We start from the raw sequence: 144,179 nt of genomic DNA, 5'->3' as shown, positions 1-144,179 counted from the left end.
TATACAGGGGTTTTATCCGCCCCTGTGTGGAGTACAACTCTCATGTGTGGGGAGGTTCCCCATATACAGCTCTTCTCAATAGGGTGGAGTCAAAGACTTTTCATCTCATTAACTCTCCTCCTCTTACTGACTCCCTTCAACCTCTGTCTCTTCGCAGCACTGTTGCATCTTTATCTCTTTTCTATCGCTACTTTAATGGTCACTGCTCCTCTGAACTGTCTGCTTGCATTCCTCCACCTCTACGACGGGCGCGTAGCACCCGTCTGGCAGCAAACTCTCATCCCTTTTCTGTCCAACTCTCTAATGCAAGAGTTAACCGTTACTCTCAGTCTTTCATTTATGCAACAGGTCAACTCTGGAACTGTCTTCCTCTGTCTGTATTTCCTGCTGCCTATGATCTCCAGTCTTTCAAACGCAGTGTGTCCAGGCATCTCAAAATGATTGGATCTTGAATTTGGCTCTCTATTGTATTTTGTTTTTCTCTTGGAGGGAACTGTTACTGCGGGCTCATGGCCTTTGGTTCCTTTTTCCTCGCATTAAAAAAAAAAGAATCACCTTTCTGCAGGTGACGCCATGGGTTCACAGTGAGTGTTGCTGCTGTTATAATTTATCTTTTCAAGGTAACTAGTTCTGAATGGTAGTCTACATGTTGGATAAACGTCATGCCTTACAAGGTGCTGATAGCAGCGGCAGGAGGTACACACCTAAATTAAAGTGAGTGAACGATATTTTCAGATAGTTCGATCATGGTTTCAAAACGAAAACATGCAAAGCTGCAAAGAAACTTTTTTGATTATGTGTACACATAAACTGCAGAGGTGTAAAATTATAATTACTGAGATAAAATAACTAAACAAAAATATTCTGCTTGTCTGATTTTATAACTGTTGGCGCTAAAGAGTATATATATATATATATATATATATATATATATATATATATATATATATATGTGTGTGTGTGTGTGTGTGTGTGTGTGTGTGTGTGTGTGTGTGTACACTATATATACCCGTATATCTATATACCTTGACTGCTTCCCCTAAGGAAAGGGAGGTAGCCGAGACAGGACGAAACACTCCGAATTTAATCATCCATTCAAACACATTCATTCGCATCTTAGCCCCAAGGGGGAGTAGAGACTGATCCTCACCGCACCACACCGCACGAGGTCAACTGCGCAGTGCAATCAGTGACATCCACAGCAGGGCCCGTCTGCAGAGCTGGTTTACCCCTCCCACATCATAATAGACTAATCCCCTAACCCGTTCCTGATCTGATCAGCTGATCACACCTAATGCGGGAGAATATCCCCTCAGGACTGCATCAACATTTATCTATTCACAATTTCTCACCATTTGTTTCTGTCATGCACAGCCACTCTTCCTAGTTCAACAGACATCTCTCTCGCATCCAACGCTCTCTTCACACTGTCCATCCATCCTATTCGTGGTCTCCCTCTCAGCCTTACATCTCTCACATCAGTTCTAGTTATCTTTTTCACCAGTCGCTCATTATCCATTCTCTCCATATGTCCAAACTATCGCAACACTCTGCTCAACTCGATCAGCCATCTCCCGAACAACTCCAGTTCTCCTTCTCACTTCATCATTTCGCACTCGATCCATACGCGTCACTCCACACATACTCCTCAGACACCTCATCTCCATTACATTAAAACTTTTCCTCTCTGCTACACCCATATTCCATGTTTCAGCCCCATATAACGCAGTCGGTACACCCTCATACAGCCTTCTCTTTACATTCATTCTAAGCGAACGACATCTAAACACTTTTTTTCATCCCTCCCAGCATCTTTCCTCCTTCATTCATTCTAAACTTCACTTTTGCATCTATTCTTCCATCCACAGCAACATGTGACCCTAAATAAGTAAAACACTCTACCTCCTCAAGCAACTCACCATTCAAAACTATATCCATCCTTCTACCATCTACCAACCTCGTACACTTCATCACTTTACTCTTATTCTCATTTACTTTCAATTTCCTCCTTTCACACACAACTTCCAAACTCCTTTACCAACTGTCTTAATCTCTCCTCTGAATCAGCCACCAGTGCAGTATCATCTGCAAACAGCAGCTGCTTCAGATTCCACGTTCTACCATCAACATTCACTAGACTCAGACCTCCACCTATAACTCTTGCATTCACCTCCCTTACAACACCATCCATATAAATATTAAACAACCAAGGCGACATCACACATACCTGCCGCAGCCCCACTCTCACGGAAAACCAATCACTCACAGTATTTCCCACTCTTACACACGCTCTACTATTTACATAAAAACTTTTCACATCTTTTAGTAACCTACCATCAAGTCCATAAAATCTTAAAACAGTCCACAAAGCTTCCCTATCAATTTTTGGATAGACTTTCTCTAAATCCATGAACGCCCAAAACACATCCTTGCCTTTTGTTAAACACTTTTCACACACTTGTCTTACAGCAAACACCTGATCCACGCATCCCCTCACTCTCCTAAAGCCACACTGCTCATCCCCAATCACTCCCTCTGTACGCTCTCTAACTCTCTTAATTAACCCTCTACCATACACCTTACCTACAACACTCATCAGACTTATACCCCTAAAGCTAGTACATTCATATTTATCACCCATGCATTTATACAGTGGGACCATACACGCACTTGCCCAGTCAATTGGCACCATACCTTTCACAAAGCACACATTCAACAATCTTACTAACCAGTCAACAATAGTCTCTCCACCATCCATCAGGCATTCTACAGCACACCCATCCATACCTGCAGCTTTTCCTGTTTTCATCTCCTTTACTGCCTTCTCCACTTCCTCCTTCATGATCAAAGAACCATTCAACTCTCCCAGCACATATATTCCTTGCACCCTTCCATCCGCCACAATCTCAGCCTCCCTTTCCTCTTCTACATTTAACAATCTTTCAAAATACTCCGCCCATCTCTTCCTTACAGCATCCATCTCAATTAACATCCTTCCATCCTCAGCTTTTTCTCGCTCTTCCTTCCCAGACTCACCCTTTCGCATCCTTTTCACCTCCTTCCAAAACATTTTCTTATTCTGTTGAAAATTCTCAGTCAACCTCCTACCCCACCTCTCATCTGCTGCCACTTTAGCATCATGCACAGCCCTTCTCGCCCTATTCCTCTTTTCCTTATACCTCTCATATGACACCTTATCCTTCCTCTACAGCCACACTTCATATGCACGTCTCTTCTCAGCCACAGCCATACTTACTTCCTCACACCATCATTCACTTCCCTTTCTTACACCACCACTCACTCGTCTCACACCACACACCTCTTCCGCATGCCCCACAACAGCACACTTAAACAACTGCCATTCCTCTTCCACACTGCCATTTTCCTGATCTTTCACTGCGTTCCACTCATCTTCGAACTTCTTCTGATACTCCATCATTTTCTCTCTTTTATCCAACTCATTCACTTTCAACACCTCACTGCCACACCTAACTCTCCTAGCTCTCACGCATCTCTTACCTACTCTTAACTTTTCCTCCACCAGGTAGTGGTCAGACATACCTCCACCCTCCCCTCTCAAAACTCTCACATCCAAAAATCATCCTATTACATTCCTGGACACAACCACATAATCCATCAATGCTCTATCAACAACCCTTCCACCCTCCTGTCTCACCCATGTATACTTATAAATATCTTTCTTCTCACACAGCGTATTTCCAATCACCATCTCTCGCTCAACGCACATCCCTATCATTCGTTCCCCATTTTCATTTCTTCCAGGCATACCATGCATACCAACTACACCTTCAAATGCTACATTTCCCACTCTAGCATTCATATCTCCCATTTTTACCACATTCACATTCGCTCCAAAACTCTGCAGACACTCAACAACATCATTCCAGAAATACTCCCTCTCTCCTTCATCCCTTTCGCTACCAGGCACATATGCACTCACAAATACCCTCAACTCACATTCAAATTTCGCTTTCACCCACATCAGTCTCGATGACACCTCCTTCCATTCATTCACACACTGCTGTACTTCCGGACTCACTAACAAGGCCACACCTTCTCTTGCCCTTCCTTTATCAACACCTCACAATCTTCGATTCACATTTCCAAACATAGACTCACCCTTCCCTTTCATCATTGTTTCACTCAAAGCTAACACATCCAACTTTCTTCCCACAAACATTCTCCCAGTCTCCTCCCTTTTAGCCCCAATCGTACTACATCCACACACATTCACAGACCCAATCTTCAGGGTACGGGGATAACTCAATCCTCCATATATATATATATATATATATATATATATATATATATATATATATATATATATATATGTGTGTGTGTGTGTGTATAGATAGATAGATAGATAGATAGATAGATGGATATAGATATAGATAGATAGATAGATAGATAGACAGACAGATAGATATATGAAGAGGTGAGACAGGCTGTGGCACAAAAGAAGAAAGCATACAATGCTTGGATGAGAAATAGGGGCGTGCAAGAAGTTGAGAGGCGGAAGAGAGAGTTAAATGTAGAAAGGAAGAGAAAGGTGAAAAGATCAGTAAGAGTAAGAAGAGAGTGGATGAGGTATTTGGAAGGAATTTGAGTGTAAAGTGGAGGGACTGTAAGAAAATATTCTGGAATGAGGTGAAGAGAGTAAAACAGGGTGACAGTGAAGTTAGTAGGGGAGTGAAAGATAAAAATGGTAGATTACTAGTGGAGAAGGGAGAAATAGTGAGCAGATGGAGAGAACACTTTAAGGAATTGTTGAACATAGAGAATGGAAGTAATGCGAGTATAAGTGGCTGGGGAATGGCTGGGAGAAGGAGGGAGGTGAGAAGACAGGAAGAAATCAGTAGGAGAGAAGCTGTGGAAGCAATGATGAGTGTCAAATTTGGGAAAGCCCCAGGAATTGATGGAGTGTGTGGTGAAATGCTGAAGCATGGGGGAGAGAGAGTAGTAGAATGGATGTGGAAGATGTGTAGATTGGCCTGGGAGGAAGGTAGAGTCCCGGAGGATTGGATATCAGGTATAATTATTCCCTTGTACAACGGAAAAGGAGAAAAAGAAGTATGTGGTAATCATAGGGGCATTTGTCTTCTTAGTGTAATAGGAAAAGTGTATGGTAGGATACTTATTGACAGAGTTAGGGAAATAACAGAGGACTTAGTTGGAGAAGAACAGGGAGGCTTTAGGAAGGGAAGAGGTTGTGTAGATCAGATATTCATTCTTAGATCTGTAGTGGAAAAGTTTCTAGAGAAGGGAAAGAAGTTGCATGTGGCTTTCATGGACTTGGAGAAAGCATATGACAAGGTGGATAGACAAGGATTGTGGAAAGTATTATGAATATATGGAGTAGATGGGAAGTTGTTGAATGCTGTGAAGAGTATGTATGATGGTGCTAAGTCTGCAGTGCGTGTGGATGGTGAACTGAGTGAATTTTTCTCTTTCAAGGTTGGTTTGAAACAGGGATGTGTCATGTCTCTCTGGCTGTTCACTCTATACATGGATGGGGTAATAAAAGAGATACAAGGTAGGGCAGTGGAATATTGGGGTGGCCCTGGTGAGAGAGGGTAGTGTTTGGAAACTCACTGTACTGTTGTTTGCAGATGATACTGTGTTGTTAAGTGATGACGAAGGGGAGCTGCAAGGCTTGGTGGATGAGTTTGGGAGAGTGTGTAAGAAACGGAGTCTAAAGGTGAATGTAGGGAAGAGTAAAGTGATGGACTCTGAGAGAGGTTAAGTCAGTGAATGTACAGTGAGGTTGGATGGTGAGGAAATGGAAAATGTGAGTACGTTTAAGTACTTGGGGAATGTGACGAGTATGAATGGAAGTTTGGAGGGCGAAGTGCTTGAAAGGGTACAACAAGGAAGAGAGGTTGCTGGATCCTTGAACGCAGTGATAAGAAACAGGGAAGTGAGCATGGAAGTGAAGAAGTTAGTACATGACAGTATTGTGATACCAACTCTAACGAATGGATGTGAAGCTTGGACGTTGTTGGAAGGACACAAGTCAAGAGTGAGAGCAGTGGAAATGAGTTATTTAAGAGGAGCCTGTGGAGTCACATGGAGAGACAGGCTGACGAATAACGATGTGAAGGAGCGTTGTGGTGTGGATGTGGATGTGATAGGAAGCGTTAGGAGGGACACACTGAAGTGGTTTGGCCATGTGGAGAGGATGGAGGGTGAGAGACTGACGAGGAGAGAGTATATGAGTGAGATGGAGGGGGGGGAGAGGGAGGGGGAGGCCAAGGATGAGATGGAGGGATGAAGTGGAGAGGTATATGAGAGAGAGGGGTGTGAGTTGGGAGCAGGGCAGTGAAATGGCGGGGGACAGGGCGACGTGGAGGCGATTTGTTTGTGGCCACCCCGTACGGGATTAAGGCGTCTGGCAATAGATAGATAGATAGACAGACTAACCGTGTGTGTGTGTGTGTGTGTGTGTGTGTGTGTGTGTGTGTGTGTGTTTTGGGCAGTTGAAACTACACATTCCAATCGCACCAAAATTGGCGCAAAAATCACAAAAAATTCACTGATGTGATAAAACTTTGTCCCATCACGATTGAAAAACTATTACTATATTTAATGCGCGACCACAGTTTGACCAAAAAACGTAGCTCCCGGTGCCCGGCATATGATCCCCGTAGAAGTTTTTGCCCATAGCTACAACTAAAATATACAATAGCAGTAGCCGTGTGTCTGTGTGTGTATTTCGGAATTGCGTTCAAACAACTTTTCCATTCCCGAAGCTGCAAATAACACGATCACTTGGTTAGCTGCATAAAATAAAAATGACAAAGTTAGACTAGTACAGCATATAAACATGACTCAGATTACCTGAAATGATCGCAACGCGTGCGCGAGGCGCGGCGAATCCAGTGCGAAGCACGAGAAACAGAGCGCGCAGCGTGAGAGCCCTGGACAGGAGCAAGTGTATGTTGCCCGAAGGGCGCACGAGCACTTGTGTGTGGATATATATATATATATATATATATATATATATATATATATATATATATATATATATATATATATATATATATATATATATATATATATATATATATATATATATATATATATATATATATATATATATATATATATATATATACTATATATATATATATATATATATATATATATATATATATATATATATATATATATATATATATATATATATATATATATATATATATATATATATATATATATATATATAATATATATATATATATATATATATATATATATATATATATATATATATATATATATATATATATATATATATATATATATATATATATATATATATATATATATATATATATATATATATATATATATATATATATATATATATATATATATATATATATATATATATATATATATATATATATATATATATATATATATATATATATATATATATATATATATATATATATATATATATATATATATATATATATATATATATATATATATATATATATATATATATATATATATATATATATATATATATATATATATATATATATATATATATATATATATATATATATATATATATATATATATATATATATATATATATATATATATATATATATATATATATATATATATATATATATATATATATATATATATATATATATATATATATATATATATATATATATATATATATATATATATATATATATATATATATATATATATATATATATATATATATATATATATATATATATATATATATATATATATATATATATATATATATATATATATATATATATATATATATATATATATATATATATATATATATATATATATATATATATATATATATATATATATATATATATATATATATATATATATATATATATATATATATATATATATATATATATATATATATATATATATATATATATATATATATATATATATATTATATATTGAAAATTGCAAGAACAAGAGAGAAAGATAATGTACACTTTAAGTGAGAATACGAAGAGTCCACCACTGTCCCGTAAAGTTCAGGTTCAAAACAAAGAAGTTAGGTAAAATTACAAGTTGAGTTCAATACTTGATGCTAACAAAACATTCAGGACACATAAGAATAATGTAATGGCAAGAAGTAGGTTAAATATATATGGTTAACTGCAATAGCCTCTATAACACGAAATTAGCAAGAATAAATTTATCTAAGTCAGCCCTGATAAGTAGAATGCCAGATGTCTCAGTGAATGCCAGATGTAAATAATTACAGATACAAACTATTATCAAAAATGACTGACACAACCCAACATCAATCAAAAAACCTCACTAGGCTTAAGAATTAACCTTATGCTACAGTACAAGAAAAATGCAACAACAGTTATACTCCAAATTACAGCTGCTAGATGGTTAGAGATTTCCGAGCACTCCACAATAATATCTGTACAGGGAGGACAGAGATGTGAACAAAATGAGGAGCAGATCTAAGTGGCAATGATGCAGAGACTGAGCTCATTATATAGGAACCCAGCAGGGCCTGATACAACTTATAGAAAGAATGCAGCAAATGGAAGCCATGGGGACAGAGAGGGCCAAATCCACCAAAGTATAACAGAAGAACATTTACTCTACTATAACGGTGAAGAGGGGGACTGAGGCAGAACACGCTCGTGATCAAACATACAGCAACTGTGCATCAAAATTACTGAGATGATGAGAAATCTTAAATATGCTGTACTATCCCCACAAGAAAAAAGAAATTACAAAATTTCTTATTTACTCTAAAACAATCTGTATGTGGCACATTACAGACCATGCAAGGTCTTTCCTAATGTTACAAAACCTTAGATCTCCTAGCACGTTCAGTCATAGGTACTTGCCGGTATCCCTTTAACAAATCAAACTTACTTATGTACCGCCTTTTTCCGATCTTGTATGCAATCTTCCACGAGGGAGAGGGTAAGTGTCTGTTTAGTTTATCAGTTAACACGTGCTAGTCGATGCCAACCTCTGAGCCCACCTGGCTTAGGGACTAGAGTGACAGAGGCTCACTTGCACTGACAGGCTCCAATCATCTTGTGGTCAACAGGTAATGGCTCCTTCTTTCGATGAAGGAACTTTCACTGGGTTCACACGGTAAGGAGGCAATTTAATTGGCTTTGCGTCTCCAACCTCGATGTGCACATCAACACAGACAGTTCTTCCTGGAGTGGCACAGGTACCCCGCAGGTACTCCTGCAGTAATGCGAAAACTCCTGCCTTTCCTTGGGAGGTAGATGAGAAAGCAGTGGAGAGATCATTCATGATATCAGGATTCTTGGCCCCAAACTATCACTCAGGCCTGCCATGGAGAGCTTCCTTGCAGACTCGGGTGGAACAGCTACAGTGCAGACTGGATTATTTTCGTCCCGCCTGTGATATAACTTTAGCATGTTGATGTGACATAGTTGCTTGTTCTTTCTGATCTCTGGTGTGGCGATGGCTTTAAAGATTGACATGCTGAGTTTCTTCTCCCACGAAATAGGGCCACTAAACTTGGCTTGAAGAGGTTGCCCATGAACTGGTAACGAATCAAAACCTGATCTCCCCTGGCTGAAAGTGGCGTAGCCTGGACTTCTTATCATACAAGTCTTCATCTTCTCTAGGCAACTCCTAAATTCTCTCTGTAGCTGTAAAGCAGTGGACAGCCATTCTTTGAAATTCATCACACATACTCAGCAGGTTGGCTCTCATCTTCCTCAAACAGCCAGCATTCCTTGAGTAACTTAGAGGTTCCTGCAATCGCCAAACAGTAGTTCAAAGGTGAGAAGCCCAGTGATTCATTTGGAGATTCTCTTGCAGCAAACACAACGAATGGAAGACCTTCTCCCAAGTCTCTGATGTTCCAAACAGTATTTCTTGAGCATCGATTCAGGTGTTTGATGATATCTCTCCAACCTCCCCTTTGGGTCTGGGGATGGTAAGCTGAAGACGTGATCTGGGTGATGCCCAACTCTGTCAGAAACTGCTTGAAAACGTTTGACTGAAATAACTTCCCTCAGTCTGACTGTGCCTCATGGGCAGACCAAACTTGCTTGAAGAACCCTAGCATTTCCTTAACCGTTCTTGCTGAGATGTTTCTAAGTGGAATAGCTTCAGGATAACATTAGCCATATCAATCATGGTCAACACATAAGAAAATCCTGAGAAGTCTTAGGAAGAGGGCCCTAATATCCACCAACACACGGGTGAAAGGCGCCTCAAAAGGAGGGCCAGGAATAGAGGTGCAACATTTTCGGTCTGATTACACTTCCCCCACAACTTGACAGGTGTGACAAGACTTACAATACCAGGAAACATCCCTGAGATATGGCCAGTAGAAGTGTTTCAAAAATGCGTTGCTGCAGTCTTCCTCTCACTCCAAGGTGTCCTGCAAACTGGAATCATGAGCCACTCGAATGATATCCTGCCTACTAAGCACGAGGATGACACTTGATGTACAACCTCATTCACAGTCGGCTGATGCTGTTGGGGGTCTCCACTTCCTCATAAGTATACGACTTCCTGTGCTCAAGTAGAAGGCACCAGCTGACTCTTCCTCACTGCAAGCAGAGTTAATGAACCTTTCAACTCAGGGTCAGCAACCTGCAGCTCAACTTCAACTCTTGACAAGGACAAATTATCAACACTACGGGTACTGCCTCATCTGGTGGTGGTCCAAATTAGCAGAAAAGTGTCAGCTAGGATAACATCCATCATCATCATTGTCCTCTAAATCACCAGTAACTTTAGACTTAGCCCTAGTGACAGCACATGCAGGAACACATCAGGGACATCACAATCCTGGGACACCTTCACTGGCTCACTAGACAACTGAGGAGCTGGACCGCCACAGCTTCCACAATATCATTTCCAAGTAAAAGTTACACCTGACATTAGGTGTCTCAATAACCCAACCATGTGGAACCACTAACAGGCAGACTCTAAATTCACTCTGCTACAGAGGGCAAGTAATTATTCCCACCTTGCTTAAGATTACAGTTTCGTAGAGGAATTAACGACTAGAGCCTAGAACACTGGTCAGCATAAGGGATTGGCAAAGCACCTGTATCACGATATATTTTAACTGATTCCTGTCATTACTGTCAGAGGGACTGACAAAACCATCAGACAGGAAATTAGCATGACTTCTTGAGAGTGTCACCACGTTACTGCTCAAAGAGGGCTCCATCATGAGAATTTAAGTTACCTCAAAGCAGGTTCAGTTAACTCAGTTAAAGAATTCTGGGAACTCTCAAAGTGGACACTGAACCAATTGACTGAATATTAAAGACTCCTTTTGGTGCATCACGCTGTCCTCTGAAACATCTCTCCGTGGCTATGACCAAGCTTACTACAATAAGTACATTTACTTTCTGAAATCTGAAATTGAAGCTGGTTATTTACTTCCCTGAGAAACATCATCTTTATTCTCTTTCCTGTGCCTGTACTCTGAATGAGGCAACATGTACTCTCCAGCTTTTCCTTTTTCTCTAGAATATCTCTGTGAGTGAGAACATACTCATCGCTAAAACTGCAGCATCAGACAAATTATCTATTCTTTTCTCATCAAGATATAAACATCTTTACTAATACACCTTTTGAAATCCTCCAGCAAAATCATCTGCTTAAATTTACCAAAATCAAATCCATTCTTAGATTTAACCACTGCTCTAACAGATCTTCTTTGATTTTTGCATACTCAACATAGGATTCTTATCTTGCTTGTAATTGTCCTAAATTTTACTCTATAAACTTCAGGAACAAGCTCATAGGCCTTAAGAATCAGCTCATAACTACATCCCATAATTATCAGGTCTGAGGCTGCGAGATGCATAAGTTGTAGGCTTTACCGGTGAGAACAGTTTGAAGGGTACTGGCCAATACTCCCTTGGGCCAATTAAAACCTGTGGCTACCCTCTCAAACAGCTTAAAATGCTTTTGTTAAATCAGATTCATTAAAAGAGGAGGGACAAGTTTAACATTTTTAGCCACATCAAAATCATCAGAGCTAGATAGTCCAGTTCCACCTTGTTTCATGCGATACTCATGGTCTGCCTGAATCTACTTAATTTCAACTTGTGCCTCAACCTCCCTAGCACGGGCCTCCTGCAGGGCTGTTTGTAACCTTAATTCCAATCTGCGTTTGTCATTTGGAGTTACATTAAACAGCTTTCATTAATAATGGCAACAATTTGATCTTTAGACTGATGAGAGCAGACAACAAATCCCAATTGTTGAGCAACAATCTTAAGTTCATTCTTTGTTCTGTTTCTCACACACTGTTTGCCTTTTGACAAATCTTTGTCTTCATCAATTGTAGTAATAGTAGCCATCATGTTTATATCACAGTCACAAAATATCAAACATTATCCTTTTTATATTATCCTGAATATCCTGATATGGGGTCCTTAAATTTATATTGCGGAACAGAAAGATAATGTACACTTTAAGTGAAGACTGAAAAGTCTTTTGTCGTAAAGTTCAGGTTCAAAACAAAAGAGTTAGGTAAATTACAAGTTAAAGTTTAATGCTTAAATTAACAACAAAACATTCAAGGACTCTAAGAGGATAATGTAATGGCAAAAACAGGTTAAATATATATGGTTAACTGTAATAGCCTCATGTTCTTTAAGAAATTAGCAAGAATAAATTTATCTAGTCAGCCCTGATAAAATGAGATACCAGATAATACTCAATGAATGCCAGATAATAAATTACAGATACAAACTATTATAAAAATGACTGACACAACCAGCATCAATCAAAAACCTCACTAGAGCTTAGAATTAACCTTATACTGCACGATGCCTGAGAAAAAAAATGCAACAACAGTTATACTCAAATTACACAGCTGCCTAGATGGTTGGAAGTTTCTTGAGCACTACAATAATATCTGTACAGGAGGACAGAGATACTTGAACAAAATGAAGGGCAGATCTAAGTGGCAATGATGGAGATAGGAGCTCATTATATAGAGGCCAGCAGAGCCTGGTACAACTTATGAGACGCGCAAATGAAGCCATAGGGACAGAGAGCTGCAAATCCTGAAGTATAACAGAAGAGCGACTTACTCTACTATAGCAGTGAAGGGGGACTGAGGCAGAACACGCTCGTGATCAAACGGCCGCAGCAACTGCTTAGCAAAATTTACAAGGATGATAGAAATCTGGGCTATGTAACAATATATATATATATATATATATATATATATATATATATATATATATATATATATATATATATATATATATATATATATATATATATATATATATATATATATATATATATATATATATATATATATATATATATATATATATATATATATATATATATATATATATATATATATATATATATATATATATATATATATATATATATATATATATATATATATATATATATATATATATATATATATGAGCAGGTAGTGGCTGAATCGGTAGAGAGGTGGCCGCAATCCTAATGACCCATGTTTGAATCCCGGCTGGGGCAGGGAACAGTTTAAGGATTTGGATTTCATAAAAGCTGAGGCGTGTGTCCATATCACTGCGGTGAACACATAGTAATTAGGGATATACACTTGATGGCTTTACTTGCTTTTATAGCACATCATCTTCTTTACGACTGGTAATGAAGCGTGTGTCCCTATTGCTATGGTGAACATGTACACAATTGGGATATAAACTTACTGGCTTTATTGGTTTTATTTCATATTTTTTCTATACATATTTCACCCAGAGAAAGATGGTAGTCAAAATAATAAGGATGCCTTACTAATACAGAGAAAAATTCATTACGTAAAGCACATGCCTCTGAATGGTAATACAAAATAACTCAAAACTACTGAACTATCTAGGTGTGGTCTGTGATTGGATGATCGTAGAACTGATTGTGTTTAAGATAGACTGGTGGATTTTCTTTCTGTTTCTTTCTTGTGTGTGTGTGTGTGTGTGTGTGTGTGTGTGTGTGTGTGTGCTTTTCCCTGGTTTGTGTTAGTATGTGTTTATACTTTTGCCTGGCTTATACCTGTGCCTGATGTATACCTGTGCTTGGCATTAACTTGTTTTTGGTGTATACCAGTGCTTGACATATAGCTGTGACTGTTGTATACCTGTGCCTGGCATATACCTGGGCCTGGTATATACTCATTCCTGGTGTATACCCGTTCCTGGTATATACCTGTTCCTGGCGTATACCTGTTCCTGGCGTATACCTGTTCCTGGCGTATACCTGGGCCTGGCATATACCTGGGCCTGGCATATACCTGGGCCTGGCATATAGCTGTGCCTAGCATATACTGTGCCTGGCATACAGTATACCTGTGTCTCGTGTATACCTGTGCTTGGCATATACCTGTGCCTGGTGTATACCTGTGCTTGGCATATACCTAAGCCTGGTGTATACCTGTGCCTGACATATACTGTGCCTGGCATATACCTGTGTCTGGCCTATACCTATGCCTGGTGTATACCTGTGCCTGGCATATGCCTATGCTTGGGGTATACCTGTGCCTGGCATATACCTGTGTCTGGCATACACCTGTTCCTGGCGTATACCTGTGCCAGGCATATACCTATGCCTGGCGTATACCTATGCCTGGCCTATACCTGGTCCTGGCATATACCTGTGCTTGGCGTATATCTGTTCCTGGCGTATACCTGTGCCTGGTGTATACCTGTACCTGGTGCATACCTGTGCCTGGCGTATACCTGGTGTATGCCTGTTTCTGGTGTTTACCTTGTGTATACCAGTGCCTGGCACATACTTGTGCCTGGCATATACCTGTGCCTGGCGTATACCTGTGCCTGGCATATACCTGTTCCTGGTGTATACCTGTTCCTGGTGTATACCTATTCCTGGTGTATACCTGTTCCTGGTGTATACCTGTTCCTGGTGTATACCTGTTCTGGTGTATACCTGTTCCTGGTGTATACCTGTTCCTGGTGTATACCTGTTCCTGGTGTATACCTATGCTGGCAAAAGCCTGCGTCTGACATACCTGATTGCATTCCAGTGCAGACCTTCTTTCCATGTTCTCTGCCATCAGCAGTATGTTCTTGATCGCAGGTAACTAAGATTGTGCAGCGGGAGATGATCTAGTCTCAGTGGAAGTATTGAAATAATTGACGAGCGCCGTTCAGAGATTTGTCTTTTTCTTATCTTTATTACTGTACTGAAGACGCTAAGCTTATGAGGAACTGCTTTCTTACTTTGTTCCTCCTGATCTGTGATGATTAAGAAGAAGAGGAAGAAGAAGAAGAAGAAGTTGAAGATGATGATGATGACGATGTCCGCCTTCTTGTGCTTGTAGAAGGTTTTTGAAGTGAACAGCACGATAATGCCTACCAATCAACACAGTGTATCAAGCTCCGATACAGTTCCGCCCACACCAAACACACACTGCCATCAAAGTCCAGCCTGCCCACTCCTTTGCATCAATCTTTTCTCAAGACACACACACACACACACACACACACACACACGCGCGCATCTTTTCACTCTCTCGTTTCAGTGACTTATCTTTTCATCACCAAAGCCGCCTCTCAGATAACACCCATTTTTACTGAGTATATGCGTCTCATCCCACTTATCTACCCAACGCCATATTAGGCCATCTCGTCTATCCCTCTGTATTCCCTCTACCCTCGTTTATTTCCCCTACCGTTGACTTGTATCTTGTAGAAGTAGTAGTAGTAGTAGTAGTAGTAGCAGTAGTAGTAGTCGTGGCAGTAGCAGTAGTATTAGGAGGAGGAGAAGTAGTAGCAGTAGCAGTCGTGGTAGTAGTAGTAGTAGTAGTAGTAGTAGTAGTAGTAGCAGTAGTAGTAGTAGTAGTAGTAGTAGCAGTAGTAGTAGTAGTAGCAGTAGTAGTAGAAGTAGTAGTAGTAGTAGTAGTCAATCAATCAATCAATCAATCGTCTTTATTTCGTATCTCGTGATACATAAAATATAATACATTTCATCATCATAAATACTATAGATACTCCTTTACAATTGAATTTAATAAAATATTTACAATAAATAAATCCTTAACAATCAGATCAAGGAGTTGATCCAATTTCATTGATTTAAAAAAAAAAAAAAAAAAAACTAAATCCAATATATACAATTTGCATACCAACACATTCAGTATCAACTGTTATACATCTTTTTCAAAATTTACATTAACTCCACACCACTTATTTCCTCATGGTTCTGCACCCACTGAATTCTGGCATTTATAATGTCCACAGAGTTATCCAATATATCTATCTCATATTTATCATAAAAATATTTCAATAAATGAGGAACATGGTGGCCAGAGGACTGACAAAACAACCTAAAAACCGCATTATTCTTTCTACTTAGGGCTTTACAATACCTAGCTTGCACTAGGGCAACATGGTGTCTAAGTAAAAGTAGTCCTGCTGCCTTGGATATACTATGATTACTTATTAATCTTGGGACATTATATATTTTCTTAAGAGCATTCGCAAATGCACTTTCAAAGCTTCTGAATACATTGCTTCTAAGCATATCTTTCATATTCCAAATACTTAAACCATAGTCAGGGACACAGTATGCTTTAAACAAATACAGTAACGTCTGTGCATTAACGTTCTTAAATTTTCTAATTACTGAATTAAATTTAGCATAAAATGAGTTCAATCTGAAAGAAATATCTTGATTATCAGAAAAGTTGTCTTGAATTACATGGCCTAAATATTTGTATTCATTTACCACTTCATAACAATTTAAATAACGGATACCTTGTGCCTGTTTCTTATTATGTTGAAATATAACAATTTTTGATTTATCATTGTTAATTCTTAAATTCAGACTACTAATATTCTGTTCAAATATGTCACACAAATATAGAATATGCTCTTCACTATCAGCTAGTAATGCTATATCATCAGCATATGCAATTGCATTCAATCTAACAACCCCAAGGCAGCAAGCCACATCTGTTTCCATCAGGGTTTTTAAAACATTATCTATGTACAGTTTAAAAAGTAAAGGAGAAAGAACTCCTCCCTGCCTCACTCCTTTATTAATTATATGATACATTCCTTTACTCCCATTCCATGTAATTCTTGCTAACTGGTTTCTTAAATATCTCATTAAAGTTAATGTTAAGTCAGGGGGAACTCCTTTATCCAGTAAAATATGACCCAATTTAAAATGATCAACATTGTCAAAGGCCTTTGATAGATCCATAAAAGCTATGTATGATTTTCTGCCTCCTTTTGTATATGACCTAATGGTTTCTTTTAATAAAAAACAAGCATCTCTTGTAGACATTCCATTACAGAAGCCAAGTTGTTTGGAATAAAAAAATACACTCTCACTTAAAATATTTAAAAAATGAAGTTCTAAAATTTTTAAAAGACAAGATGAAACCATTACTGGTCTATAGTTAGCAGAGTCCGCTGCATTACCCTTCAGATCTTTCATTATGGGAGTGATATCACCCTTTAACATTTCAACAGGTATGTAACAATGAGTAAAACAACTGTTGATAAAATGTGTTAAAATATTTAAAAACTCCACTGAAGCATGCTTTAGTAAAAAAGAATGTAATCCATCATGCCCTATTCCATCATTCAATGACTTAATTAACACAGAAAGTCTTTCAACTGATATGCATATATGAAACTTTCTTTTAATTTTCCACCTTTCTTTCAATACTGTGAGAAAGGAGTCCTCTTCATCACCACTACTAACATCTCCAACTCCTCTGAGCATTCTTCCATTAAAAATGTTTATTATTTCCTTATCATTACTGGTCCCATCAACTACTTTTGATGACCTTATTTTATTACTTTGTTTCTTGATTTCTTTCCAAAACGCTGTCATATTCTTATTTAAGAATTTTTCTTCCACAGCCTTTGATCTTTCACTAATTTCTTCCTTCTTGCACTTAGAGAGTGCTAATTTAAATTCTTTCCTACTACCAACCATCTTCATGTACTCCTTTGAATTTCTTTCTTTTCCCTTTTTCAACCATTCCATGTAGTCACAGCGTGATCTCTCATACAGTGTTTTAACATTTCTATTCCAATCAGGAATAATTCTGTGTTTATTTTTTCTTATCCTCATACCCTTATATTTCTTAGTATGAGATGATAATGAAGAAATCAGTTGCTCATAAAAAATATCAAGTTCTTGTATATGCCGCTTACGTTGGCATCCAGTAACCTGGGAACTTAATGTTTCAAGAGCAATTAACCTTGTCAAATCATTATTAACATCTTTTTCTATTGTTTTAATATCATCAGCACTTAGGCTGTTCCAATTTAAAAAGTCCTCACTAACACTTGTTTCTCCCTGGCAAAATGTACCAAGGCATTCTTCAGGGCAATTTATGTACATACATACAACCATTGGTAAATGGTCTGATCCAATAAAAGAATATAACATCTGTATATTAGAAATTATAACATTTTTGGAATCTCTACCTATAATATGGTCTTACCATTTTGTGTAGGAGTTGTTGTAAGGAATAAATGTAAATGTGTTAATATCAAGCATATCATGATCAAAACATTTCAGGTCATTTCTCCCAATAAAATTGCTGAGATTATTCCATGCTCTACCTATAAATGGGTCTGCATTAAAATCTCCTAAAAAATACACATTATCATAGCTATAATTAATTAAAACCTGCTCCAACTTACTCAGTGACTCCAAATAATGTTCAAGGGTGACATCCTCCCAAACATCACTTTTTACATATACATTTACCAGTAATACTGTGAAACCTCTCACTGACATTTCCAAAATTATCATATTTGCTTCAAGAGATATAACTTTAACTTGAAAGGAAGCATTCTTTTTCCACAGACAAACAAGCCCTCCCTCACATCTTCCTCTAAATGATTTAACTGATTTCTCTGAATAGCCAGCAGCAGATCCCACACCCATATACCTTTCATCAATAAAAGCAATATCTCCTAGCCTATCTTCTTTAAGAAATGATTCTTGCAAAAAAATAACATCATAACTTCCATCTGCAAGTGAGCGCCCCACATCTACAGTATGTTTTTCCTTAATGAACAACAGTTGTAAGTACAAATAGTAATATCCATAATGATGTAGGGTACAGTATTATGCTTCTCTATACTACAATATTAAAAATGCACAGAAAAAAAATAATAATAAAGAAAATGAAGCTTAAAAGTACCAGAAAAAAAGTCCAGTAAAAAAATAAATAAATAAATAAAACTCCTATCTAAAATTATGCTATGAAAGAAAAAATATAAAAAAGAAAGGTTCAATATAGGATGATAAAAACTGAAGCAAACGGAGGCAGATAGTGAAAATATATATATATATATATATATATATATATATATATATATATATACACATACATACACACATACACATATATACATATACACATACATATACATATACATACACATATACATACATATACATACACACACACACACACATACACATATATATGTATATAAAACACCTATAATAAAATACCAAAAGATTAAAAAATATGCAATAAAATAATAAAGTCTAAGATATTCTGTAACCATAAAATACCCACAGTATAACAAAATGCAAAAGTACACAGTAATGTTAAAAATACTATACACAGTAGTCAGTAAATCAACTGAAGACAAAAGTCAAGATAATAAAAAATATTAAAAGTTCTATCTATCTATCGCCAGACGCCATAATCCCGCAAGGGGTGGCCATTTGACTTTGAGTTATTTGTTTTATGGGGAGGGGCACTAATCCTCCACCAACCCACTTGTTGACACGTAGGGAGCACGTATGGTTTGGTTATATGGTTACCACCCAGCGTAGTAAATGGTTTCTTGGCTTACAAGAAACCATTTGGCTTGTCATTCAATGTAAAGCCACATGTAAAGGAAAGTAAAGCAATAAGAAGTGACAGGAAAGATAGGAGAAATATGAAGAGAGGAGGGCAGACACAGAAAAAGAATGATAAAGGCTAAGGAAGAAGTAGGCAGCTCTACATCAAGTGAGTGGAGTAGAGCTTGTAGACAATAAAAAAAAATATCTATATATTAGTATCTAAATCGAATCTTTGTTTAAGGTCCCCCTAGACTTATTATAAAATTTATCTAAAACAATGTCCTCTGGCCATAAATCTCCATTAAATAATTTATCTCTATCTGTAGCTCGTACAGTGATCTTATAAGCATGGAACTCCTCTGATCTAATTTGCAGTTTCTCAATGTTTATTACAGAAATATTAAAAACAATATAAATAAAATTCTTTATACTGTCAACAGAGACTTGTTTATCTACCCTCCCCAAGAATACATCCAAAGTTTTTTTCACTGCTTTAATATCATGCCCACCACTCTTCATTGAGCCTGTTACACCTCTAAACTGAGGTCTTTTCATTCTAGGTCTTCTTCTCTCAACAAGCTGCCACTCACCAAGTTTATCATCACTGGTATTATTCATGGTCTGCTTTTGAAATTGCTTTGCTTCCTGTCCAGTAACATTATTATCACTCTCTTTTCTCAGTTGTGATCTTTTTATTTTGGTTATTGCCCCAGTAGTGGAGTCTGTGACAGGCATATTAGGAGTGCTTGTCCACCAACTTTCTGTCACACCTCTTCCCTTACTCCCTGCATCACACAGTCCACCACCTTCCCTGCCCATCATACCAGATAACTCTTTACTCTCCCTTTCTGCTCCACTTAACACTCCCTACTTTTCTCACAAACACTTATCTCTTGCCTCCTCTCTACTAACATAGGCCCATCATCCTCACCATGAATTCTGCCAGATATGCCTCCATCCATCTCTGGTCCCACCACAGCCCCAGCATCCCTCACCTCCTCCACCAACTCAGGCCGCACCCCCACATCCTGCTCCACCACCTCCTTCCTTGCCGTACCTACCCCTGCTACTGCTGCTGCATAATTAAGAACAGGATCTGTACTATTTTCCTGCACCTTCATATGTTTGGGTAAGTTCACACCTAAATCCGCCATTCTTAAGGAATCCAGATTATCTATTATGTGAGCATCTTCCATAGTTAAATCTTTGGCTGCTTCCTCCATGCCATTAATAGCATAGGTAAACTTACTTCTTAAGTCCTTCATGTCCATCTTAATTATCCTAACTGCATCAGCAGTATTACAGACCTCTGACTTAATATCTAAAATTTTTGGCAATAACTCATTTATTTTAGTAATATCCTCAGCTAAGGATCTTAGCATTGGGCCAAATATTTCTAAACCTATTGGTGGCATTCTTTTATGAGAATCGGTTACATATTTCAAATGTTTGTTCTTCTTTACTGCCTTCTCATACAAATCAAACACATCCCTTAGGTCTTTCTTTTTCTTCTCCGGATCTCTCCTCCACGATATATCAGTTTTCAATATATTACACAAGTAGCAGTAGTAGTAGTAGTAGCAGTAGTAGTAGAAGTAGTAGTAGTAGTAGTAGTAGCAGTAGTAGTAATAGTAGTAGTAGTAGTAGTAGCAGTAGTAGTAGTAGCAGATGCAATCCCCGGCTCATTTGAATACGAACCGAGTCGACTGCAGGCTGAAGTAACTCTCCGCCTTCAACTCACCATCCTTCTTTCGGAGATTAGGAAGAGAGAGAGAGAGAGAGAGAGCCAGAGCTACATCGAGTGAATGGATGATGGGCTTCCCCACCTACCACCAAATCATACTGTTAAATTGGAATTTGGGTGAAGTGTGACCAAAGCAACGAGTCAAAGGCCTTTATGCGCATAGTTCATTCACTTCAACTTGGCCAAAATTTTCATCCTTTTGTAACCTATTTCACGTAGCTCAGTGACAGAAAAGGGTAATACTGTGGCCCTACATCCTTTCCACACCACTTTTTTGTGACTAGCAGCATATTCTAGTGCTAATCTATTGCCACAACTCAGCACCCAAAGTGGAGGGTTGGCAATTTGGGGCCAGGTTAGAGTAAAAAAGGTATAGCTGCACAAGACTCGTAATGTGAAACAGACACTGAATTACTTTCACTTTTTCTACTGTGTTATCTATTGTATCTATTCCCTACCTGTTGTTAATTAAGGTCAAGCAGTAAATGGACTCTGACTCACCTTTCCTTGATAAGTTAGGTCATTAGAGATCAACATTTCTTACTAGTTTTTCAGTGCATGCCCATTGTATTGCCGAGGATTTAACATCAGGAGGAAAACAACAGTGATGGGAGGTGTTCGTAAGGGTAAAGGTGGGGGCAGACGTCATGATGCACTTAGCCGTGGTGCTCATCTCCGTAACTTAGGCCAAAAAGACTGTTGTGGGTTTTTGTTATCTAATATCCTGGGATACAAGGCCACTGCATCATCCAGGTTACCCACCAACTCATAAAGGGTGGCTGGACACCTGAGTTGAGTGACACCAGCTGCCCGCACCAGGATTCCAGCCCTGGCCCTGATCCTCTGAAATACTGCTACACTCAGAACTATGAATTCCGATAATTTATATGTTGAGTTATGATGAAACAATGAATATACTCTCTTCTCTGGAAACCGCATCATGAAAATTAAAAAAAAAAAAAAAAAAAAGGAAGGACGGCTTTTATATATGTGTGTGTGTGTGTGTGTGCGACTGTCTCGTGTTTGGGGCCAATTTTTTTTTTTTTTGTCTATTTTAGAGAGGCCGATTAAAGTTATTAGCTACATGGAAAGCCGATCAGTCTCAAAATCTGCCTTATCCACACTACACCGACATAAAACATGAATAACATACCTCTTACCTGAATGCCATGGTAATCCAAAGAAATAGGATCCCAGATTATCACTAGACCCTGTTTATCTTAACATGGCCCAGATTTTTTTTTTCTTTTGCAGCTTATTTCACTTAGCTTATGTAGCAGCAAAAGACAATACTACGGCTCTACACCCTCTCCATAGCCCTACTTCATGACTAGAATCACATTTTAGTGCTAGTCTATTGTTACAACAGTGCAATAAAGATCCAGAGATGTGCAGAGTTAGTGTAAAAACGAAATATCTCTCAACAAACGAACCGATCTTGAATTTGGCTCTTTTTTTTTTTTTTTCTTTTTTTTTCTTTTTTTGAGGGAGCAGTTTTCTGGGCATCTGGTCGTTGGCTTCTTCCTTGCATTAAAAAAAAAAGAAGTATTGTTAAGAAGCGAGATTTGCCAGTTAGGTAGCCGAGATGTTTTTCAACGTTTCACGTTGTTTGCCGTAGCTTCGGTACGAGTCAGAGTTGCCAGTTTACCTGCTGTTTGTGAGCGTAGTTATTTCGTAAGTTGTAGATTAGTTGTTGTGCTTTTTTTTCTAATAATGTTTTATGTGATAGCTTGTTAATTATTTTATTTAATTTACGCCAATATGCTAAATAATTTGCAGTGTTATGTAATGTAAGAAAACTCTGGCATGTTTGGGTTGTCTCCGAGTTGGTAATCGTTGTTGCTAGGGGCAGGTACCGGATTAGCATGTCCTAGAATGCTGGAGCAGTAGATCATTGTCGAACAATGCAAGCTTATATAAGGATGGATGAGAGACTCGAACAAGTGACGACTTTCTATCCAGCTCCTGACCTGAGAAGAGTTTAGTTCAGTGTCAAAAGCCGAGTCCACCATTTGAACTGAGCAGGATCGAGCGTCTGAGAACTGCGGGGTTGGCTGAGTAGGCTCTCCAACCGGAAATATGGCTGCTAAAGTTGTGGGCCAGGTGCGTTGGTTCCACGTACGGAAGGGGTTTGGCTTCTTGACTCGCCGGGACAGTGGGGACATTTTTATACATCGTTTGTCCATAGTGGGCCCCCAACCCTTCCCACCCTATGCCTTTGGTTGAGGCTGGTGAGGTTGTGGAGTTCATCGTGGTGGCGGGAGATAAGGGTCCTGCGGCTGCATCCGTCACCTGCCCTGCTGGCCAGGTGGTGCGGGGCTCTCACCATGCCCTCCCCCGTCGTCGGTGCCGTCGTCAGCCTCGGTCTCCCTCTGCTGCTTCTGCTTCTGCCTCTGCCTCTTCTGCTTCCACCCTAGTCACCATGTGCGTGGAGGTTGCTAAGGCTTTCTCGGGGGGTGATAAGGCAGTTCTCGCCCAGCACCTCCCCGCCATCTTCCAGGCAAATGGGCTTCCTGCCATGCTCATCCCAGAGTCTTTCTCCTCCCAACCTGTGGTGCGCAAGAGGCCTTGGAGGAGGGCCCCTAGTCAACCTTCGGGACATCCTGTGACCTCCACCAGCTTGGTCCCGAGGGTGCTGCAGCTGCAGCCCTCAACTCCACCTACAAGGCTCCAGCTGGCAGGACGTTCAGTCTCTCGCCAGTCTGCCCCGCCGCCACTACCCGTGGTACCTATGGAGGTTGGGGATGTGGCGCCACCTTCCCCACCTAAGGCTGCTGTTTCTGATGCCCTTGTCTCCCCTGCTCCTACCGTGGTACACGACGAGGTGGAGTCTGCTCCACCTACGGGGCTGGCTCTGGTGGATCGGGAGCCTTCTGGTCCAGTTCATCACCTCACATGGGCAGACTTTGCCGCCCTTGATGAGTCGGAAATGGACTCCGTGTATCGCCATCTTCACGAGTACGAGGACTCTGCCCCTGTGACTCCAGATGAGAAAGACTTTTCCAAGGGGGATTTCCGGCGGGCTATGCTCTCCTTCACCGAGCTGTGCGGGGGATCCCTCCAGACCATCAAGGACCCTGACGAGGTGAAAATCCTCAACCATATCCTCCAGGGGGTGCAGTCTATCTCTATGTCCGACTCCGCCTCGGCCACCAGCTCTGTTTAACCTACGTCCTGTGCCCTTCTTCCTGCCTCGTTCGCCTTTGTGTCTTAGAGTGACGGTTTTCAATTATTTTGGACTGCTTTTAAAATTTTGTTGTGTATAATATTAGATTGTTTGGCCTAATACCCAAAATAGTGGGTGATGGCCATTAAAAAAAAAAAAATCGAACAAGTTCAGTTGGTTTTCAGTTCAGTTTGAGTGTAGTGCAGTGTCAGTGCTGTGAAGTTTGTGTATTTTCGGTACTTGTGTGATAACAGTGAAGTGTTGTCAGGCATTAAGTATAATAGCAGTTAGTAAGGTTTGTATAGCTCCAGTGCTTGTAAGAATAGTGAAGTGAAGTTGGCAAGCATTAAGTGTAATTATTTGGAAAATAGACAGTGAACTTTAAGAAGCCAGTGTTTATTTTATGCCTCAGCTGATCTTGTGTACTGTACTGTACACCTAAAAGCTGACCATAGGAAGAACAACTCACCGGGCAACGTCCTTACTGTACTGAGCTACTGCTGTTGGAGCCTGTGGCAGTGTGGGACGCGGACGTAACAGTATGCTTTCTGTAGCGACTCCTTGTTTTCTCCTGCCAGTCCTCTTACCTGCCCGCCACCTCGTCACAAGACACGTACATGTATAAAGGTCCATGTGCCAAACAAGGGATACCAGGCGACTACTGTACTTGGTGGATTTCATATGTGGGTTATAAACATGGACAATCGCATTAAAGCATTAAAAATTGATTCAGGAACGTGATTGTATAAATACTCCATTATTCTATTTCTTTCTCTCTCTCTCTCTCTCTCTCTCTCTCTCTTTATCTATCTATCTATCTATCCATCTGTCTGTCTGGCCATCTCTCTCTCTCTCTCTCTCTCTTTATCTATCTATCTATCTATCCATCTGTCTGCTAGCCATCTCTCTCTCTCTCTCTCTCTCTCTCTCTCTCTCTCTCTTTATCTATCTATCTATCTATCCATCTGTCTGTCTAGCCATCTCTCTCTCTCTCTCTCTCTCTCTCTCTCTCTCACACACACACACACACACACACACACACACACACAAACTTTACACCATATGGAGAGGGAAATGCAGAGTAAGGCAAATATTTTCAGAGTTAACCAGTTACATGCACAGAGATCTGAGAGTTAGCAGTTAACTTCTGTATTATAGGGTTTGGCAGAAGAGACTTGAAAATGTTATACTGTGCCAGTTAACCAGGTAAAAATTATGCCAAGGAGGTACTGATGTCAGTATTTGTGGGATTATGTTTACTTCGACAGGTTTGGGGAACACAATGGTCTCACAGTACTGGTGTTTGCTAAATTTATTACTTATTCTGTCTGTTAACCTCGCGACTTCGGGTGACGTGATGTACAGCATTTTTCTGCTAGTACCAGAAGACTATAGTCATGTTAGGGAAGGCTTCTCGTGCTGAAGGGGTCTACTGTGGCTACATCAAACTCGTCCAGGTTGAAAAATCTATCCCAGGCCAAACATAATAATTGTCAAGAGGTGACAGAAACAACCTGAATTGCCCCTCCCCCATCCCAGAGGGTTAGGATTCAGTAAATCACCATTGGACACTGTATATACTTCTTGACATGAATAGAATATTGAAAAGTGTTTGGAGTGAAGCCGAATACAATTGTCAAGAGGTGGCAGAAACAAACTGAATTCCCCCCCCCCTCCCTCATCCCAGTGGGTTAAGATGCAGTAATTCATTACTGGACACTGTATATACCTCTTGACATGAATAGAATATTGAAAAGTGTTTGGAGTGAAGCATATAACCCAGAATGAGAGACCTGTCACCTCATATATTAAAGAATCACAAATCTATAAACTAGAAAGCGCTCTGCCAGAGCCAATATAATTTCTGATGCATAAACCAACCTCCGTCCAAGTCATTAACGGATGTATTTAATTTTACGGTCTTAGTTTGCTCCGTAACATTGAAGTAGAGAAGGCATACCTGCAACACTAACAAGAGTTATTATTTATTCCTGCATTCGAATTCGGATCCACATAAAAAAAAAAAAAAATCCTAAACCCAGTGTGCAGCTGCCCACCAGATATCACTGAAATCCGGTAGCAACTGTTTGAGATGTCTTGTGCACAAACTAACAAACTAGCGAGACAGTGGGGCACATCTCTCTGACAAGTTCAACGTAATTTCCAAACCACGCTTCATAATGAGTTAGGTTTTCTCATCACTGATCAGGGTTTCATACAAAATGTTTTCTGGATCCAGAATCTGTAGTACAATACTAATCGGCCCGAAATCACAATCGATTGCTCACTGGAACGTAGGCTATCTATCCACCAAAATTAGTCCAAATCTCTCTTTTAGCTTTTGAGTAATCCTGCTAACAGACAAACAAACTAACAAACATCGGTCCCAAAACTTAACTTACTGTTTTCTGGAGCATAGGCTATCGACCCACCAAATTTGGCCCAACTCTCTCCTTTAGTTTTTGAGTAATCCTGCCAAATATAAACAAGATAACTAACAAGCAGGGGTGAAAAATTCTGTCCTTGATGGAGAGAACAAACAGACAGACCTGGGAATGCATTACCTTGAAGTTTATTGGTGGAGGTAAAAATATCAACCTCTTTTAATGAACAACTTCACTCAAAAAAGTAAATGGAACTGTTTGTTTCCGTATAAACAAAAGAGAAGCATCATCAGGTATGTTCGGCAAAGAAAAGGTGAAAAATTAATGACGTACTGAAAGAACTTGGACGAGGACGTGTGGAATTAACCCATTAGTGTTAAAAAAAAAAGTAGATGGAATCAGGTATATTCAAAAGTTAATAAAGGCAAGAATTACAGGCTACGGACCTACTACTTCCGCGACTATGAGCCACTAGGCTGAGGGCGGTACACAAAATACCCTTGCAGTCAAATCCCCCACACAGTAACATTGCTCACAAATGGTCTAAGTCTTGCTTTTGTCTGCACCAAATATCTCTTTCATAATCATGTCGATGTTTTGCTTCATCACGGTGAACTGTGAATGAAGTGGATTATTCCCTCTGTTGCACAGGCACGGCTGAGCACATGATCTGACCTACTATTTCACTGCGTCTGCGTCACACTTATGGCATGTCCATCACTTTCCTCCTTCATGCACCATGTCAAAGAAAGGTTCGTATTCTCATTAGGTAAGAGGGCTCCCTGGCAGATCTTCCTTAGCGATTTTTTTTTTTCCGAACTAATCATTAATATTCCTCCTTTTTGCTTCTAAAATGTTTTTAACATGGACATATGCAGATTGCATGAATAGCACACAAGGAAGGAAGCAGAATCAGAAATAAACTGGAAAAGAGGAGCTGTTAAGAAGCTTCCTCACCACACGGGAATACAACCTCAGGGCCCATATTTTCATCGGTTTGGGAAGCTCTTTAAGACCGTTTCCAAAACGATTTATTTTGCTTATTACACTTTTCTGTCGTCTTCTATGTTCTAACATCACCGAACTCTGAATAATGAACAAAAGGATCTAAGCGAACCATACTCAAAACTAAATCGCTAAGGAATAGTTGCAAGGTATCCTTCTGACCCGACAAGAATACGGGCCCGAGCCTCTCTCAGCTTAGCAAATAGGAAGCAGAGCAACGTGATTGGAATATGAAGTGAAATGCTGAGGGAATTTTAGCCACTGACTCTCTGTAAGATTTATTCTAATTTGGTTATGGTGTCTTTGGTAGCCATAGCAATATAGACCAACTGATAGCCTTAGGAAAAAGACAGATTGGCAACCTTATAAATAAAGACAAATTTATAAGTAAGCAATAATATACATTGCTTTGGGCGAGGAAAATTTGTATAGACGATGCCAAATATATTATAATTTACCTTAATTTGGTTCTGATGTGTTTGATAGCGTAAAAAAAAAAAAAAAAAAAGGAAAAGGAACGGAGCTTAATCTCAGTAAGGTTCATAAAGGAGAGAGAGAGAGAGAGAGAGAGAGAGAGAGAGGGGATCTCTCTCTTTCACTCCCCCCCCCCACACACACACGATTATCTCCAATTTATAAAGTTCCCCCTTAGTAAAGTGCTTGGTGGTGCCTTTATTCAACCCCTCTGTTTCAGAATCATAAGCTAAATAAAATTCCCTGACGACAGCATGAAATAATAAAATAAACAGCATGAATATAACGCCATTGACAGCTTAGGCTTCACTCTGTTTACATACCCTTCACGACAGACTTAGAATGAACAAGTAGTTGAAAAAAATACTCTGGATATAGAAGAAAGTGGAACCTGACCAAAGGATAGTATGGAGAGGGAGGATAGTATGGGGAGGGATTACAGTATGGGGAGAGAGGATAGTATGGGGAGGGAGGATGGTATGGGGAGGGATTACAATATGGGGAGAGAGGATAGTATGGGGAGGGAGGATGGTATGGGGAGGGATTACAGTATGGGGAGAGAGGATAGTATGGGGAGGGAGGATAGTATGGGGAGGGATTACAGTATGGGGAGAGAGGATAGTATGGGGAGAGAGGATGGTATGGGGAGGGAGGACAGTATGGGGAGGGATTACAGTATGGGGAGAGAGGATAGTATGGGGAGGGAGGATAGTATGGGGAGGGAGGACAGTATGGGGAGGGATTACAATATGGGGAGAGAGGATAGTATGGGGAGGGAGGATGGTATGGGGAGGGAAGATAGAATGGGGAGGGAGGATAGTATGGGGAGGGAAGATACAATGCGGAGGGAGGATAGTATAGGGAGGGAAGGTGGTATGGGGAGGGAGGATAGTATGGGGAGGGAAGGTGGTATGGGGAGGGAGGATAATATGGGGAGGGAAGGTGGTATGGGGAGGGAGGATAGTATGGGGAGGGAAGGTAGTATCGGGAGGGAAGATAGAATGGGGAGAGATGACAGTATGAGAAGGGTAGACAGAACACAAGGAAGCAAAATCATTCAGTGACATATTTCACCTTTGTATACCATAAATTATTTAAAATCCTTAATTGTCGAAGCATCTCTATTATTTGTCCTAACAAACGCTATATAGTTTGAGAGAGAGAGAGAGAGAGAGAGAAGAAATGTACATGTTGTTATTTCGCCAGAGAACAACTGATTTCTTTCTCTCTCCTGATAAATTCAAGTCATCTCTTTAAATATAATAATGATGACTGTTTTTCATGGGGCACATTTTTTTTTTTTTTAAGTTGACCACCATCCCTAACGTCAACCAGCTCAGTTGATGGCTAAGAGTAATCAAAATGGAAGATTGATTTGACTAGTAACCAAGAGGACTCTGAAATTCGATGAGCCTTAGTTATGAGGTGGGATTGAGTCTCCTTGGTTACTACTCAAATCAACCCTCAAATGTGACTACACTTGGCCATCAGCTGAACTGTTTAGAGGTTACGGATCTTACACAGGTAACTGGCAGTAGGTTAAGTGGCGTAAGGAGACTTGGCAGGAATTTTGCACATAACACCTTAAAGCTTCCTTGTATGTTATTTCTCTCACTTAAATATCGGCCTAGTGGTGGTGGAGAGGGACACCTTCACGTGGTGGCACTGAATAACCGAGCTGCTTCTTTGCCTGACTGTACAAAGTCCTTTATCACCCCTCCTTATCCCCCTGAGAGTAGGTTGGTGGACTGCAGGAGGGGGTCAGCTTCAGTCTGTAGTGCACCAGGTTCATGTTTCTGATGAACCAGGGGCTGCAACTACTACTACTGTTACAACAACAATAACAACAATAACAATAACAACAACAATAACAATAACATCAACAATAACAATAACAACAATAACGACAACAACAACAACAAATATTACTACCACTACTACTACTACTTTTTTTTTTTTAATCACCTCCATCCATTGGTGAATTATATTGTGAAGATCAGCACCAACCTTGCTAATACAGTTCACCATTTGGAGTTGTAATGTGAAGGTTAACACTAACCCTCATATTACAATCCGTTGGCCCCAAGCACGCCAACGGTGTGGTTACCAACCATCTACTATTACTATTATTATTTTATTTTTTATTTATTGATATTACAGTGTTAATAAAGACATTAAACTACTATTTCTACTACTACTACTACTACTACTACTACTTCTACAACTACTACAACAACTACTACTACTTTATTAAATATAATATTTCCATCCATTTGGGAATTATAATACGAGGATCAACACCAACCTCCATAATACCCGTACAATTCACCATTTGAGTTGTAATGTGAAGGTTTACACTGACCCTCATAATGAAATCAGTTGACCCAATCACGCCAACGACTGTAGTTACCAACCATATACTTCCACTTTAATATTTTATTTTATTTTTTTTTCATCAACATCACAGTGCCAATAAAGACAATCTGTTGGAGTCGCTGGCCTATGGGACTCTACCACAGTGGTTTCATCGTCCATACCCGTCAGAGAGACAGGCCTGAGGGCTGATGATCTTGTGTCCCTGAGGCATAGGAGTGCAGACCTCATGGGGGAGAATGACAGTCGACATCTCATCCACGCCGTAACAAAGCTATGAGGTTGATGCTTCTTCTCAGAAAGAACCTCTGCTAGACTCGAGTAGAATCTCACTGCCTCTGGACCCAACCCGCTTGATATTGTGAACACAAGGGAAGTGAATCGACCGTGGTCTACATGTTGGATCCTTTCTTGATAGTTTGTTGTGGTTTTTGATGTTTTTGTTTTTCATTTCTCTTGGTGCAGCCTCGAGAGAGTTTGCGGTGATACGTTACCAAAGGATCAAATATCCTAATGTCAAAGAAAGCCTTTTGCCCAAGTGTCCAAAAACCCCGAGCACTGACATCCACTCTCGCATCTTTTGATGCATCTGCTCTTCTGTGAATGAAATGCTCACTGTGTAGAGGGAGCACAGCTGGCTCTGTGATGACGTGGCATATTTTCTGTAGCATTTTCGCAGTGAGGTCGCGTACTTCATCATGTCTAATGCACACAAAGGATCCTTTCTTGCAAACCGTTGCATGTTTTGCATCAAAGACAGTGCCACAGGCACGGTGTTGAGGCGGGTTTTCTATTTGCCACCCATCTCTCAAGGCTATGGCGTCAATTAATTCTTGTTTGTTGAAGTGGATGCCTTTTACTTTGAGAGGCAGGGTTGTCAGCCATTCGATGCACCAACCTCTTGTGCCATTTCAACTCTTCTGCGTTGGTCTGCAGTAAGATGTTTGGTTATGTGCTGCAGCTGGTCCTTTTGCCTTGTTTCTCGCTCTTTGCATATTTGTGTCTTTATATCTTTCTGCCGTTGTTGGTCGATCACTCGTCTCACCCTGGGCATAAATCTTCCGTGACAAGGATTCGATGAGCCTAAGTGAATTTCTGTGTAGCTTGCCATGGCTGCTGGATTCATAATGCCAAGGCCTTCCATCCTGGGTGGTTGTGCTAGAAGATCCCTTTCTTCTGGTGTGAGGATGTGGCCATTGGTCAGTGCTGGGAGGAATGATTCCCTGATAGCATCCTGCAGTGGTTGTAGCAGCAACACTATGTTGGTGATGGTCCGCAGCATGAAGGTCCATATGTGCATTACACCATACGTAAATGTGCTGTATGCTGCAAGGGGTTGTGTTACTACTGCTACTACTACTACTACTACTGTTGACATAATACCAACAAAAGACATTAGGAAGTTGTGGTGTAAAGCGCAAAACAATTCGGTAGGTAAAAGGTGTTAAGAAGCACCGAAGATAAACCCTCGAACTATGAGTTTTCGTAACTTCAAGAACTTAGTCACGTGTTTTCTTATTGTACAGACGTAGCCTAATAAGCATGATCTGTATTTATCATCTTAACACTCGTTGACCCGTATTCGCGTCGGTAAAGGAAACTCCCTGACTCCTTTACTCATGCGATTTATTTTGCTTGTTGCACCTCACTCGTTATTATTATTATTATTATTATTATTATTATTATTATTATTTCACTCTCATCTTAAATGTCGGGATGGTGGACTGCAGGAGGGGGTCAGCTTCAGTCTGTAGTCCACCAGGTTCATGTTTCTGATGAACCAGGGGCTGCAACTACTACCACTGTTACAACAATATCAACAACAACAACAACAACAATAACAACAACAACAATAACAACAACAACAATAACAACAACAACAACAATAACAACAACAACAACAATAACAACATCTCCCTTTTCTGAACATTTTCAGTGCATTCATTTACACAGAGAGTAGGCCAGCATGCTCTCATGATACCTCTACCTTCAACTGTCTACACCACACTACATGCGCATAACATATCACACCTTCTATTCACATCTTTAGTAATGGCCGCTGCAATCTCACAATCAAATGAGGTGGTATCTCGGATTGCCACCACCGGCAGGGTAGGGCTGGAGGCACAGGGTCCTCCCGGTCGCTATCAAGCGACTGTGCCAGCAGCGACTGTTGCTATTTCCGGGAATGCTCGTCAGCGAAGAGGTGACGGTGCGGCCTTATTCTTTACCAACATCCGCGGCCTTACCACAAATTTAAACTCAGTTCATTTTTTCCTTCAGTCCATATCCCCTTTGGCCCTTTTCCTCACAGAACCACAAATCTCACCCTCTACCGATATATCTCCATTTTGTTTTCCCGGTTACCATCTCCTTACAAACTTTCGAAACAAGGGCGGCACCTGTTGTTATATCAAATCCCAATATTCAGTTGATACTATTTTAAACTTCACTTCATCCAGTTTTGATTACTCATTATATAAATTAAATTGCCAAAACATTACCAAATATATCTGTGTAGTTTATCGTTCCCCCAATGCTTCTTCGGAACCCAGTGTATTTGATTCCATATCCACTCAGTTGAGTAACCTTGACCTTGCCCTTGGCAATGAAATTACCATTTTGGGTGATTTTAACATACACAATGTTGAATGGTTATTGCATTCTGCCCGGACTGACGACGCTGGTCTAGAATGCGAGCTGTTTGCGGAATCATTTAATCTCACCCAGTTGGTAAAGCAACCAACCAGAATACCTGATAATCCTGACCATAATGCCCATCTCTTGGATTTATTCTTGACAAATAATCCAGATCAATACAGGATAGAGGTACTGTCACCACTTGGATCCTCTGACCACAATCTCATCAAAGCCTCATTAGTTAACCCTCCCACACCTCCCCATTCCGAACCTGTCAGGGTGACCCGATGGCACTTTGACAGGGCAGACTGGGATGGATTTAGAAATTATCTTGCTGATGTTCCATGGCAGTCTTTCTTCTCTAGTGATCCCAATTCTACCCAGTCCCACATTTGTGACTTAATACTAGCTGGTATGAATTTATTCATACCAAGTCAACAATTCACTAAAAGATCAAACTCTCCAAAATGGTTTGATGGCAATTGTGCCAGAGCAACAGCCCAAAAGTCATTAGCATATAACTCTTACTTAAAATCAAAAACACCTGAATCACTCTCCCAATTTAAAATTGCTAGAAATCATGCAAAAGCTGTATTAAATCTATCTAAATCAAACTTTCTTCAAAAGCAAGCATCAAAACTACTTAACAACCCTAATGACAATAGAATATTCTGGTCAACTCTTAATTCTTTCAATAATAACTTTAACAAGTCATCTTCCATTCCCCCACTAAAATCTTCAGATGGCAATATTACAAATGACCCACGTGGGAAAGCAGATATCTTTGCTAGTACCTTTGCAAGAAACTCTACCATAGATGATACCAGCCAGAATGTCTCAGTACTGGAACTTGATTCTCCCGAAATTGCCCCACTTAAAATACAGACAAGATTTGTAAAATCCATCCTAGACAATTTACCTACCAACAAAGCTCCAGGTCCAGATGGAATTCCGCCAATTGTTTTGAAAAAGTGTTCCCTTGAACTTGCCTCTGTCCTAGCTAAATTATTCAGACTATGCATACGTATTTCTTTATTCCCAAATTCATGGAAAGAAGCCAATATCCACCCAGTTCCGAAGAAAGGAAGTTCGTCTGACCCCTCCAATTACAGACCAATAGCTATCACATCTTCTCTTGGTAAGGTATTTGAAACTTTAATTAATAAGCATATTGTTAAACATCTTGAATCCAACAATTTAATTAATGATAGACAATACGGTTCTCGCCACGAAAGATCCACCATTGACATACTCAATCTCTTAACTCATACCATCCATCAATCAATTGATCTTTTTGGAGAAACTCATGCAGTAGCTCTTGATATCTCTAAAGCTTTCGACAGAGTATGGCACCGTTCCCTGCTCTCCAAACTCCCTTGCTATGGACTAACGTCTTTTGTTCCTTTGATTTCTTCTTATCTTAGTGACAGGAAAATAAGAGTAAAAGTAGATGATGTATATTCGAATTTCCACTCAATTAACGCCGGCGTGCCGCAGGGATCAGTTCTGGCGCCAACCCTATTTCTGGTTCATATTAATAATCTCTTATCTGTCACTCACAATCCCATTCACTCATATGCAGATGACTCAACACTACATAGTTCATTCACACTCAGACATCCATTTACAAAGTCTAATATCTCTACCTCTCAACTCAGTACAGCCATCTCCATAAATCAAGATCTATCTAAAATCAGTGAATGGGGACAAAACAACCTTGTCTCTTTTAATGCTAGTAAAACTAAATATATACAGTTTACTAATAGACAGATATTGCCAGATTCGTACATTACCTTCAGTGCTACTAATATTCCCATCTCCAAAAGTATTGAAATTCTTGGTGTCTCACTTAACAGTGCCCTCAGCTGGACCTATCATGTCAGATCACTTGCTAAAACCGCCTCAAAGAAACTTGGATTATTGTACAGAGTCCGTAACTTCTTCGCCGATGAGCAGTTAGCTATAATTTATAAGAGTCATGTGCACTCTCAGCTTGAATATTGCTCACCCTTGTGGAATGGTTGTGGAGAGGTTGCATTAAGACAACTAGACAAAATTCAGAATAAAGCTGTTAGAATCATTAACAACCCTGCCATTACATATAAACTACCTCCCCTGCAAGTAAGAAGGAATGTTGCCTCCCTTGCATTATTTTACAGATATTTTTTTGGCAAATGCTCAGACGAAGTTGCGTCCATGGTGCCACCTCTCCATGCCTTCCCTCGTGCTACACGGGCATCTGGTAGCGCTCATAACTGGAATGTCACTCAACCATATTGCAGAACTTCTGCCTATCAGAATTCTTTCTTTCCCCGAACTGCATCTCTCTGGAACTCGCTTCCCCAGAGTTGTTTTCTTCCAAATTTCAACCTACAACTGTTCAAGTCTAACTGTTACAGATATTTTATGAACAGAGGACACCAGTAATCTGGTGTATGGATTATTTTTTTTTCTCCATTTGTTTTTCCTTCCTCCGTTCTGTTATTTAAAAAAAAAAAAAACAATAACAACAACAACAACAATAACAACAACAACAACAATAACAACAACAACAACAATAACAACAATAACAACAACAATAACAACAACAATAACAATAAATACTACTACGACTACTACTACCTCTCCTACTACCACTACTACTGCTACTACTATTACCTCTACTACCGCCACTTCTCCTCCATCTCCTCCTACTACAACTACCACCTCTCCTCCTTCTACTACTACTACTACTACTACTACTACTACTACTACTGTTACTACTACTACTACTACTACTGTTACTACTATTACTACTACTACTACTACTATCTCTTCTACTACCACTACTGCTACTACCTCTACTACTGCCTCTTCTCCTCCATCTCCTCCTACTACAACTACTACCACCTCTCCTCCTTCTACTACTACAACTACTACTACTACTACTACTACTACTTGCAGATGAGCCAGGGACCACAACACAACTACACAACCTTGACACACTCACCTTGACACACCTGTTAAAGATTACATTGTCGTGGCTGTTGCAAGACTCAGGCACACACTGGTCTCAGAAATATTGTGCTTCAGTTTAAGACAATTTGTACCAACGAATACCTGGTGTGGAGGCATTAAGGGCACTGAGCACTGAGAGGAGGGACTTAGTGTACTAACGAATACCTGGTGTAGAGGCATTGAGGGCACTGAGCACTGAGAGGAGGGACTTAGTGTACCAACGAATACCTGGTGTAGAGGCATTGAGGGCACTGAGCACTGAGAGGAGGGACTTAGTGTACCAACGAATACCTGGTGTAGAGGCATTGAGGGCACTGAGCACTGAGAGGAGCGACTTAGTGTTTCGGTGACTGCCATACAGGAAGGAGCTACGTAACAGCTTCGCCATCTTTACTATTACTACTGCTGCTGCTGCTACTACTACTACTACTACTACAAGGAGGCTACTACCCTTCATCATCATCATCATTACTACCACCATCATTATCAATACCACTACTGTCACTACCACCATCGGCAATATCATCATCATCATAATTGCTACTACTACTACTACTACTACTACTACAGGTAATACTCCATCATCATCATTATTATCTCTGTCACCACCATCATCATCACCATAATCATCATCACCACCACCACTACTGTTATCACCACTACTGCTACTACTGCTCATCACTATCATCATCATTACCAATATTACAACCATCACTACCACCACCACCACCATTACCATCATCACCTCCTCCTCCACCACCACCAGCACTACAACTACAACTACAACTACTACTACTACTACTACTACTACTACTATACTACTACTATACTACTACTACTACTACTACTACTAGTACTACTACTACTACTACTACTACTACTCATTAATATCACTGTCACTACTATCATCATTATTGTCATAGCAACTATCACTGCCACCACCACCATTATCATTGTCACAGTCATACTACTACTACTACTACTACTACCACCACCACCACCACCACCACCACCACCACTACTACTCTTACAATAATTTCGTAGCTTCTTGTAGTGTGTTTTGTAGATCAGTTATACATACATTAGACTCGTGGACGAGCGGTTGTTATACGTGAGTAGTTTTGTAAGTAGATAATCTTGGTTCCCATTTGTCATGCAATGGCAAGAGAGGTAAAGATGAGTATGGGACTATTTTTATTTGTCTTGGAAATATTAACAAAGTCTCTCACACACGAGTGAAGTATAAAGCTGAGTCCCACTAGCAACCTCCCTGTCTCGCTCTCTCTCTCTCTCTCTGCCACCCTCTCGACCCTATTGCTAGCCTCCTTCTCTCCCGCTGTCTCTGTACAACCTTTCGCTACGATAGCCAGCCCCCTTCTGCTCTCTGATTCCTACATTCTAATTTAGCAGGGACCGTGTCACGTGTGCTATACTGTTGTTGAAATGTTCTTGAAGCCTGTGTGTGTGTATGGTCACGAGGGGCTGTTTGTGGGCTATTGTGCTGGTGAGAGGCATTCTGGAGAGGTGCTAACGTCATTTCCTTTGGCCCCTAGGTTTGACATTAACCTTACCTCTAGACTATATTATGTTTGTTGCTGGTTATTAAGATATTTTATAGTCCTGACACTTACAGGTATAAATAATTCTTTAAAATATGCTAGGTGGCCTAAGAGGAATTTAATAAGATAAACATATTTTTAAAGCTGGCGAAGGTAGATAATATCCTTAAATCCTTCAATAAAATTATTAGATTAGATTAGATAAGGTGAGGTGAGGTGAGGTGAGGTGAAGTGAAGTTAGGTTGGGTGAGGTGTGGTGAGGTGAGGTTAGTTGAGGTGAAGTGAGATGAGGTGAGGTTAGGTTGGGTTAAAATAATTGAGGTGGGGTGAGATTAGGTGAGGTTAGAACTGATTGCCATTTGACTGATTATAGATGATTTTGTTTAGACTGATTATATTAGGCTGTTTTGAGCTGATTAATAAGATTAGCTTGATTACTTTGATTTGACTGACTAGGTTGATTGGAGTATATTGAGCTGATTACTAGGAACAGATTGCTTAGACTTACAAGAATCGATTGTACTGAATTCAACGGTAGATGAAACCTTAAATAGTTTCTCCAGTTCAGTGCGTGTGTCTTCTCTATATCTTCCTCCCTCCAGATATTTTTCCTCATCTTCGGAGAGATTTCTCGAGCTGGAGCGATTACAAATAAGCCCCTATTCACGTCGGTCAAGGATGCACCCTAACACCCTTTGCTAAGCGATCTATTTTGCTTTTTACACGTTGCCATCCTCTTCTGTGTTACTTAATTCTTTCCAACATCTCCATACTCTGCAGAGCTAACGTTCAAAATGATGTTAGCCAACCATATCCAAAAATAAATCGCTAAGGAGAAGGTGTTAAGGAGCTTCCTTGACCGACGAGATTACTAGTCCTGGGGTTTCGAAGCATGAATGGTCGAATCACTGACAACAGAAGGGTGCAGACTGCAGAGGGATACGTGGAGTTGAAGGGTGGTGTGGTAAGGTGTGGTGTGTTGTGGTCTGCTTTATGGTGTCATGTGGTGTGGTGTAGTATGGTGTGGTGTGGTGTAGTGTAGTGTGGTGTGGTGTAGTGTAGTGTGGTGTGGTATAGTGTGGTGTGGTGTGGTGTGGTGTGGTTTGGTGTAGGGGAGGAGAAGGGTTTGGATATAGAGGGCTGAAGGATGGAAGAGGGCAAGAAAATTACAGTACTTTCATTGATATAGCATATATAATCAACCAATATAAAAATCCTGGACTATATCATTGGGCTGTTGGAAAAAAACAGATCCTCAACTTTTACATTTATCTTTGTTCACCGAGACAAGGAATATGAGAAATAGTGCAGCGGTTGGCTATTTCCCCCATGCTTTTAGTGTCCATTTCGACCAATGGCTCTCCATTCACCTATTTACACCCTTTGAACTATTTTCCACCATGGACCTACTTTTCTCTACGTGGACCTGTTGCCCTTCCTGACATTGAGAGGACTGCCTTTCCGCTTGAGGGCTCTTGCATGCAACATATGGTAGGAACGTAATGCTGTATGATAGTGTGACTTGGGCTCAGGAAGAGGATATTCGTAGGCTAGAACCTACAGAGATGATAACGATTAAATGGATGACAGGAATGGGAGGATTAAGACTGCGAATAAAGGGTTGAGAGGAAGGGTTGAACTTGAATATATTAATGATGAGAAGGGATAGACTGAGATGGTTTGGGCATGTGAAGGTGATGGAGGATGGCATTTGGTGTGGAAGGTAAGAGATGTCAACGTTGAGGATAGGGCTGCGAGAGGCAGAAAAAAAAAAAAAAAAAAAAACTAACATGGGATCATAAAGTGTGACCTCAGGGATAAGGGACTGAACTGAGACTGCCAGAGATCAAGAAGTGTGAAGAGCTATACAATTAAGGAACCAAAATCGAGGCATGCAAATGTTGGAATAGTTATAAACAAGTCGAAACGAAACGGTCTTATTTCTCCTCGAATGACTTAAGTTCTCCAAGGACTTTTTTGTTTTCTCCTTTGACCTATTATTCCAGCATGGACTTAATTTCTCGCCATGGGAACACCCTAATCTCCACATGGACCTATTTTATCACATGGACCGACACTGTACACGAATCCTTTGAACCACTTTGGCCCATTCCCCCATAGACGTACTTTCCCCCATGGACCCATTTCAGCTATGGACCTATCTACTCCTTAGACCTACTCCCCAGTGGACCTGTTTTCTCCCATACACCCACCCATCAACCCACCAAACCACCAACCCATATCCCTACTCATACATCCATGTATACTAAGCCCCTCTGTTGACTTGTCTTCTGGGAAGACATACTGTACATCCACCTACCCACCCAAGAACCCAACCCACCCACTCAAAAGGCCCATCCACCCCAACCACCGCACCCGCATAAACTAACCCTCCCAGCTCTTCACGATCATCCACCCAACACATCCCAACCAAACGTTAGCTCATCCCTGCCCACACACCATACCACGCTCTTTCCACTTCGCCCACCCTACCTAATTTCCCCTCCTCATTCATACCCCACCAAAAAATAAATAAATAAATAATAATAAAAATAATAATACAATGCGGAAATACATAAGTCACACACACACACACACACACACACACACACACACACAACTCACTTCTTCCTCACCTCCCTCCTTCGTCCTTCACACACACACACACACACACACACACACACACACACACACACACACACACACACACACACACACACACACACACACACACACACACACAAACTCACTTCTAACTCACCTCCTTCCTTCGTCCTTGACACACACACACACACACACACACACACACACACACACACACACACACACACACACACACTTCTCTTTCACCCCCAGCATGGAAGTGTTATCAATGTCCTCTGAGGTGGTGGGTGAGGACATCATAGTCCGGGCCTCCACCACCACACCGCATAACGATGACCAGGTGGGCAAAGCGATCATATGTATATTCTGTAGCCAATAAAATAACTATACTCCCTCCACTCTAACCTAGCCCAAGAATACCAACTCTCCATCTTGAATTCTGGGTTGTAACACTAGACCAACATTAATATAGGATGCTAGTCACAAAGAAATGCTATGGAAAGGGTGTTGTCTTTTTCTGCCATTGAGCTATGTTTTTTTTTTTTTTTTTTTTAATAACGGAACGGAGGAAGGAAAAACAAATGAATAAAAAAAAATAATCCGTTCACCAGATTACTGGTGTCCTCTGTTCATAAATTATCTGTAACAGTTAGACTTGAACAGTTGTGGGTTGAAATTTGGAGGGAAACAACTCTGGGGAAGCGAGTTCCAGTTCGAGGAATGAAAGAATTCTGATAGGCAGAAGTTCTGCAATATGGCTGAGTGACATTCCAGTCATGAGCGCTACCAGATACCCGTGTAGCACGAGGGAAGGCATGGAGAAGTGGCATCATGGACGCAACTTCGTCTGAGCATTTGCCAAAAAAATATGTGTAAAATAATGCAAGGGAGGCAACATTCCTTCTTACTTGCAGGGGAGGTAGTTTATTTGTAATGGCAGGGTTGTTAATGATTCTAACAGCTTTGTTCTGAATTTTGTCTAGTTGTTTTAATGCAACCTCTCCACAACCATTCCACAAGGGTGAGCAATATTCAAGCTGAGAGCGCACATGACTCTTATAAATTATAGCTAACTGCTCATCAGCGAAGAAGTTACGGACTCTGTACAATAATCCAAGTTTCTTTGAGGCGGATTTAGCAAGTGATCTGACATGATAGGTCCAGCTGAGGGCATTGTTAAGTGAGATGCCAAGAATTTCTATACTTTTGGAGATGGGAATATTAGTAGCACTGAAGGTAATGTACGAATCTGGCAATATCAGTCTATTAGTAAACTGTATATATTTAGTTTTACTAGCAATAAAAGAGACAAGGTTGTTTTGTCCCCATTCACTGATCGTACATAGATCTTGATTTCTGGAGATGGCTGTACTGACTTAAGAGGTAGAGATATTAGACTTTGTAAATGGGTGTCTGAGTGTGAATGAACTATGTAGTGTTGAGTCATCTGCATATGAGTGAATGGAATTGTGGGTGACAAATAAGAGATCATTAATATGAACCAGAAATAGGGTTGGCACCAGAACTGATCCCTGCGGTACGCCGGCGTTAATTGAGTGGAAATTGGAATATACATCATCTACTTCTACTCTTATTTTCCTGTCACTAAGATAAGAAGAAATCAAAGGAACAAAAGACGTTAGTCCATAGCAAGGGAGTTTGGAGAGCAGGGAGCGGTGCCATACTCTGTAGAAAGCTTTAGAAATATCCAGGGCTACTGCATGAGTTGCTCCACGTAGGTAAACTGACTGATGGATGGTATGAGTTAGGAGATTGAGTACGTCAATGGTGGATCATTCTTGGCGAAAACCATATTGTCTATCACTAATTAAGTTGTTGGATTCAAGATGTTTAACAGTGTGCTTAATAATTAAAGTTTCAAATACCTTACCAAGAGAAGATGTGACAGCTATTGGTCTGTAATCAGAGGGGTCAGAGGAACTTCCTTTCTTCGGAATTGGGTGGATATTGGCTTCTTTCCATGAATTTGGGAATAAAGAATTACATATGGATAGTCTGAATAATTTAGCTAGAACAGAGGCAAGTTCAGGGGAACACTTTTTCAAAAAAGACAATTTGGGCCAAAACTAATTAACTGGCTTCGTGAGTATCTTAACGCTTATTCCTTAGCGATTCAACTTGCATGTAACTAAGGCGCGAATTCTCGTCTATTAAAGAAGCTCCCTAACGCCTTTTCCCAAGCGAGTTATATTGCTTGTTTCACCTTACTGTCCTACTCTGTGTTATTTAAATACGTCCAATATCGCATACTCTGCTTAAATAACGTAAAAAAAAAAAATTAACAAGCAATATCCAAAAATAAATCACTAAGGAAGAGATGCTGGGGAGCCTCGTTACCCGACTTATATATTATGACCATAATGTTCGTATTCTCGTCGGTTAAGGAAGCTCCCTAACTCCTCATCCTAAGCGATTTATTTTGCTTATTATATCTTACCGTCCTGATCTATGTTACTTTTATCATTCTAATATCACCATACTCTGCATAAATAACGTACAAAACGATACTAGACAGCCGTAACCAAAAATAAATCCCTATGGAAAAAGTGTTAGGGGGATTCCTTAACTGCCAAGAGTACGACCATTAAACTGGTATTCTCATCGGTTAAGGAAGCTCCCTAACACCTCTTCCTAAGCGATTTATATCGGTTATTACTCCTTATTGTCATCTTGTCTGTCATTTAAATAATTGCAGTACCAATATATTAACATAATTAACATACTAATTGACATTAGTCAATCGTACCCAAAAAATTAATCGCTAAGGAAGAGGTGTTCGGGCGCTTGCTTAGCAATTTAGTTTTGGATCTGGCTGGTTAATATCCTTTTGTTCGTAATTCATGCAGAGTATGTCGATATTGGGAAGGATTAGTGTAACAGAGAAGAGGACAGTAAGGTGTAATAAACAAAATAAATTGTTTAAGAAAAGGTGTTAGGGAGCTTCCTTAAGAGACTAGAATACGGGGCTTGGTTACATGCATGTTAAATCGCTAAGAAAGATGTGTAATGAGCAAAATAAATCACTTAAGAAGGGGTGTTAAGTAGCTTCTTTAACTGACGTGAATACTGGCCTTACTTACATGCAAAGTTAAATAGCTAAGGAAGATGTGTAATAAGCAAAATATATCGCTTAGGAAAGGGTGCTATGGAGCATACTGACGAGAACATGGGGTTAGTGTTCAAGCTGATGGTAACCCAGTAACGTCAAATGAAAGTAGGCTTTGAAGGCTTGGAAATAGGCTTAGTTATTCCCATCACAGCTAAAGGTTTCTCACAAGATGCATATATACGGTATACTGTATATGTATATATATATATATATATATATATATATATATATATATATATATATATATATATATATATATATATACACACATACACACATCTTCCTTCCTCAGCTATTTAACGTTGCATATATATATATATATATATATATATATATATATATATATATATATATATATATATATATATATATATATATATATATATATATATTTTACGTGTCCGACTCCGGGCAAAGGCTTCAGGGCCTATTTCTTGGGGGCAGTGACCTATCCCAAGGCCCAGTAGTCCTACACCTCCACATGTCACCTCTTCGGCACTAACACCCACCATCCATACTGAGTACATGCTAGGGCTGTCTCATACAGGACTGGTGTATTGGTATTAGCGGGGGTATTTTTTCGACATGGCGGGTCATCTGGTAGATCAGGAAAGTATTTTATGAAATTCAAATCCTTAAACTGTTCCCTGCCCCAGCCGGGATTCGATCTTGGGTCCATTAGGACTGCAGGCCGCCTCTCTACCGATTCAGCCGGAGCCGGGTTATAAAGGCGTCATGCTACTACTACTACTGCTGCTACTGCTAACAACGACTACTATTGCTGCTGCTGCTGCTGCTGCTGCTACTACTACTACTACTACTACAACTACTACTACTACTACTACTACTACTACTGCTACCACTTCTTCTTTGCTTTTACTACTACTACTACTACTACTACTACTACTACTACTATTACTACTACTACTACTACTACTACTACAAAAAACTACTACTACTACTTTTAAAAACTACTACTACTACTATTACCTCTACTGCTACTACTACAAGAAACTACTATTAGTACTTCTAAAAACTACTACTACTACTACTACTACAACTACTACTACTACTACTACTCCTACTACTACCACTTCTTCTTTGCTTCTACTACTACTACTACTACTATTACTACTCCTACTACTACTACTACTACTACTACTACTATTTTAAAAAACTACTACTACTACTACTATTACTACTACTAATACTACTACTACAAAAACTACTACTACTACTTTTAAAAACTACTACTACTAATACTACTACTATTACCTCTACTGCTACTACTACAAGAAACTACTATTAGTACTTCTAAAAACTACTACTACTACTACTACTACTACTGCTACTAATACTACTACTGCTACTAATACTACTACTGCTACTACAGAAAAATAGTACTACTACTACTACTACTACTACTACTACTACTCTATCAGACAATTTCATCCAACTCAGGAGAGCCCCTTTCAAGTGAAGATTGTTGTGAAGACCATGTGTCAAAACCCACCAGATCGAAGCGTCCTGCCAAATCTTAATAATAAAAATACTGCAGTTGTTTCTCATTAATTTTGCCTTGTTTTTTGACCAGCTGCGACATATTCTGTGCATCTCAGTCTTACAATAAGACATCAGTACGGTTTTTCAATGTTTCGTATTCTTATCGGTTAAGGAAGCTCCCTAACACTTCTTAAATGATTTATTTTGCATATTACATCTTACTGACCTCTTCTGTGTTTTATAAGTCCTTCCAGCATCAGCTTAGTCTTCAAAAATAACGCATACAATGATATTGACCAGATATCAAAAAAATAAATCGCTAAGGAAGAAATGCTGGGGAACCTCCTTAACCAACGAGAATACCATCTTTAGGTTCGAATTCTCGTCGAATAAGGAAGCTCCCTAACACCTCTTCCTTAGTGATTTAATTTAGAATATGACCGATTATTATCCTTTTGTACTTTATTTTTGCACAGTATGGCGATAAGGGAAGAATTTATGTAACACAGAAGGGAACAGTAAGATGAAATTGACAAAATAAATCACAAAAAGGTGTTGGGGAACTTCCTTGACCATCGAGAATACCAGTCTTAGTGTCCAAGTATTAATGGACCAGTTCTGTTAGGTGAAAGCAAACCAACTTAAATTTTTCATATCTATTTATCATCTAAAAACTACCAACACTGATTTCGCAGAAGCGTGAAGCAAGAATGGATTTAGTTGCCCTTCCATGCAACAAGCCATCAGAAGCAACCAAGAATAAGGAAGACGGAAGCAGAGTTCAGATTGTTGACGGTGAGAGCAGACGAAGTTGCGGTAAGGATAAAAACATTTCCTTATCCATAATATGATGCTTAGTGATGTTAATGAATGATGTGGTTGTGTAGATTTTCAGTGCGTATTTGGATCATGGGGAGGTAATTGGGAAATGTAGAGTGCTGGTAGATGATCCATTGCCACAAGTAGAAATGTTGGGTTGGAGACACAAGGCAGAAGTTGAGTGCTTTATTTCCTCTAACGTTTCGAGATGAAGATGGGTTCTGTGTAGCCCGAAACCTTAGAGAAAATAAAGTAGTCAAGTTCTAACCTGTATCTCTCTCCCTACCAATATTTTCTCTTGTGGAAGATCCACAGCGAGAAGTGGAAATGTTGGGTGAGAGAGAGATACAGGTTAGAGTTTGAAGTCATTATTTCCTTTAACGTTTCGGGCCACACAGAATCCATCTTCAGAGAGTCAGAGCAAATAAACAACTCAGGCTCTAACCTGTGTCTCTCTCCGACACCTAACATTTTGGTAGAGCGCTTGTACTGTACTATAATGAACAGGCAAAGATGGATTTCGGATATCAATCAATACGAGCCTTGCAAGCACCTCACCGCACAACAGCTAAACTTTACAACCTGACTGCACAACCACAACACTTTAAAAGCATCTGACAACAACCGCTAAACCTTACCGGGACCTGACCACACAACCGATAACTTTACAGGCACCTGACCATACAACCTGTACACCTCAATGGCACCTGACTGCACAACTTTACAGGCACCTGACCACTCAACTACTAACTTTATTGGTGCCAGGCCATACAACCACTAAACCTTACAGGCACCTGACCACACAACTGCTACACCTTACTGGCACCTGACTGCACAATGGCTAACTTTACAGGTACAAAATCGTACAACAGCTAAAAATTCCAAGCACCTGACTCTGAAAACACTAAACTCCGGATTCACATTAACTTTTACTCATAGGCCCCATTCTCGTCATTAACTTGCCATGTGCCGGCAGACTGTGGACCCTCATGGAGCTGTGATGCCGGACAATTTTCGATCTTTTTTTTTTTCCTAGATTGGTTAGAAATGATCAGAAAACATGGAGAACAACCATAAAAATACTCACAGAAGCCATTTAGGTCGATTTTAAGGTCAATTCTCCATGGCTGAAAAATTTGGAGTAAAGCCCATAGACTTCACCGCCGCCAAAGAGCGAGGGGAGGCAGAAGCTCGCATGTTCTTCATCAGTGACTACGCTATTTGAGCCAAGGACACTCTTGTTGGGTATATAGATGATATAGGAAGTATCCCCAAGCCAGTTATGTACGTTGGCGCATTACTATATGACAAGCGAGTGAGTGAGTTGGATTGCCCATATAATGTTCGTAATGGTTCTTATTCTACGTTTCTGGGGTAGAAAGTCTGTGCCCACACGTATTATACTATACATTATATTTGTTTTCCACATAACTTATAATTCTTTTCACAGTCTATTCACTCTTTGTGTGTTTTCTTTCACACTCAACACACTATCATTCTCTTTTCTCGCACGGCAATGTATTCATGCCATGTCCTTTCATTTAGTATATTCTCTCCCACACACACACATACATGTATAACTTATTTTACTTCACTTACTAGTATAAAAATCACTAACACTAGTTTCTTATACTACATTTACTTTGGAAACTCCCTGTACTGTTGTTTGCAGATGATACTGTGTTGTTAATTGAAGACAAGGGGGAGCTGCAAGGCTTGGTGGACGAGTTTGAGAGAGTGTGTAAGAAACGGAGTCTAAAGGTGAATGTAGGAAAGAGTAAAGCACCAAACTTCGAGAGAAGTGAAGTCAGTGAACGTACAGTGAGGTTGGATGAGGAGGAAATGGAAAATGCGAATGCATTTAAGTACTTGGGTAGTGTGATGAATAAGGATGGAAGTTTAGAGGGTGAAGTGCTTGAAACGGTATAACAAGGATGAAAGGTTGCTGGTTCCTTGAAAGCAGTGATAAAAAACAGGGAAGTGAGCATGAAAGTGAAAAAGCTACTACATGACAATATTGTGATATCAACTCTAACGTATGGAAGTGAAGCTTGGACCTTGTTGGAGGGACAGAAGTCAAGAGTGAGAGCAGTGGAAATGAGTTTTTTTGAGAGAAGCATGTGGAGTTGCATGGAGAGACAGACTGACAAATGAGGAAGTGAAGGAGCGTTGTGGTGTGGATGTGGATGTGATAGGAAGCGTTAGGAGAAACACTCTGAGGTGGTTTGGCCATGTGAAGAGGATGAAGAGTGGGAGACTCACGAGGAGAGTGTATGTGAGTGAGGTGGAGGGGGGGGGGAGAGGGAGAGGGAGGCCAAGGATGAGATGGAGCGATGGAGTGGAGAGGTATATGAGAGAGGGGGGTGTGAGCTGGGAGCAGGACAATGAAATGGCGGGGGACAGGTCAACATGGAAGCGATTTGTTTGTGGCCATCCCTTACGGGAGTAAAGGGTCTGGCAATAGTTAGATAGATTATTTACAGTTATATACATTTCACTTGCGTCTTTTATCGCACACACCATGTAGTTCAGAAGCAGAGTAGGGTGTCGTATTATCTGAAGCAGGGTGTGAGGCACAGCCCCACATCATACTCCACACAATGGTAAAGCATGTCCTTTCACTGTTTTCTTGGTCGTCCTGTGCTGTATTGGCATATGTGACACCTGTGTTGGGGATTCCTCTTCGCATCTGGCCCCATCACTACGTTCAGTATGGCGAAGGGGATTTTCACCACTAGCTGAATGTTTTCTAGGGGCACAATCACGACCATGAGTGCCAATCAGCTCTCTGCACAGATCCCTGCTGAAGTCCTCGAAAGTCTCACTGGATCGTATGGTGTTGGCGTCGAGGAGGTGAGCATTCAAAACTGTTACATCCAGCAGGTGAAAGAACAGTTTCTTGCACCGCTTCATAGTGGGCCTGGCACACTCGACGCTCGATATCATTGCATCCAACTGGTCTACCTAATGCATATTGATACCGTAATCAAATACAGCCTCAGGCTTCCAAATGTGCACACGTTTTTCACTGCAGTAATCGATGGTCTTTGTGATATGCATCAGGGGGCAATGAACTGTTGAAAGGAGGTTTACCTCCCTGTTGTGGTACCACGTAGTGGCGAGGATATTATTTACTTGAGAAAACACTACCCCCTTCCCTTGCACTTTCTTGCCCATCTGTACCATGTGCTGCCTGTTTTTTTTTTTTTGTTTTTTTTTTTCACTGTACTGCAGGTGCCAGTCTCTTGCTCCAGCAAATACCGAGCAAGAAGTGGGCTAGTGTACCAGTTGTTCTGGTACAGGATGTGCCTATGATGAAGGTTAGGCTGCATCACTGTCTTCGCAACTGCACCAGACTAACTGACAGTTCTATCCTTTGTAATTTCCGTCTCTGCTCTGGTGTACAGGACTATGTCCTGCACATACCCGGTCCTGCAGACTCACATGACAAAAATTTTGAACCCAAAGTGGTGTCTTTTGCTTGGGATATATTGCCTGAAGGCAATGTTCCCCCTCCACAACACGAGACTCGTCTATGACCACGTCTCTGTAAGGAAAGAGGATGAGAATCGCGCCCTCAGGTGATCAAACACTAGGCAAATTCGGCGCATCCTGTCAGTGTTGCCTACGTTGCTGGGGTCCTCATTATCGTAAAAGTGGAGCCGGCTGAGAATGTACTGGAATCTGTTTCTCCCCATCACTCTTCCAAAGAAGGGTGTTGACATAAGGGGGTCCACAGTCCAGTACTAAGGTAACTGATTCTTTTTTTTATTAGTCCCATTAAGAGAATTAAGGCCAGGAACAGGTAGGCCTATAACTCATCAATATATGTGTTGACATCAAACAGCCGGCTATGGGGTGTTTGTGGGGCTCTGCCACAGCAGAATGCTTCATACGTGTTAGAAAGTATGCAGATGCTGAGAACCAACTCTCTAGTAAAAAAAAGTTTTTGAAGAATTCAATCCTCCTAGAGGATTGGTTCAACTCGGGAACAGTACAGCCTGCAATGTCGCCACGAGTAAATGGTTGGTGAATGGGAACAAAATTGCTCCCATCCTCCCACTCCCACGACACTTCATCCACTGCTTCACCATCTCCACCATCACCGCCATCACCACCACCGTCCCCGTCATCAGGATGGGGAGGAAAACCAGAAGCCACTTGGGGAATATTTTCATTCTCCTCACCTTCCTCCCGACTATCACCTTTTTTCCCCCCTACTTTTCTCTTTTCCTTTCCCCTTCCCCTTTCCCTTCTCACCACATTACCAATAAGGGAGGAAGATACACTAAAATGAGGTAGCGAATTTCCATGGGGAATGTCACGTGTGGCGGAGGTGCTAGGCTGAGGTGACTCAGGCCTTTGTGAGGTCAATGGCAGCACGGTCCTCCTCATCCCACGTGGGTATGACAAAGCACTATTCACCTTTTAGTTTTTGGTTTGTACAGTTGGCCAAGAAGAAAATGCAACCAAATATGCTGATGTGTGGCGATATCTGGCAGCTGCTCCGTAGTAAACACTCGTATTTTTTCAATGGATCACTCAGAATCTACAGCCTTTGTAAGGATGCACGTGATTGGCTGAAGCGTTCAGTATCGGAACAAATGTTTTGTCCCTTATTTATTACTGAATGCTAACTATGTGGCAAGAAGTAATGTATACAGATGATGTCTATGTACTAAATAAGCAAGCTGTAATTACAGTTATAGTAAGAATAATACGTAGCAATGAGTACCGATTACCTTATGGTACTGTGTTAACACTGAGAAAGGTGTTTCAGGGGTTAGTTTCGAATGATTTTGACCTTTGAAGCAGCGGAACCTGGCCGAGGCACATTGTCTAATTGGTGTCGGTATCTTTCGAGATGCAAGGTTTCCTTACGAAGTGGGCTAATATATGTTAGGTAATTACACACTCTCTGAAAATTAGTGTAATATATAAGTGATATAAGATTGGCCATTCCAGTTCAACATCACTAGCAATGCATATTTTGTAAATCGTTTGTGCAAGTCTTATAATATTCTCTCAGTACGATGTCATTTATAATTAATTCATTTTGGTTACAGAAAGTTAAATTCAAATAAGAGAGAATAACTGACTGCTCAGCTAAAGGACCTACCTTAACTATTCCCCCTGGTATCATGATTCATAACCGAATACTTGATGCAGTTTAACTATTTCATTGCAAAGTGATACTGACAGCAGCGAGTGTCCACACTATGAATCTGGTAGCACGCTACTTGTAGTGCTCCACTCGTGAGTAGGGGTATCAACCTCGGGTAAATTACCCCCAGCGCAGTCATTGCAGTCATTCTGCATTTAAACACTTTTATCGTTATATTTACGCTAGGTCCATTGTCTACATAAACGGATGTATTGTTTGTGTATATTATGGCCAACGATCCAAACGTATTAGGAATATATAAAACAGCTTAGGTAGGCTGCAATGCTCTGGTAGGTCAACCAGGGATCAAACTCGCTACCCTAAACCCGCAGCCATTCACCCTTCCTCCATTTCCCCATGTCAGTGCACCTCGCCGCATCACCATCAGTTCGACAACAGATATAACCTGACCACCTTGCATGTTGTGATGTTCATGTAGAAACTATAAACACCTATTAAATGTTTGGATTTCGATATGATTCAGTGTCGTTTGCTTTAATTTCATAGGATGTCTACTATGAGGAGATTGCTCCAGTCGAATTGGAGGGGCCTAAAAGCCATGTTCGGCATACCTGTTCACACCAAACGTTGTTCCCACGATTCCTTCCTCCCTTCTCATCTCACTATGGTGTGGAAAGGAGGGATACCTTTAACAATTATTTATCATCATGCCTGTCATTGCACCCATATGTATTGCTGCCGGGCATCAGTGTTGTTTTATTTTATTTTATTTTATTTTTGTCAACCATCACGTATTTCTATGTAGTTCACGATACAGTAACTATTTTATGAAAAGGAGGGTGGGAATATCTAGGTAAGAAAACTGTGAAAGACGAAATAGAGACGACGGAAATTTTCGGCATTTAACCTTATATTTTACCGACACATATTTGCTGCGTACTGTTAATTATACGAGGCTAGCTAAACTGATATCGTCAGATAGGAGTTTGTGCTTAGTAATATCGTGACCGAGAATGTCTGAGAGCTATATATCAGACACTAACACGTTCACCAGTAACGATTGGACTATATTCAAATATGTGAGAGAGGTGAAGTTAGTGAATGTACAGCGAGGTTAGATGGTGAGGAATTGGAAAATGTGAGTACGTTTAAGTATTTGGGTAGTGTGATGAGTAAGGATGGAGGTTTGGAGGGTGAAGTGCTTGAAAGGGTACAGCAGGGAAGAAAGGTTGCTGGTTCCTTGAAAGCAGTGATAAGAAACAGGGAAGTGAGCATGGAAGTGAAAAAGTTACTACATGACAGTATTGTGATACCAACTCTAACGTATGGAAGTGAAGCTTGGACATTGTTGGAAGGACACAAGTCAAGAGTGAGAGCAGTGGAAATGAGTTATTTAAGAGGAGCCTGTGGAGTCACGTGGAGAGACAGGCTGACGAATGAGGATATAAAGGAGCGTTGTGGTGTGGATGTGGATGTGATAGGAAGCGTTATGAGGAACACACTGAGGTGGTTTGGCCATGTGGAGAGGATGGAGGGTGAAAGACTGACGAAGAGAGTGTATGTGAGTGAGGTGGAGGGGGGAAGAGGGAGGGGGAGGCCGAGGATGAGATGGAGGGATGGGGTGGAGAGGTATATGAGAGAGGGGGGTGTGAGTTGGGAGCAGGGCAGTGAAATGGCGGGGGACAGGGCGACTTGGAGGCGATTTGTTTGTGGCCACCCGAAACGGGATTGAGGCGTCTGGCAATAGATAGATAGATAGAGATGATAAACTACGGAAACTAAAAGTGCTTCAGTATAAGTTCATAATCACAGTAGTTGGCATCATAGCACACAGGAAGTGTCTAGCGGTAGCAGAACGGTTTCGTATAATGGTCTAAACAGTGGAAGGCAAGTATTTTGCCATGCATCAAAACCATTGAATAAAATCCAATCTGTATTGTGTGAGTCAGTACTACTGATTAATGAAAGTAATTAATTAAATTATCATAAATATGTTGGTTCTGAATAGATAGGGAAGTTGAATCAATAGATGAATTAATAAGAGCGTGCTGCCATGACGTGTCATTCAATGCCTCACATCATAAAATTATGTGATCAGGGATCCATAGCTCTCACCCACACCGTCATAGTGCGTCATGGCAGCAAATAGAGAACAACGTCAAGGTGACAAGCATCCCATGCGAGGGGGGGATAGTGGGAATGAGAGAGAGTGGCCTATCTACCTGCAATATAGCAGAGGAACTTGGCATTCACCGCACCACTGCATATCGCTGGCTCAAGAGGTGGGAGGCGGAAGGCAACCTGAGACATCACCCTAAACCTGGACGGGTGAGAAAAACCACGACTGAAGAGGAGCAGCGTATGAGAGTATTTTGAAACCTATCCATTCAGCAACGCGGTGGCAGCTAGAGAACAGTTGCAGCTGGACGTGTCTGCGGAGACTATACGGCCGAGGATGAAGGAAATGGACTATCGCCACCGAACACTAGCGATCAAACCCAGGTTAACGGACCATCATTGGGAATTTCGGCTCCAATTTGCCCAGCGTTATGTGGTGGAAGGCTTGGAATACTGGGGGAGAGTAGTTTTCTCTGATGAGAAAACATTCAGCACATCTCATGGGAAACTTCATTGCTGAAGGAGAGACAATACGAGGTAATTATATATATCTATATCTATCTATCTATCTATCTATCTATCTATATCTATCTATCTATCTATCTATCTATCTCTAGATATATATATATATATATCTCTATATTATCTATATATATATATATATATATATATATATATATATATATATATATATATATATATATATATGTATATATATACATTAGAAGTGTGAACATACGAAATACACCAAAACATGTCTTTATGCATTATATAACATGTCTTCTAGGTATGATGAGAACGTCTAGCAGGTAGCTCGCAGCTGTTATGTGACTTGCAACGTGTGGGGATGGATTTTCCTGTAGAGGGTTGGACAGGTCACACAGACCGAGGATAGGTTCACTCCAGGTAAGTATTCGGAGATCCTTGAGGAAGTGATGATGCCCCCTGTCCGCTCTTACGTCCTCCCATGTCCAGAGACCATTATCTTCATACAGGATAACAGCCCTGTTCACACAGCTAGGGTAGTGAAACGGTGGTTTGACGAACAGCGCCACGTTGATCTACTCAGGCCTAGCAACAGCCCTGACCTGAATCCTATAGAAAACGTGCGGGATAACATTGTGAATACGTGGGAGCCAGCACAGGAAAGAACGCCAGAGCAACTCATGCAACACATGACATCGGAGTGGCTAGTCTTGAGAGGGAAACAGACTCTCATTCACAACCACGTGGCTTCCGTCCCAGAGCGCCTCCACACTGTAACCGTGAAGACTGGTGGTTGGACAAAGTACTGATCTGTCCAGTAATATTGCCTCTTGCAACACTTCCTTGTCATGCCGTTTATGGAGCACATTGAATAACTCTTATGCATGTTGATATTTCTGTCTCCCTACTAATGTTAGTAAGTAAAACTTAAATGTATTTATTTACAGTGGGATAATATGTAGAGGGTGGAAATATAAAACTTGTGCATTAAAGGTATGAAGAGCATGTGTATGAGTAAAAATAAATGTAAAGCAGTGGCTTGATTTTTGAGCGCATGGCTACACAGTGAATTACGAGAACGTGTTGGAGCCCCGATACACACTTTCCTGTGATTAATATTATCTTAGAGTATCACTGATCAAAGGAAAATACAGTACTAACCTTCACTGTTCCTAATGAACATGTAGGTATATCACTCATTAGCAACATTTATACATCTTGGTGAACGTGTTAGTGTCTGATATAGAGCTATCAGACATTCTCGGTCACAGTATTACTAAGCACAAACTCCTATCTGACGATATCAGTTTAGCTAGCCTCGTATAATTAACAGTACGCAGCAAATATGTGTCGGTAAAATATAAGGTTAAATGCCGAAAATTTCCGTCGTCTCTATTTCGTCTTTCACAGTTTTCTTACCTAGATATTCCCACCCTCCTTTTCATAAAATAGTTACTGTATCGTGAACTACATAGAAATACGTGATGGTTGACAAAAATAAAATAAAATAAAATAAAACAACACTGATGCCCGGCAGCAATACATATGGGTGCAATGACAGGCATGAGGATATATAATTGTTAAAGGTATCCCTCCTTTCCACACCATAGTGAGATGAGAAGGGAGGAAGGAATCGTGGGAACAACGTTTGGTGTGAACAGGTATGCCGAACATGGCTTTTAGGCCCCTCCAATTCGACCGGAGCAATCTCCTCATAGTAGACATCCTATGAAATTAAAGCAAACGACACTGAATCATATCGAAATCCAAACATTTAATAGGTGTTTATAGTTTCTACATGAACATCACAACATGCAAGGTGGTCAGGTTATATCTGTTGTCGAACTGATGGTGATGCGGCGAGGTGCACTGACATGGGGAAATGGAGGAAGGGTGAATGGCTGCAGGTTTAGGGTAGCGAGTTTGATCCCTGGTTGACCTACTAGAGCATTGTAGCCTACCTAAGCTGTTTTATATATTCCTAATACGTTTGGATCGTTGGCCATAATATACACAAACAATACATCCGTTTATGTAGACAATGGACCTAGCGTAAATATAACGATAAAAGTGTTTAAATGCAGAATGACTGCAATGACTGCGCTGGGGGTAATTTACCCGAGGTTGATACCCCTACTCACGAGTGGAGCACTATAAGTAGCATGCTACCAGATTCATAGTGTGGAGACTCCCTGCTGTCAGTATCACTTTGCAGTGAAATAGTTAAACTGCATCAAGTATTCGGTTATGAATCATGATACCAGGGGGAATAGTTAAGGTAGGTCCTTTAGCTGAGCAGTCAGTTATTCTCTCTTATTTGAATTTAACTTTCTGTAACCAAAATGAATTAATTATAAATGACATCGTACTGAGAGAATATTATAAGACTTGCACAAACGATTTACAAAATATGCATTGCTAGTGATGTTGAACTGGAATGGCCAATCTTATATCACTTATATATTACACTAATTTTCAGAGAGTGTGTAATTACCTAACATATATTAACCCACTTCGTAAGGAAACTTTGCATCTCGATAGATACCGACACCAATTAGACAATGTGCCTCGGCCAGGTTCCGCTGCTTCAAAGGTCAAAATCATTCGAAACTAACCCCTGAAACACCTTTCTCAATGTTAACACAGTACCATAAGGTAATCGGTACTCATTGCTACGTATTATTCTTACTATAACTGTAATTACAGCTTGCTTATTTAGTACATAGACATCATCTATATACATTACTTCTTGCCACATAGTTAATATTCAGTAATAAATAAGGGACAAAACATTTGTTCCGATACTGAACGCTTCAGCCAATCACGTGCATCCTTACAAAGGTTGTAGATTCTGAGTGATCCATTGAAAAAATACGAGTGTTTACTACGGAGCAGCTGCCAGATATCGCCACACACCAGCATATTTGGTTGCACTTTCTTCTTGGCCAACTGTACATCCTCCCCGGCCTTCGGCCCTTTATGGGGGATCCTACCCACTTTGGGAGACTATGTAGCACTAGGATCCTCCTGATATTCATGCTCACTAGATGAACTGTCATAGGATTGAGGGAGGTGGGGGGGAGAAGGGGTGGTGGTGGTGCGCCTGCCTTGGGGGATACCATAATCATTCATATATTTGGCCTTCCTGGGTGATGGTATTTCCTCAAGACTTATGGATTCTGAGTCTGGTTGAACGTAATTCCTGTCAGCCCCATCGTCATTTAATGGGGAATCGCTTTTCCCATCATAGGGCACCTCAAGGAGAGAATGAATCTCGTGCTGTGCTAGGCCATGACACCCCGTGATCTTCACTCACTTCTCAAAATTAGACTGACTTGGTGGGATGCCACACGGGCCCAGGTGTTCGGTGATGACTCATACCTGGTGGGTGAGGCCTTGAGAGGTGTGGGAATATCCCAGCTGATTTTTTGGAACGTATTTTGAATTTTCGAATTTTGGCAAATATATCTGATTGACGACATTCATGTACATTGCTGGCACTGTCCACGTATAAAGGGGCGACATACATGTTTGTCGCTGGCACAGGGCTGGTTAAGGAAGCTCCCCAATATCTTTTCCAAAGCGATTTATTTTGCTTCTTAGACCTTACTCTCCTCCTCTGTATTACATAAATCCCTCCAATATTACCATACTCTGCACAAAAAACGTACAAAAGGATATAAATAAATCACTACCCCCTGGGGGTAGGGGGGGGTTTCAAGAATACTCCCCCAGTATCCCTACTTGTCGTAAAAGGCAACTAAAAGGGTTGGCGGAGGGTTAGTGCCCCTCCCTGGAAAACAACTAACTAAAAAGACAAACAATAAGCCTCGGACAAGGACTGACCAAAAGATGACGACCAAGGACCGGACAAAGGACATGATAATCGGAACGTGGAATATAAGGGAAGTGAATGATGAGGTGAAAGAGAGAGAGAGATTGTCCAGGTGCTTGAGGGTGTGAAAGTTGATGTATGCAGAATAACTGGAACGAAATGGAGAGGTGAGAGTGTGAGAGAATGGGAGTATGGATGGGGTATATGTGCAGGAGTAGGTGAGAATGAGAGGGCAGAAGAAGGAGTATGTCTAGTTGTGAGTAAAAGATGGAAGAAGAGCATAAGAGAGTATGGATCAGTTGGGTCAAGGATTGTGTGGGTAAGATTGAAAGTTGGAATACTAATGTGGGTGATTGTGTGTGTATGCACCAACGCAAAATCATGCAAGCAGAGTGAGAGAAGAGTTCTGGACAAATGTGGAAGTGTGCATGGAAAAGTTTGGAAGGAATGAGAGAGTGATTTTGATCGGTGATATGAATGATAAAGTATGAAATGTGATGGTGGATGGAGTAGTTGGTGAGTGGGGTGTGCCTGCTGAGATAGATGAGAATGGCAGTGCGTTAGTGGACATTTGTGCTGGGAGGGGGTTGGTGATAGCCAATACCCTCTTCAGGCACAAAATGATCCACAGGTATACATGGCGAGTGATGAGAAGAGTGGGTGGTGAACTGAATGAAAGGAAGGCAATGATTGATTATGTGTGTGTGTGGATGATAGGATGCGAAATCGTGTAATGGATGCAAGAGCTTATAGAGGTTGGGGGAATGAACTTTCTGACCACTACTTGGTGGTGGCCAGAATCAAGGTCCAATTAGGATGGAGGAATAGAAGAAGGGAAGGACGGGAAGAAGGAGTATTTGTAAGGAGAGCGGAAAGGTTACAAGAGGATGAGAAAAAGGCAGAGTATAAGAGAGAAGTGGAGGAACGGTTGGGCAAATATGAATTAGAGCAGATGGGGGACATGGAAGGTGTGTGCAGGATATTTATAGAAGAAATATGTGCAGCATGTGATGTGGTGTGTGTGATGAAGAGAAGACGGAGGGGTGTGCAAGGAACAGCATGATGGAATGAAGAGATGAGACAGGCTGTGACATTAAAGAAGAAAGCATACAATGAATTGATGAGAAATAGGGGCGTGGAAGAAGTCGAGAGGCGGAAGAGAGAGTTACATGTAGAAAGGAAGAGAGAGATAAAAAGATTTATAAAAGAGAGTAAGAAGAGAGCGGATGAGGAATTTGGAAGGAACTTGAGTGTAAAGTGGAGGGACTGTAAGAAAATGTTCTGGAAAGAAGTGAAAAGAGTAAGACAGGGTGGAAGTGAAGTTAGCAGGGGAGTGAAAGATAAAAATGGTAGATTACTAGTGGAGAAGGGAGAAAAAGTGAGCAGATGGAGAGAACACTTTAAGGAACTGTTGAACATAGAGGATGGAAGTAATGCGAGTATAAGTGGCTGGGGAATGGCTGGGAGAAGGAGGGAGGTGAGAAGACAGGAAGAAATCAGTAGGATAGAAATTGTGGAAGCAATGAAGAAAGTTAAATTGGGGAAAGCCCCAGGAATTGATGGAGTGTGTGGTGAAATGCTGAAGTATGGGGGAGAATAGTAGTAGAATGGATGTGGAAAATGTGCATATTGGCCTGGGAGGATGGTAGAGTCCCGGAAGATTGGAAGTCAGGTATAATGATTCCCTTGTACAAAGGAAAAGGGGAAAAAGAAGTGTGTGGTAATCATAGGGGCATCTGTCTTCTTAGTATAATAGGAAAAATGTATGGTAGGATACTTATTGACAGAGTTAGAGAATGAACAGAGGAATTAGTTGGAGAAGAACAGGGAGGCTTTAGGAAGGGAAGAGGTTGTGTAGATCAGATATTCATTCTTAGATCTTTAGTGGAAAAGTTTCTAGAGAAGGGAAAGAAGTTGTATGTGGCTTTCATGGATTTGGAGAAAGCATATGACAGGGTGGATAGACAAGGATTGTGGAAAGTATTAAGAATATATGGAGTAGATGGGAAGTTGCTGAATGCTGTGAAGAGTATGTATGATGGTGCTAAGGCTGCAGTGCGTTTGGATTGTGAACTGAGTGACTTTTTCTCTTTGAATGTTGGGTTGAAACAGAGATGTGTCATGTCTCCATGGTTGTTCAATCTGTTCATGGATGGGGTAATAAAAGAGGTACAAGGTAGGGTAGTGGATCTTGGAGTGGCCCTGGTGAGAGAGGGCCGTGTTTGGAAACTCCCTGTACTGTTGTTTGCAGATGATACTGTGTTGTTGAGTGAAGACGAAGGAGAGCTGCAAGGCTTGGTGGATGAGTTTGGAAGAGTGTGTAAGAAACGGAATCTAAAGATGAATGTAGGGAAGAGTAAAGTGGTGGTCTTTGAGAGAGGTGAAGTCAGTGAATGTAGAGCGAGGTTGGATGGTGAGGAATTGGAAAATGTGAGTACGTTTAAGTACTTGGGTAGTGTGATGAGTAAGGATGGAGGTTTGGAGGGTGAAGTGCTTGAAATGGTACAGCAGGGAAGAAAGGTTGCTGGTTCCTTGATAGCAGTGGTAAGAAGCAGGGAAGTGAGCATGGAATTGAAAAAGTTACTACATGACAGTATTGTGATACCAACTCTAACGTACGGAAGTGAAGCTTGGACGTTGTTGGAAGGACACAAGTCAAGAGTGAGAGCAGTGGAAATGAGTTATTTAAGAGGAGCCTGTGGAGTCACATGGAGAGACAGGCTGACAAATGAGGATATAAAGGAGCGTTGTGGTGTGGATGTGGATGTTATAGGAAGCGTTAGGAGAAACACATTGAGGTGGTTTGGCCATGTGGAGAGGATGGAGGGTGAAAGACTGACGAAGAGAGTGTATGTGAGTGAGGTGGAGGGGGGAAGAGGGAGGGGGAGGCCGAGAATGAGATGGAGGGATGGGGTGGAGAGTTATATGAGAGAGAGGGGTGTGAGTTGGGAGCGGGGCAGTGAAATGGCGGGGGGCAGGGCGACGCGTCGTGGAGGTGATTTGTTTGTGTTCACCCCGAAAGGGATTGAGGCGTCTGGCAATAGACAGATAGATAGACTAAGGAAGAGGTGTTTGGGAGCCTCCTTAATCGATGAGAATATGGGCCATAGACACTGCAACCACCATAACTTACAACCACCAGAACTTACAACCACCATAACTTATAACCACCATAACTTATAACCACCATAACTTATAACCACCATAACTTATAACCACCATAACTTATAACCACCATAACTTATAACCACCATAACTTATAACCACCATAACTTATAACCACCATAACTTATAACCACCATAACTTATAACCACCATAACTTATAACCACCATAACTTATAACCACCATAACTTACAACACCATAACTTACAACCACCATAACTTACAACCACCATTACTTATAACCACGAGAACTTACAACCACCAGAACTTATAACCACCATAACTTATAACCACCATAACTTATAACCACCATAACTTTTAACCACCATAACTTATAACCACCATAACTTATAACCACCATAACTTATAACCACCAGAACTTATAACCACCATAACTTACAACCACCATAACTTATAACCACCATAACTTATAACCACCATAACTTATAACCACCATAACTTATAACCACCAGAACTTACAACCACCAGAACTTATAACCACTAGAACTTATAACCACCATAACTTATAACCACCATAACTTATAACCACCAGAACTTATAGCTACCAGAACTTATAACCACCATAACTTATAACCACCATAACTTATAACCACCAGAACTTATAACCACTAGAACTTATAACCACCATAACTTATAACCACCAGAACTTACAACCACCAGAACTTATAACCACTAGAACTTATAACCACCAGAACTTATAACCACCAGAACTTATAACCACCAGAACTTATAACCACCAGAACTTACAACACCATAACGTATAACCACCATAACTTACAACACCATAACGTATAACCACCATAACTTATAATCACCATAACTTATAACCACCAGAACTTATAACCACCAGAACTTACAACGACCATAACTTATAACCACCATAACTTATAACCACCATAACTAACGACCAACTTAACTAACGACCACAATAACTTAGGATCGCCATAACTTACAACCCCATGGCTAACAAGCATGATTTTACAAGTGTACTCCTTTTACCTTAACTTGGCCCAGATTTTCGTCATTCTGAAGCTTATTGCACGAAACTCAGTGGCCGAAAAAGTAATAAAACTTAACCTTTGCATAGCGCTTCATCGTGACTAACATCATATTCTAGTGGTGATCTGCTGTTACAAATTAACAGTCAAGAAGGAAAGGTGGTGATTTTAGGCCAAATTAAAGTAAAATGATTATACAATGTGAGCTCAAACCAGGCCATAAAATATTACCTATGTCCGTATTCTCTTTGGTTCAGGAACCTTTAACACGTCTTCCTAAGCGATTTAGTTTGCTTATTACATCTTGCCGTCTTCTGTCATTTAAATAATTCTACTGTCGTCATACTCTGCATAAATGGCGTACAAACCGATATAACCAGCCCTATCAAATAATAAATAATCAAGGAAGAGGTGTTGGGAAGCTTCCTTAACCACCGTTTATATGACATGGAAAAGGGTAACAAGACGTAGTAACGAAATAAATCGGTTAGGAAGAGGTGTTAGGGAGCTTCATTAACCACCACGGGCCTTAATCTTGCCTCTCCACCCCAGGAACCACCCCAGCCACGCCTGCACCTGGATCTTCACGCCCGACAGCCTTTCAGGTGGGTGGTTTTGTCGTACGGTCGGCCTTGGTCACCTATTGGCGGCTTTCCATACTGTTCGATCTCTGGCAGCCACTTCTTGGTTTGTTTCTACAACAGTGTACAATCAAAGACAAAAATTAGGGTACTCTTCAACCGGGACTACTTCAAGTTTAGACCATGTCCGTCCATTTCCCTTCCTAATTCATTTCATTAGAAGAATCAACTATTGGCGGAGAAATATACCAAAGGCTCTATTTCCTTGCCATCAGGAAACTTACTAACATCTATTCCTTGGGATTTATTTTGGACCACACCTTGCTATTCTCATCTGTAACATCATCATACTCTGCATACATAAAGTACGCAACGGTATTAACCAGCCATATCCAAAAATAAATAGGTAAAGAAGAGGTGTAAGGGAGCTTCCTTAACCGAAGAGAATGGGAGCCTAAGGGCGGTATCTTGGTGTGGTTGCGACACTAACACCTTATCCGTAGCGATTTGTTTCTGATTCTGCTCCGTTACTGTATGTTATTCACGCAGTCGGTGTTGATATTAAAAAGATAACAAGAAGCAAAAACGAAAATGAGGATATTGATGGAAGTTTGGAAGATAAATCGTTAAGGAAAGGAAACTCCTTACCCAACAGGGAAACTAGACCAAGCCTCTTTGGCCCGTATTATTGTCGGGTATGGAAGCTCCCTAACACCTCTTCCTCAGCGATTTGTTTTCAGATATGGCTGTTTAATATCCTGTTGCACGTCATTTGTGCAGAGTATCGCGATATTGTAGGGATTCATGTAATACGTAAGACGAGAGTAGGGTGTAATAACCAAAACAAATTGCTAAGGAAAAGGTGCTAAGGAGCTTCCTTAATCGGCTAGGATACAGGCCTGTAACTCCAGGGCCAGGATTCTCGTCACTTAAGTAAGCTCCCTAACAACATTTCCTGAGTGATTTTTTTGTTTATTACGACTTACCGTCCTCTTACACAAATCCTACCAATATCACAATACTCTTCATAAATAACGTACAACACGATATCAAGCACCCACATCCAAACATAAATTGCTAGAGAAGAGGTGCTAGGGAGCTTACTTGACCACTGGGAATGTAGGCCCTTGGCATTTGCCTTTGGTGTGCTGTTTGTGTTTACAGGTGTTAATGTTTACAGGTGTTCATGGTTGCAGGCGTTTGTGTTTACAGATGTTTACTTTACAGGTGTTTGTTTATACAGGTGTTTGTGGATACAGGTGTTTATGGTTGCAGGTGTTTGTGTTTACAGGTGTTTACTTTACAGGTGTTTCTTTATACAGGTGTTTGTGGATACAGGTGTTTATGGTTGCAGGTGTTTGTGTTTACAGGTGTTAACATTTACAGGTGTTAATGTTTAAAGGTTTTAATGTCTACAGGTGTTAATGTTTACAGGCATTTATGTTTACAGGTTTTTACAAGTGTTTGTTTACAGGTGTTTATGTTTACAATAGTTTTTGTTTACATGTGTCAAGGTGTACAGGTGTTTATGTTTACAGGTGTTAAGGTGTACAGGTGTTTCTTTACCACTACTACTACTACTATTACTACCGCTACTACTATTACATTCATCTTTGTTCTCTACAGGTGCTTATAATTATTTGGGGGAGTGTTGGCAACCTTTCCTATGGCATGGCCCTAACCTGGCCCAACACCTTCGCCTCCCACCTCATGGCTGACAACACCACACTCCTCGGATCCCAACTCAGTATCTCAGGCTCTCAGCTTGACTGGATTGGTGAGTGAAGTGGTGTACAACTGGCCACACGTGCACCTGGGTCAGCGTCTGTGTGAAGTGGAGGTCTATGTACAATTTCTGAGATTCATGCATCGCGGTTACCTGGTCGTTTCCACTTATATTTAACACTGCGTTCATTCCTGTCAGTGCCCCAAACAAACATGCAATTGAGATGATGTACAGTTGGCCATACATGAACATGGTCCAGTGCACGTATGCAGGGTCAAGCTACAATTTCCGACGTTCATGCATCACGGTTACCTGGTCATTTCTACCACTATTTAACACCTGCGTGCCTTCATGTCAGTGCCACCAACAAACATGTCAATATGTCAAGGTTGTCAAGTGTACTAAATACCACACCTCTTGTACACATGGATACTGTACCAGGTGCATATGTTGCCAACTGCACGGTCAGAGAAATGGCTATCTTTCCATTTCTGTCTGAAGGGAATTAACAGCTGGTAAAATACAATGAAAATCCTAACTTTACCCTTTTTGCTTTAACTTGACTTAAACTTACCATCTCTCCATCTTGAATACTGAGTTGTAACACTGTATCAACACTGGAATATGATCCTAGTCACAAAGAAGTGCCATGGAAAAGATGTAGAGCAGTAGCATTGCCTTATTCCGCCACTGGGCTATGTGAAATAAAGCTTTAAGATGACGCAGATCTGGGTCAGGGTAAGGGAAAAATGACTATTGTGCGTGTTGAAGGTTGTTTGATTATTCCGCTATGCATTCGTCAGACTCTGGGAAGATTTGGATTCTTCTTATTAAAGCTGATGCGAGTCTCTGTGTGTGGGTGGGTGCAGCCTGTACGCCATTTTAGGTGGTGGCTCTCTGCCCGGGCTATGTGGCAACACACAGGTGAGCAGTTCTACTAAATGTGTCCTTGTATGTGTTGTCACGTTGCGATGCATACACTCACCCAATACACAGGGGTGGTGGCACCATCATCATCGTCATCATCATTCCTCTTGGAGGTTGGGCAAGGCAGGGTCCCGAAAGTTAGAGAAAAGAAAGAATATTATAGTGGGTGAATTAATCACCAGTGTGTCCAGTGAAATGAGCTATTCACCCATTAGTCACTAATCACGCCCATGGAATCCTGGGCTTACCTCAAATGTAAACCGTCCACACGTTCCTTTATAATTACTTACTATACTCTTTTTACTCGAACTTGGCCCAGGTTTTTGTCCTTTTACAGAGTAATTCACGTAGCTTAGTGGCCAAAAAAAAAAAAAAGACAGTGTTACGGTTCTACGTCGTTTCCGTGGCACTTCTGCATGACTATTGTCATATTTTAGTATTAATCTGTTGTTACAACCCTGCATTCAGGATGGAATGATGGCAGTTTTAGGCCAAGTTAGAGTAAAAGAAGTATAGGCAGGATTTTTCCAATGAGTATCAAGGTAAAAAAAATAAAGATGACACACGCTTGTAATGCACTCCCTCATGCAAAATTCATGCAACCAGCCCGACCCCTTTTCATTTCCCTAGCCTCGTCAGACTGCATATAGTTCCTCTCCTTCTCACGTTCAAGATGGTTTGGGGATGTGGAGAGGATGGAGAATGACAGTTGGGTGCGGAAGGTGAGAAGTGTGAATGCTAGGGGTAGGGTTGCAAGAGTCAGACAGAAAAAGATCTGGGATGAGGTCAAAGAGTGTGCCCTAAGGGATAAGGGACTGAATAGGGAGGTTGCCAGAGATGCAGCAGGGCAGAAAGCCGCCATTAAGTGACTAAAGCTGACGTAAGCAAGCACGTTGGAGCCTTTATAAAAGATATGATACAATCTGTCCACTTTCTTCTTGGTCTATCAAACCTCCTACCACTTCCAATTTCACTTACATATCACTCATTTTATTACCCCTTTTATAACCAAATTAACAAATAACACGACCTCATACCCTATCCACTCTCTGCTCTTCACACACGTTTCTTAAGAACCCCATCTCTAACACTCTAACCTTTGACTTTTCGTTTTCATGAGACACCAAAATCGCCAATCCAAATATTAATGTGGGTGCTACAACTCCTTCATGAAATCCCTCTTGCAGATGCCACACTAAGACTCTTTTTTTATTATCAAGGCCTTCATAGCACCAACAAGACCTATTTCTTCACATCAATCCCTTCATAGAACAAACCAATCTACCTCATCAACTTTAAGGGGGCGGATGTTTATAGCCAAGTTTTCACGATTTAGTCACAACTTGAATGTGCTGACTGGCGCTGACTGTTTCCTCTCACTAAATTTGCACACTCAGGAAGGGAATGCTGAGAAGACCATAATATGTGTACACATCCGAGAATTCCTTAACTCAGTGTAATGTGATGGCAATGGTATAAACGGAAGCTTATTTACCCCTCTCCGAATGAAATCAGGAGAGACGGAGATCAACCAGACTCCGGGAGTGTAGCACAGCCCTCTTCAAGTAAAGTACCCAGTCATCGTAAGGAGTCTTTTAAAAATAACCCGAATTCCTGATAGTATATCTATAGGTCTACATCTTACACAGCACCTGACGTCTTGCCATTTTCGAAGCATTTCACAACAATTTTCATTTCTGCCAGTGTCCAGATCCACATTCCTTCTCTTCACACCACTAACCCCAGTGATGGTTAATAACCTCTTTCCTCTCACAATTCCCAATCACCAGCCTTTCAAAATGCGTTTTTCATTTGCTGCTTACTTCACTTCCTAACCTAACCTAATCTAAAAAATCCTGCCATGCTTGCTCTTAACCCGAGGCATCCCATCGACGTATGGGTACGTTGCAACATTTTGTCACAGCTAGACCCATCGACGTACTGGTACGTTGCACAATTGCAAGGTTCAAAATTTGCACAATTTTCAATTTTCACAAGTGATTTTTGGTACGTATACATGGGACCCCTTCCTCTATTCTTCTACAAGATGCCAGGCAGGGACAATGCCTTATCCCGCATGACCTCCCCCCCCCTGCACGCCATTGTCTCGGCAATTCACCTGTTACCAGTGACCTGGCCAATAAAGACATTCAGGGCCGAAGTGATTCCCCAATCGATGACAATGTGGAGGACAAAGTTCACATAGCATTAGAGGAAGAAACAGGCAGAAATGATGATCAGGTAATGTCATCAAAAAAGGTCAGGTATGTGGATGTGTTAGTGAGTGAAACAATGCTTATATTGCCTATATTACTGTTTGAAAACCAATATTCTCTCGTACTACATATAAATTCGTACCCAAAAAATAAATATATATACCGTTTATGAGTGGTGTGGAATGGTTACCCTCCCATAGAACTCGTTTTCTTTGGAGCCAGCCTGATAGAAAACACAGTAAGGTAAGGAGGTACTGCTACCTGTATCAAGTATTTTAAACCTCAGGTGAGCGATTTCTCTGAATTTTCGATGTATCTCACCAAAAGCGGAGGTTTGAGCCAAAAAACATTTTTTGCAAAATCGGTCGGGACTGGGGGGAGTCAGTGGTGGTGTTAGGACTCCATATTATAGTTACAAATCATAATAGATAAATAGATAAATAGATAGACAGAGGGACAGATAGAAGCAGGAAGTCAGATGATGAGAAGGTATTGTGTCTGCGAGAATCGAGCAATGCTAAACATAATATCTCACAATAACTTTGTATATACTTGTAGTGGAGTTTTGTAGATTAGTTATATATATATTTGACTTGTGGACGAGCGGTTGTTATACGTGAGTAGTTTGTAAGTAGATCATCTTGGTTCCCTTTTGTCATGCAATGACAGGAGAGGTAAAGAATTGTATGGGACTATTTTTATTTGTCTTGGAAATATTAACAGTCTCTCACACACAAGTGAAGTTAAGTAGAGTCCCGCTAGCTACCTCTCTGTCTCGCTCACTCTCTCTCTCTTCCATGTTGCTAAGCCCTTCTCCCTACTACCTGCCGATTCTATCGCCTGTCTCCTTCTGAGCTCTGCTTCCTAAATTCTGGTGTAGCAGGAGTCGTGTCACGTGTGTTACACTGTGGTTGGAAAGTTCTAGAAGCCTGTGTGTGAGTATGTGTGTATGTGTGTGTATGGTCACGAGGCGCTGTCGTGTGCCTATAAAGCATTCCTTGAGTTAAGAGTGTGTAAGCATGTTTAGCATTGCTCGATTCTCGCAGACACAATACCTTATCATCTGACTTCCTGCTTCTATCTGTCTCTTTATCTATATATTTATCTATTTATCTATTATGATTTGTAATTATAATATGGAGTCCTAACATATGCTCGGCCACGCTGCTGGAGGTCCTCTGACAGCAATCATCACTGACATATGCTAATCTATTAGTACATAATATTGATTATAATATTGTATACATATAACATTCATAGTATTTTGCAATGATTTAGTAATATTACATTTTAACCAAGTTTTATACATAATTGAACAAATGCAATGGTTGTTGTATGACATTTTGTAAGATGTGTATGTATAACAAACGTACGCATATAATTGTGCAATGGTAATACTGCTAGGTTATTACATTACATATTGAGTTATCCCTTTAGTAATGTCTAATATTTCACCTAACTTGTAAGATGATTCTGGTAATACAGAATTGTGGTATAATTGTATGACTTTACATAATATTGTAGTAATATTGTGGTAATACATAATTGTAACATTTTATGAATTGTTACATAATATTCTGGTAATGCATAATTGTGTTGGCCTTATAACTGTAGTTACATTTTGTTAATGCAACTGTTACATAATTGTGTTGGCCTTATAATTGTAGTTAAAGTTACATAAAAGTTACATCTTGTTAATGCAACTGTTACATAATTGTTACATATTGTTTGTAGTTACATAATTGTAGTTTAAGTTACATAAAAGTTACATCTTGTTAATGCAACTGTTACAGAATTGTTACATATAGTTTGTAGTTACATAATTGTAGCTAAAGTTACATAAAAGTTATATCTTGTTAATGCAACTGTTACATAATTGTTACATATTGTTTGTAGTTACATAATTGTAGTTAAAGTTACATAAAAGTTACATCTTGTTAATGCAACTGTTACATAATTGTTACATATTGTTTGTAGTTACATAATTGTAGTTAAAGTTACATAAAAGTTACATCTTGTTAATGCAACTGTTACATAATTGTTACATATTGTTTGTAGTTACATAATTGTAGTTAAAGTTACATAAAAGTTACATCTTGTTAATGCAACTGTTACATAATTGTTACATATTGTTTGTAGTTACATAATTGTGCCTATAAAGGAATGCTTTATAGGCACACGACAGCGCCTCGTGACCATACACACACATATACACATACTCACACACAGGCTTCTAGAACTTTCCAACCACAGTGTAACACATGTGACACGACCCCTGCTACACCAGAATTTAGGAAGCAGAGCTCAGAAGGAGACAGGCGATAGAATCGGCAGGTAGTAGGGAGAAGGGCTTAGCAACATGGAAGAGAGAGAGAGTGAGCGAGACAGGGAGGTAGCTAGCAGGACTCTACTTAACTTCACTTGTGTGTGAGAGACTTTGTTAATATTTCCAAGACAAATAAAAATAGATCCATACTATTCTTTACCTCTCCTGTCATTGCATGACAAAAGGGAACCAAGATTATCTACTTACAAACTACTCACGTATAACAACCGCTCGTCCACAAGTCAAATATATATATAACTAATCTACAGAACTCCACTACAGGTATATACAAAGTTATTGTGAGAGTGGAAAATCGGTCGGGACATGACGGGGTAACCCGCAGCGTCCCGTCAACGTGAATTGACGTGCATACGTTTTGTCACTGCCAATCCCATTGACATACATAAACGAGAACCAATTGCAAGGTCCCTAATTTGCACAATTTTCAATTTTCACAAGTGATTTTTGGTACGTATACACGGAACACCTTCCTCTACAAGATGCCAGGCAGGGACAATGCCTTACCCAGCATGACCTCCCCCCCTGCACACCATTGTTTCAGCAATTCACCTGTTACCAGTGACCTGGCCAGTAAAGACATGTCATGCCACAGTAAGAAATTCAGGGCCAGAGTGATTCCCCAATCGATGACAATGTGGAGGACAAACTTTACATAGCATTAGAGGAAGAAACAGTCAAAAATGATCAGGTAATGTTGCCAAAAAAGGTCAGGTATGTTGATGTGTTTCATGAGTGAAACAATGCTTATATTGCCTGTATTACTGTGTGAAAACCAATATTCTCTCGTACTACATGTAAATTCGTACCAAATAAATAAATACATACCATTTATGACTGGTGTGGAATGGTTACCCTCCCATAGAACACGTTTTCTTTGGAGCCAGCCCGATAGAAAACACAGTAAGGTGAGGAGGTACTGCTACCTGTATCGAGTATTTTAAACCTCAGGTGAACGATTTCTCTATGATTTTTCGATGTTTCTCACCAAAAGCGGAGGTTTGAGCCAAAAAAAAAAAAAAAATCCAAAAATGGTCGGGACTGGGGGGAGTCAGTCATGGAAAAGTGGTTGGGATGGGGCAGGTTAAGGAATCCCCATACTGGGGATGGCCATGGTACAAGTGATGTTTTTTATGTACTGGAAACTAAACCAACTGCCAGCACCAGATAACTACTTCCCTGGGATTTAAGAAATCATTTTATTTGCCAGGCAGTGGCAGTGTAGCATCCCCTCCAGTAGCACAACATCAAGTGAGTGGTTGGTGGGAAACATGTCATTATACAGAAGAGGTAAGCCCAATATGATTTTTCAATACACCTTTAGCAATTTTTTTTCTAACAATGTAATCGATCACTAAGAATTAATAACCTTGTTTCTCCACAGGTAGCATCTTCTCTGTAGGAACGGTGCTTTCTTTTCCGCTGGCTGGGGTGCTGGTCTCTAGGATTGGTCGCCGTCTTTCACTCCTCACTGCCTGCTTGCCATTCGCCTTCTCTTGGCTGCTATTTGCCTTTGCCGTCAGGCAGGAGATGATCCTTGCTGGCAGGTCAGTGGCCCCATGAGTGAGACTGCCCACCATACTCTAACTTGGCCAAAAATTGCCATCCCTCCATCTTCAATGCTGAGTCATAGCAAGGAGTTAGCAGTAGAATATAATGCAAGTCATGCAGAAGTGTGGGAAGGAAGTTGAACAACGGCATTATTATTTCTCCCATTGAACTATGTGAAATAAGCTGCTTAAGGATGAAAATTTGGGCCAAGTTAGAGTAAAAAAAGAATAGTCACGATGAAATGTTACGGAAAGGATGCAGAGCCGCAGTACCATCTTCATCTGCCACTGATCTACGTGAAGTAAGCTACAAAAAGATGAAAATCTGAGCCAGCTAAGGTAATAGGGTTATTGTTATGAAAGCACTCAACACATTTTTCCCCTTCTGTGCCACAACGTATTGGACTCGTATTCTCCGCGGTTAAGGAAGCTCCCCCACACCTCTTCCTAAGTGATTTATTTTGCTTATTATCCATTCCTGTCCTCTTCTGGGTCATTTAAAACATTCAAATATCACCATACTCAGCATAAATGCCATATACTCAAGAACAAAAAAGGTAAAAATTGCCCTGGAAAAAACGCCATAGGCATTTCCAGAGAAAAGTACTTCATGTGTTATATCTATACAATTTTTGGATACTGAATCCATTTCTGTTGCATAACAAGCTGTAAAAAGCAGCCGTTTAGTCATAATTCATAAACAAACAATATGTCTGCCAAAAATCGATATACCCATTTATTACCGCTATACAAAGCAAGAAACAAGCAACAAAGAGTGTGGTGAAACTTGAATCCCATGCTAATTAAAACCAAACTATTCTTCAAGCAATTTAATTCTAAGTTATTGATTCGTGCAAGTATCACTGGACTCACAGCACTTGCAAGATGTTGTACAAGGGTTAGCCTTGCAACTGCATCGTGTGGTCTCGCATCCAGTGGTGCATGTACAGGTGATCAACTTTTTACAAGAGTCTGGAACTGGAGGCAGCGACGTGAGTTGAGAAACAAGCAAAGTCTCCTCCATCTTCCATCGCATAGCTTCAGGGGGTGGCAAAACTGGATGCTGCAAATGGGCGTGCCGCCAGACCAAAGTTTGGTAGAGAGCACTTAATATGAATGTAGAGAGGATCTCTGGTTGGTTGCAGTCTCTCTATCATCATGCCCTTGACGAACATGCTTGACCGAACTTCACTGATGTTATCAGCATTCATCGCACCATACACTTTGCAGATAAACACTTCTGCATCCCGAATGGTGCGGTCATTAAGGACAGAACCTTTGCCAAGCTTATTCAGCAGATGGTTATGCTTTAAGAGCACATCCCAGTACATCTTTTTGGTATGTCCAGCTAGGTACGAGGTTGAGTTGCTCCCAGTAAGTGCATGGAAATGTGGAGGCAGCTCAAGGACCTGCACTTCCATCTGCAGCTGTTGGACTATCGTATGGACAGGGAAGTACTTTCTTTTCATTGCTGTCGCTGCCTTCATCCAGATTTGCTGGCACAACATCTTGTGAAAGTGAGCAATCAGCAGCACCAAGATATTGGTGTCTCTTGCAGAGACAGCAATGCTCACTGCTCTGCTTTTTATGCAGTGTAATACGATTCGTGTGTCCACTTCTTCATGCTTAGCTTCCAAGCTGTCAGTGTCGAGGGCTGTGTCAGAAGCTTCGACTCTCTCATCATTGCTGAAACCACCTGCAGCATCTATGGTCTTGTTGGCTGGTGCTCTCAGAATCAGTTGTTGTGAGAGACAGTGAGCAAGGTCTGTCTTGTTGTCCTCGTGAGCAATGAAGTTCTCCCACTTTGCAGGAAGAGGCACATCTCTGCTCATAACTGGTTTCATGATTGCCATCAAGCCTTTTCCATTTACCCCTTTTGACTGAGTGCTCATAGTAGCGATCGAACAGGACATCAGTTCGCTGGAACTGTGCTCCACTTCAGAGAACGGTTTCTACCAAGGAGTCTGCAAGGTCTCCAAAAGTCTTTACTGCCTGTGGCTTTCCAATTGTGAACACCAGATCCTGACCCTCAGTTACATGCATTGGTTTATCCTGAAAGTCTCTGGCTTCAATGTGGTTGGGACAGGGAATGCCAGCAGTTAAGATTCCAGCAAGTATTGCCATTGAACCTGAATGAGGCTGCCCATTCGCTTCTGCCAAGACAGGGGTACAACAAACAGATCAAGCATCATAATGTTGCTGAGGTTGACTTGGCGTCCTGCTTCATACACAGCAATGAGGCGCTGTAGGATGTTCCTGTCTGCTTTGGCAGTTTTTGTCTTCCCAGTTCTTGCATCTGACTGTTGCACTTCAAACAGGGAAGCAAAAGTCAAGTACTTGTTCTGTGTCAGTTTTTCCCTGCAAGTGACTCTTCTGTCCTCAGATGGCAACAATCTCTCTTCCACAAATGCATCCAACTGAGTTTGCCATTTCTGTGCAGCTGTCAACAGATCATCTTCAATTTCCTGGCTGGCCAAGTCTTTGTTTGCAATATTTTGCAGAGTCTTAGACAAGTTAGCTGAGAAGAGGCCAAATCTCCACAAGACTGCAAGCAAAATGTCTTCATTTTATTAGTCCAGTTTCATTCTACCTTTTGTGGTTTCATTGTGGATGCTGTAGTCGTTGCCAGTTCTAAGACCAAAGGCAACTCGCGTGTCATGGGCAAGATGGGATCATAGGTTGAAGGACAGAGCCCACCTACTGAGAGCTGTTGAAGTCTTTGTGATTCCAGTTATGCCTCCCCCCTTTTTGCCAATACAGCTGAGCCACTCCTGACTCTGGTCTGCATCCACTTGGTTGGAGCAAAGTGAAGAGCACTTGACATTGAAGTTCTCAGCCTCAAACCCCTTCTTGACATCCTGTGGTAGGTGGTGAAGCTCGTTTAGGTAGATAGTGCCCCAAGGAGCATAGTTCACATGGTTAGGCCTATACCACATAAAATACGGCAACATTTACTGGAATGCATAGAGGTGCAGGTCCCAGAGTCCATCCCTCTGAGTGCGAGTGAACAACAGAAGGATGTGAACCATCTGCATGTCTATTTATCTATCTATGTTCCTAGGATGCTTCCCACAAGGAAGGGGAGGTAGCCGAGACAGGACGACACACTCCCAATATACTCATCCACACAAACACATTCATTCGCATCTTAGCCCCAAAGAGAAGGGACAGATCCTCACCACACCACACCGCACGAGGGTCAACCACGCAGTGCAATCTGTGACACCCGCAGCAGGGCCTGACAGCATAGTTGGTTTACCCCTGCCACATCACAATGGACCCATCCTCTTACGCACACCTGACCTAATTTGCTGATCAGACAAAATGCGGGAGAATATCCCCTCAGGGCTGCAGCATCATTTTTTCATTCACAATTTCTCTTCATTTATTTCTGTCACGCAAAGCCATTCTTCCTTGCTCAACATACGTCCCTCTCACATGCAACACTCTCATCACACTGTCCATCCATCCTATTCATGGTCTTCCTCTCAACCTCACACCTCTCACATCAGATCTAGTTATCTTTTTCACCAATCGCTCATTATCCATTCTCTCCATATGTCCAAACCATCGCAACACCCCCTGCTCAACTAGATCAGCCATCTTCTGAACAACTCCAGTTCTCCTTCGCACTTCATCGTTTCTCACTCGATAAATACACTTCACTCCACACATACTCTTCAGACACCTCATCTCCACTACATTCAAACATTTCCTCTCTGCTACACCCATATTCCATGTTTCAGCCCCATATAATGCAGTCAGTACCACAACACCCTCATACAGCCTTCTCTTTACATCCATTCTAAGCGAACGACATCTAAACACTTTTTTCATTCCTCCTGGCACCTTTCCTACTTCATTCATTCTAAACTTCACTTCTGCACCTATTCTTCCATCCACAGCAACATGTGACCCTAAATACTTAAAACACTCTACCTCCTCAAACAACTCACCATTCAAAACTATATTCTTCCTCATACCATCTACCAACCTCGTACACTTCATCGCTTTACTCTTATTCTCATTTACTTTCAATTTCCTCCTTTCACACACCCTTCCAAACTCCTCAACCAACTGTCTCAATCTCTCCTCTGAATCTGCCACCAGTGCAGTATCATCTGCAAACAGCAGCTGCTTCAGATTCCACTCTCCACCATCAACATTCACCAGACTCAGACCTCCACCTAACACGCTTGCATTCACCTCCCTTACAGCACCATCCATATTAATATTAAACAACCAAGGCGACATCACATCCCTGCCACAGCCCCACTCTCAGGGGAAACCAATCACTCACAGTATTTCCCACTCTTAAACGCACTTTACTACTTACATAAAAACTTTTCACTCCTTTCAGTAACCTTCCATCAAGTCCATACAGTCTTCAAAAAGTCCACAAAGCCTCCCTATCAGTTCTATTATACGCTTTCTCTAAATCCCTGAACGCCCAAAACACATCCTTACCTTCTGCTAAATACTCTTCACACACCTGTCTTACAGCTAATACCTGATCCATGCATCCCCTCCCACTCCTAAAGCTACACTGCTCATCACCAGTTACTCCCTCTGTACCCTCTCTTACTCTTAATTAACACTCTACCATACATCTTACCTACAACACTCAACAGTCTTATACCCCTAAAGCTAGTACATTCATACTTATCATCCTTACCTTTATACAATGGAACCACACAAGCACTTGCCCAGTCAATTGGCACCATGCCTTCCACAAAGCACACATTCAACAATCATACTAACCGGTCAACAATAGTCTCTTCACCCCCTTTCAGGCCTTCCACAGCACACCCATCCATACCTGCAGCTTTCCCTGTTCACTGTCTTTACTGTCTCCTGCACTTCCTCCATCGTGATTAAAGAATCATTCAACTCTCCCAGCACATTTATTCCCTGCACCCTTCCATCAGCCACAATCGCAGCCTCCCTTTCCTCCTCTACAGTTAACGGTCTTTCTAAATACTCCGCCCACCTCTTCCTTACAGAATCCATCTCAATTAACATCCTTCCATCCTCTGCTTTTACTCCTTCCTTCCCAGACTCTCCTTTTCACGCCGTTTTCACCTCCTTCCAAAACATTTTCTTATTCTCTTGAAAATTCTCAGTCAACCGCCTACCCCACCGCTCATCTGCTGCCACTTTGGCATCACGCACAGCCCTTCTCGCCCTGTTCCTCTTTTCCTTTTATCTCTCATATGACACCTCATCCTTCCTCTGCAGCTACACTTCATATGCACGTCTCTTCTCAGCAACAGCCATACTTACTTCCTCGCACCACCATTCACTTCCCTTTCTTACACCACCACTCACTCGTCTCACACCACACACCTCTTCAGCATGCCCCACCACAACACGCTTAAACATCTGCCATTCCCTCTCCACACTGCCATTTTCCTGATCTTTCACTGCGTTCCACTCATCTTTCAATTTCTTCTGATACTTTATCATTGTCTCTCTTTTATCCAACCCACTCATTTTCAAACCTCCCTTCAACACCTAACTCTCCCAGCTCTCACCCATCTCTTACCTACTCTCAACTTTCCCTCCACCAGGTAGTGGTCAGACATACCTCCACCCTCCCCTTTCAAAACTCTCACATCCAACAATCTTCCTATTACATTCATGGACACAACCACATAGTCCAACAATGCTCTATCAACAACCCTTCCACCCCCCTGTCTCACCCATGTATACTTATAAATATCTTCTCAAACAAGGTATTTTAATCGCCATCTCTCGCTCAACACACATCCCTATCATTCGTTCCCCATTTTCATTTCTTCCAGGCACACCATGCATACCAACTACACCTTCAGCTGTTACATTTCCTACTCAAGCATTCAGATCTCCCATCATTACCACATTCACATTCACTCCAAAACTCCGCAGACACTCATCAACATCATTCCAGAAAGACTCCCTCTCTCCTTCATTCCTTTCATTACAAGGCCCATATGCACTCACAAACACCCACAACTCACGTTCAAATTTCGCTTTCACCCACATCAGTCCCGATGACACCTCCTTCCAGTCAGTCACACACTGCTGTACTTCCGGACTCACTAACAAGGCCACACCTTCTCTTGCCATTCGTCTATCAACACCTGACAATCTTCCATTCACACTTCCAAACTTAGACTCACCTTTCCCTTTCATCGGTGTTTCATTCAAAGCTAAAACATTCAACTTTCTTCCCACAAATATTCTCTCAATCTCCTCCCTTTTAGCCTCAATCGTACTACATCCACACACATTCATAGACCCAATCATCAGGGTACAGGGGCAACTCAATCCCCCATCCCTTTCTATTTCCTGGCTCTTTTTAGGAACTAAAAAAACAGAGGAGGGAGTCCCTAGTCCCCTCAACCCGCCTCTTTTAGTCGCCTTTTACGACACGCAGAGAATAAGGTGGCAGAATTCTTCCTAACACAACTTGGCTGCAGAGTAGTAGTACCACCCCATAATGTGACTAAATTGTGCTTCGGGCATGTAGCCCAACCAAAACCTGAAACTTGGGTTGTTATTCTCTGCAAAGGCTTCTGTGACAGCCTCAGATTTTTCTGAAGCAAGCAGTGTTCTTTGTCATGTCCAACAATTCTTCAGAACAGGATTCCTGTCTTCTTTGAAACAAAGCAGCTGAGGCAAAAGCATTCTCCATAAGGACTGGAGGGTGATTTTGTGGGCTCTCATTCCTTTAGTGTAGAATTTTTTGCCATGACTTGCTCAGCAGTTTTGGGCCCAAGTAATTTGCCATCAACCCAAGCTTCCAACAGTCCAACACATTTGCCAGTCTTCTAACATCAGAAACTTCACAAACGGCGTCCCCCAAGGATCTGGTTTGTCCCCTACAATCTTTAACCTTTACATGCACGACATACCCACACCCCACACACCACAGATACACATAGCTTCCTGTGAAGATGATATAACACTTACATGTACGCACCAAAATGCAAACACAGCTGCACACATCATTCAGCCTTACCTCAACTCACTACACGAATGGTTCACCACAAACAGGATCAAAATAGCCTCAGCCAAATCTACGGTGACCCTTCTCACAAACTGGACAGCAGAGCACAGTCACATCCCACACCTCACCATAAACAACACTCCCCTACCACACATACACACACACACACACAAAATTCTTGGTGTAACATACAATCCATCGATGTCACTTAAACAACACATCACAAACATTAAAAATAAAATAACACCAAGACTCAATGCTTAGAGGTCACTTGCCCATACAACATTCGGACACAACAACGAAACCACCACCACAGTATACAAACAATAAATACGTTCAGTGATGAATTATGCAAGCCCTGCCTGGGCTTCTAACCTCACCTAAACACACTACAACACTCTACAGACCATACAGAACAAGGCCCTAAAAATAATCACAGGCTGCACAGCTACTACACCCACAGACCATCTACATCAAGAAACCAAAGTCCTCAAAGTCAAGGGTCACCTAGACATGAGAGACACCCAGTTTCTTGCTGCAGCCTCCACAAACCCACAACATCCACTATATTACATGGCAGCACATCCACCCACACCAAGGAACATCAAAACAACACCCAGCACACGATACCATACACAAATACTGTCATCTCTCCCCTCTCGCCCACCTCAGACCAGCTTCCAGAAGCATATCAACACTCAGATCACTCGCTTCTCCATTCAGTCACTTAAAGACAACACAGCTGTATGCACGACCTCCTGACATCCACCCTTCTGAATCCTATCTCCCTTGTGAGGGCAGGTCAACCTGGCCAGGCTGAGATGTGGGCACCATCCAGCCCTCTTAAGCTACCAGAAGAGGCTGGATGACTCCGTCGCTAATGTCTTTCCAGGATGCAACACAGCACCCCATACACTGCACATTATGGAAGACTGCATTGCACACAATCACCTACGCCAACAACACAACATACACTCTTTGAGAGCTCTGTGGGAAGCCTGGGCTCGGCCATGGCCTTCCTAAGAGACTCGGGGCTGTTCGGCCAGACTGCCTGAGGAACAACTACTACTACAGTCCAACACACACACACACACACACACACACACACATGCATATATATATATATATATATATATATATATATATATATATATATATATATAGATAGATAGATAGATAGATAGATAGATAGATATAGATATATAGATATATAATATGTGTGTGTGTGTGTGTGTGTGTGTGTGTGTGTGTGCAGCATGTGATGTGGTGTGTGGAAGAGACAACGAAGGGGGGTGCAAGGAACAGCGTGGTGGACCTGAAGAGGTGAGACAGGCTGTGGTACAAAAGAAGAAAGCATACAATGAATGGATGAGAAGTAGGGGCGTGGAAGAAGTTGAGAGGCGGAAGAGAGTTATATGTAGAAAGAGAGAGAGGTGAAAAGATTAGTAAGAGAGAGTAAGAAGAGAGTGGATGAGGAATTTGGAAGGAATTTGAGTGTAAAGTGGAGGGACTGTAAGAAAATGTTCTGGAAAGAGGTGAAGAGAGTAAGACAGGGTGGAAGTGAGGTTAGCAGGGGAGTGAAAGATAAAAATGGTAAATTACTAGTGGGGAAGGGAGAAAAAGTGAGCAGATGGAGAGAACACTTTAAGGAATTGTTGAACATACAGGATGGAAGTAATGCGAGTATAAGTGCCTGGGGAATGGCTGGGAGAAAGAAGGAGGTGAGAAGACAGGAAGAAATCAGTAGGATAGAAGTTGTGGAAGCAATGAAGAAAGTCAGAATGGGCAAAGCCCCAGGAATTGATGGAGTGTGTGGTGAAATGCTGAAGCATGGGGGAGAGATAGTAGTAGAATGGATGTGGAAGATGTGCAGGCTGGCCTGGGAGGAAGGTAGAGTCCCGGAGGATTGGAAGTCAGGTATAATTATTCCCATGTACAAAGGAAAAAGGGAAAAAGAAGTGTGTGGTAATCATTGGGGCATTTGTCTTCTTGGTATAATAGGAAAAGTGTATGGTAGGATACTTATTGACAGAGTTAGGGAAAGAACAGAGAAATTAGTTGGAGAAGAACAGGGAGGCTTTAGGAAAGGAAGAGGTTGTGTAAATCAGATATTCATTCTTAGATATTTAGTGGAAAAGTTTCTAGAGAAGGGAAAGAAGTTCTATGCGGCTTTCATGGATTTGGAGAAAGCATATGACAGGGTGGATAGACAAGGACTGTGGAAAGTATTAAAAATATATGGAGTAGATGCAAAGTTGTTGAATGCTGTGAAGAGTATGTATGATGGTCCTAAGGCTGCAGTGCGTGTGGATGGTGAACTAAGTGAATTTTTCTCTTTGGAGGTTGGGTTGAAACAGGGATGTGTCATGTCTCCATGGCTGTTCAATCTGTTCATGGATGGGGTATTAAAAGAGGTACAAGGTAGGGTAGTGGATGTTGAAGTGAGAGAGGATAGTGTTTGGAAACTCCCTGTACTGTTGTTTGCAGATGATACTGTGTTGTTGAGTGAAGACGAAGGGGAGCTGCAAGGCTTCGTGGATGGGTTTGGGAGAGTGTGCAAAAAACGGAATCTAAAGGTAAATGTAGGGAAGAGTAAAGTGATGGTTTTTGAGAGAGGTGAAGTCAGTGAATGTACAGCGAGATTGGATGGTGAGGAATTGGAAAATGTGAATACGTTTAAATACTTGGGTAGTGTGATGAGTAAGGATGGAGGTTTGGAGGGTGAAGTGCTTGAAAGGGTGCAGCAGGGAAGAAAGGTTGCTGGTTCTTTGAAAGCAGTGATAAGAAACAGGGAAGTGAGCATGGAAGTGAAAAAGTTACTACATGACAGTATTGTGATACCAACTCTAACGTATGGAAGTGAAGCTTGGACATTGTTGGAAGAACACAAGTCAAGAGTGAGAGCAGTGGAAATGAGTTATTTAACAGGAACCTGTGGAGTCACATGGAGAGACAGGCTGACGAATGAGGATATAAAGGAGCGTTGTGGTGTGGATGTGGATGTGATAGGAAGTGTTATGAGAAACACACTGAGGTGGTTTGGCCATATGGAGAGGATGGGGGGTGAAAGACTGACGAAGAGAGTGTATGTGAGTGAGGTGGAGGGGGGAATAGGGAGGGGGAGGCCAAGGATAAGATGGAGGGATGGGGTGGAGAGGTATATGAGAAAGGGGGGTGTGAGTTGGGAGCAGAGCAGTGAAATGGCGGGGGACAGGACGACGTGGAGGCGATTTGTTTGTGGCCACCCCAAACGGGATTGAGGCGTCTGGCAATATATATATATATATATATATATATATATATATATATATATATATATATATATATATATATATATATATATATATATCCATCATCCAATTCTGCATTGCCCCATGAGAAACATAGAAGCCCGGGGCTAGGCATATTGGTCCTGATATTTAGGATGAGAATGACCAGCCTCATTCATGCCCGGGTGGCATTACTTGAGCAATAAACTCCAGCCACCCCTTGGATATAAACCTTCACCTGCTCAATCTAACTGGAACGCCGTAATTACTCACTAAACCACCAGGCGCCAAAATTTGGTTATATGGTTACCTCCCAGCCGAGTAAATGGTTTCCTGATGTGCAGGAAAGTTTTTGGCTTGTCACTCAGTGTAGAGTCACCCACAGGCTGAAGGAAGAGAAAAGAATGAAGGACAAGAAGACAGGAGAGGGAGTGCAAAGTCACTCATAGGCAGAAAGGCGAGGAAGGAATGAAGGAATGATAGAAAAGGATGGAAGGAAAGAAGGATGGAGGAGTGGAAAGAGCAGAAGCCCGAGAGCAGCACTACATCGAGTGAGTGGATGGTGAGTACCTCCACACACACACACATACACACACACACACACACACACACACACACATATATATATATATATATATATATATATATATATATATATATATATATATATATATATATATATATATATATTTGCAGATAATTTGGCTGTATTCGCTAACAATATATTAGATTTATTAGAACTGATGCTATGATGTTGCTTCTCTGCACAGTGTACATGGAGTAAGGGGCTATTTCGCTTCCAATCAGGTTTACAATATCCAGTGGTGGTCATGTTGTTTCGATGAAAAATACAAAAAACTGAGGCCTCTGTTTCAATGTTATATAGTGGATCCATATTTAGGAGACTTTGAACTTTGCAAATATGCTGTATAACAATTTTTCCTCAGAAATGCCTACAGGGTTACAGAGTTTTGAATTTACAGTCCTGAGTAATATAAACTGATATTAGCTATCGATATCCAGCAATATATTGCTAAGGAAGAGATTCTAGGGAGCTTCCTTACCCAACGAGAATAGGGACCTTGACTTTCACAGTGCTCTCTTGCAATTCACAGGCAATCCTTCAGCATAACTTCAGTGACAGAGCTCTGGAAATATCCTGTTGAAGTGGCCAGTTTCCTTAAGTTCACCATATTCCGTGCAGGTCCTGTGCAACTCAGTTTGTGGTTCCAAAATATGGACGAGGAGGAAGAGGAAATGATGAGGAAGAAAAGTAGGAGGAGGAGGAGAAGAAGAAGACAAAAAAAAAAGAAGCGAGATTAGAAGAAGAATAAAAGGAAAGGAGAAGAAGAAGAGAAAAGACGGAAAAGAAGAAGAAGAAGAAGAAGAAGAAGAAGAAAGGACCCTCCCTTTACAAATCCAGATCCTTGTTTTGTGATTAACCCTCTGGTGTTTATGGGTCCAATGCAAATATCAACTGCTCATTATCATTTGACGTAGGCTGCGCCTGTGCCCATTTCAAATGCACATTACCATTCGACGCCAGTTCCATCGTGCGAAACGGCCCCTGCTTTATTTTTTATGGAATGATTTCTAGGCCATAACAAAGTACTACTTGCGTTCTTGTGTATCACTCCGCCGCGCTCAACTCACTCTGCACCCAGCGTCGCCCCACTGTTCCAGTCAGCGTGTTATGAGCCTTGCTCAAGTGTAAGATTATTTCCTTTCACGTTCCGTAAAATCGGCCCTAATTGACCTACACTAATTATTTATACACCAAAATGTAGCCATATAAATTCCCCACAACTTTTTCTCAGTAACATATACCATAAAAATATATTTCTATTAGAAAAAACTGAAAAAAAAAACAAATAAATATATTAAGGCATAATTTACATTCGGCTGATCTTTTTTACAGCACCATAAGCAAGTACATTTATTTAGCATTACTATTAAAAAAAAAAGACTATCGAACCATCAGGAAGGGTGTGAGAATAATTTGTTTATGGTCAGGAATAGCGCAGTGACAAGGGGAGATCTCTCAGTGTGTGGCCTTGGGTGCCGAGGCCCGCCTCCCGAGTACTCGCTCGCGGTAGGACACAGCCTGCATCAAATGGTAACGAGAGGGTTAAAAACGAAGATCTAAACAAAGAAAAAATTAGGCATGGATTTTGCCATCTAGCTGGAAGGAATGAGTGAGTAGGCAAGGAAGAGGTAGGCAATAAAGATGTGAATTTCTGGTGTAGAGAGAAGGCTTCAGAACTATTGGCGGGAATAGTACACTAACACGCTAAATCCACAGGACGGGAAATTCCACAAAATTAGCCTGTTTATGTTTCACTGTTTACTGTTAATCTGATATGCCGGTTTTCCCCAGGTTGCAGAGGAAAAGGTTGTGATGTATTTATTGCAACACAAACCTGCTTTAGCTCTGTATTTTAATGTGGCTTTGGTGACCTATTGACAGTCCATCATCTATGTCATGCACTACTTATCAAGATCCTCTTGAATGAGACTGATGGAACTCTCGCCATTAAACTACATAAATAGTCCACAGGGGAATGCCTAGCTATAATAGACAAAGTACATGGCTAAGTAAGAGGTGCTGTGAAGTCCCTATGTCACCTAGAAGTCAGCTATTATAGTGAGACCTTCCTGTAACTGGCTGAGAAAATACAAGCTCAAATCTAGCTGTATCTTGCAGATTTTCGATGGGAGTAGGATCGTCCTTACTTGTGACTGGTGGAAGCAGCTATATGACTGAAATTGCCAGCACCAACATCCGTGGTCTCGCGCTTGCATTCTTGGATGTGATGATATGCCTTGGGTTCATGATGGTGGCTGGGCTGGGCATGGTTCTTCCCTGGTATCACATCAGCTTCGTCAACATTGGTGTTGTGGCCTTGTTCTGTGCTGGACTCCTGTTTGTCTTCCCAGACAGCCCGAACTACCTTGCCATCCATGGAAAGGAGGCTGAAGCTTTGTCAGTCCTTCGGCAGCTGAGACCTTCCAGTGACAATGTGAATAAGGAGCTGAATCATCTGAAAAATCTAAATCAGCAGCAGGATGGCAGTTCAAGATGGGCTGCTCTCCTGACTCGCGAAATCATTAAAAGACAGGTGGTTATATGTGGCCTACACATCATTGCTGCATTTGTAGGCGTCAAGGTGTTAAACGTGAACATGATGAGAATGATGGTAAGTTCCGGAGTGATGCTGGATGCCAACCTGAGTTTGTTCTTAGTAATGTCAGTGTCCCTGTGTGGATGTCTGGCCATGACTGCACTGGTGGACCGACTGGGCCGCCGTTGGTGCCTCATCATCTCTCTGGTGGTGATGCTGCTGGCTTATACAGCGCTGGGGACCATAACATACTTGATTCCACCGCCAGTCCATATGCAGCTTAACACCATCATGCCACAAGCTAACATTTCACACACTGTCTATGGAACCAATACCAGGCAAGTTGAACTTTATCAAGTAAAATTACATCGGTAGGGAGGCGGCCTGCAGTCCTAACGGACATAGGTTCGAATCCTGGCTGGGGCAGTGAACAGTTTAAGGATTGAATTTCTTGGAAATCAGACTTTTCTGATTGACCAGATGACCCGCCGACATGTCATAAAAGTACCCCCGCTAATAGCAGTACACCAGTCCTGTATGAGACAGCCCTAGCATGTATTCAATATGGTTGGTGGGTGTTAGAGCCGAAGTGGTGACATGTGGAGACGTAGGAGGACTACTGGGCCCCAAGGAGCACTATTAGGACTTGGGAATAGGCCCTGAAGCCTTTACCCAGAGCCGGACACGAAAAAAAGAACAAAGAAACTTGTGTTTTTTTTCTTTTTCTTTATCTCTATCCTTTTACACTAGGTTTTTCTTTAGCTTCTTGCTGGCCAGAGCATTGACTTTTTTAATGTCGAGGACAAACTTTGCCTGTTTCACCTCTTCTACTCGTCACTTTTTTTTGGTTGGCTAATACTCCTAATCTGAGAGAAACTTGGTAAGTTTCTCTGCCTAACATTCCTAATAATCTAACTCATCTACTCATCACTTTCCTCCTGTGACTAACATTCCTTAACTGAGAGAGGCCTATTATATTTATTTCCCTAATTTTTCGCATCTTCTACATACACTTCCCTCTGCTGCTGTTATTCCTATGCTGGGAGAGGCTTGGTATTTTTCTCTGCCCATACACCTACCCAGAGCTTGCAGTAGACACAGTGGAATAATAGGCTAACTTTTGCCCTTGTCTGTAGTTCCAGGCCCCATATTCTCGTCAGATAGGAAGTTCCCTAATACCTTTTCCTTAGCTATTTGTTTTGCTTATTTTGTTTTTCTGTCATATTTTATGTAAAATCTCCTATTACCCCCTCACTTTACATACACAACGTACAAAAGGATATTAACCAGTCATCTAATAATAAATAGCTTACGAAGAGGTGCCATGGAGCTTCCTTAACCGACGAGAATACTGGCCCCTGTACAAAAATTATCCCTTCAGTCTGACAGCCTATTTATACCAGTCTGCTGTTTCCAAATAATTTTATTTTGGGAATATACCAGTCTGCTGTTTCCAAATAATTTTATTTTGGGAGAGACATTAAGTAGTGAAGGTATGTATGAACCTCCTGCCCAGCCAGACATAAATCGTGGTAGTACAGTAGTTTACACCCAAGACCATCCTCCTCGAACAGCTGCTTAGGGGTGTGTGGAGTATACCTGTGTACAGTCGCCTCCACTTCCAAGTACTACAGGGGCTGGTGGGTTTGGGGTCGTGTGTGGCACCAGCAGAATTCTTTAAGTCTCATGCCTAGTCTTGTCGGTTAAGGAAGCTCCCTAGCACCTCTTCCTCTGTGATTTATTTTTGGATATGGCTGGTTAATATCCTTTTGTACGTTATTTATGCAGACAGTGGCAATACTGGAAGGATTTATGCAACGCAGAAAAAGTGTGAATGTGGATGTGAGAGAAAGCATTAGGAGAAGTACATTGTGGTAGTTTGGCCATGTGGAGAGGATGGAGAGCAAGAGATTACTGAGGACAGCGTATGTGAGTGAAGTGGAGGGGGGAGAGGGAGGAGGAGACCGAGGATGAGTTCCGGAGATGGAATGGAGAGGTATATGAGAGAGAGGGGTGTGAGCTGACGGGAGGGCAGCGAAATGGCAGTGGACAGGGCGACATGGAGGCGATTTGTTTGTGGCAACCCCTTACTGGATTATGGCGTCTGGCTGTAGGTAAATGGATAAAGAGAAGATCTAAATTTATCTAACAGTCGCAACCTCCAGACGAATTTGACTTATGAGAGGTATCAAGTAGTGAAGGTATTCATGAACGCCAGAATCTAGCCTTTTCATTTCTAGGGAAACAATATATGCAAAGCTAAATAACATTAACTGAAGATACAAAAAAAGAAAAAAATAATAAGTCAGTCGATGGAAGGACCTGCGTCAGTTGTAAATTACTGGGATGAAGCTCAAACCTCCACAAGATATCTAAGAGATGTAACCAGACATAAAACTATAGAAATAGTTTACGATTAAGATGCACCTCCTTGGACGGTTGTATGCGGGGGTGTGGGCTATGCCTTCCCTTCCAGACAGATGGACCGTATTCTCGTCGGTTAACGAAGCTCCCTAACGCCTTTTCCTATGCGGTTTATTTTACTCAGTGCACCTTTCTGTCCGATTCGGCTATAGATAATCCCTTGTAACATCACCATACTCTGCATAAATAACGTACAGAAGGCAGCCATATCCAAAATCAAATAGCTGAGGATGAGGTGCTAGGGAGCCTCTTTGTCCGACGGACTTGGCGGAAAAGATGATCATGTTTCCGCCTAAGTGGCCTGGCACACCCGACAGGCACTGATTTAAGGTTTTATCTCTTCCTTGCTTTCCTTGACAAAGCCCCGAGCCCTCTCTTTCTCTGTGGATCATTTTTCCGTCATAATGGGCAGAAAAAAATTATTTTTCCCACCTCGCACACTCGATAGGCACTACTCTAAGCCTCCTTCTCTTCCTTGCTCTCCTTGACACAGTCTCGGGCTCCCTCTCTCTGCGTGGCCGTGGCTGGCGCTGGTCTGCTTCATGTTGCTGGCCTTCAGTTGCAACTTCGGCATCGGTTCAGCGATCTATCTTGTGACCTTCGAATATTTCCCCACCAGCATCAGGGCACAGGTACGGGTGTATTGCTTTGCTCTGTGTGTGTGTGTGTGCGTGTGTGTGTGTGTGTGTGCGTGTGTGTGTCAATACTAGCGTTGGAAGGAAAATCAAACAATTCTTATTTGATTTCAGTCAAAAATTATTATATAAAAGGATTGGGAATAAATGAAAGATAACGCGATTCCATTTTGATAACAAGGGGTCAAAGGCCAAGGTCACATACTCCTTAGCACCTCTCAATCAGCGATTTATTTTTTGATATGGCTGGTTAATACTCTTTTGTACGTTATTTATGCCCAGCATGGAGACATCAGAAGGATTTAGTTCACGCAGAATAGGACAGTGAGGTGTAATAAGCAAAATAAATCGCTTAGGGAAAGGTGTCTGGATGCTTCCTTAGCCGACCAAAATACGGGCCAAGGTCACAGGGCACGAGGTCGTATTCTCGTCGGAATAAGGAAGCTCCCTAACAGCTTTTCCTAGGAGATTCAGTTTACTTATAACACGTATTCTCTGTTAGGTAAATCCTTCAAGCTTCACCATACTCTGTATAAATAACGTACGAAAGGATATTAACCAGCCATATCCAAAAATAAGTCGCTAAGGAAGAGGTGTTAGGGAGCTTCTTAAGTTCCTACTTTCACACGTACTGTATATGGAATTGCATTTTAGGGTCCTCAGTGTTATATATAATTTCTACTGTGTGTGTGTATATAACCCATCGGAGCCCAGTGTCCCGAGTACTGGACAGAACTGGGATTTTTCAAGTCTTGATAAAGTAGGGAACCCCCGGGTAGGGACCTATGAGCTTCGCGACTGTGAGCCGATAGGCGGAGGGCAGTACGCTTAGTACCCTCCCAGTGCGATGCCTCGCCCAGCACCCCTGGGGTCCAATGGGCTATACATATAGCTATCGCAAATTGACTTAGGACCTCCTCCCACAAGATGTAAAAAAAAACACACACACACAAAAAAAACAAATCATAGTACATCACAATGTTTGTTCATGATATGCTATTCATTAATATGAAATCATGCTTCCCTTGTTTTTCAGGACCACTTGGACGCGTTTTGGCATGGAATCACTTAGATCTCTAAAGTAATCTAAGGACATTTCTTTGTACCAAACATTTGTCAGTTCAGTCTTGAGGTTGTCCTGATTGGGTGTCTTCTTCTCTGCCATGATTTTCTTCATCTTTGTCCAGCAGTTTTCTGTCGGATTTAGATCCGGACTATTGCCAGGCTAGTCGAGGGCCTCAATCCGATTATCCTGAAGCCATTTTGTCACCTTTCTTGACTTGTGACATGGAGCTGAATCGTGCATGAAAAAGTCGCATCCATGAATAGCAACAAAATTAAACAAGTGATCTATCAGAACTTGTATGTACCGGCCACCATTCATCATCAAGTTCTTAGGAAGAAATTAGAGGCCTCCCCTTCCCATTTCACCTGATAAACACGCCCATATCATTAATGATTGTGGGTGCTTAACAGTCGGCACCTTGTAAGCAGGGTCATATCGACTACGTGAGGCAGGACGACGAACCTTGGCAGAACGCTCCTGGAACACCTGAAATGTGCTTTCATAGGAAAACATAACTTTTCTCCACTCATCCGATGTCCAGTGTGCATACTTCTTGGCAACTGAATGCACTGCTTCTTCATGCGGTCAGTAAGAAGCACTTTCTTGGCTGCGGTGCGGCTTGGCAAACCCAGCTCCATTTGCAAGTGGTGTTGGATAGTTCAAATTGAGACGTCTTGTAACAGCTGGGATGCATTCTCTTCCTTTCTGCTGCTGTCAGTCGAGGATTCTTAATTACTTCCCTCATCAGAAGCGTATCTGTACCTCTGGAAGTCGTCCTCCTCTTTCCACCGCCATGGTACGACATCAGGTGGCAGGCCGCACGCTGCAGCAAGAATTTTTATGACAGTCAACTTTGCACGTCCAGTACGTTCACAAATCGTGTTGATAGGAACGTTATCCTGCCTTCATGCAATGATACGGACCCTTTCATCGCTATATATATATATATATATATATATATATATATATATATATATATATATATATATATATATATATATATATATATATATATATATATATATATATATATATAATCATCATCAGCCGTTGAGGTCCACTGCAGGACCGGCCTATCCCTACCGAACCAGGGACGATATAGCCAATGTATTTCTACCCAGTGGCTTAGGCTGTCTGGTAGAGACTGTATGTAGGGTGAGAAGTGCTTGTGAGTGCAATTGTAGTGTTGTAGTGGCTTTCGATGTGTGTGTAGTCTGTGAACCAAGTGTAATCGCCCTGCCTACACTGGTTCAACCACAGCACCCTTTATGTCCACCAAAGCGGTCAGTGGCTTGTTGAACGTTTCCTAAAGTCTTCACAACTCTTGTAGGAGCAAACCCCCGTCCACCAGTGTGCGAGACGCACACTCTACCTCTGTACCACAGAGGCTCCATATATATATATATATATATATATATATATATATATATATATATATATATATATATATATATATATATATATATCATCATCATCAGCCGTTGAGGTCCACTGCAGGATCGGCCTATCCCTACCGAAGCAGAGACGATACAGCCAATGTATCTCTACCCAGTGGCTTAGGCTGTCTGGTAGAGACTGTATGTAGGGTGAGAAGTGCTTGTGAGTGTGATTGTAGTGTTGTAGTGGCTTTGGATGTGTGTGTAGTGTGTGAACCAAGTGTAATCGGCCCGCCTTAATCCGATTGGGTGCAAGCATACTAGTATGCGACACTGGTTCAACCACAGCACCCCTGGTGCCCGCCAAGGTAGCAAGTGGCTTGGTGAACGCTTCCCAAAGTTTTTACAACTCTGGCGGGAGGCGAACCCCCGCTCACCAGCGTGCGAATCGCACACTCTACCGCTGTACCACAGAGGCTCTCTCTCTCTCTCTCTCTCTCTCTCTCTCTGTATATATATATATATATATATATATATATATATATATATATAGATATATAGATAGATAGATAGATATACAGAGAGAGAGAGAGAGAGAGAGAGAGAGAGAGAGAGAGAGAGAGAGAGAGAGAATGTTCTTATGATTATTATTATTTATATTTAGGAGTGACTTTCGAAACTCACTTGGCTTCTTATGGACTTTATTAACTCCCTCTCCAACACACGCCTGTTTTTAAGGCAAGGGCCCGTTTGCACGACTCCCTAGCATCTCTTAATTAAGGATTTATTTTCCAAACTACTCACTAACAACCTCCTTTTGCTTCTTATATCTTTTGAACATCAACATAGATAGCATGAATGACATACATGAACAGAGTAACGGAGCAGAATCAGAAATAAATAGGTAAGGAAGAGGTGTTAGCAACCTTCTTAACTGCACCATAATACCGGCCAATAAATCACTTCCCACAGTAAGGATGCATCAGTATTACTTCATTGGTAACCGTCAATAATGGGTATTTTCTGCCTCTTCCTCTTCTTCTTCACTTCCTCCTCGTCCTCCTCTTCTTTTTCTCTTCTTTCTTGTCCTCCTCTGCTTCTCCCTTTTCTCCTCCCCCTCCTCTTCCTAATCCTAATCCTTCTTCTTCTTCTCCTCCTCCTCCTCCTAATCCTTCTTCTTCTCCTCCTCCTCCTCCTCCTCCTCCTCCTGCCAACAGGCGTCCAGTGCGTGCATCACAGTCAGCAATGTGGTATCCTTCCTAAGCATACAACTCTACACAACCATGGTGGACGGCTTAACACAGGCCGGCCTCTTCTTCACCTATGCAGCCGTCTGTATCATGGGAATATTTTACGTCTGGGCCATCCTTCGCGAGACCGGCAGACACTACGTGGGATAAATCGCTAGGAAAGAGGCATCAGGGAACCTCCTAATGTGAAGAGAATACAAACCACTTAGGAGGCCCCTGTAGCGCCTCTCTGTCAGCAATTTGTTTTGGGATACGGCTAGTGAATATAAATTTGTTTGATATGCTGCGTATGGCGGTATTTGAATGAGATATTGACTCGTGTTCCCGCCACTTAAGGAGGCCCCCCTAACACCTCTTCCTAAGCGATTTATTTTGGGATACGGCTAGCTCATATAAATTTGTGTGTTATCTATGCTCAGTATGGCGATGTTTGAAGGATTTTTATAACTCAAAATGGGACAGTAAGTGTAATAAGCAAAATGAATCTCTTAGGAAAAGGTGTTAGGGAGTTTAACCGACGAGAATACGGACCCTTGACTCGTATTCTCGTCGCGGAGTCTCCCTAACACCTCTTCCTCATCGATTTATTTTTTATTACTAGTTATTATCAACTTGTGTTATTTATTCTGAGTATGAAGGTACTTAAATCAGTTAATGGCCAAAGATGAGGACAGTAAGGAGCAATAAACAAAATAAATCGCCTATGGAAAGGTGTTAGGGAACAAGGGAGTCTCCGAGAATGCGGGCCTTCACTGTGGATCCTTTTTTGATACAGGAGGTGTCAAAAAGTTTCATAATTTTGTCCAGGTAATATCACGTCATCTTTAGATCAGAAGGAATAATTCTCTGGGTGGAATTATTTCTTATCTTATTCTGGGTAATGAATATCTGAGTATAAATTCTCAGTTTATATTCCGAGTATAAATTCTGAGTTTAGGTTCTAAGTGTAAATTGTGAGTGTAAATTCTAAATATACATTCTAAGTATGAATTCTGATTATAAATTCTGGGGATAAATTCTAAGCATAAATTCTGAGGATAAATACGCTCATATTTATAATTCTCATGAAAATTCTTAGCAAGACTAAAGGCAGTTCCTCCTTCAGAAATTTTTAGTCTGGAAAATAGAACTTTGTATTATATTTCAGTTTTTTTTTAAAGTTCCTACTCACTTGTTTTTTCTAGTTCTTATGTGTTAATAATTACTGGATCATTATTTAATTTGGAATGTTCCAAAAATATAATCTATAAGTGACAGTTTATCAATAAACTAAATAATAAGCAAATAAAAAAATAAATAACTGTGATATGGAGTCAGGATTCCGGGGTCTTCTATTGCGAATAAATAAGCGTGTGGCCCATTACCGTGGCATGCTGTTGACTGTACTCTTTTCACCTGAACTTGGCTCAGGTTTCCGTTCTGTAGCAGCTTAGTTCACGTAGCTCAGTGGCAGAAAATGACAATGCCACGGCTCTACATCATTTCCATAGAACTTCTTCGTGACTAGCATCGTCTTCAGGTGTTAATCTATTGCTGCTACTAAGCATTCAAGTTGAAGAAATTGAGATTTTAGGCCAAGTTAGGGTACAAAGAGTATGGTTCTCCTTGTATCAAACTTTTCTCTCCCCTTCTTATCTGAACCCTACCTTACCCCATCTTTAGGAAGGGAAAAAAGGTTGAGATAATCAAGATGGCAGGGAAAAAAATATGCCCTGTAGACACTAATAAAAGACGTTCTTACCTCAAACATGTTTAGCAAGCATCGCATCCAGTCATGATGTTAGTACCCTTGTAAATATACGAGTACATTAGACCCATATATATGCAATAGGACTTTCGTGGCCTATTTAATGCCACTAGTTTACACACTCACAGCCATTCGTTACCGCATTCACAGCATCGCGGCACTTGTATGTGTTGCATGTAGGTAAGCATCTATATGTGGGAAGTGTGTATGTGATAAATAATAATATATACATGTATGAAATATAACTCGCTAGGAAATAAAATGAAATACCTCTTTCCTTTTTCCCAGCGAGTTATGCTTCATATTTCTGTACATATCACACGTTTTTGTGAATTATTGTTCTTCATATGCAGGTATGTACTCCGTGGTTTGCCTACTACTTTAGTCAGATGAAAGCCCATCGTCCATCACCCAGTGGCAGTGGGTAGGACCAATAACTGAACCAAGCGTATCGGTGTTGTACCAAGTGCTTTAAGGTTATTATACCCGTCACCAACCAACTGAACTCAAGAGTCCCACCCCCGACCCTCACCCACCGCCTGGAGTGTGGTGAAGATGGGCGGGGCCACGTTCCAGGATGAAGGCGGAGCTTAAGAGAGGTTGGCTGACGGTGCGTGTTGGGAGTTTCATGTTTTCTACCCATCAAGGAAATCCCCTCCAGCCCCACAGGCGAAGACAGACTTATAAGCATGATGCAACACTATGTGGGAAGTAGAAAGCCAAAAGCAGTAATATCTTAAGGTTAAAATACTTCCTAACTCCTTTTCCTTATCGATTTATTTTGTACTGTAACTGTAACACAACGCTTTTGGAGGGCTGCACATAAATGTCTGCAATAAATCCTGGACATAGCATGGAAGGGCAGAGAAATTCACATTGAAATCTTTCACAAAATACAGCCACCATTAAGGACTCATGCCCCAGATAAGTTCCACTGGTTTCGACCCACAATAAGAATGTCAGACCATTGATTACCAAGGCAGGTTATGTGTGTAGCTTTAACTAAGAGAAGAACAGTATAGTCAGTGGTATAGACCCTCCTGAGGTGTGGCATTCGACCAACAGTCATTGAACACTTGTCAGCAACCCAGTTATTATGGTGCTCAAGTTGATCTACACACACAGTACACCTTGAAGACCTACTAACCAGGATGGAAGAGGGAAAATGCTCCTCACATCCTGGACACAATGCAAGTGTTAATGGAGTGTACTGGTAGGGTTCAAATGGACTAGAACCCCTGCCCCTTTGCCCCCTCTTAGAATGATTCTCCCTCTCTCTCTCTCTCTCTCTCTCTCTCTCTCTCTCGGCATAGTGTGTGGTGACCTGGCAGGCGTCCCACCCCACAGAGACCAACACTCTTGCCACGTGTGTAACGTCCATGACCTCGGTATATACTGTACAACTACCCGCAGTGGTATTGGCATCAGTGTACATAATTCCTTCATCATCCTGTCATCAGTTGGCTTTATTGGAGCAGCGTCGTCATTAACTATGATGGACAGCCTTTAGCAATTTTCACAGCTGGAGCAAATCGATCGTTTGTTGGGAGCAGGGGCGTAGCCAGGATTTTGTTGTGTGTGTGGAGGGGGGGGTGAACTTTGGGTGTCATTACTCCTGAGATACAGCTGCTTGGAAAATATCACAATAGTATATAGATTAATTTTTAAAATGCATCGTGATTAAATAGAAAGTAATTCAGGAAAAGTAATCAATACATGAGTGAATAAATGAGGATATATATATATATATATATATATATATATATATATATATATATATATATATATACTTGTACATGACTTCCTTCAGTTCAGCTTATTCTGTTAGCAATGAAGGGGTGGGGGGAGGCCTTGGGCTCCCCCATCTTTGGCTGCGCGTTTGGTTAACATATGATTAAACCGGGAAGAGTTGTTGTTTGGAGGCTTGCACGAAGAAGTCCTCGTGGATGGAAACAGAGGGTGAGATTATGCGTTCAGTGGCATTCACCCCTAGACAGTGACTGAGTGTTTACAGCAGGATTTACTGAATATTCGTTGTATGTGTTAGTCTACACGTGGTGTAAGTTAGTCCCGTAACTTGACTCTTATAGAAGCAAATTATTATTGTTACCCATTAATTGATTAAAGAAAACAGATTTTTGAATTAGAGAAAACAAATTTCAGTGGCACATAATTATTATTTGAAGCACTCACAGTATTTGGAGCTGATACTTGAAATTAATGCGAAACAAGGGCACCTCAACTATTATCCGTTTTTTTTTATTTACTCTAGTGTGTTAATGAAAGAATGAAGCGACATAAACTGGACTCAGTCACCGATACCTGACAATGGGTAATATTTGATGGAATGCAGTGCTACAGAAATGAGATGTTGGGCAGGTTTGGTATGACTGGAATGACCTGGAAAGACATGGATTGACCTGGGAAGACCTGGAAAGACCTGGAATGACCTGGAATGACCTGAGAAGACCTGGAATGTAGTTTATGTCCTCGCACAATATTAACATACCCCACTGGAATTTAGCAAACTGCACAAAATAAATAAATCAATAAATAAATAAATTCTCACCTGTGTCGTTACCTCGTTATGGGATGGGAATATTCAGGAAGGTCGGTAGGAAGGTGAATATAAAGGTAGGTAGGAAGGTAGTCAGGAAGATGGGGAGTTAGGTAGTTAGGTAGTCAGGAAGATAGGAAGGTAGGTAGGGAGGGAAATACAAAGGGAGGTAGGCAGGGGCTAGGGAGGTAGGTAGGGACTTAGGCAGGGAGGTTAAATGGAAGGCAGGTAGGGAGATAAGGAGGTAGGGAGGTTGGCAGGTAGCCAGGGATGTGGGTAGGGAGGTAGGGACTGAGGGTACATTAGGAAGAAAGGTAAATATTAAGTGGAGAGGTAAGTATGCAGGTAGGAAAATAGGTAGGTAAGCATGTACAGTAAGTAGACAGGCACGAAATGAAGGAGGTAGGTACAGTACAGTAAGTAGACAGGTAGGGAAGATCAACAAGATGTACTGTACACGTCCTAAAGACTTAACTATTTTGCTGACTTCTGGCCTTTGGTTCCTTCTGCTTTGCACAAAAAAAAAAAAAAAAAAATGGCCTAACGTGGTGGCAAAGCATGAGATCAGCCAATAACGATGAATCCGCTGCGCACTCCACTTCGTTTTCATGCGTGGCAACTCGCAGTTAATCATTACAGTACTAAGGGAATAATCGATCAATCTATCTATGTATCTATCTATCTATGTATCTATGTCTATCTATCTGTGCATTTATCTATCTATCTGTCATCTATCTATCTGTCTGTCTATCTATCAATAACCACATGCCTTTATCCTGGAAGGGGTGGCCATGAAGAAATCGCCCCCTGTTAGCCAGTCGGCGCTATCAGGCTGCCCTTACTCCAGTCAACAACACTCTGATTCACACTTCTCCGTCCCATTCCTCCTCCTCGTCCTCGGTCTTCTTAACCCCCCCCCCTCCTCCTATTCTCCTCCACGTCACCCACAAATGTTCTCCTAGTCAGTCTCATTCTCCTTTCCCTCCAGAGGACCCCGTCTCAAGGTGATTATAGCATTATACAGCACAAGCACATCAACACTACAATGTTCCCTAAGCTCCTCATTTATCCGTCTGTCTCTCCATGTAACTCCACACGCTCAGCTCAGATAACTCATTTCTTCTCCTCTCACACTTGCTTTGTGGCATAACAGATGCAAAGCTGTCTTGTACTGACCCCTTTGCCCCCACGCTCACCTCCCGACTTTGTCATCGTCCTTACTGTACTCCTTTGTTTTGGGGAAGTATATGGCACAGAATACGATTATGTACTATAGCATTTAAGTTTATATGGCTATTTTTTAATAGATAGATAGATAGATAGATATAGATATAAATATAGATAGATAGATAAATAGATATAGCTGGATTAAACAACAAAGCTACATCGAGGGGTTCAGATCATTTTCATTGGCGGATCCAGGAAAACTTCTAAGATGTTGTCCATATCACTTTCCAGATTAATAAGGGTTTGGTATCTTCCTTTCTCTCAGCCAGATTAGTAACGTTTGTCCACCAAGGATGGTTTGCATGTCATGTGTATGGGAGAAATGGACGTAATAACCAGTGGAAGATGCAGCCTGTGTATGTAAAGCACTATATGCTAAACATCAATGTGACAAAACAGGGATGTTGCCTGGGCTGTATGGCAACACTCCGGGATCCGCCCATGTGTTTACCTCTACTCACCGAATTCGAAGGTTCGAGAATTTCAAATCCATAACAAATATAGCTATTGTTTTGGAAATAATGTAAATATGTAAATATTTGTATATATGATTGGGGTATTTTAGGTCATATGAATTAAGTCTGATTACGCTTTTTTTTTTTCATAATTATAAATACATAAATACTAAATTGATATGCGGAAAACGCTTCAGAGCATTTATGAACCAGTGAGCTGAGAAGTGACCGAAAACGGATTAGCGCTGATGCCGATATGCAGGCGTGCAGTAAACACTAAAGCAAAGTGATATATAACAATACGTGCAGCGTGATATTAGACAGATAGATAGATAGAAACTGATTATAAGTTTTAAAAAACATTACTTGACAATGCACGCAAACAAAAGCATCAAAATTATAATGCAGAACACATTTAAAGTGATCCATGTATAGTGTCTTACTTGCTAAGAAATTACATATGGCAAGGTAAAAACAGGACAATTAACACTGAAGCAGAAATACTCGTAATACTAAGGGTCTTGTTACAAACTGCAACTACTGGAAGTTATACGCGGCCTCGCTGATTCAAAGGTAATTACCCTAATGTAGTCTGATCATGACCAATGAATGACAATTTTTAGGGTTACTTTAGGGTTGCCTTTAGTTACTTTATGGTTATTTTTATTTAAGGGTTACTCTTGGGTCACTTTATGGTTGCTTCTACTTTAGGGTTGCTTTAGGGTTACTTTTACGTTAAGATATTGACCAGTGAATAGCAATATTCATGGGTACTTTAAGATTGGCGTTGAAAACATACTGAATGATGTGTGAGCAAATGACCATCCTATAATTACATGTCAATGAACGACATAAATCTTAGTTTAACGTAGGTGATTTATATCTTTCAATCAGTAAGGTATTGCACGAAGCCTCAGTGTGGTGAGGATGTGACACACCTATTCAGTACTTACTTCAACCCAGAATATTTCTGTTCATATTATATTTTACTTCTTGTGGGAAAATACTGCCAACGAAGAGGGCAGTCGAGACGTAATTTTCCAAATCGTTGGCAAATTCCTCTGTCTGTCTGTCTGTCTGTCTGTCTCTGTCTCTCTCTGTCTCTGTCTGTCTGTCTCTGTCTCTCTCTGTCTCTGTCTGTCTGTCTGTCTGTCTGTCTGTCTCTCTCACGACATACATTACGTATCCTACCCTGAGCAGAGACTTGCTAACTCGTTCCCTTAAGGCCATCAGTCCTCCCGTGTCCCATCCACCATCACTTGTCACCACTTCAGCGCCAATACTCACCGTCCTTATTGACAGGACACTCAATCTAAATGTTTGTCTGTGTCTGAATATCTGTTCATGTCTGTCTGTTTGTGTTTGACTTTCTGTTTATGTTTGTCTGTCGATCTGTCTATCTTTTTCTATGTCTGTCTCATTGTGTGTGTTTTTCAATGTCTGTCTATCTGTCTGTCTCATTGTGTGTGTTTTTCAATGTCTATCTATCTGTCTGTCTCATTGTGTGTGTTTTTCAATGTCTATCTATCTGTCTGTCTCATTGTGTGTGTTTTTCAATGTCTGTCTATCTGTCTGTCTCATTGTGTGTGTTTTTCAATGTCTGTCTATCTGTCTGTCTCATTGTGTGTGTTTTTCAATGTCTGTCTATCTGTCTGTCTCATTCTGTGTGTTTTTCAATGTCTGTCTATCTGTCTGTCTCATTCTGTGTGTCTGTGTCAGTCTCTGTATGTCCGTCTATATCATTCTCTGTGTCTGTTTCAGTTTGTCTGTTTGCCTGTTTGTCTGCCTGTCATTCTGTCTACCTGTCTGTCTGTCTGTCTATCTATCAGCTTGTCTGTCTGTGTCTGTCTGTCTGTCTGTCTCTGTCGCTGTCTCAGTCTCTGTCTCTCCCTGTCTGTGTCTGTCTGTCTGTCTGTCTGTCTGTCTCTGTCTCTGTCTCTCTCTCTCTCTCTCTCTCTCTCTCTCTCTCTCTCTCTCTCTCTCTTATCCCTGCCATTCATTTACACTCTCCTTGTCTGTCTCTGTCTGTCTGTCTGTCTGTCTCTGTCTGTCTGTCTGCCTGTCTCTCTCTCTCTCTCTCTCTCTCTCTCTCTTTCATCCCAGCCATTCACTTACAATCTTCTTGTCTGTCTGTCTGTCTCTCATTCCAGCCATTCACTTGCACTCTCCTTGTCTGTCTGTCTGTCTATCTGTCTCATAAACCACCATTTTTTCCCACGCACCAGTACTGACATATACTCGACAAATAAATGAATATCAAACCGATGGATAAAATAAATAATAATAAATAAAACAAGAATACATAACAGGGGCGGGACAACCAGTGCTGGAAGCCTGAAATCATGAACTACCTGCTTCAACTCTTTCTTTAATTGGTAATGGATTTTGCGTGTTAAATTTGTACGTGTTGTGGCGTTGGTGGTGATTGTGGCAGATGTGGTGGTGGTGATGGTGATAACAGTGGTAGTGGTAGTGGCTGTGGCAGTGGTGATGGTGATTTTAGCCATGATGATGGTGGTGGTGAATGTAATGGTAGTGATGGTAACGGTGGTTGTGGTGGTAATTATTATTGTGGTTATATTGGTGTTCTTGATGATGGTGGTGATGATCGTGGTGGTGGTAGAGGTGGTATGGTAGGTGTGATGGTGGTGGTTGTGATGGTGATGATGGCAATGGTTGTGCTGTTATTGTGAGCTGCGGTTATTGTACATTAATTTAGGTTAGGCTAAGTTAGTTTAAGTTAGGCAAGGTAAGGTAACTCAAAGACTAGTCAGGTGAGACAGAAATGACCGCCAAACTTAATGATTTATAATGCCATATAATGTAAGGTATAATTACTAGGGATAATGAGAGATGAGTGTATTAGGTCATAATTAGAGTTTCAGGTGAAGGTGGGGAAATAATTAGCATCAGAATGATGTTAGGTCAGCATTAGAATCACGCCAAGTCAGCATTAGATCACGTCAGGTCAGCATTAGAATCACGTTAGGTCAGCATTAGAATCACGTTAGGTTAGTATTAGAATCACGTTAGGTCAGCATTAGAATCACGTTAGGTCAGCATCAGAATCACGTTAGGTCAGGATTAGAATCACGTCAGGTCAGCATTAGTGTATCGGTACACGGCTAGCACTAAATATCGTGCCACCGCTAGCACCAATAAAATAATGTGTTCTGCTGTATAGTATAACTAGACCACCGTGTTGGATCGACGACACTGTCTGTAGTACACGTCAGCTACTCGCCGTCACTGCCCGACACTTCCCACCAAAGGTCCTCTGCCACGAGAAGGTGGAAGCTGGTCTGTTATTAAGTGGTAGCGTAAGGTGACAGAAATGAGCAGATTAAATCTCTCTTTATTGGGTACAGAATAATATAACTGCGACCCGAGAGATATGTAAGAGCGATACCACCTCCCTTTAAAACTGTAAAACGGCTTCTGACGCTGTACACTCACCGAGCCGACTAGGGCGCGGTGCTGAGGTCAGCTAAAAAGTGAGGTGCCGAGCATTTACATATACTCTGGGCTTATGCAAAAAGTAGAGATAAATGACAACTCTACTAGCACATTATACACCTATTAAATGGCATTAAGTACATTCACATATGCCAACATAATAAATGGTTCCCCAGGACTTTACACTTACGCACTATTCAGATATCTTTTCACTTCTCCTAACCTTCATTTTATAATTGAAACAGGGTGGCACTTGTGGTCTGCCATCCACCTTCTTCTATACCACAGCTAACAGCGAAATGATATTTGGTTGTTCATCATTCACACTTTATTACACACTGTTAATTATGACTAAACAGCTTTAAAAATTATTATGTAAAATGTGTGATACTACAACTTCATATGGAAAAAGATGTTGACACCAGAACATTAGAATCATCAGGTCAGCATTAGAATCACGTCAGGTCAGCATTAGAATCACGTCAGGTCAGCATCAGAATCACGTCAGGTCAGCATTAGAATCACGTCAGGTCAGCATTAGAATCACATTAGGTCAGCATTAGAATCACGTCAGGTCAGCATTAGAATCACGTTAGGTCACCATTAGAATCACATTAGATCAGCATTAGAATCACGTTAGGTCAGCATTAGGATCACGTCAGGTCAACATTAGGATCACGTCAGGTCAGCATTAGAATCACGTTAGGTCAGCATCATAACCACGTTAGGTCAGCGTTAGAATCGAATTAGGTCATGTAATATTTTTTTATCATTGGCATTAGAGCTGTCCAGTGTGGTGGTGATAGTAGTAGTAATAGTGATAGTGGTGGTGGTAGTGGTGGTTGTATTGGTGTGGGTGGTGGTAGTGGTGGTTGTATTGGTGGTGGTTGTGGTGGTGGTGGTGGCGGTGGTTGTGGTGGTGGTGGTGGTGGTGGTGGTGGTGGTGGTGGTTATATTGGTGGTGGTGGTGGTGGTGGTTGTATTGGTGGTGGTGGTGGTGGTGGCTGTATTGGTGGTGGTGGTGGTGGTGGTGGTGGTGGTGGTGGTGGTAGTGGTGTTTGTGTTGGTGGTGGTGGTAATGGTATATTCGTGCCAAAAACTATCCTGCAATTTTTGAGTGCCTGCAACACCGGGTACACCAAGCCGGCTGGCCATAAATACTGGTGTGGACATCTCATACCAGTTTAGAACATCCTCCGTTATACCACCCACCACAGGAGAGCTGAAGCGTCGTCCCAGAACACCGATATACCATGTGGTTGTGACTGTTTGCAAGAATAAATGTTTGTGGCAAAGTGAATTCTTCCTTGTACATTTCCTACCTTTTATGCAAATATTTTTTTCTCTAAGGAAGAGGTGGGGATATGTGTATCTTTCTATCTTTTCTTTGTATCTGTCTATCTATCTGTCTGTCTGTTTGTCCTTCTGTTTATTCATCTGTCTATTTATGAATGTATGTATATATGTATCTCTATCTGTCTGTCTATCTACTTATCTATATACTTACCATTTGCGAACTACTGGTCTCTCTCTCTCTCTCTCTCTCTCTCTCTCTCTCTCTCTCTCTCAATACCCTTACATCATTCCCCCGTACCAACATATCAACGAACAAACACACCACCCATGAGGACATCACCCAGCCCTTACGCCTTTCTTTATTTTGTTTATTACTCCTTACTGTCCTCCTCTGTCACGTAAATCCTTCCAATACGGCCAATTTAGAGTAAAAACAGTATAATCTGATTAATTTCCTCTGACAAAGATCCCTAACTTCTTCCTGCTCAGTTAGTGGCCAGATGAAGTCAGATGGGAGGACATTTGACCTGTAACCAAGGAGACTCATTCCTACCTTATAACTAAGGTTGTGTTCTTGTCATTTAAGAAATCTCTTAGCGTCTCTTCCTTTGCGATTCATTTTTGGATACGGCTAGTTAATATCAATTTGTATGTTACAAAACCTTCGGTAGGTGGGGACGCTCACCATCCACTCACTCGATATCGTGCTGCTTTGGGTGTCTTCACTTTCCTCTCTTCCATCCTTCCTACTCTGTCTTTCTTTCCTTCATTCTTTCCTATTCCTTCTGCCTACGGGTGATTTTACATTGCCTCTTCTGTCTTTTCTTCCTTCATTCTTTCTTCTTCCTCCTGCCTATGGGTGACTCTACACTGAATGACAAACCAATCGGTTTCCTGTACACCAGGAAACCATTTACTACGCTGGGTGGTAACCATGTAACCAGTTTATGGTGCCTGGTTGTTTAGTGGGCAATTAAGGTGCTCCAATCGGATTGAGCCTGTGTAGGTTTATATCCAAGGAATGGTTGGGGTTTATTGCTCACGAAATGCCACTCAGGGATGAGTGAGGCTGGTCACTCTCATCTTAAATGTCAGGACCAACTTGCCTAGCCCGGGTCCCTACGCTCCTTATTGGGCCACATAGGATTGGATGATGGATGGATGGGTGGATGTTATGTATGCTGAGTAGGGTGGTATCTGAATGATTTAATTGACACAGAGGAGGACAGTAAGGTAAACAAAATAAATCGCTTAGGAAGAGGTGTAAGGAAGCTTCCTTAACTGGCGAGAATACTTCTTGATGACATCAAATTTCACGAAACTATAACTAAGATCCTTATTCTCGTCGGTTAAGGAAGCTCCCTAAAACCTCTTCCTAAGTGATTTATTTTGCTTATGACACCTTATTGTCCTCTTCTGTGTCATTGAAATCATTCTAGTACCACCGTACGCTCATAAATAACATATTCATCGATATTAACCAATGGTATCTGTTATAAATTGCTAAGGAAGAGGTGCAAAGGAGCTTCGTTAACCGACGAAAATACCGACCCAGGTATGAAAGTGGTCTGATTTGTCCATTTCTCTCAGATGAAAACCAAACAATAGAATCTAATACTCCCTTCTTCCCCCCTAACATAGTGCCTTAAATTTGACGCTACTCCTCCAAACACCATTAGTCTGTATTATTCCCCTGGTTGTACTCAGTTCTTAAGTATATATAAGAATGTCTATCCTAGAATTTCCTTATCATATTACGTTATTGAATGTGCGCATCTGTGGTTAATATTGCCTCTGTAGCACAGTAGATGGACGCCTTCGTGTGGCGGCACCGACATGGCCAGGGGGCTCAAGTGCCTGGTTGTACAAACGTCCCTCAAGTACTTCCCCGTTCCCGGCAAAACAGGGTCAGGGTCAGGCAGCATGCACTGACCTCTGTCCCTCTTCCTTCTCTTGTTTCGCTCATTCTTTTTTTTTTTTTTTTTTTAAATAGGGAAGGGACACAAACCCCACCCCAACCTCCCAAGTCAGGAGAGGGCTCACCACTAGCCTATGGACAGGGGAGTGGAATCCCTGACTATGGCTATCCAGGTCTTACCTCAGAGTTTTCCTTCTCCCAGGTGGATTGCCAACCAAGGCTAACCAGCTCCACCCACCCTACTAGATGGTCGTTGACATAAATTGGTCATCCGCCCTTTGACAGGTCTTGCTTGTCATCCTGCAGGGTGTCTAGTCACCCTCCTCACTGGCCTAGACCAGTGGGGCTGCCGGTTTATTTGCCGACGATCCGACCATGGAACAGGTAGTACTGGATTACATGGTACCAGTAGCAGAACAGTGTCTGACCTGACAATAGTGATGACAGTGGTGGTGATAATTGTAGTATATTATAGTGATGACAGTGGTGGTGATAATAGTAGTAGTGGTGACAGTGGCAGTGATGACAGTGGTGGTGATAATAGTAGTAGTGGTGACAGTGGCAGTGATGACAGTGGTGGTGATAATAGTAGCAGTGGTGATAGTAGTAGTGGTGATAGTGGTAGTGTTAATAGTAGTAGTGGTGATAATAGTACTGATGACAGTGGTGGCGATAATAGTAGTACTGGTGACAGTGGGAGTGATAATTGTGGGGGAAGATGAGCAATGTAGTGATTATACTGGTAGTGATAATAGTAGTAGTGGTGACAGTGGTAATGATGACAGTGAGGGGATGATGGGGTACGTAGTGATGATAGTGGTAGTAATAGTAGTAATGGTAATAATGGTAGTGAAGACAGTGGGGGATGATGAGGAATGTAGTGATGATAGTGGTAGTGATAATAGTAGTACCGGTAGTGGTAGTGATGATAGTGGGGGATAATGAATGTAAAGATGACAATGGTGGTGATAATACTAGTAGTGGTGACAGTGGCAGTGATAATAGTGGGGGAAGATGAGCAATGTAGTGATTATACTGGTAGTGATAATAGTAGTAGTGGTGACAGTGGTAATGATGATAGTGAGGGGATGATGGAGTACGTAGTGATGATAGTGGTGGTGATAATAGTAGTAATGGTGACAGTGGGAGTGATAATTGTGGGGGAAGATGAGCAATGTAGTGATGATAGTGGGAGTGATAATAGTAGTAGTGGTGATAGTGGTAGCGATATTAGTGCGATGAGGAATGTAGTGGTGATAGTGATAATAGTAGTGGTCGTGATAGTGGTAGTGATGAATGTAGTGATGATAGTGGTAGCGATAATAGCAGTAATGGTGATAGTGGTAGTGGTGATAGTGAGGGAATGATAAGGAATGTAGTGATGATAGTGGTAGTGATCGTAGTGAGGGGATGATGAGGAGTGTAGTGATGATAGTGGTAGTGATAACAGCAGTAGTGACGATAGTGGTAGTAATAATAGTAGTAGTGGTGATAGTGGTAGTGATAATAGTAGTACCGGTAGTGATGATATGGGAGGAAGTTGAGGAATGTAGTGATAATAGTGATAGTGATAACAGTAATAATTGTAATTGGAACCTGGAATGTAAGGGGAGCGAATGATGAGGTGAAAGAGAGAGAGATTGTCCAGGTGCTTGAGGATGCGAAAGTGGATGTATATGGAATAACTGAAACAAAATGGAGAGGAGAAAGTGTGAGAGAATGGGAGTATGGATGGGGTATATGTGCAGGAGTAGGTGAGAATGAGAGGGCAAAGGAAGGAGTATGTATAGTTGTGAGTAAAAGATGGAAGAGGAGCATAAGACAGTATGGATCAGTTGGGTCAAGGATTGTGTGGGTAAAGTTGAAAGTTGGAATACAAATGTGGGCGATTGTGTGTGTGTATGCGCCAACGCAAGATCGTGCTAGAAGAGTGAGAGAAGAGTTCTGGACAATTGTAGAAGTGTGCATGGAAAAGTTTGGAAGGAATGAGAGAGTATTTTTGATTGGTGATATGAATGGTAAAGTTGGGAATGTGAAGGTGGATGGAATAGTTGGTGAGTGGGGTGTGCCTGCTGAGATAGATGAGAATGGCAGTGCGTTAGTGGACATCTGTGCTGGGAGGGGGTTGGTGATAGCCAATACCCTCTTCAGGCATAAAATGATTCACAGGTATACATGGCGAGTGATGAGAAGGGTGGGTGGTGAACTGAATGAAAGGAAGGCAATGATTGATTATGTGTGTGTGGATGAAAGGATGCGAAGATGTGTAATGGATGCAAGAGTGTATAGAGGTTGGGGGAGTGGACTTTCTGACCACTACTTGGTGATGGCCAGAATTAAAGTACAAGAAAGTTGGAGGAAAAGAAGAAGGGAAAGACGAGAGGAAGGAGTAGTTGCAAGGAGAGTGGAAAGGTTACAGGAGGATGAGAAAAAGGCAGAGTATAAGAGAGAAGTGGAGGAACGATTGGGCAAATATGAATTGGAGCAGATGGGAGATGTGGAAGGTGTGTGTAGAATATTTACAGAAGAAATATGTGCAGCATGTGATGTGGTGTGTGGAAGGAAGAGAAGACGGAGGGGGGTGCAAGGAACAGCGTGGTGGACTGAAGAGGTGAAACAGGCTGTGGCACAAAAGAAGAAAGCATACAATGAATGGATGAGAAATAGGGGCGTGGAAGAGGTTGAGAGGCGGAAGAGAGAGTTATATGTAGAAAGGAAGAGAGAGGTGAAAAGATTAGTAAGAGAGAGTAAGAAGAGAGTGGATGAGGAATTTGGAAGAAATTTGAGTGTAAAGTGAAGGGACTGTAAGAAAATGTTCTGGAGAGAGGTGAAAAGAGTAAGACAGGGTGGAAGTGAAGTTAGCAGGGGAGTGAAAGATAAAAATGGTAGATTACTAGTGGAGAAGGGAGAAAAAGTGAGCAGATGGAGAGAACACTTTAAGGAATTGTTGAACGTAGAGGATGGAAGTAATGCGAGTATAAGTGGCTGGGGAATGGCTGGGAGAAGGAGGGAGGTGAGAAGACAGGAAGAAATCAGTAGGATAGAAGTTGTGGAAGCAATGAAGAAAATAAAATCGGGGAAAGCCCCAGGAATTGATGGAGTGTGTGGTGAAATGCTGAAGCATGGGGGAGTGATAGTAGTAGAATGGATGTGGAAGATGTGCAGATTGGCCTGGGAGGAAGGTAGGGTCCCGGAAGATTGGAAGTCAGGTATAATTATTCCCTTGTACAAAGGAAAAGGGGAAAAAGAAGTGTGTGGTAACCATAGGGGCATTTGTCTTCTTAGTATAGTAGGAAAAGTGTTTGGTAGGATACTTATTGACAGAGTTAGAGAAAGAACAGAGAAATTAGTTGGAGAAGAACAGGGAGGCTTTAGGAAGGGAAGAGGTTGTGTAGATCAGATATTCATTCTCAGATCTTCAGTGGAAAAGTTTCTAGAGAAGGGAAAGAAGTTGTATGCGGCATTCATGGATTTGGAGAAAGCATATGACAGGGTGGATAGACAAGGATTGTGGAAAGTGTTAAGAATATATGGAGTAGATGGAAAGTTGTTGAATGCTGTGAAGAGTATGTACGATGGTGCGAAGGCTGCAGTGCGTGTGGATGGTGAACTAAGTGAATTTTTCTCTTTGAAGGTTGGGTTGAAACAGGGATGTGTCATGTCTCCATGGTTGTTCAATCTGTACATGGATGGGGTAATAAAAGAGGTACAAGGTAGGGTAGTGGATGTTGGAGTGGCCATGGTGAGAGAGGGTAGTGTTTGGAAACTCCCTGTACTGTTGTTTGCAGATGATACTGTGTTGTTGAGTGAAGACGAAGGAGAGCTGCAAGGCTTGGTGGATGAGTTTGGGAGAGTGTGTAAGAAACGGAATCTAAAGGTGAATGTAGGGAAGAGTAAAGTGATAGTCTTTGAGAGAGGTGAAGTCAGTGAATGTACAGCGAGGTTGGATGGTGAGGAATTGGAAAATGTGAGTACGTTTAAGTACTTGGGTAGTGTGATGAGTAAGGATGGAGGTTTGGAGGGTGAAGTGCTTGAAAGGGTACAGCATGGAAGAAAGGTTGCTGGTTCCTTGAAAGCAGTGATAAGAAACAGGGAAGTGAGCATGGTAGTGAAAAAGTTACTACATGACAGTATTGTGATACCAACTCTAACGTACGGAAGTGAAGCTTGGACGTTGTTGGAAGGACACAAGTCAAGAGTGAGAGCAGTGGAAATGAGTTATTTAAGAGGAGCCTGTGGAGTCACATGGAGAGACAGGCTGACGAATGAGGATATAAAGGAGCGTTGTGGTGTTGATGTGGATGTGATAGGAAGCGTTATGAGGAACACACTGAGGTGGTTTGGCCATGTGGAGAGGGTGGAGGGTGTAAGACTGACAAAGAGAGTGTATGTGAGTGAGGTGGAGGGGGAAAGAGGGAGGGGGAGGCCGAGGATGAGATGGAGGGATGGGGTGGAGAGGTATATGAGAGAGGGGGGTGTGAGCTGGGAGCAGGGGAGTGAAATGGCGGGGGACAGGGCGACTTGGAGGCGATTTGTTTGTGGCCACCCCAAACGGGATTGAGGCGTCTGGCAATAGATAGATAGATAGATAGATAACAGTAGTACCGGTTGTAGTGATATTGGTAGTGATGACAGTGGGGGGAAGATAAGGAATGTAGTGATGATAGTGGTAGCAATAATAGTAGAAGTGGTGATAGTGGTAGTGATGATAGTGAGGGGATGATGAGGAATGCAGTGATGTCAGTGGTAGTGATAACGGAAGTAGTGGTTGTGGTGAGAGTGGTAGTGATGATAGTGGGGGGAAGATGAATGTAGTGATTATAGTGGGGGAAGATGAGGAATGTAGTGATGACAGTGGTAGCTATAATAGTGGAAGTGGTGATAGTGGTAGGAATTATATTGGCCGTGATGGTAGTGGTGGTATGATAGATTTTTAGCAAGGAAAACAACACTGCAAAGTGGTATAACTCCTCTTGAATCAGGTTTTAGGCAGGGCATGACCCCCGTGGGCTGCCCATGCTAAGGGGGTGTGCTCTGCGGGTCTGGGGATCTGTTGGTATGCATAGCTATATACCTGGGCAACGCCGGGTACCCCTGCTAGTGCCAGAATTAAAGCATCGGTATAATGGTAATGATAATAATAAAACTTCAGTGTTCAGACTATACTGGTATTTGTATTTACATGTTACACAGTATAGTGATCTATATACAGAGTGCATTGTGCAGCAGATGAACATTACAGTGCCACAGTGTGTGACATCCGTATGTAATATAGTCAGGGCTTAAATATCTGCATGCTATTGTTGGTTTGTGTTCACCTGATGGGCCAGGTGTAATCAGATTGGAGGATCAATCTGACTAGTAACCAAGGAGGCTTATTCTCGCCTCATAACTAAAGCCCATCAGATATCATATAATCATGATTTAATATTCAAGCTGTGGAAGTGGCCGTTTGTGTCACATGAAAACATACAGACGGTATTAGGCCGACGTTGTTGTTATTGTTGTGGTCCAGGACTCAGCTGGACGTGAACCCTGTGGACTGCAGGCTGAAATTGTTCTCTGCAGTCCATCATCCTTCTTTCGGGGGATAGAGAAGGAGCTGAGGAACTTTTACATAACCGACCAGTGGAGCCACTTGATTAAACCAGTGCCATCACGTGAAGGCGTCCCTCTCAAGCGCCTTTTGGTTGATGTGGCATCGGGATAGCAATCATTATATCTAACATTCTTTGTCCTTTAACTTACACCATAAAACTGCCGACAAATCTGGCAGCCATGGCCATTATAGGAATAATGTCGATGCGAAGCAGTCCAGAATTATATCAAGAAAAAAAGGCGCAAAACCTATCTTAACGCATAGATTGTTATCAAAGAACTACAGATAAATCATCATCATCATAATCATCATCAAGACTTCTTTTCTCACGTAGATGAAACGAAAGTGTGCAGTGAGAAAAGAAAATGTTGGGCATGTTGTTGGCTGGTACCTAAGGAAAAGGAAAAAGAAAGAAAAAAAAAAAACTAGATAAGAAAGGGAAAAACCCTACAAGGGTATCAGCGTGGTGTGGTTTGGCACCTTCAGTCTCCATCAGCCCCTCATCGTTTAATTCTTGCCAGCTTCAGACGATTTCATTAAACTTAGCAGAGACCTTGCGAAGTGGAGGGGTTGGATACTGCTTCATTAACCTCCTCACTGCTACGGTGCTCTCCTAAACTGAATAAAATCGTCTGGAGGTAGTAAGGTTACACTAAAACTTGCATCTTAGTGAGGCCCATATCTTATGTGGCAAAGGAGGCTTGGTAGCACCTCTTCCTTAGCAATGGATTATGCATATCAAACCTTACATTGCCTTGTGTGTTCTTTATTTCACCTTAATATTGACCAAATTTGCATCAGTTATACAGAGGAGAACAATGAATTAAATTGTGCAGAATAAACAGGTAAGGAATGGGTGTTACCAAAGCTCAGTAGTCACTCAATACACCTCTATGCAATTAGCTCACTAATCTCCAAACTTGAAATTAACGCCAGTGTCCTTCACGTTGTCCCTGATCCATTGGTCCATCTCTTGGTTCAGTTCTGGAGAGAAGTGGTTCTTCCAGTCGCCCTTTATCCCTAGAATAAAGAGAAAAAGAGTTCATCTCTCTCTCTCTCTCTCTCTCTCTCTCTCTCTCTCTCTCTCTCACCTTTCCTAAACATGCCACCCTGCTTCTTCCACAGATCCTCGTTGAAGAACGCTTTGTCAATCGGTTCCCCGCGGGTTTTCATAGACGAGAAGCTGGTGAACTCGGCAATCTGTGGAATGCAGAAGGAAGTAAATAATATTAATAATAATAATAATAATAATAATAATAACAGAAATAATGATAAGAATGGCAATAATAATGATAATAACAATAATAATAATAATAATAATAATAATAATAATAATAACAATAATCATCATCATTATCATCATCATCATCGTCCGGACCTCCTTTCCCACCCAAGGCCAGGGTGAGGAGTAGCAATGTCCAGACAGCCCAGATTTGCCCAGTCTAATTCGCCACGCTTCCATTCACTCATCATTCAAACCCCCGGAATCCTGGCTATATCGGATACTCCAAAAACATTCGCCACGTTCTGTAGCTTCACATAAACGTATCAGATTGAGTCAATCCGGACGTTGCCACGTTAAAAAGGGGTACCAAAAATCCCTGATCATGCACTTCTCCTCACAACATTCATCCAGCCAGCTCGATCTCTTGTCAGTTCCCTAGCCTCAACGACTTCCAAACCTCTCTTCCTCACACACTAGTCCACCATATCTCTCCACCTTCTCCTTGGCCTGCCTCACCTCCTTCCTCCTTCAAATTCGCTTAGATATACCTTTTTCACCACTCTATTGTTATCCTTTCTCTCCACATGACCATACCATCTCAGTACACTCTTCGATTTTGGTGTCCACAGACTTCCTTACTCCACACCTTTCACGAATCACATTATTTCGTATCCTATCCACTCTCTGTACTCCACATACATTCTTCAGCAGTCCCATCTCCACTGCTCTTACTCTTGACTTTTCATTTCCACGTCACATCAGTGTCTCACACCTATATGTTAAAGTTGGCACTAACACGCCCTCGTGTAAGCCTCGTGCAGCTGCAACACTCATGCCTCTGTTTCTTATCAAGGCCTTCATTGCACCAGCTACTTTTCTTCCTTTTGTACTCTACTTACAACTTCTTTTGCACATTTTCCTGCTTTTCTATTACTGTGCCCATGTATATGAGCTCTCTTACCAATTCCAGTCTCTCTCCATTCACTGTAAGATCACACTGGGAGTTACTTTCTCTCTCAGTAATCATCACTTTACTCTTTTCTACATTTACTCTCAAGGCACGACGCTCGCAGACATCAACAAAACTCTGCACTAGCCTACCAAGTTCTTGTTACTTGCCAGCAATACTGCATCATCAGCATACAACAAATTTGAGATATATCATCATTCATTACCAACGCCATCCCTCTCTCCATTACTCGTGTTTTTACTTCTCTCATCACCCCATCCATATATATATTGAACAACCATGAGGAGATCACACAACCTTCTTGCATGCCCACACGATCGTGAACCATTCACTTAGATGCCCATTAACCCTTACACACGCTTCGCTACCATCATAAAAACTCTTGACAGCACCTCGCAGCTTACCATCTACACTGTACATCCGCAAAACTTTCCACAATCCCTCTCTGTCTACTTTGTCGTATGCTTTTTCCAGATCCATGTCCTCACAAGCCTTCTCTGGTATCTGTCTCACTGCAAATACTTGATCCACACATCCTCTGCCACTCCTAAAGCCACCCTGTTCATCACTCACTAGGACTTCTGATATCTCTCTTACTTTATAATAATTCTTCCATTTACCTTCCCTACCACACTCAATAAACTTCTGCCACGATAATTCTTGCACTCACCTCGCTCACCTTTGTAAAATCACAGCCTTTATCCACTCTGCAGGCACAGTTTCACTCATCCACGCCTTCTTACATATTTCCAACAAGCACTTCATTCCACTCTCTCCATTACACTTAAGCATCTCTGCATACACCTCATCAACCGCAGCTGCTTTCCCATTTTTCAGCCGCTTCACAGCACTCTTCACCTGTGCGAGTGTCACGTCTCTGGGACTGTATTCCTTCTCTGCACACTCCCAAAACCAATAATGTTTACAGCCGATCTGCTCTCTCTATTCCCATTCATCAGGCTTTCAAAATATTCTTTCCATCTGGTCCTTACTTCATCCCCATGGGTTAATAATCTACCACCTGCATCATTCACACCATCACGTTTCCTTCTGCTTTCACTTCTACTTTGCCGCACCTCTTTCCAGAATAACTTCCTATATTCAGAGTAGTTCGCATTCATTTGTCTTCCCAGATCATCATTTACCTCCTTCTTTTTCCTCTTCACTAGTCTCTGTATGTGCTTCTTGCTCTCACTATACTCAATTCTTATTTCAACTGAACCCCTCTTCTGTAACCACTTTAGCCACTTCTTCCTCTTTTCCTCCACCACTTTCTTAACCCCTCATCCCATCATGCCGCACCTTTCTGCTTTGTTGTTACTCTTGCCACACCACACACCACTTTGGCATTCCTAACTAAGCAATCCCTATATACATTCCACCTGCTGTCCAGATCCATTTCATTCCAGTTCACTGATTCTAACTCCTCCTCTCTTTTGGTCCTGTAATCATCTGCCATTTCTTCGATCCTCAGCTTCTCAACTTTCAGTCTTTCTCCCTGACTGCTCCTTTCTCTCCTGATCCACCTCACTCCTCTCACCTTGATCTTGCATACCACAATCATATGATCTGACAGACCTCCACATCGTCCTCTCACGGCCCTCGTATCAGCAACCATTCCCATCATCGACCTCTCTACGAGCATATAATCAATCAGGCTTCTTTCAACACGATCCCTGTTTCCTCTACACCATGTATATTTATGTGTATCTTTGTGTTTGAAGTACGAGTTACAAATGCACAACCTTCTCTCCTGACACATATTTTTTAGTCGCTTCCCATTATCATTATGTCCTGGTACTCCATAACAACACATTATGTCATCCTCAGGACCAGTGCCTACTCTTCCATTCATATCCCCATCACGATCACCTTGTAGCTCCTGGGCATTTCTCCCACTACTTCACCCAGCTCATCCCAAAATCTGTCTTTCTCTCACTCACTCCTGTCCTCACACGGTGCATATGCTTGTCATATGATAATAAAAATGATAATAATAATAATAATTAATAGTAATAATAATAATAATAATAATAATAATAATAATAATAATAATGATGATAATAATAATAATAATAATAATAATAATAATAATAACAAAAATGACATTAAACATAACGATGATGATGGTGATGATATCACCATGATCATCATCATCGCCACTACCATCATCACCCTTATCCTCCTCCTCCTTATCATCATCATCATCACCATTATCATTATCATAGTCTTCATTGGTTTTTTTTTTCCCGGTCCAAGGATGGGGTGAGGCAGGATCCAGAGACACTGAAAAAGAAATTACGTAGTTGAGAGAAGTATCAAGCTTCGTAGCATTTATTCCTAAGCTATTTATCTGGGCGATTATGGTATAAAATTCTTGTGAATGTTTTTCGTGTCTGTTAATATCGTTGACATCAGTAGGTTGTAAGATGATGCTAAGGTGTTGTGTTGTGAATACATTGCGAAGGAAGGTGTGTTACCAAGTGTACAGAACCAGTTACAACGCCATCCAGAAGCAATCCCTTGACTGTCATGTGAAGAAAGAGAGAGAGAGAGAGAGAGAGAGAGAGAGAGAGAGAGAGAGAGAGAGAGAGAGAGAGAGAGAGAGAGTGATAATGGTAGAACTTTGAGATTTGCCTATGGTTGCTGACTGCACTGTATAATGTGGGATGCAGGCTAATCCCACCTAACAACTACACGTGTTCCATCAGTGACCGTCAGTCATAAGTGGCTTCCTTACACCTTGGCGGACTCAGTTTTTAGTAATAGGGGGTCGGTATTCTCGTCGGGTAAGGAGGCGTCTTAGCACATCTTCCTCAACGATTTATTTTCTAAGCTATCCATTAATAGCCTCTTCCTTGCTTTTCATATCTTTTTGACATCAACGTAAGTTGCATGAATAGCGCACAAGACTATAGCAGCGGAGCAGAATCAGGAATAAACCGGTAAGGAAGAGATGTTGAGGTAGCCTCCTAACCGCACGAGTGTCTTCTGTTCACCTTCTTGAGTTGTTCCTCCGTCAAGTTTTTGCCGAGGAATTTGTTGATGTTCCGCAGCTGCCCCATGATGTCGTCCTTCATGTCCTCGTAGGTGGTGAAGTAAAGGTTGGGGTTGTCTCTCTGCCTCCAGGCTTGTAGCACGTGCGGCCAGTACGGGCAGAACCGGACTTGTACCACCAGGACAGATAATGGAATATGATAATCAATAAATAGATACATAAATACATACAAACAAACGAACATAAATACATGCATACAAACATATACTTGTACATACATCCATACAGTAAATTATTACGGACAATATAACACTAGTTCCACGAAGACAGAAAATAAATGAATGCATACCCATTACATACATCCGTACCCATACATACAAACACATACATACATACATACATACACACACATACTTGAAACAAATACAAGTACACCATTGGTGAAATCATGGTCGGATTTTTCTTCTTTCTTTTTACATCATGAAAATCGTCTTTGATAAAAAAATTCCAAACCCCCGTGATATTCAGCCATGACCAAGAGTTTGCCGACACTGCTCTGCTTGATGTGTCAGTGGAAGCTGTGAAATGAAGTATTATGACTCGACTGTAATATGAAGCACGTAATATATGAGTATGAAGAGAAGGGATACTGTCTGTTGTTTGGGGAGGAAGGAGAAATATGGAAGGCAAGACAGAAGATTCTTGACGAACTTTTTGTTCACGGCTGTACCGAGATCTTCACACCAGGGGAGGGATGGGGGAGGGGGAGGGGAAGGGGGAAGGGGGGAAGGCGGGTGACCAAGCTCTATTCTGGGGAGGGCGGTGTTCAGTGTTTAAAATTTGTGTTGACTCTACGCCGTACGTCACAACTGTACTAAAAGCTCTGTGCACTCTTAAGATGAATGTTTATATTGAAATTACTCCTTTGGCTGAACACAGACCTGAGAACTAAGAACACAAAAGAAATAAAATTTGAGTCGCCCACAATTCGCAGATAATCTTATGTGATCATATTATTATCTCTTAAAACGAAGTGCTTATCAACTGAGATTAAAGTGATAAGGGAATAAAAATGTATGAAGAGGAAAATTTGCAGTGTTTCTCCTTCACTTTAAAAAAAGAACATTTACGCCTTGCGTTGTATAGAATAATGTATTACACTATATGTACTTATCATCACAGTATAGTACTCAAATGTAATACCTTTAATCTCTACCCTGAAAGTTGGTGAAAAGTTATCATCCATGCTAAGCTGATCACTGAGCTAAATAACGAAACAGGGATGTGATTCTTCTGATTCTTGAACTCACTTACGGTTGATTCCCAGTCGTAGCTTAGAATTAACTTAGAATTGTTTTTGAAAGAAGAACTAGAGACGTGATATTGTGTAAACCTCCTTATGTTGAATAATTTTCCTCTTAACAAAGAAATCTATGGCGATTATGTCTGAAAATCTGATCCCAGGCTACTAAAAATTTCACATATTCCTATTATTTTATACATAATGATAATTGGGTTCTTTGTAAGCTCCCACAAAATATACAGCACAGTGTTGCACATTAAATAATTAGAAACTTCGTATGAGAGGCTAGTAAGGGCAGAGGGTCTGAGGGGGTTTTGGGGGGGGGGTAGACCTCCCAAACCCAATGGATAACACCTCTTCTAATCCATTCATCCAAGGAACTCCTTTAAAAATGTATTTCTTGTTATCACTTTATGATTTTATTTCAGGTTAGGAAAGAGGTTTGGAATAGGATGAGTTAAATACATCCTAAATTAACCCCTTTAGTATGCGAGTCCTTTCTGAAGTTAACTAATGTCGTCTCACAGAAGTAAGAGTAAATTAGAGAGCACGTCACCCTGATAGAAGCAAGGGTAAATTAGAGAGCACGCCACCCTGATAGGAGCAGAGACAAATTAGAGAGCACGTCACCCTAATAGAAGCAAGGGTAAATTAGAGAGCACGTCACCCTGATAGAAGCAAGGGTAAATTAGAGAGCACGTCACCCTGATAGAAGCAGAGGCAAATTAGACAGCACGCCACCCTGATAGGAGCAGAGACAAATTAGAGAGCACGTCACCCTGATAGAAGCAAGGGTAAATTAGAGAGCACGTCACCCTGATAGAAGCAAGGGTAAATTAGAGAGCACGTCACCCTGATAGAAGCAAGGGTAAATTAGAGAGCATGTCACCCTGATAGATGAAAAAATAAATTAGAGAACATGTCACTCTGCGTTAAGGAGTACTATAATCTGTGTACTATAATCTGTGTACTGTATCTCTGTACTGTAATCTGTGGACTATAATCTCTGTAATCACTAATGTAATCTGCACTATAATCTCTGTACCATAATCTCTGTACTATAGTCTCTGCTTACAGTCGCCTTTCATAATTTCCCTGGCAAACTTCTCGAGTGATCCTTGATAGTTTGCACTCCTGATCACACGTATGTAGTGGTAGTAGGATACCATCACGTCCTTGGGGTTCCTGGCCACGTAGACTACCTGTAACATCATCATCATCATCATCATCAGTTATCATCATCATCATCATCATTATCATCACTTATCATCATTATCATCATCGTCATCAATTATGATAATTGTCATAACCATCAGTCATCATCAATCCATCATTATCATCATCATCACCATCATCGTCGTCGTCTTCGTCCTTCTCTTCCCTTTCTTGTTGTCCACGCCATTGTTATTATTAAAACTTTCTTCATCCCTGTGGGAAGTTTTCTTGCTTTTGTCAATATTATTATTATTCTAGGGAAGATCTAAGTCGCTGCCATTCGCATACCGTTTGAGTTACAGCCTTCATTTTGTACCATATTATAGTACTGGTTGTCCGCTTCATCTGATCAGATATCATCCTGATCCTTCCTGCAGAACCCGGATAGGATCAGAAAAAAAAAGTGAACCTAAAACTCAAGAACCACCTAAGTTAAGGGGCTGAAATTTTTAATGGCTTATACATTTGACACGGCCAGAACGCAGTGCTTAATATAATCCATCGGATCATTATTCTGTGAGAACGTCTATGGTCCAAAATTTTGACTACCCGGGAGATGGAGAAATTGCCTGATTTTACATGAAAGAATAAAGCAACAACCACTAAACTCGGTGGACTTATATATCTTGATGACCTAAGGTGATATGCACTAGATCAGTGACCTTGACCTCAAGATCCCATTAAAGCTCGGGTTCTTGTAGACAATGTTTGAGGTAGGTTTTTCTTTATCAAAATTGTCCTTGGACAATTTTACAGTGTTCTAGCTCTTATTGTTGTTGTTATTATTATTATTATTATTATTTTTTTTTATTATTATTATTATTTCTATTATTTTTATTATTATTATTATTATTGTTGTATTCCCTGCGTGTCGTAAAAGGCGACTCAAAGGGGCGGGGTGAGGGGACTAGGGACCTCCTCCTCTGTTTTTTAGTTCCTAAAAAGAGCCAGGCCAGAGAAAGGGCTGGGGGATTGAGCTATCCCCGTACCCTGAAGATTGGGTCTATGAATGTGCGTGGATGTAGTACGATTGAGGCTAAAAGGGAGGAGATTGGGAGAATGTTTGTGAGAAGGAAGTTGGATGTGTTAGCTTTGCGTGAAACGAAGATGAAAGGGAAGGGGGAGTCTATGTCTGGAAGTGTGAATGGAAGATTGTCTGTGTCACGAATCAAATTCGCGACATTTTCCTTTTGTGAGAAACCACGAACTATTAGTGGAAAACTCACTGTATATCGTTCAGTTAACCGTTTCTCTCTCCATTTCGATGGTATACTTTTTTCAAAACATTCGTCACTGTTTCAAAAGTGACCGTTCTAATGCACGTCATTAAGTGCTCTACTGAGCGATACTATTGTTTCTATATTGTTCGCCCCTGCTTGCCTCAACCGTTGGCCACGCCCTTCTTCCGGCTGGCCTGGGCATCCTACCCCAATCGTATTTGAATCAGTCTTTTGTCTGTCATGACAGAGTGTGGTTCTGTGCTCCAGTAGTGAGAGTGAGAGAGGTCATCTAGCACCCAGACTCCACTAGACTACAGTTCTCCAGGCTCCCACCCTTCCTTGGTGATATGCTACATTGACCAGTATTTCCTTTTCGTATTTTCCTAGGTTTAAGAGGTTAGCTTCTGAGTGAGCGAGTCAGTGCGATCTCTTTACTTTGAATTCACTTTGAGTTGTAACGTTGAATTTGTTCCTTTGTAATTAATAAATTTAACAGTTCTTTTTCTTTGAGCTTAATGTAACGTAAACTCGTGTTTCAATTCTCCATAATTAAGCTTATTTCCCTTATAGCTCCTAGCTTGCATAAACGCTTTGCTATTCATAACTGGTACTTAGGCCAGTCTTGTTGTATTAAGCTTAAAATCCGTTGTGCCTTCTAGGAGTTAATGCATCAGCAAGAACCTGATATCATTGATAGTATTAGTTATTTATTGTCAGGGGTGAAGTCACTTTCTCCAGAGGCTAACAGTACTAATAAACAGCAATTGTGAGTAATTAGTCTCTGCTGTGTACTGTTGAGAAAATTTGTAAATTCTCGTTCTGGGAGAGTCGGCGAAGCAGGCCGGCATAGTGTAATCATTGCTTGATTTAGAAAGACAATTCATTGTCCCTGCTCTTCAGTATTATTGAGAATTATCCTTTAATATCGCATTTATTTTAAAAAAACCGTGACAATTGGCGACCTCATTCCAGGATATTAACTCCTAGCTCTAAAGCTATTAACGAGATAATACTCACTCGTTCATATTTAGGTATTTATCATTAAAGTTTATAGGCACAAGCTTACTGGTGTTTACCGTTAGTTTAGCAAGTGAATTTCTGCTTTATTAATCCATAGAGTACTTAACTCTATTTAGTACTTTATTCTTGGCAACGCCAGACGATTTTATTCACTCCTGGGAAGTCGCCGTACCCATTGTGTTAATTATTGAGTCTTCCCAGTCATTTGCATTTTTGCTTTATTCTTTTCCAGTTAACTAGATAAGACTGGTCACCACTAGCTTGTGTCTGTATTCTTTACTTGTTTATTAGCATTTGTTTGCGAAGCAGCAGTCAGTAATCAGTTTCGGCTTGCTTAGTAAATTAGCGTCATGGCTACCACTGTATTTTTACAGGAAGCCAAAGACATGGGGCTTACCGAGCCCCAGGAAATTAAAGAGTACATACTCTCACGGCATAATCAGGAGCAGCAGCGAGAGAACGATGCCCGTGAAGAGCGTAAGATTCAGCGCGAATACGAGCGAGAACAGCGCGATCAACGTGAAAGAGAGCGTGCATATGAACAAGAGCAGCGTGAGAAAGAGCGCAAATACGAGCGCGAACAACATGAACATGAGGGCGAACAACATGAACGCGAGCACGAACAACACGAACGCGAGCGCGAACAACGTGAAAGAGAGCGCGAACAAGAGCGAGAACAATGCGAATATGAGCGTGAACAACGCGAGAGAGAACGAGAACACGAACGTGCCGAGCGAGAAGCACGCAAAAACATGAACTTGAAGTGCTGAAGCTCAAGCGAGATTCCTTAGCTTCAGGCACATCTGCTGCAGCCAACCCAAGCTCCACTAGCGCTCTTCCTACACATGTCCTGGCGACCCCACACATCAAGCTTCCTTCATACAAGGAAGGTGGGCGAATCGAGCTGTACATAGCTCGTTTTGAGGACATGGCAGACATGTATCAACTGGATGAGGCAGCTAAGCGGATCCAATTTCTTAGTTTATTTGAGGGCCCTGCCCTCGATATTCTCCACAGAATTCGTGGAGACAATCTCACGTATGAGATGATGAAAGCTGCACTCATTAAGGCGTATGGTCTCACAGTAGACAACGCCAAAGTTCAGTTCATGCGAGCTCGTCTCCAAGACACAGAGACAGCTGTTCAGTTCCTCGACCGTCTCACTGCTTACTTAAATGAGTGGATGGAGAAAGATGAAACTCCTTCCACGCATGAGGGGATAATTGACCTTATGCTGCGTACACAGCTAGAGAGGTTGTGGCCTGCTGAGCTCACAGCACAGCTTAAGATCTGCCAGGTGAAAGATGCCAGCCAAATGGTGGAAAAGGCTGACACATATTTCACTGCATACGGGTACCAAACTCGTAAGCAAAACACCTGGAACAGCAGAAAAGATACTGCCAAGTCTGGGAAGCCGTCTCAGACTGAATCCCAGCACCAAGGCTGTTCTCAGAGTAATGGCCAAGGTCCAAGCAAACCGCAGAAGGATCAGGGGCAAAACACTCAGAAACCTGAGTGGAAGAGGTACAACAGGTACCCTAACCAGCAGCAGTATCAGCCACGCAACCGACCGTCTGGACCGTCCTTTTCACCACCAGCTCAAGTGAATAGGAGGCAGGAAGCAAACGCAGCCTTCATTCCTCAGCAGCAGCATGGTGGTCACGTCCCTACCAGTACGGGTACTCCCCCACAGTTCACTAGTCCCACAGTGACAGTGAACACCCCTCCACAGATGGCCAATGTTCCATCTCCACAGGCAGTGAGTACGACCCCTCAAGTTTCTAATTCACAAGGCACCATGTTTGTCGCATCAATTATTCAGCAGCCTCATGAGTGGCTAGCTGCTTCCTCCACAGGCCTTCCCACAGGTGACAGTACCTTCCTTGTTCAGACAGGATTTGTGGGAGGCATTCCTGTGAAGGTCCTGAGAGATAATGGATCCTCAGGTTGCTCTGTCAAGCAGAGTTTAGTTCGGCCTGAGCAGTACACAGGTCGACAGATCCATGCAAACCTTATTGATGGATCAGTGAGATTGTTCCCTGAGGCATGTATCCAGGTGGCATCTCCTTTTTATACTGGTACGACACTCGCAGTTGTCATGCCAGAACCCTTATTTGACCTAATCATAGGCAATATTTCCAGTGTCAAGGATAGTTGCACCAAAGATGATGCTACTCAGACTTCGGCTGCAGAAACACGAGCCATGACTGATGCTCCATATTGTGTCACCCCAGTGACCATTGAATCGCCGCAAGATCTGATGTGTAGCCAAATTGTTGTTCAAGAACAACATTCTGACCCGACACTTGCTGCCGTGCGAAAGAAACAAAAGGGTAGAGTAATTAAGTATTCATGGGGAGGTCGAGCCAAGTTCCTTCGCAAACAAGGACGGCTCTACCGTGAGTCACGAACACCCGAGGGCGAGGTTTGACTGCAGTTTGTTGTTCCCGCCAAGTACCGCCTAGCAGTGTTAGAATGGGGTCATTGTTCAGCCTCAGGAGGTCACATGGGCAAAAGGAAGACCCAGGGCCGTATCCGAGCTGACTTTCTGGCCAGGGATGGGATGAGACATAGATAGTTTTGTGCGTTCCTGCAATGTGTGTCCATGTAACACCAATCAGAGACATGTCCTTCCTGTGCCGTTTGTAACCACACCTGTAATCTCTGAGTCAGTTGAGAGGGTAGTGGTGAAGTGGGTGCAGACCTGATGTCTCGCCCGTTGGCCCCACTGGACACAGTATGTCCAGGGCCTGTACATACATATGTACCATAAGTTAAGGGGGAAAGTTCGAGAACCCGCAGAGGCGACCCGAGGCTGTGTCTGCGGACACACGAGCCTGAGTTTGCGTAAGGATTCTCAGCTGCCCAGATATTGTATATACATGTGTACTCTAGCCTAAAGGGGGAAAGTTGAGGACCCGTGTGCAGTCCGAGGCTGTGTCTGAGGACACACGAGCCCGAGTTTGCATAAGGATTCTCAACTTGCCGACATTAATCGTAAGTGTAGAGTTAAGTTTAAGCAGTAAACTACACGAGTCCTCGAGACCAACGGCGTCCAGGGACTACATTTCCTGGTTAATAATGTACCTAATAAAGTAATGGCGACCTCAAATGTACGAAGATTAGGCTGTCACTCGTATTTTTCAGCTAAAGCGTACCTTTTGTAGCATGTACTGATTGCTAGGCAGAGAGAGTAATTGTAATGTAATAAGAATTTTTGTCTCATTGACACTTTTGATGCTCCATCTTGATTGATTTTGCAGGTGCAGTGATGGGTGTAGCAGTTTTGCTGTGTGGGCCAGCTGATCGTCTGCCGCACACTGCTGCCTCTTCTCCTCTGCCTTCGTCATTGCCATATTAATAATTACTGTATCATTTTACACGTACGTACAGTTACACTACAACTGTCACACCTACACCGTGTATCACATACACCATGCTACACAACAATTAGTTGTCAGTGTAAATGTAGCAAACTTTTGCTCAGTTTGACCTGAGTACAGGATTTTCACCGTCGTCACGGAGTTTTTTCCCTCAAGCTTGCCTCTATTAACGTAAATACGAGGCTTTTACGCTCATTGGCGATAATGATTTTCTCCTGTAGCAGGATAGCACACACACCACAGTGTGAATCTTGTGTGACTGAGTTAGGATGCGTACATATATATATATATATATATATATCCACAAATTTTTTCCAATAAGGAAAAAATTTCATTTTGAAGGGGCTTAATGTCATGAATCAAATTCGCCACATTTTCCTTTTGTCGGCAACCACGAACTATTAGTGGAAAACTCACTGTGTATCGTTCAGTTAACCGTTTCTCTCTCCATTTCGATGGTATACTTTTTTCAAAACATTCGTCTCTATTTCAAAAGTGACCGTTCTAATGCACATCATTAAGTGCTCTACTGAGCGATATTATTGTTTCTATATTGTTCACCCCTGCTTGCCTCAACCGTTGGCCACGCCTTCTTCCGGCTGGCCTGGGCATCCTACCCCAATCGTAATTGAATCAGCCTTTTGTCTGTCACGACGGAGTGTGGTTCTGTGCTCCAGTAGTGAGAGTGAGAGAGGTCATCTAGCACCCAGACTCCACTAGACTACAGTTCTCCAGGCTCCCACCCTTCCTTGGTGATATGCTACATTGACCAGTATTTCCTTTTCATATTTTCCTATGTTTAAGAGGTTAGCTTCTGAGTGAGCGAGTCAGTGCGATCTCTTTACTTTGAATTCACTTTGAGTTGTAACGTTGAATTTGTTCCTTTGTAATTAATAAATTTAACAGTTCTTTTTCTTTGAGCTTAATGTAACGTAAACTCGTGTTTCATTTCTCCATAATTAAGCTTATTTCCCTTATAGCTCCTAGCTTGCATAAACGCTTTGCTATTCATAACTGGTACTTAGGCCAGTCTTGTTGTATTAAGCTTAAAATCCGTTGTGCCTTCTAGGAGTTAACGCATCAGCAAGAACCTAATATCATTGATAGTATTAGTTATTTATTGTCAGGGGTGAAGTCACTTTCTCCAGAGGCTAACAGTACTAATAAACAGCAATTGTGAGTAATTAGTCTCTGCTGTGTACTGTTGAGAAAGTTTGTAAATTCTCGTTCTGGGAGAGTCGGCGAAGCGGGCCGGCATAAAGTAATCATTGCTTGATTTAGCAAGACAATTCATTGTCTCTGCTCTTCAGTATTATTGAGAATTATCCTTTAATATTGCATTTAAATTAAAAATCCCCGTGACAGTCTGGTGTTGATAGAGGAAGGGCAAGAGAAGGTGTGGCTTTGCTAGTGAGTCCGAAAGTACAGCAGTGTGTGATTGAATGGAAGGACGTGTCATCGAGACTGATGTGGGTGAAAGCGAAATTTGAACGGGAGTTGTGGGTGTTTGTGAGTGCATATGGGCCTGGTAGTGAAAGCGATGAAGAAGAGAGGGAATCTTTCTGGAATGATGTTAATGAGTGTCTGCAGAGTTTTGGAGCGAATGTAAATGTGGTAATGATGGAAGATCTGAATGTTAGAGTGGGAAATGTAGCAGCTGAAGGCGTAGTTGGTATGCATGGTGTGCCTGGAAGAAATGAAAATGGGGAACGAATGATAGGGATGTGTGTTGAGCGAGAGATGGTGATTGGAAATATGCTGTTTGAGAAGAAAGATATTTATAAGTATACATGGGTGAGACAGGAGGGTGGAAAAGTTGTTGATAGAGCTTTGATGGACTATGTGGTTGTGTCTAGGAATGTAATAGGAAGATTGTTGGATGTGAGAGTTCTGAGAGGGGAGGGTGGAGGTATGTCTGACCACTACCTGGTGGAGGGAAAGTTAAGAGTAGGTATGAGATGGGTGAGAACTAGGAGGGTTAGGTGTGGCAGGGAGGTTTTGAAAGTGAGTGAGTTGGATAAAAGAGAGAAAATGATAGAGTATCAGGAGAAATTGAAAGATGAGTGGAATGCAGTGAAAGATCAGGAAAATGGCAGTGTGGAGGAGGAATGGCAGTTGTTTAAGAGTGCTGTGGTGGGGCATGCAGAAGAGGTGTGTGGTGTGAGGCGTATGCGTGGTGGTGTAAGAAAAGGAAGTGAATGGTGGTGCGAGGAAGTAAGTATGGCTGTGGCGGAGAAGAGACGTGCATATTAAGTGTGGCTGCAGAGGAAGGTGAGGTGTCATATGAGAGGTATAAGGAAAGGAGGAATAGGGCGAGAAGAGCTGTGCGTGATGCTAAAGTGGCAGCAGATGAGAGGTGGGGTAGGCGGTTGACTGAGAATTTTCAACAGAATAAGAAAATGGTTTGGAAGGAGGTGAAAAGGGTGCAAAAGGGTGAGTCGGGGAAGGAAGAGCAAATAAAAGCAGAGGATGGAAGGATGTTAATTGAGATGGATGTAGTAAGGAAGAGGTGGGCAGAGTATTTTGAAAGATTGTTAATTGTAGAGGAGGAAATGGTGGCTGAGACTGTGGCAGATGGAAGGGTGCAAGGAATAAATGTGTTGGGAGAGTTGAATGATTCTTTGATCACGAAGGAGGAAGTGGAGAAGGCAGTAAAGGAGATGAAAACAGGGAAAGCTGTAGGCATGGATGGGTGTGATGTTGAATGCCTGAAGGGTGGTGGAGTGACTATTGTTGACTGGTTAGTAAGATTGTTGAATGTGTGCTTTGTGAAAGGTATGGTGCCAATTGACTGGGCAAGTGCTTGTGTAGTCCTGTTGTATAAAGGCAAGGGTGATAAGTATGAATGTACTAGCTTTAGGGGTAAAAGTCTGTTGAGTGTTGTAGGTAAGGTGTATGGTAGAATGTTAATTATGAGAGTTAAAGAGGGTACAGAGGGAGTAATTGGTGATAAGCAGTGTGGCTTTGGGAGAGGGAGGGGATGCGTGGATCAGGTGTTTGCTGTGAGACAAGTGTGTCAAAAGTATTTAGCGAAAGGCAAGGATGTGTTTTGGGCATTCATGGATTTAGAGAAAGTGTATGACAGATTTGATAAGGAGGCTTTGTGGACTGTTTTAAGATTGTATGGACTTGATGGTAGGTTACTAAAAGAGGTGAAAAGTTTTTATCTAAATAGTAGAGCGTGTGTAAGAGTGGGAAATGCTGTGAGTGATTGGTTTCCCGTGAGAGTGGGGCTGCGACAGGGATGTGTGATGTCGCCTTGGTTGTTTAATATTTATATAGATGGTGTTGTAAGAGAGGTGAATGCAAGTGTTTTAGGTGGAGGTCTGAGTCTGGTGAGTGTCGATGGTGGAGAGTGGAATCTTAAGCAGCTGCTGTTTGCAGATGATACTGCACTGGTGGCTGATTCGGAGGAGTGATTGAGACAGTTGGTAGAGGAGTTTGGAAGGGTGTGTGAAAGGAGGAAATTGAAAGTAAATGAGAATAAGAGTAAAGTGATGAATTGTACGAGGTTGGTAGATGGTAGAGGGATGAATATAGTTTTGAATGGTGAGTTGCTTGAGGAGGTGGAGTGTTTTAAATATTTAGGGTCGCATGTTGCTATGGATGAAAGAATAGATGCAGAAGTGAAGCTTAGAATAAATGAAGCAGGAAAGGTGCTGGGAGGAATGAAAAAAGTGTTTAGATGTCGTTCACTTAGAATGGATGTAAAGAGAAGGCTGTATGAGGGTGTTGTGGTACCGACTGCATTATATGGGGCTGAAATATGGAATATGGGTGTAGCAGAGAGGAAAAGTTTGAATGTAATGGAGATGAGGTGTCTGAGGAGTATGTGTGGAGTGACGCGTATGGATCGAGTGCGAAATGATGAAGTGCGAAGGAGAACTGGAGTTGTTCGGGAGATGGCTGGTAGAGTTGAGCAGAGGGTGTTGCGATGGTTTGGGCATATGGAGAGAATGGATAATGAGCGATTGGTGAAAAAGATAACTAGATCTGATGTGAGAGGTGTAAGGCTGAGAGGGAGACCACGAATTGGATGGATGGACAATGTGAAGAGAGCGCTGGATGCGAGAGGGATGTCTGTTGAGCAAGGAAGAGTGGCTGTGCGTGACAGAAATAAATGGAGAGAAACTGTGAATGAATAAATGATGATGCAGCCCTAAGGGGATATTCTTCCCCATTTGGTCTGATCAGGTGATCAGGTCAGGTGCGAGTAAGGGGATGGGTTTATTATGATGTGGCAGGGGTAAACCAGCTCTGTTGTCGGGCCCTGCTGCGGATGTCACTGATTGCACTGCGCAGTTGACCCATGTGTGGTGTGGTGCGGTGAGGATCTGTCCCTTCTCCCCTTTGGGGCTAAGATGCGAATGACTGTGTTTGAATGGATGAGTAAATGGGGAGTGTGTCGTCCTGTCTCAGCTACCTCCCTTTCCTTGGGGGAAGCAGCCTAGGTATATATATAGATAGATTGTTGTTGTTGTTTGTTTTTGTTGTTTTTGCATTTGTTCTTGTTGTTGTTGTTGTTGGTTTTAGCATCATCATTATCGTCATCATCATTGTTTTCAATACACCCTTACGATTGAGTGTATTTTATTGCTCGGTGTGTGTGTGTGTGTGTGTGTGTGTGTGTGTGTGTGTGTGTGTGTGTGTGTGAACAATATAACTCTATGAGTGTTAATTTATCTGAATATTATTTAGTGCAATGGTTGAGGATAAGCAGTGGTGCTGACCTGTTGCTTTGTGGAACAGTAGTACAAAGGTCAAGGACAAAGAGCAAGGTCAAGATATAAGTTTCAGTCCGATAAAGATAATGTTGTTGGAAGGACTAAGAGACAGGTAGAAATGAAATAATTCTATTTTAAGAACAATAAAGTTAGTCACAGTATAAAGTCATATATCCTATCCTAACCTGACCTAATTTAGCCCTGCTCTATTACTCAAACATTTTATTCAATATCGGTCGACTTTGGTGGAATGATTCAGGGTCATCCAAGAATGTAATAATTTGTTTTTGAGAACAGTAGCCCAAAGGGAAAGGACACAGGGGAAGGTCAACGCAGACAGGTTAGATATGACTTAGCGAAAAGGTTGAGGGTTAGGGAATAAAAAATCGATTTTCAAGAATAATCAGTCATCGGTCTGGATCAAAAGGCATGGTCAAAATGTAGGACTGAAGGGTGCAGGTGTGTTTACTCTCTGTGTGCTCTTCGTAACACCTCTCCCTTTACGACTTAATTTGCATATTACACGTTCATGTTCCCTTGAAGGTTTTCTGTATTAATTATAGTACTACACAATTTGCGTCATTAGTATAGATGACAGGGAGGTGTAATGTGAAGACTATTAATGGTTAACAGTGAGACCCTTTCACTTATTTGCATCTCTCTCTCTCTCTCTCTCTCTCTCTCTCTCTCTCTCTCTCTCTCTCTCCAACCTTGCATTTCTTGAGCAGATCCTTGTTGTGCAGCTCCAGAGGGAAGTGCGATTTTATCACTCTTGGCGAGGGCTGACTCTCCGCTATCTGAATCGACATACCGTCCTCCACTTTCTTCCCGGGACAGACTCTGCTGAATTTCTCTGCGAGCGACTTGATGTCCCTTTTGGCAAGTTTGTCGTTGTCCAAGTGCATATCAAAACTGGAATTGCAAAGGTGTAGGTTAGAGGGAGGACAGCCTGATGGTGAAGTGCAAGGCTTAAAGCATCTGACTGTAGATAGATAGTTCGATAGATATGTTAGCGCTAGGGTTCATATGACTCACCTCCTTGTGAAAATAACTTTGACACAGTATCAAGTGCTGGCTGAATGATGTATTTTTTTATACAAGGAAGAAGACACCAAAGGTCAGAAGCCCATAAGATTGTTCACACACACACACACACACACACACACACACACACAAGCAGCTCCATATCAGACGGATACAGAGAAAGATATAGTCTGAATATTCACACACACACACACACACACACACACACACACACACACACACACACACACACACACATCGTTAGATAATTACCCACCATCCAATGAGCGGACCCACAGTGGCTCCTTCATCTCCTCGTTATTGGGGTCCAGATCCGGGTTCCTTAACATGACCCAAAGAATTTCCTGCATCCACGTTGTGCCGCTTTTGGGGAACGTAATGATAAACACGTCGTCTGGCCGGAGCTGGAAAAGCATCATCATCAGCAGCATCATTAATAATTTAAGCTTTACTGCCATCATCATCATTATCATCATCATCATCATTAATAATTTAAGCTCTACTGTCATCATCATCATTATCATCATCATCAATAAAAATATAAACTTTACTGTCGTCATCATCATTATCATCATCATCATCATCATCAATAATAATATAAACTTTACTGTTATCATCATCATCATCATTATTATCATTATTAATAATGTAAACTTTACTGTCATCATCATCATCATTATCATTATTAATAATATAAGCTTTACTGTCATCATCATCTTCTTCTTCTTCATCATCATCATTAACAATGTAAACTTTGCTGTCATCATCATCATCATTAACAATGTAAACTTTACTGTCATCATCATCATCATCATCATCATCATTAATAATATAAAGTTTACTGTCATCATCATCATCATCATCATCATCACCATTATTAATAACATAAACATTACTGTCATCATTATCATCATCATTATCATCGCCATTATTAATAACATAAACATTACTGTCATCATCATCATCATCATTAATAATATAAACTTTACTGTCATCATCATCATCATTAATAATATAAACTTTACTATCACCATCACCATCATCATCATCATCATCATCATCATTATCATCATTAATAATACTGTATCGGGCCAACGGCTAGCACCAAATATCGTGCCACCGCTAGCACCAAATTTATGTGTCAGTTTAGCCGCTAATTCCACCGGATCCACCAATTTGTGTAGCCGTTATATGGAATAGCACAGCTAACTACATATTATGTGTTCTGCTGTTATAGTATAACTAGACCACCGGGTTGGAGATCGACGACACTGTCTGTAGTACACGTCAGCCACTCGCCGTCACTGCCCGACACTTTCCACCAAAGGTCCTCTGCCACTAGAAGGTGGAGGCTGGTCTGTTACATAAAGTGGTAGCGTAAGGTGACAGAAATGAGCAGATTAAATCTCTCTTTACTGGGCACAGAATAATATAACTGCGACCCGAGAGATATGTAAGAGCGATACCACCTCCCTCGATAACTATATGACGTCTTTTGACGCTGTACGCTCACCGTGCCGACTTGGGCGCGGTGCTGAGATCAGCTAAAAGTGAGGTGCCAAGCATTTACATATACTCTGGGCTTATGCAAAAAGTAGAGATAAATGACAACTCTACTAGCACATTATACACCTCTATAGAATGGTATTAAGTACATTCATATATACCAACTTAATAAATGGTTCCCCAGGGCTTTACACTTACGCACTATTCAGATATCTTTTCACTTCTCCTAACCTTCATTTTATAATTGAAACAGGGTGGCACTTGTGGTCTGCCATCCACCTTCTTTCTATACCACAGCTAACAGCGAAATGATATTTGGTTGTTCATCATTCACACTTCATTAGCACTGTTAGTTATGATTAAATAGCTTTAAAAATTATTATGCAAAATGTGTGATACTACAACTTTTTATGGAAAAAGATGTTGACACCAGAACATCGCTCGGCCACACCATTGACGTCCTCGTCGACATTGTTGTCCTAACTACCGTGTAGCCTAACCAGAGTGTAGGGTAGCTAACTATTCAGGAACATCCACTTGCAATCCACGAGCACGGACACGTGGTCTCAGTGGGTTCCTTACTGGCGCCTTAAATAGTAGCCTAAACCACAAACACAGGACAAGACCACAATAAGTAGAAGACCAACGCCAGGACCAAAATAGGAAGGAGAAAGGTATGAAGGAAGATAGGACAGTACATAAGGCTCTAAATCGGTCCTGTTCAGGTGGGAGAGGAAGGTAAGCTCCTTTAATACATGAGACAGCCTATTCACATTCAAGGAAGTAACATTGAATGAAGGTAAAAAGGGTCGTAACTGGGACGAAAAGTTCACTGACAAAGCTAGATGATGCTTGCTAGGCAGAACTGCTATCTCTTTACTGTGTAACTCACAAAAATCAGGTGCAATATAGTACCCCTTTACTGTAAGGAATTGATTCTACGAGGCACAAGTCACAGTTACGTCCTCTGTCTCAGGAAGGTAAAAGTACTGTTTCGCATGAATATGAGCATGGAAAACTGACTTTACTTGAATGGGTTGGAAGGTGCAACGTTGCAGAGCAGAGGAAGTATTTGTGTCCAACAAGGCCCTCTTACACTCCTCTACCTTTAATGGTACGAAGACAAAATGGAAAGCAGGACATACATGGAGATCAAGAATTGAGGCCTTACACTTCTCAAATTCATCCACAGTCGTTTCTGCTACATATTTTCTTGTCATCCAAGACAACTAGCACCTCAGGATCCTCTTCAATAACAATAAGTGTATTATTAGCAGTAGCAAAAGGGAAGGAAATGAACCGCCATGCCTGGTACGTTACAGCATTCCTCATAGGTACCAATATCAGGATGCCTTCATGGGTCAACTGGGCCTCTAACAATGGGTAATAATATTCCAGTTGACTCAGATCAAAGAGTGGCATAAGTCCATGCTCCCACATATCTATATCAACTGCATTTGTTAGTATATTAGTAGGCAGCAATAAAGCATTAACCCTGTTCGAACTTGCATCGATTAAGCCGTCCACCATATTGGCTGCATGCTTCTCCAAAGCAGTGGTTGACTCGTCGAGAGCATGTAAGTACTCAGCGAATAACACCAAGTTAGCTAGGGTTGGTAGGTTATGTTGGATGTTGTTCACAAGCTCTACTAGATGGTTGGTAGTCCTAATTATCTCGTTAGCTTTGTTAGTGAACTCATCTAACTGTTCATACACATGCATGATTAATCTATTATTGGCTTTAGTGGCCAGTGTCAAGTCATGCATCTGTCTACCCAATTGCACTACGTCCTTATCTAATGCCGTACCAAAGAGTTGTTGAGACAGGATTCCTAGAAAATCCACAAGTCCTCTCTTAGTACGTGCATGGACATGCATGGAAAGATCAGAGTGTACGTTAGGTAAAGCAACATGCAAGTTAGTGAGCCTGTCGGTGAACCTATCTATATGCCTAGTCTGAAGCTCAACAGTTCCATGCATGGTTCGTTCCAAAGCTTCAGTGTCAGAGTTCGTCAATCGTGGGTTTCGATTAAACATCTTTCCCACTTCCAACAGTTGCTGTCTGAGATTCGACAAGCCTTTGGAGACCTCCTTGACAATATCTGGCGTTTGGAGATAGCCTTCCATTGGATAGTAGACGCATACCGCATCTTCCACTAATACGACTTCTCCAAATGGACTCTTCAGTGCTCCTGACATTAACGCAGTCGTGTCCGTGTCCGACGTCATTCCATAGGTCCACCCCAAGCAACACACAAGGAGTATGAGCCACAGCCACATTTTCTTTTCTGCAAGAGTAGATACTCCCTTAATTACTCTTGTTGTGGGATCGTAGCTTGCTGCGATACTCTTGGTTAGGGACAGGTACAGACGACGACATAGACTGCGACGAAGACAGAGGGGACAACACATCAGACGATAGGCCTAGCTCTTGACTTACTAGTTTGATCCTATCAGCATGTACTACCTCCTGAGTTCCATTAGCTTCATCCTTTATGCTATAAGTATTTCCACGTACTCGTTCCACAACGGTATATGGTCCGCGGAACTTAGGTCTGAGCTTGGAAATTCTCTCAGGGTTGTGGATCATGACCTTCTGGCCTGCCTGTAACGTTTTTTCTTGACTACCTTTGTGTTGTTTCGCCATCATCTCCGCTCTTGAGGCTTTTAATCTTTTCCGTACTTCACTGTGTATACGTTGGAATTTCAACAACTGTACCTTTGCGTAGTCTTCTTCATTGTATACTGGAGTAGGAGGTCCAGCCAACAAATCGTAGGGTAACACTTTCTGTTCTCCATAAAGGATATAATGAGGAGACTTCCCAGTTGATGAATTTTCTGAGGAGTTGATGGTCGCCACTACATGTGATAACCAGTCTTCCCAGTTATCCTCTTGATTTGAGGTTATTACTGGTCTCAAGACTTCCAGTATCTTCCTGTTTGTCCTCTCCACCAGGCCATTGCTCTTAGGACTGTAAGGCATTACAAAAACTTGCTTTACTCCATACATACGACAGATTTCTTGTAACATCTGGTTACAAAATTCACTGCCATTATCGCTGAGCAATACCTTAGGTGTAGAGTATGGACAAATCACTGAAGTCACAAAAGCGTGTGCCACCTCCTCTGAAGTTTTCGTCTGAAAAGGTGCTAAAACAGTGAATCGTGAGAAATGGTCCACTGCCACCAGTACATAACTTGAACCTTGATGACTTCTTGGCAATGCTAAGAGATCAATGGAGACTGTATCCCAGGGTTTTTCCGGTAGAGGATACTCTAAGATGGGAGTTGGATGTCCCGTCGTTCCTCGTATTTCCGCGCATTTGACACATTGACTGACGTGGGCTTCTATGTCCTTCCTCATGGTTGGCCAATAGTATTTCTTTCTCGCCTCACGTATGTATCTATCGCGACCGGGATGACCCGCTTGAGGTACGTCATGAACTAACTGTAGCACGGCTTGCTCTAAGGTAGCAGGAACAACCAACTGATATGCAGTGTCCTTCCCTGGGGGTTGCTTATACAAAAGACCCTTTTGAAGATGGAAGTGAGTCATTGGTACTGGGAGTTCAGGTAGACAAGTCTCGTCGCCAGACTCCAAGGCATAGATGACTTGAGACCACATCGCATCATTATGCTGTTCCGCCTTTACCGTGTCTGAGGAATACTCAGCAAGAGCAACATCCTCGGCTATGGTAGCAGCAATGTTTCTTCCCAACGCGTCGGCTACGACATTTTGACGGACTGGTAAATATCTGACCTCTGGATCAAACTCCATTACCTTGCCAAACCAACGCACAACCTTACCATGCAAGTTTTTTCCTTTAAACAAGTCGTGTATGGGTGCATGGTCAGTTAAAACAATTATCTGGTAGCCAAAGATAATATCCCGGAAATGTCCTAACGCCCACACGACTGCTAATGTCTCCAAATGTGTCGTTGAATAGTTCTTCTCTGGGGGTCTTAGTGCCCTACTAGCATACGCTATGGTATGTGTCTTACCTTGCTCATCCCTCTGCTATAACACCAATCCCAGACCCAGACCTGAGACGTCCGTGCACAGATAGAAAGGTTGAGTATAATCAGGAAACGCTAATACAGGTGCTTCTGACATGGCTTGTTTGAGCTCGTTGAAGCTTTTCTCTTCCGAGGGTCCCCATTTCCATGCAGTATCCTTCTTAAGTAGCATCGTTAAAGGTGATGCTATGATGGCATACTTGTGGACAAAACTCCTATAAAAGCCAGTGAGGCCTAGGAACGATCTTATCTGATCCTTGTTCTGTAGCGTAGGAAAATTTAACATTGGCCTTACCTTGTCCGGCACAGTCTTGATGCCATTACCCTCAACTAGGTGTCCTAAAAATCTAATACTGGATTTCAGAAATTCACACTTTGACAGCTTAATTTTCAGACCTGCGGATCTCAAGGTTTCCATCACTCGTTTTAACTTGTTAAAATGACTGTTAACATTGTTACTCACGATGATTAGGTCATCTAGATACGCTAAGACGTCTTGCCCTAACATCTCGCCAAACAATTGGTTTATCATCCGCTGAAATGTTAAAGGAGCATTACTCAGTCCAAAAAGCATCCGGAGAAATTCAAAGTGCCCACGGTGAGTGCTAAAAGCAGTAATGGGACGCGACTCTTCAGTCAGCTCCACCTGCCAATACCCTGACGCTAGATCCAGACAAGTAAACACAGTATTTCCCTTACCTAATGATTGAAGTAAGTCTCGCAGATGCAGAATCGGGTAACGATCCGGTACTCTTACCTTGTTCACTTGCCGAAAACCCACAACAGGTCTCACACCACCGTCCTTCTTAGGCACTAGAAAGAGTGGTGCATTCCAAGGCGAGGAGGAAGGCTGGATAACTTCATCATGAAGCATCCTTTCAACTTCCTCATCCACTGCTTCCCTTTGGCTGTGCGGTAGATGGTATGCGGGCACATAAACTGGATTTGTACCAGGGCACAAACCAATATGATGCTTCACCCTATCCGTCCTACCCAGCGCTTCTCCTGGAAGTGCTAGTACGTCGGAAAATTCTCTAAGGAGAGCTAGGAGTCGTGTTTTATGGTCTACATTATCCGTGACCTTCACATATTGCTCCAGCTGTTTTTCCTTAGCCAGACGTACGGGTTCCGACTGAGTCGTTGCTTGAGATGTAACTACAGGAGAGATCACCGGCATGTCGTCGACTTCCTTTATGGGGGCACCATAGCACATCAAGTCGCCTATATAACAACCATCTCTGAGCTTAACTGCGCCACCACTCATATTTGCGATGAAGAGGGGCGTCATCTGGTCTTGGGCAACGCTAGTCAGAGTCGATTCCAGCGACAATGTCTTATGTTTTACAGTCTCAGTTAAGCATGCTACATCAGTTCCCACCGACACGGCAGGTACTCGGACAGGAATTTTACAGACAGTTCGACTGGGTAAGTGGTGATTACCACTCACTATAGCCCTGACTTTCTTCCAGTCCATACCCTCCGCTTCGTGTCCATCCGGGGACTCCCTTGATGCTTCACTTGTCGGGGTCACAACTGGTTGAATGGCTCCTGATTGGATGCCAGTTCCAGTTCGTGTCACTGAGGGATTAAGGCCTACAAGCTCTTTCCCATTAAAGGAAATGGAATGTCTTTGAGGGTGTATTACTATGTCATACTCCTCCGTGGTTTCAAGGCCTAACAGCCCATCAGCTGGCAGAGGAAAATCCTCAACCACATAAAATGTAGCACGTAACACAGGAGATCGTTTATCTGCCCTCATTGTCAACGGCACCTGGCTTACAATCTTCATTCTACTCCCTGTCACACCTGTCAACATTACATCAGGTGCTGATAATGTCCAGTTTGTTAGAGGCATTTCGCTTTTAAGTCTTTCCAACGCTTTACTAGAAATAATGTCTGTACATGCCCCTGTATCTACGATCAGGGACACTTGGCCTTTCCCTATGATCCAAGGAATAGATAATAAGTCCACCTTTGTAATAGCTGCCACACACGCATCGGTGGATTGTACTATTTTAATTTCTTTTGCACGCGGCCCTGAGCTTCCCCCGAACTAGCTTGGTTCCCTAGTTTCTTCCTCTTTTCAATGACAAAGGGGCAACAGTCCGTTTCATGAGGACAATGCCCATGTATGACACACCATCATTTCACCTTTGACTTAACAGCCTTGGTCCTTTGCTGTGGAGACCTAGTAGCTGTATCTCTCCAGCCCGAAGTTTGCAAGGCTTTGCTAGCTTCTGCATAGCATATGCCTGCCTTCGCTAAAGCCTGACTTTCAGTACAGTTAGGATGCTGCTGTACTATATCAGTAGCCAGATTAGTGGGTGCCATATTAGGTACAGGTATCTGCCACAAAGGAGGAGGGTTAGTCTGACCTTGCACGCCCATATTGTTAGTCATGTCCCAGGTATTTGGATAAGGGCCCTGGGTTTGCATGCCAATATTAGTATTCATGCCCCATTGATTAGGATTCTGGGTTCGCATGCCAATACCATCTGTGTTTATACCCCATGCATTTGAATAAGGAACAGAAAATAAATTCTGTCCAAAACCTTGTGGTGTACTGAAAACATCTGAAGTATAAACAGGTATGTGAGTGGTTGTAATACAATCACTAATAACTGGATTTTGCATATCCTGAGTGACCAAAGGTACTGTTGTAGTCTCAACTTCCACAGTCTCCTCACTAGGAATACCCTCATTAGCAAGACTTGTGGCCATTTTGGATCTAACTGATTGCTCTGGGACTGTTGAATAAGTATGACCAGAACGCAAATGCAAAGCGTTCAAATCCTCATCCAGTCTTTCAGAAATATTCTCATCACCTTGATTCTCAATATGTCCTTCACTCATTTAATATGTCTGAGCACTTTTATTTGATGTATCAACCCACTCATAAAACGCTGAGTCTAGTGGGGTTGGCTGATCTCTATTTCCCTAATTCTACGTCCCCACTTTTTAACTGTATCCATCTAACCTTGTCAGAGTAATATTCCCCTCCCAGTTACAGGAAGATAAACTGACATAAAAAGGATAGTTACAGTAAGTGACAGAGAACGGAACACATAAAAATACACAGAAAGTATATTTATTTCAAGAGAATTCTGAGAAACCTTTATTTCCACACATTAACTAACTAACGTGTGTTGATTCAAGTGTGTATGTGTGTGTGTGGATTACTAATGCATGGACACTACCTAGATATAAAAGTCCAGGATGATGTTCCACATTCCATGTTCCACACTCCACCAGACTCCTCCAACCATACATGGCAGCCCGCTCGCTGTGGGAGTTAGCAAGCGACTGGTTCGCCCTGCATCACGCCAGGCAGGATGCCACAGACGCACCACACAGTGTCGTGGCACCTCACTCGCCAGCGCTCAGTCTCCCTCGGCTCGCCTCGGCCGTCCACGCCTCTGGAGTTGCTAGAAGTCGCTAGTTAACCCACTCCTCACTTCACTGGCTTGAACTCTCCTTATCTCGCCTCTCACACACGAGGGCGAGATTCTTGCCAGTTTGCGTTTGAAGATGGAGATATCTCGCACACCACAGGGCGAGATAACTGCCAGTTTGTGCTTAAGATAGGAATCCCGCACTGGCAGAATAATGGGAGGAATTAATATTCACCACTCCAGTTTATCTGCTCCACTTAACTCACTGGTAATTAATCCCCTTACAACAGTTGAGTAAGATTTTCTGTTTCACCTTCAGGAACGAGCGATTGCAAGGGTTACTGGTTCACAGCATAAATCTCTTTAGCACTTGTATCGTATCCCAGCACTGAGCACCAATTTAATGTATCGGGCCAACGGCTAGCACCAAATATCGTGCCACCGCTAGCACCAAATTTATGTGTCAGTTTAGCCGCTAATTCCACCGGATCCACCAATTTGTGTAGCCGTTATATGGAATAGCACAGCTAACTACATATTATGTGTTCTGCTGTTATAGTATAACTAGACCACCGGGTTGGAGATCGACGACACTGTCTGTAGTACACGTCAGCCACTCGCCGTCACTGCCCGACACTTTCCACCAAAGGTCCTCTGCCACTAGAAGGTGGAGGCTGGTCTGTTACATAAAGTGGTAGCGTAAGGTGACAGAAATGAGCAGATTAAATCTCTCTTTACTGGGCACAGAATAATATAACTGCGACCCGAGAGATATGTAAGAGCGATACCACCTCCCTCGATAACTATATGACGTCTTTTGACGCTGTACGCTCACCGTGCCGACATGGGCGCGGTGCTGAGGTCAGCTAAAAGTGAGGTGCCAAGCATTTACATATACTCTGGGCTTATGCAAAAAGTAGAGATAAATGACAACTCTACTAGCACATTATACACCTCTATAGAATGGTATTAAGTACATTCACATATACCAACATAATAAATGGTTCCCCAGGACTTTACACTTACGCACTATTCAGATATCTTTTCACTTCTCCTAACCTTCATTTTATAATTGAAACAGGGTGGCACTTGTGGTCTGCCATCCACCTTCTTTCTATACCACAGCTAACAGCGAAATGATATTTGGTTGTTCATCATTCACACTTCATTACACACTGTTAATTATGATTAAACAGCTTTAAAAATTATGTAAAATGTGTGATACTACAACTTTTTATGGAAAAAGATGTTGACACCAGAACAATAAGAACTTTATTACCATCGCCACCATTATCGTCTTTGTCATCATCGTCATCGTCATAACTAATAATATAAACTTCACTGTCATCATCATTATTATCATCATCATCATCATTATCATCAGCAAAATTTTCATTATCTTCAATTCATTATTACCGTTACCACTGCCATCATCGTCATTAGTTATTCAACGTCCTTCATATTATTCTCAGGTGTAATAATCCTCCTCATCAATATTCGTATCAGTATTATCGTTGTGTAGGGGCAGCTGGATCATGGAAAATAAATCGCTAAAGAAGATACGTTACGGAATCTCCAAGGCCGCACATATCTCCACCTCGTGTCTTGGAGTATGACAACCCTTATAACACAGCTGTGACGTGGAAAATAAATGGCTAAGGAAAATGTGTTAGGGTACCTCCATGCTGTAAATCCTGTCCAGATATCGTGTGGTAATGGCCGGGTACAACCAGCCGTCGGGCAGGATTCGGACAAAACCACTTTTGTACTTCACCAGGTATTCGCTGATCTTCCGTAACTCTTCATTGGTCAGGAGTTCGGTCTGATGGCCAGATAGAAGGCGTTGCTTGTTCATCCTTATTGGTCTTGTTTTTGCACAGGCTGCAGAATGGACAGAAAGGTTAGGTGAGGTTAGCTTAGGTTGCGTCAGTGAGGTTAGATCAGGATAGGTTGGGTTGTTAGTGAGGTTAGGTCAGGTTAGGTTAGGTTGCGTCAGTGAGGTTAGGTCAGGTTAGGTTAGGTTAGCTTAGCTTACGTTGTTAGTGAGGTTAGGTCAGGATGGCTTAGGTGAGATTAGATTAGGTTCTTAGTGAGGTCAAGTCAGGTTAGCTTAGGTGAGGTTGGATTAGGTTGCATTAGTGAGGTTAGGTCAGATTAGGTTGCTTTAGTGGGTTAGGTGAGGTTAGATTATGTTGTTGGTGAGGTTAGGTCAGGTTAATTTAGGTGAGGTTAGATTAGGTTGCATCACTAAGGTTAGGTTATATTATGGTTGCGTTAGTGGGTTAGGTGACGTTAGATCAGGTTAAGTTAGGTGAGGTTAGGTTAAGGTTAGGTATGATAATAATAACACAACTTCTAGCTACTGCTACTACTACTACTATTACTACTACTACTGCTACTACTACTACTACTACAACTACTACTACTACTACTACTACTACTATGAGGGGGATTACATAGGATTATATAGGAAAGCAAACAGCAACAGACCTTATGATCCTTTTGAGGCTGCTTGTTACAGAGAAAACTATGACTACAAGAGCTAACTCTACATGCTGAAGGATAAGGATAGTAAGGCAAGAAGGCTGCCCCCACCCCCAAACCCTTCAGGAAAAAGTAAGAAAAACCACCATGCAGCATGGAAAAACTGACATGGAAATTTCATAGGAAATACTGGAAAAGAAAAGTCACATTTTATAATACTTTATCTATAACCTACCAGTTTGAGTAACCTGAAAGCGAAAGTAATCAAATAAACTAATAGCTACGGCATCACATTATGAACGGGTACGTGAGTTAATGGGGCGTCTGTATACATAATGTGGAAACTATACAGTGAACAGAGTGGATGTTTAGGGGTGATACAGCAGCCTTGCCTGGTGCTCTTAAGGCTGGGAGCAGTCAGTCAGGCCCCAGCTCCGTTCACTCCACTGAGACAAGGAACTCTCCCATGTGGGACAAGTACACAAGTTTCCTCCTGATGCAGTGACCCCTGGTACATTAAAAAAAATCCCGATGTTGGTCACTTGGCTAACAGGGACCCTCAGTGATCCACAACCCATCACAGATCGAAAGTAAGAGTAGTGACTGTTAACTCAGGGCTATCTGTGCAGGTCCTAATCTGTGCTTATGTTACCTTATTTGCATTGAGTAAATTCAAAAATGTAAAATGATGTGATGTGATGCTATGTATGGGTATGTTAAGTTTACGGGGTGTCTTGTAGACACGAGGGGACTGCACAGTGCACAATGTGGATGTTTAGGGGTGATGCGGCAGCCTTGCCTGATGCTTTTAAGGTAGGCAGCAGTCAATCTGGCCCCAGCTCTGTTTACTTCACTGAGACAAGGAACTCTCCCATGTGGGACAAGTACACATGTTTCCTACTGAAGCAGTGACCCTTGGTACATTAAAAAAAAATCTTGATGGTGATATTGGTCTTGTAATTGATATATAGCAGTCGAAGTCGAACTGTAGGTAATAGTGAGTAGATATGTGAGGAAACAACTTCATTTAACTTGTAGGTGATGACAGGAGATGTTAAAGATGGATACTTGGTCTAGATTATAGTTTTATTGTCTTCAAAGGGAAAGCTCAAGTTGAACACTGTGTGTATTACACAAGAGCGTTTATATGCAAGCTAACTTCTCGCTAGACCCCTCTTCTCTCTCTCTCTTTCTCTCCCATCGCTCTCTTCCTTCTACCTGTCTAATTCCTCCTTTCTTGTATAGGAGAGCTTGTGTCACATGTACTGTACATGTGGGGATTGTTCTAGAAGCCTGTGTGTGTGTGTGTGTGTGTGTGTGTGTGTGTGTGTGTGTGTGTGTGTGGTCACGAGGCCCTGCTTGGCCCATTGTGCTGTGTGAGACATTCCAGAGAGGTGCCACATCATTTCCTTTCCCACATCTAGCTTGACTTTCATTACATTCACACTTTAAACTACATATCTATTATGCATTGTATTATGATAATGTAGATTCCTAACATCACTTGGTCACGCCAGTTGGCGAACCTACGACAGCATGTTTCAGTGACAAACTCTAATCTATTACTGCATACTATTTATTATAATATTCTATAGACATAATATTCATGATAATATTGTACTGACCTAATAATACATTGTAAACCTATTGTATACATAATGGAGCAAATACATTACAGTAAAATTGATTATAGAATAATGTATAACATAATGTAAAACGTGTATGTATAACACCAGTGTTGTAGGTCTCAAGACAGGTCTCAAGGCCAGTTTGATGTGGTCTTGGTCTTGATCTTCATCTTGCTTGGCATGGTCTTGATCTTGGTCTCGAAGCTTCTGGTCTCGGAGTTTTGTCTCAAGACCAGGTCGAGACCAGCATTACAAAGTGCATCGCGACATGGGGAAGGTCGGAATTTATGATCATACACAGAGAAAAATCATGGCTGATTCGATTCACGGAGCGCCATACAGCACTGTACTGTCTATAGATACTGCCTGGCTAGCACTGCAGTGATGATGCATGAGCTGAGCCCTTCGACCACCGATAGAGTGCGTGCGAGTCAAGAGAGCATGCATGATGTGGCCATTCTGACAGTGATAATCTCTGTTTGCACGTGCAGTACGCATGTTTTCAGCTCTGTTCACCTCCGTGAACTTCATATACGTGTATGGTGTATACAATCCCCGCATCCTTCGTACACGTACACCACAGGTTTAGCTAGTTCACTCTGAAAACATAATCACAAAAATTTCTATTTTCCTATGTTTGTCTCTTCATTCCAATGAAGCAATGAAAGCAGAAATATTTTACCTAGATGTTCAGTTGTTCACATGTATTAAATTATGTAAATATATTTCCTCCCTTACAGGGGTGAAGCCAGGATTTGGGAGCGATGGGGGCCAAGTCAGACATCAGTGGCTTCCAACCTTTCGAGTCATGACCCTTCAGAGCTTCCAGATGGCTATCATGGAGGCCTGCAGTAACTTCTGTGACCTTTTTAGAAGAAATCAGAATATTTTCCAGTGTTTCACAGCCACCCTCATATTTCATACAACTTCTTCGCCTATGAGCGGGGGACCATGGTCATGTGGCGTTTCTAGCTCCACTAAAGTCGGGGGACCACCTGCAGGCTGATAAATCATCTGTAGTAGCAAAGAAGGGCAGTGAGCAGACACTTATGAGGGCCCCTTTCAAGGGGGAAAGGTAGTGAAACCTGTTCTCTTAAACAAATAGTGGGTACGAACGTAAGAAGTATTTGGAGCACTTATGGAGGTAAAATATACATTTTATATTTACGAAATTATTTGTTTCCCACCTCTGTATCCCGAAACCCTTTCGGTCTCTTGTGTAATTATCTTGAAAAGTAGGGAGTCCCCCACGACCGTTCACTAGAAATGAAAGATGAATATGTTGTGCATGGAACGTTTGGGCACGGGCAAAGCTCGGAGAGAGGTGTGAAAATTAGTCTATCAAAAACCACCTTTCACATAAGGAAGATACAGCTATCCATCAGTACAATGGCACTGACAAAGTATGCAACACCATACATTATAACTTCAAAATTGTACTTTCAAAAGTTTAGAATCTTAAAAACGTTTGACATGGGGCAGAAAAAGAAGCAAAATTGTCACAGTCCTTGTGTGGGCCCTAGTCCTTCATACTCTTGAGTTTTGGCCCCGGGAATTATCTCCATTGCCCTCTTCTCTCTTTCATTCTTCTTAGTAATTGTCTTCCCAGAAACTCCTCGACGTCATTCAACTCATATGCGATAATCAACTTAAATTCGTTTAACAGGTGTTGAGTATCGCATCGATACATATTCTGCAACTGGGTGATTGGGGTACTAGTGCACTCCCTCGAGGTGCCGAGACGCCCGTGAAAACTGACCAGCAGTGCAGCACCTGCAGGCTGCAGCTACTTTTCATTCATTCAACAGACACATAAATTCTTAGTCTTGGTCTTGGTCTCGGAGGGTCTAGTCTTGGTCTTGGTCTTGATCTCGGAGGATCTAGTCTTGGTCTTGATCTTGGTCTCGGAGGGCCTGGTCTTGGTATTGATCTTGGTCTCGGAGGGCCTGGTCTTGGTCTTGGTCTTGGTCTCGAGGTGCCTGGTCTTGACTACATCGCTGTATAACACACACACACACACAAATATGCAAAACCAGTACAATAGCAATATTATAGTAAGAGTTATTAATATATTTGTTATTCATCTATATGAGATATAATGATATTGTTATAAGAATTGGATACTTGTATATCATGTAATATTAATTCATGTGTCGTCCAATAATTTTCTACATATATTTAGAAATATATATATATATATATATATATATATATATATATATATATATATAGATAGATAGATAGATAGATAGATATATATAGATAGATAGATAG

General features: G+C 41.6%; 2 protein-coding genes across 2 annotated transcripts; one reads left to right on the top strand and one right to left on the bottom strand.

Annotated features, from left to right (window-relative positions):
• The first annotated feature begins 84,359 nt into the window (after window positions 1-84,359).
• LOC145407420 (facilitated trehalose transporter Tret1-like) lies at window positions 84,360-104,191 on the top strand. Its single transcript, XM_080278349.1, has 3 exons — window positions 84,360-85,108; window positions 87,688-87,826; window positions 104,060-104,191. The coding sequence occupies exons 1-3, from the start codon at window positions 84,360-84,362 to the stop codon at window positions 104,189-104,191; spliced, it is 1,020 nt and encodes a 339-aa protein (XP_080134475.1).
• A 6,492-nt stretch (window positions 104,192-110,683) lies between these two features.
• On the bottom strand, window positions 110,684-139,648 carry LOC145407419 (sulfotransferase 1 family member D1-like). The gene is made up of 7 exons (XM_080278348.1): window positions 139,472-139,648; window positions 129,155-129,282; window positions 128,545-128,746; window positions 117,348-117,474; window positions 114,971-115,137; window positions 110,868-110,976; window positions 110,684-110,796 (listed from the first exon to the last, which is right to left on the bottom strand). Exons 1-7 carry the CDS (start codon window positions 139,646-139,648, stop codon window positions 110,684-110,686), a joined length of 1,023 nt encoding a protein of 340 aa, XP_080134474.1.
• Window positions 139,649-144,179: the final 4,531 nt, after the last annotated feature.

The sequence above is a fragment of the Coenobita brevimanus genome, chromosome 73 (assembly GCF_032717465.1).
Source record: "Coenobita brevimanus isolate Jiangsu-jjx chromosome 73, ASM3271746v2, whole genome shotgun sequence".
Classification (NCBI taxonomy): Eukaryota; Metazoa; Arthropoda; class Malacostraca; order Decapoda; family Coenobitidae; genus Coenobita; species Coenobita brevimanus.
The sequence above is the reverse complement of the archived record's forward strand: the minus strand, read 5'-3'. Positions and strand labels throughout refer to the sequence as shown.

Coding starts and splice junctions, on each gene's coding strand:
- LOC145407420 (XM_080278349.1), top strand. CDS start 84,360: ATGGGAGTAGGATCGTCCTTACTTGTGACTGGTGGAAGCAGCTATATG. Junction 85,109..87,687: donor GTCTATGGAACCAATACCAG/GCAAGTTGAACT, acceptor TCCTTGACACAG/TCTCGGGCTCCCTCTCTCTG. Junction 87,827..104,059: donor CCACCAGCATCAGGGCACAG/GTACGGGTGTAT, acceptor TTGCCTCTGTAG/CACAGTAGATGGACGCCTTC.
- LOC145407419 (XM_080278348.1), bottom strand. CDS start 139,648: ATGAACAAGCAACGCCTTCTATCTGGCCATCAGACCGAACTCCTGACC. Junction 117,475..128,544: donor ATCTGCTCAAGAAATGCAAG/GTTGGAGAGAGA, acceptor ATGATGTTACAG/GTAGTCTACGTGGCCAGGAA. Junction 110,977..114,970: donor CGGAGGAACAACTCAAGAAG/GTGAACAGAAGA, acceptor TGCATTCCACAG/ATTGCCGAGTTCACCAGCTT.